Source organism: Paramormyrops kingsleyae, chromosome 6, assembly GCF_048594095.1.
Source record: "Paramormyrops kingsleyae isolate MSU_618 chromosome 6, PKINGS_0.4, whole genome shotgun sequence".
NCBI lineage: Eukaryota > Metazoa > Chordata > Actinopteri > Osteoglossiformes > Mormyridae > Paramormyrops > Paramormyrops kingsleyae.
In genome coordinates, this window is record NC_132802.1 from 2,375,600 (window position 1) to 2,505,000 (window position 129,401).

Below are 129,401 nucleotides of genomic sequence, written 5' to 3' on the forward strand. Positions count from 1 at the left end.
GCCACATGTCTGGTACTGACCTACCTTTGCAGGAGATAAAGTCCAGCATGACACACTTTTTTTCTTATTCCTCATACACCTTCTGTATTTTTTTATGTCTTTACATAAAATACTTTCTCTTGATATTAGGATTGTGTACACTTCACCTACCTTGCTACCATATCGACAAGAATTCCCTCTGGATTAAATGAGGTTCATCTTCTCTTGTATTTGTCTGTTTCAAGGGCAATAAGAACATAGGTCTGGTTTTTAATATAGATTAATCATGCCCACCCTGAATTTAGCTGAAGATTTCACACTGAGATCAATACTGTACCTATAAAACACTCCCAAAAATGAACAATTCATATTTTAGTTGTACTGGCTCTCCTGTGATAAAACAGTACAGTCATTCCTCAGCTCACAAACTTAATTCGTTCGAGGACTCAGTTGGCGACCCGAATCAATTTTTCCCATTTAAAATAATATAAATACAAATAATTTGTTCGAACCTCAGAAACACTGAAATTTTTCAATTTTTTGATGTTTTTCTGTGAACAAGAAAATAGACTTAAATTAATATCACCTCAAATAGCAAAAAAGGGAAAGAGAGAACATACGTTACGGAATGCGGACCAGTACACTACTGAGCATACGCTTGTTGGCGGGCTGGTCACTCGAAAGACGCCAAAACACGGAAAAGAACCACAAAACATCCCTCAAAAAACTAAAGAATTAACATTAAAAGACTGAGTAACAGTCAAAAACAGTAATAAAAAAAAAAAACAGTAATTTTGAAAATGTGATTATACTGTATATTATTTTCATATGCCTAAAGTTATGTACATTTCGTGATGCCACGTATTGTATGGCGATGAACTTCTTTGTTTGTACTGTGAACAAACAATGCACAGTTGCCACTATGTGTGAATGGAGAATATAACAAATAGGAATTAATTTATGTTATTAATGAAGTACTGTAATTTTATGTATAGATATGTGACTGTTAAAAACCATCACAAACATGTTTATCAATCACCGAAAGGTACCGCTATAACAGAACGTTCTCTCTTTTTTCAGATATTCGACCTCTGAAGAGATATAATAAAGACATACATCTACAACAAGTTTTTTTATACATTCCACAGCCGTTCTTGGGCATGATGTACACTTCTTTGTGTTTCAGGTGATTTTTTTGGGGCGCTTTTGGGGGATGCTTGTGTGTTCGCAGCCTGAAACACGGTTTGCGAACCAGTGCAAAAAAATTTCAAACATCTGGTCTTTAACCTGATTTGTTGGTGAACAGGACTGTTCATGGGTCGAAGTACCACTGCAATTTCTCAACACATAAGGGAACATTATCCTGCTCACTGTTTTTATGATTAGATATGTTCAGATATGTTCAACTCCTTTATAAAAAGAAAATCACTGAAATTATTTATTGGTGGGGAATAAAAAATTATCACAGTGTCAAAACTGCTGATACAAAGTTCATGTTGTAAACATGAAATGTACTTTGGAATGTACAAACATAGGGTTAAGGCTTCTACACATACATGGAGTTTTTTTTTTTTTTTTTTAAAAAAAACAATCTTTTGTTAGAATTACGAGACCGATACTCCACAACAATATCAATGTGCCGTAATTCTGGTGAACTTTAGAAGCTTACGGACATATTTACATTACATTGTAATGTGACTGCATGTAAAAATGAGTTACACATTGGTAAAAAGATTTACAGAGGAAACACTGAGAATGTTTAAGTAGGCACCTTTATGTGTTACAGAGCAACAGCACGATATATCTCACGCACTGAATTAGACAGCTCATGCATGTAGAACACACAACGTGAACTTCCCGACGTGATGATCTTAAAATCGCCATCTCGCTTGTGCTGTGCTCTAATCCACTATTATTTTACATAAGTACAGTATTACTTTAATTGCTTTCGGAGGTTTGAAAGTTTACATATTAAGCATCAAACTACCTTCAGGTCACATGACTCTGCAATAAAAAGGTCATTTTATCAATACCACAGTGAAGAAACACTGCAAGGTTCCAAAATGGGAACCTACAGATTATTATAAAAATAGAAACAACTCACGAGGTCATGCAAAAAGGGGACTGCATTTTTCCTTGTTATCTGGCATTTTCCCTATGAGGCTCTCTGTTCTTGCTGGTCATACAATGTGGACTCCACTTTATGAGACAAAAAACAAACACTTCCAAAACAGAAACAATGTGATACGATCCAAAAAAAAAAAAAAAAAAAAAAAAACTTAATGCTGGCTTGTTGCCATAGTGACCCCAAGAAACACCACCAAACTGTCCAGGGAGAGAGTGTCAGTGTGGCATAGATGCAATCAATGGCAGATACTAGCTATTTATTTAAGAAAAGACGTAATTTAATCTGATCGAGAGAACAGACTGAAAAAGATAAATATCCCAAGTTCAGCACTGCTGCTCGTTAAGCAGAAATATCACCGGTGGTGTGAGTTTCAGGTCTGATGGATCTGCAGGCTCAGAAATCGAAGGGAAACCCTTTCAGACCTGGAAAAAGTGTCTGCAGTCCTTGGGCCTTCTACTTTAAAAGTCTTCCATCAATTCTCACGCAAAGAAAAACAAACAAAAAAAAATCTGTAGAAACCCGAGTCGTCCATTCTGCAGCTTTCTTGCTAATGGGTGGTTCATTCCTGTTTAATAATCTGCTGAAAGACACCCTGGCATGCAGGTACCCACCCTGTGTACCCCCCCCATACATCAGAAAGTGCTTTCTTCCTCCTCTACCTCCGCTTGTTTTAAAAAATGTATAGTCAGTAATTAATATGGTCATTTTTAGCATTGACATGAAAGAATGTCCAAATTATTTTGCTCTCTTGTAAGATCAGGATATCGGTTTAAACTTCATCCTGAAACAGAAACAGAAAACAGGAACAGAAAATCTAAACTGGGTGCCATCCGCACATCTTCATTGTGTGAAACCACAGGAATTCCACCGTATTCACGGGACTGACCAAACACTCCAGGGTCCCTTCGCATGGCAGGATGAAGCTAAGAGAATCCAAATCCAGATCATAGCCCCCCTCCCCGGCAGTCCCCCAGTCCCCCGAGGTCTGTCCCCTCGGCACTACGGGGACGCCTTGATTTCGCTCTCCTGGAGCAGGGGTGTGTGGTTGGCCTCCGCAGCCTGGGCGCTGACCTGGGCCAGCAGCGCTTTCCTCTGGACCTGCTTGGCCTTGTTGTACAGCATGACGCCGATGATGACCAGCACGGTGCCGGCCGCCGACAGCAGGGTCACCTGGTTGCTGAACACAATGATGCTCAGCCAGATGGACAGGGCGTGCTTGACGGTGCTCGCCACGCTGAGGGACGAGAGGGGGGGTCACTCAGATTAGCCTTAACAGCACATTAGCCAAAGTACCACCTCCTGCCCAAGTCTGTTCATACAATTCCGTCAGGCGTAACACTGCTGCATTCGATATAACCAGCACAGCATTTTTCTGACATAATGCTACAACTGCTTGCACAGCTAAATATCCTCCTCCTGGTCAAATCAGCCAGCCTCCGAAACGACGACGGCCGCGTGGATTCACGGCTCGACCCCGGGGCTGACCTGAAGGTGACGGGCGAGATCCGCCCCATCAGGGCATAAGCGGTGACGCTCTGCAGGTGGAAGAGGACCCCGTCGAAGAGCAGCAGCAGAACGATGTCCTGGCTGAAGCGGAAGCTTTGGCCATCCTTCCCGATCACAGGGATGTCCTGCATCCACAGAAGCAAGTCGTCGGAATGTGCGGGAAAAGCCACAGTCCTCCGAAAGCCATCCACACCCTTTGGATAAATACTAGCTCATTCACACCCAGGCATTGCAGGTCCTATAATGCCTAATCAAACAACAAGCAAACCTCCAGTCTGCGTTTTGATATGTATAATCACTCTTTGTTTGGCGACAATCAAATTCGAGAAGCCGGACAGCACACACCGGAGTGAGAGTGATCTGAGAAGTGTAATGTACGGGCATTAGCCACTGCATGGAGTGTGCAAAATGTCTGACTTCATCCAATCCTGGGCAGCCGGGTGTCAAGAACGTACTTCATTAAGACGACACTGCTGTCGCAACAGTGACAGATAACAGGTTAGCATTCTGATCCCCTCTTGATTCTTTAATAGCTAATATTTATTTTAATACTGTAATCTGCTTCTAGCCCTCACTGCAGTGTAAACCCAACCGCAGAACGGTCCCATAAGAGTAGCGATGTTCTGAGCTTTCAGGATCTGCTGCCGGTTCCTCAAACACAAAGTGCCACATGTACGCGGGGGGACTGGCCGCCATTAACCTGCTGCTAGGGAGCCGCCGTCACATACCAGCAGGAAAATCCAGGCTGGGATGAGCATCAGGACCGCAGCAGCACTGGTGTAGAACTGCAGCTCTGGAGGACTGGGCAGAAAAATCCGACCATGACTGCAATGTCCACAATGCTGTGAAATGTGCTCTCTCCCGAAATGCTAACCAGCTCGTCTTACACACACACACACACACACACACACACACACACACACACACACAGGACAATTCATTTTGTAATCATATTTAATATTCAAATATTTAATTTGTTTGAATATGAAGACCCAAATTAACTGAGCAGTGAGAACTGTGACAGTCAATTATTTGCGGAGAACCAGAGCATAAGATGGAGACTGAAGACAGTAACCCACTACCCCCCAATCCTCTGCCAGACAGAGAGCTCTGTCCCTTGGAAATGTCATATTCTGCTCCAGCGGACCCCCGCGTCAGAGCTCATCTGACAGCCAGCATGCATTTCTGCAGACAGATTCTATTTCCATCCACATATTAATAACTATCAGCCACTTCCTTAGTCGACGCTTCCCGTCACAAATTCTGCAATCTGCAGTATTTTATGCCGTTTTCCACTAAAGACAATTTGCATGTGGCAACAGCCTGTTAACATTCTTTGAGAATTTCAGCTTTCTATAATGCGCCATTTAAACCATAACTGCTGAAACCCATTTAACTGACGTGTGGGGAACCGACAACGAACTAACCTGAATTTGTACTTATCGCCACTTAGAAGCTTCTTGGAAAAGACATTCTGTAGGCTGTACGGGGAAAAGAGGAAGTTGAGATAGGAAGGTTAGCTCTGTAGGGCATGCAGGGCCACAGTCTGCTCCCAGCCACAGTCTGCTCCCAGCCACAGTCTGCTCCCAGCCACAGTCTGCTCCCAGCCACAGTCTGCTCCCAGCCACAGTCTGCTCCCAGCCACAGTCTGCTCCCAGCCACAGTCTGCTCCCAGCCACAGTCTGCTCCCAGCCACACTGGCCGCCGCCTTACCAGTCCATGATGTTGGTTGAGAGTGCAGCGGAGAAACCCAACAAGTTGAAACTGATCTCAGTGGCGGTGCAGAGCGCCAAGCCCGCCATCACCGGGAAGAGGGACAGGTTCACCCACATCCCTGTAAATGCAGTGTGAAAGTCAGCCCTGGTTAGCGGCGCGGCTACGCGGCTCAATACACACGCCAGTGATGCATGCCGACTTCAGCAGCACCAAGATGCATTTAATGATACTGAGCCATTGTATACAGAGTGGCTACATAAACATGCCCCAACCCAATACAGCAAATGCTAATTATTACTATTTAGCTTTTATCAGAGGTGGGAACAAGTCATTGACTTTCAAGTAACAAGTACGTCAAGTGTTACCACTCAAGTTCCAAGTCAGAGTAAGAACAGGCAAGTCAAGTCAACAGTCTAACACCAAGTGAAGTCCAAAGTCAGCAAACCAAAGTCTCAAGTTCCATGCTACAAGTCTGAGTATAGTTTTTTTCCCCCCCCCAATTTAAACTTTTTTCCAAAGTTATACAGTACAAACTATCTTGACTTGAGAATTGACTCAAAACATGCTTGTTTTCACATGGGACTTGAGTGACTTACTTGATACTGTGGTATCTAAGGTCTTTGCTCCTAATGACCATCAAAAAGTACAATAAGTACCCCTCCCGACCCCTTCTCAGTCGCCAGCCGTCTAGAACAGTATTGTATTTACATGACTGCAAACATTATTTTGCACATTGTAATCTAGTATTTTGTGTCTTTTGTACAGTATTGTGTCCTGTGTCTTTTGTATATGTACAGTGATTGTCACTTTTTGTCTATGCTGCTGCAACTTTTGGAATTTCCATCGGGATCAATGAAGTACTAATACTACTACTAAAGTCAAAGACGCTGGGTTTAGCGTTACCTGTATACTCTCCTAATATGAGCCTGGACATGATGACTGTGAAGATGGGAGCAGAGCTCTTCACAGTCTCAGCAAAGGAGACGGCCACATTCTTTAGACTGACCAGGCCCAGCACCACGGTGGTGAACCTGTAAAGCACATGACATCCAGCCTCAAGCCGTGTTCAGGACCTCCATGCAGACCAGAGCAGATCCCGCTCTTGCGCCTTTCCAAAGGGATAACACCTCAGGAGATTCTATGAAGATGCATAGAGATACGGCACATATACCTTCCCCCGAAAAGGAACTCTCTGTTTCTTTCTCTTGGCTCATTCAAACATTTTCAACTGACTTGCAAACATCTCACACTGCAGTCAAGCACTGGTGACACATCAGAAGATTCTGCAAACAAGACTTTGACGGCATTGCCTGGGAGCAACGAGGACCCCGCAGATCACAGTTCCAGCTGGCAGGAAATGACGGCAGCGCAGGGAAAGGCAGCTGAGAAGAGGTGAGCAGGCGGGGATAGAATAGAATAGAATAGAATAGGAATAGAAGACTGTCACTATACACATGTACAATGAGATGAAAAGCAGCTCCTCCAGTGCAAACATGTATGTAGAACAACAACAAACAAAGCAAAAAGTTCTGCAGTGATATATACATATGGAAGAATAACTAACTAAATAGGGTTTTTTTAAATATATAAATATACAGTGTGATATGCAGTGTGGATCCGGGCCGGACTGAGGGATCCTCCCCACAAACCTTCTCTCCCAAGCATTTTCAGCCCTGGCATCCACACGCCGTCTAACAAAGCGGCCGACATCCTGCTCAGGGGTCCTTACTGGAACGGCGGTCATGGTTTTTACAGAATCCTGGCTACGCTCCATGATGCCGGACACAGCTGGCATCTCACTCTGTCCACCAGCGGTAGGCACTGTTCCTCGGATCAGGAATGCCTAATAAGAAGGAAGCCCGCTTGCTCGCCATGCCGGTTCACCGGCATTATTACAGCCACGTGCATAACAGCACATGCTAACGCTAAAGCAGCACTTGGCGATCCGCTAGCAGCTATTAGCAAATAGCAAAGCACGTACCCTGAAGGGGCCTTTATCACAGCTGCAGAGTTTAGTCAGGCTAGAATATAACTGACATGTAAAATGTCCAACAAAAGGCACAGACACACAATCATGTTTACAGAAAGATGAACACAAAGCCTCAGACACTCCCACTGGGGTCAGAATGCTCACATCTCTCTGTTCTTAACCATGGCCTAGAAACCACCAAAAATCACGGCAAAACCATTCATCCGTACAGTAAAGACAGCTTAAGGACTGCTCTGAATGCACACACTGGGACTTATTTGCACAACACAACACAGACGAGGGGAACACGGACATCGCGGATTACATATCCAAAGTACCGGGTCCTCCATAAAAACCACTGCCAACAATGTCACTGTTGAAAAATGCGTTTGGGTGTTTCCTAACGAGAAACCCAGGATGACTAATGAGGTTCAGAATCTGGTGAGAGCTCACAATGCAGCAGGAAACCAACAGCGCCGGCAGGTCCAACCTGAAGAGAGACATCAACGGTGCCAAGGCTCCCTGCAGAAAACCCCTCCAAGGAGAAACATTTCAAAAATAACAACCCCCAACAGCTACAGCAAGGTACCCGAACCATGAGTGATTTCAAAGTCAGGACCGCCACCCCCCACCCCCACAAGCAACAGCATCTTGTGAACAGAGATGCTAAACTGCATCTTTACATGCTTTGACAAAGGAAATAGCGGCAATGTAATGAGAGGCTTGCCAAAGAGAAACAATCAAGCATTCATATCATACACACATTACTCAAGATACACACTCCACAGTGCGGAAGCCCAGAACACACCGACAGGTTCATAGGTACAGCACTCAGCCATCCATCTCTGTCCCAGGACAATGTCCCAGTGTGCCTCAAGTCAGCAAACATCGTACCTGTGCCAAAACTCACAGTCCTCAGTAACTGTCATCAGGAGAGATGGGGGCGGCTTTGCGGGTCACAATGATCAGAAGGTTGTTGGTTTAAACCCTTTGGTTAGGAGAGTAATTATAACACCTTGAGCGTCTGCTCCAGGTGTGGCGGATAAACGGCAGACTGTGCTCTCAGCTGTGTACAACTGTGTCTCATCGCTGTGCTGGATGGGTCCTATAAGGACTGAAATCACAGCACCTGTTTTGCTCTGTACAATAACAGCAAAGGCCTTCTGTTCTGTTCTCTCTATCCTGCTAATGCACATCACATTCTTTGGCTTTCAACACCATCATCTCCCCCCCCACCAGCCCCTCTGCAGCCGAGCTTCTCAGCCTCCGGAGCAGCTGCCCACAGCCAGGCCAGACAACCCACCATGATGCGTATCGGTGGGCGGGGCTGTGGCAGAACCCTCTGCTTTATGCCAGGGGCACCACTATTGAAAAGAAAGCAGCACTTTAGAAGTCACCAGCACAGGGACCCAGCCAGTCACCAGCACAGGGACCCAGCCAGTCACCAGCACAGGGACCCAGCCAGTCACCAGCACAGGGACCCAGCCAGTCACCAGCACAGGGACCCAGCCAGTCACCAGCACAGGGACCCAGCCACCTACCCTGGAAGAGAAGCACAGGGCTCAGAGTTTTGGGATGCGCACGCACACACACACACACACACACACACACACACACACACACACACACCTCTGCTTTGGCTCCATTTCTGTAGTAGCAGTTATGCACATTTCATTTATAATAAAGCTTTCAGATTAAAAAAAAAAACCTTTATATAGCTTTCAAAAATGACGTGCAATGAAAAGCAAATTTACTTAACAAGGCAGGATTAAATACACTTATTTTACTATTTTGCAAAGTTCCTGAAGCTCAGAATAAGCAAACAAAAGCCTTGGAGGTGCGACATCAGTATACATTCATTTTCAAGAAGCTGCCACACTCTAGATGTGCAGGGCAAAGCCGCCCCCCCTGGACGTGCAGGGCAAAGCCGCGCCCCAATGGATGTGCAGGGCAAAGCCGCGCCCCAATGGACGTGCAGGGCAAAGCCACGCCCCCTGGATGTGCAGGGCAAAGATGCACCCTCTAGTTGGGATACCAGACTGTTACATGGTGCACAGACTCGCACAGAGCAGCAGTCACTGAGTAATCTGATCATGTGCGTCTTGGGGTCATGTGGAGGACATTCTCACACTGGCTGGGGAGTGCGGACACTTTCACAACAACATGCGACGTGGAAAGGAAAGCCGAGTCACCTCATCAGTCCCACGAAGAGCATGATCATGAGGAAGTTGGGTGGGTACTCCACCCTGGATTTGTGCTGGTACAGACAGCAGGGGACGTACATCTTCATGCAGCCAATGACCGTGGTGGAGAGCATCTGAACCGCACCTGAGGGACCAGATTCAGCATGACGAGCGGCCGCCAAACCCGCCGGAATGCAGACTTCAATCCCTTCGTAGCCTAATCTTACAGATGCTACAGGGCTCTAAAATACACTTTGCTGTTTAAAAAAAAAAACAGGTGCTGGGTAGCATCAGTAAACTCTGGGGCTACATTTCTAAATGCCCTTTAATACAAAGGAAATGCAAATTAAAATGAGTATTTTGCAGAAGACGTCTACTCTTGAACTGAAAACCACAGCCTTGAAAAGCCACGCACCGCAGTGTCACTTTCAAACGGAAAATATTGTTTTATTCCTGCTCAAGCCGATATTCTTTGCTACATTACTGCACTGCACTGCAGTAGCTTCCATAATCTGAACACATTGCTTCCATTTTTCAGCCTTTAGAAAAACAAAATCAAGCCAGCAGACGAAAAAGCTGCCAGTAGTAACGGGCTTTACGGCGGTTTTCCGCTTCGCCGCTGCTACATCACGACCCGACAGACATCCCGAGACCCCGAATAAACAAAGGTCACCAACGCCATGGTGTTATCTGGCTGCAAAACGCCCAAGCACCCCCCAGGGCGAAACGTAATTCAGGGATGCTAAGCTTACCCAGCATGCCAGGCTCCCCCTCCAGCAGAGACAGGATGTACTTGTTGAGGAAGAGCGTGCAGAAGCTGAAGAAGTACCAAATGGTGAGGTAGGTCAGCGATTTGGGGTTCCACACCCCCGAGTCCGCCTCTATCACGGTGGTCTCCGTGATGGTTATCTTGAGCACCTGCTCCCCCGGCGAGCTCTCGCTGCGGGCCAGCACCACCTCCTGCCGGCCCCTGAAGGAGGAGAAGAGGCCTCCCCCCGTCGCCATGGAGGTGCCGCCTCGCCCACACGCGGCTAACAGAGGTGCGGCGGAGCCATCAGTCCGTCATTCAGATGGTGGCGGCCGACCTCACAAATTCCAGACGTGCTTATGGTGCAGAGCCTGACTGCATTACTCAAGGTCCGTAAGCAGGTGCCTGGAACAGAAGAGCAAGTGCAGCATTTTATTAACCAGGCAACCAAGCCATTCCTTAAATGGTTAATTACTGGAAAAATGATGGCAACTTAGCACTCAACTGGAGGACAAACACCTCACCATAGCAGGTCCCCTACTCTTCTTTGCTAGTTTTTGGAGAAAATATCCCAATATTTACTAAGTGACATGTACCAATGTCTGACACAGTTATTCATACATTCCTACTTTGTCCTAATACTTTTAAATGCTTAAGAGACCAGCTCACCCAGAAGGTGTTTCTGCTAAGGCACAGTCTGACAGCAGTGTCACACTGGCTTTCACATCACTCAGGCAGCAACTGTAATGTGTGCAATATCTTGGATTTGTCCACATCAAATAAAACTGTTGTGGAAAAAATGTAGACAGAGCTTATACACACACACACACACACACACACACACACACACACGTCTTACCACAGCAGAGAACACTGGTTTATTAGTTAGTAAAACCCAATTCCAAATTACAATATTCTTAAACTCCAGAGCAAATTACTAACCTTGAATTTCTGCAGTCTTAATAAATACAGATTTAAAGGAAACATCAATGTTACAGAATTTTAGGACAAGACGTGGAATCCTCCAACACGAAGGTTTCGCTGTCTGCAGGTTCTGCAGATCTTTTTCTGTTAACTGCTTATTCACATTCAGAGCTCCAGACCTTCAGAGCGTCACTCAAGCTGTCAGGGGACGGAGGCGGTGCCCAGAGCGGCGCACCCCAAAACCGCCGATCCCACAGACATCCCAGGGAGTTTCCAGAGCGTATCTAAACGCATGACTTCAGTTTATGCAGTGTTGTTACCTGGACTACAGATGTTTACGCAACACTGGTATCTCCCCATCAATGAGTATTTCACTTGTCTCCACCATAAACAACTGATGCCAGTTACAGTACAGGGCCCTCCATAATGTTTGGGACAAAGACACATTTTTCCTCGATTTACCCCTCTGTTCCACAGTTTAAAATTTCAAGTCAAACAATTTAGACGTGATAAAAATGCAGATTCCAGGTGTTCAAGCTACTTGCATACATTTCAGGTTCACCATGTAGAACACAACACTTTTCCATACATATTCCCTCCATTCAGGGCCACATAATGTTCGGGACATTTGGTTTCACAGATGCTTTCACAGGGCTGGCTTCTACCATTCGGAGTCTGTAGTTGCCATTCTAATACAAGATGAGAAAAGCTGTGCCAATGAAAGTCAGAGAAGCTATTATGAGGCTGAAAAACAAAAATAAAACCATTATAGACATCAGTCACACCTTAGGATTATAAAATCAACTGTCTGGAATATCATTATGAAGGAAGAAAGCACTGGTGAGCTCAGTGATCACAAAGGGACCAGTAGGCCGAGGTAAAGAAAAATCCCAGATGCCCGTCCAGCAGATCAGAAACGATCTTCAGGAGGCAGCCGTGTCTCTGTCAGAGACGACTATCCGGAGAAGACTCCATGAACAGAAATGCAGAGGCTACACTGCAAGATGCAAACTACTAGTTAGCCACAAAAACAGGATGACCAGATTACAGTTTGGGAAAAAGTACTTAAAAGAGCCTGCAAAATTCTTGAAAAAGGTCTTATGGACAAAGGAAACCAGAGGAGACCTGAGTGATGGCAAATGGAAAGTGTGGAGATGAAAAGCAACTGCCCAACATCCAAAGCAAACCAGCTCGTTTGGTGGTGGGGGGGTTATTGCTTGGGCATGTTTGGCTGCCCAGGTAGAGGCGCATTTATCTTCACTGACGATGTGAATGCTGACGGCTGTCACACAAAGAATTGTCAGGTGTGTAAAAATATCTTATCTGCTCAAGTTCCAATGCCTCTAAACTCATTGGACGGCAATTCATCCTGCGACAAGATAATGATCTCAAACACACTGTTAAGACAATACCGAAGACTTTCAGAGCTAAAAATGGAAAATTCTGAATCTGAAGTATGTCCTGTATGTCCGCCCTCGAATCCGTCTAGATCGACTAAATTAGCTATGAACAGACAAGGAGTTTAAACTGCCAACAACCATGTTATTGACACAGTTACATTTGTTTAAACAGCCCGATCCACGCGGGATTCTGCATGCATGACACGGAAAAGCACGACACATGAGACGCATGGCCCCCTCCATCGGCCGAAAACTGCAGGAATTGCAAGCCATCAAACAGGAGCCACGGAGAGGGGGGCTTTCGTGTGTGATCCAAGCCATCGGCGGGACACCGACCACCCGAGAGGCCGGCATGAGACGTGGCAGAACACTGCTCCCCAAAACACAATCAGATCTTCGACTATATATTGATCTGCCTTCAGCGAAAGAAAAAAAATCTTTGAGGCTCCGTGAAATTTAGAAAAGTCAATAACAGGCGCAAGTAAAAAATACTTCGTAGAAGATTTCAAAGGTGCGTCACAGCGGTGAGCAATAAACAGCGATTTTAAAAGACGGCCATTGAAATCGAGGCCAGATGTTGCCCCTGAGAATTGACAAATATCTGCTACATGCTGAATGATCCTGTGCATCAGCATCTATAGGATCCTGCTGGACTATACCGCACATTTCACAAGCACCTCATTTCACTTTTCATTGCTTGCGTTAATATTCGTTTGTTGAGCATCATCCTGACAATCCTACAAAAACTGGTAACGATATGAAGCAAAACAAAAATTATGCTAGCTAGTTATGAGAACCTGTCGGCTAACGCCGGTCTGTTGCCTCGTACGCTTATGCTCAGTACAATATATACACAATGCTACATAGTACACAATGGCTAAGAAAAGCACAGATCAAAATATCGAACTAAATAGATCCAGCTGAGCTGTTAATTTTCGTTAAATAAAACTAAAAAGAATGCATCAGAGTTACAATCACAATGCAATTCCTCACCAGCCACTAAAGCGCCCCGCTCCCATCGAACCAATCTCAAACGCCATTGTGAGCAGAGAAAAGGAAGAAAAAACTCACAGGAAGCTGGATGTTCAGTTTCCTTCACGGAGTTGAAAACAGTAAGTTGGCGTGACTTTGCTGATCTGAGCTGATTAGAAACTCACGCAATTCCACTATTAATCGGAGACCTTAAAATAGCAGCGCGATCGTTGAGGGCCGCAGTTATACCGATTAATCAAGTGCAAAGCTCTATATCTGCGTGCCGTTTCCACACGAGTTAATGCATCGACTTTTATCAGAAACGCTGCATGACGCACGTTGGTGCGAGTGACAGCACTGCACCTGTATTGGCATTCAGATTTTAAACGCCGAGTAAACCGAAATACATCCCTTTTGCACCGCATTCAGATTACATGGGAACACAGATGGCCACATCTATCTTAGAATGGCCTCATTTTAACCTTTCATGCTTGGGATGTCACCCGTCCCTTATAATACGGGACGCAGCAGTTTTCCAATGCGGGACGATCCCGTATTATGAGGAACGGGTGGATACCTATTTCATGCGACCTGCATGAAAAAAATAAACAATAAAAATTATATCTGAATTTCTAAGCGATTTTATGTGAAACATACATCAATTATAAACATCTTTCATTGCAATTTAAAAAGTAAGGGAAATGATATTTTTCCACTTGGAATGCACCACAGTGCTGAAGGAATTCATTGATCAAAAAATTAAGGGAACACTTAATCGTCACAGTATAACACCAAGTCAGTTAAACTTCTGGGATACCAATATGTCCACGAAGGAAATATAAACAACTTCAATTTCAGTTGCTTTGGTGCATATGGAAGCAACAACAGGTGGACAAGAGGGGTAACAGCAATAATAATAATACTTGATACTTTTATTGATCCCTGTGGGGAAATTGTCTTTATGCCTCCCTCAACTTTCTCTATTTTGTAGAGTGAGCTGTCTGTGAAGGGCAGCCACCTGTTGAGGTGCCCAGGGAGCTGGGGGTTAAGGGCCTTGCTCAAGGATCTGTAGATGTGCTGAGGCTGGGTTTGAACCAGCCACCTTCTAATTACAGTAAGTACAACATGTAATGAAATGTATCATAAGAACATAAGAAATTTACAGATGAGAGGAGGCCATTCGGCCCAACAAGCTCATTTGGGGAGAACTCAAGTAATAGCTCAGAGCTATTAAAATCTTATCTAGCTACGATTTAATGGAACCCAGGGTTTTAGTTTGGGCTAAATCCTGAACAACCCTTAGACTGTGCAAATCAAAAATAGAATTAATAATCAAATCATAATTTGTTCTAATATAGAAAATATTCTTAAGGTTTAAACTGTACATGTGCATATGATAGAACTATGTATTTAAGATGCAGTGTGACTTGTTGCAGGTGACATAAGTATAAATATATGCAAAGATGGATGGATATGTCATTTACAGATTGTTAAAATAGCAGGTTGGTGACAGGTAGCACTTGTTTACATGGGTTGTGTATGTTAAGGATGTAGTGGTGTCATGTCCTGATTAAGAAGTCTTATGGCGTGAGGATAGAAGCTTCCCATGAGTCTCTCTGTTTTTGCCGTAATACTCCTAAAGCGCCTGCCTGATTTCAGCAGCTCAAACAGACAGTTACTCAGATGAGACGAGTCTCTGATGATCCTGATTGCTCTGCTCTGGCATCTCCTGGTATAAATGTCCTCCATAGATGGTAGAGAAGATCTGGTGCAGCGCTCTGCTGCCCGAATCACTCTCTGTAGTCCCTTAATGTCCTGTATACAACTGTTTCTGTACCAGGATGTGATGTTCTGGGTCAGGACATTTTCCACAGCACCGGAGAAAGAAGTCCCGAGAATCCCTGGAGACACCCGAAATTTCCTGAGCTGTTTCAGGGGGGAAAGACGCTGCCTGGCCTCCAGGATGCCAGCTCATGCTGGGTGGCACATCCATAGGTGTCTGCCTCTTTGTGTGAGGAGAAACAGGAGGAGCACTGACTGAGACCACCTCCAACTCATCCCGAGTGGCACATCCATAGGTGTCATTGAAAAAAGGTTTGCTGGGTCTCCCAGCACAGTCTCAAGAGTGTGGAGGAGATACCAGGAGACAGACCTTTACGTGAGGAGAGCTGGACAGGGCCGCAGAAGGGCAACCACCCAGCACCAAGACCGATGTCTGCCTCTTTGTGTGAGGAGAAACAGGAGGAGCACTGACTGAGACCACCTCCAGCTCATTTGCATATTTCTGACCGAAGTGCTGGAAATATATTCTATTAGGGTGGCAGGAGGAACCAATGGCCACTAGTGGGACCTGCGCTCACAGCCCTGCACCATGCAGCTTGATTGGAATTCGCCAGAGACCACCTGAACTGGCAAGTTCACCATTGGCTTGTTTGGTGGGTAATGGTGATGGTCTTGGGAGGCATATTTTTGGAGGGCAGCACTAACCTCCACGGGCTGTTAGATACTGGGATGAAATCCTTAGACCCACTGCCAGACCATACGCTGGTGCCATGGGCCCCGGCTTCCTCTTGGTGCAGCACAATGCCCAGCCTCATGTGATGAGAGTGTGTAGGCACACAAACGCCACTCTCATATTTCTCCACAATTTCCTTCTTCGTTTCGTTAGTGATTGCTTTCTTTACCTTCTCTTCCTTCCTTAGCTTCTTTGGTGCCATTTTGATAGCAATTAGCGAAATTATTTATATAAAGCACTGCACTGACCGAAATGACGCCCACAAACAGGTGTATCTGGGCTCAGATTGATGCTTTCGGGCGCCTCTCGGCTCTTTGTTCACAACCGCACAAGCGGATACACGTTTTGGCCTCGACTGGCATTCGGGTCGTAACTCAAGACTTTGGTCAAAACTAAAATTTTGGTCATAACCCAAGTTGTTCGTATGTCAGGCCAGTTATAACTCAAGGGTCCACTGTACAAACTTTGGCGGAAAAGTAATTCAGTGGCATAACAGTAAAGTTTTAATTGAAATCACAACTGAATTCATATTCCCTGCTCTAACAGCATTTACAAAATGCACATGTAATATTCTACGACACTTTCATATCACATAAAGTCTTGGCACAAATTAAAGAATTGCTTTTGTAAATATGTGTGCTGTAAACACTGTCCTGCAGATCAGAATCAGAATAACTTTATTGTCATTGTAACAAGTACAACGAAATTAGGTGCAATCCCCATGTCGGACATAAAGAATTTATATAAATAACAACATAACAACATACTTGTGAGAAGACTGTTTAATTTCAAGCAAGCAGTTTTATTGTTTTCCCCAAGCTACGAAGAGTTAAATAGAATGTTTTACATGTGTAATAAAATGGAGTAGTTATTGTCGCATTCACTGTATTAATTTTTTAAGAACTTTATGTAATTGTGTCTATTCCAAAACCTGCCTGTTCACCTGTTTCGTCGAAACATGGGCGCCCCGCAGTGGCACGCAACTGTATTGCAGGCAGTCGATGATACGGTTAATCTGCCATCATTGGGATTCAAATCCACGGTCTTTTGGACACAAATCCGTAACCTACTACTCACTAATTCACCACCAAACACATCGAGACCAACTGAATGGTGACATTTGGAGAAAATTACTGTTGTAATTACTGGTGAAGTATAAGCATAAAGTATAACTCGGATTAAGGTCAGGATAGGGACAATTACAACCTTATTAATTCATATTTGTTATCCTTAAAAATACTGTTGCTGTTTTGCTGTAGGACGGCTCAGTTACTTTACACCTCCCTGGTTTTGGAGTTAAAATCCCATCTCCGCTCTGGGAGCGTGGAGTTTAAATATCCCTCTGGGCACTCAAGTTTACTCTTGCAGTCCAGAGATAAGCAGTTCGGCTAACCAGCATCTCTAGCAGATTCTCTATATTGCTGTAGTCAATGGTTTCGTGTATTAATTTTGTGCCTGTGATGGACTGGGATCCTGGTGTGTTTGGTGCACCTCAGCCTTCAGCCTGTGCTGCCTAAGATAAGCACTAACTCCTACCCTCCACCCTGCAACCCTGACCAGGATTCTAATTAACGTACATGTATTACCAAAGCTGCCAAAAAACGGGCAAAATAATAATGAGTGGGAGGCAGTGGAAGCGGACATAGTAGAAACGCTAAGGGTGTTGTTACAACTGCATTTGTAAGCTGTTGTTTTTATGAAGATGTTTTATCAGGGTATTGCTAAACCATTCTGCCAGTGACAACCAGACCATGAAATAGGTCCTTTTTTACGCCCCTGAGAGAAAAAAAAATCTGATTACACGCCTTCTACGCAACTTTAAGCTTCGGAAAACCATGCCGTACGCACATTGCGCAATATTCACATCCGAAATTATGGAGGTCTTGCGCAGTCTACGCAGCTTTACTCTACAGAAACACAACAACGCTCTACGTAGGCTACGTAACTTTACGTTTCGTAGACTTAAGATGAATTTCTGATGCTCGCTGCGTTGGTATTTATGGAATGGACTCATTTAAATAAGAAAGCAGTGGAGTAATACTTGTTTGATTGTAGTTTTACATTTCCCCCAGTCTCCCTCATGTAATAAGTTCTGTACAGTCTGTCGACATCATACGATATGTACGGAAGTATCCAGTGAATTTTCTTAGAAAATGGACGACAACGGGTGAGTATGCTTAACTAGCTAGATAACTGAATAGCTAAGCGATGTAACTAATTCGATCATGCACGGAGAAACAGTTTTGTATCTGCATAAAAAGAGACTAAAGACATGACTCAAAACGCACATATAAAAGGCATTTCACTTGACATAACCTGAAAAGTCGACCTATTTGGCAACTTAATAAGCGACACTAGTGCTTAGTTTTCACAAGTGCATATAAATCCTGGACGGATTACAGCCACAAAGCGCGTTAAGGAGCCCGAAAGGGGATGCGGTCCGGTAGCCTTTACCGAGGAAGTGTAACCGGCACTCCGACGTATTTCATTATTCTTCACAGTAATGGCTCGGGGTGGGGGGGGCTCTGTTAGGATGTGTATGTTAACTAGTCAGCTGGTTAGTCTACACGAAGGCTTACTGCTGCTTTTCCACCATAAAATATGTGAGTATATACGCGTTTTACCGGGTTCATTTGGTTATTGAACCACGCAGCTACTGATGACAAAGCCGATTCCCGTAACTGGGTGCAGTGGTAATTGTCTTAATCTGCGTAATTGGTTTGATTGTGGTGTGAAAGGTGTGGCGCAATAAAACGTGTCTTTCGGGAAAAACTTACCCGAATCCGGTATAACACCGATCGACTGGGTCAGCCTTAGTAGTTCCTATAGCAGTGACAGATATAGCTGGTGTGACTGGTAAACCCCATCCGAGCCTCGCATGTTTCGGAAGGCGATCCCCATACAGATGAATTCGGCCTCTTTCATCCGTTCATTAAAGCATTGTTATTGGTTCTCCAGTCATGTTTGTGATGGTAAGCATAATTAATGTCTAATCCAAGGTTCCAGGAATGAGATGGAAATCTAGTCTGCATAATTCTGAAGAGGACATTTATTCACATTCGTGGACGCTGAGAAACTACGTTACTGGAAATAAGCAATTGCACAGACAAAGCTTTTGTTTTAAGCCGGTAAAATATCCACCCTGTCCCGTAATACAGTCCGCTGCTGCCGGACCGGAACCAAGCGGGGGCCGATTTGCTGTCTCCAAACTTACGGCCGAGACACCAGGAGCTCATCCCCACACCCTGCGGCCCGGTGCGTATGACCCACTGCACTCCAGTCCCCTACAAATACATACAGATATATATTTACAGATTCCAATGGCGAACCTGATTTGACCCTGTTCAAATCAATAAAGTATCAGTAGGAGTGCGGGTTAAATCAGTTATTTCGCAGTTTTTGTACTTTCATTGTCAGCTTAAAGCCCATCCAATTGCGCCGTGCTTGGCTGTGAACCCCGCTTTGCCCTGCGATCCCGGCTTTATTTAATCTAAAGCAATGTTTGTTTGCTTTATATTGTAGTGTCTTGGGTTAAATTCAGTGTTATGAAAACTAGGCCTATTACTTCCTTGGTTTTCAGTTAATTTTATGAGATCATGATTTATCTGCTGTTCCAGAAACAGGAGCATTTAAAATTGATCTGAAATTCTTTCTGTTCTTCCTTCAGATAAAATCCTGGTCTGAACTTTCCTGCCTGGTTAAACTCTATTACTGTTTCACTATTGTGTCTCTGCTGGCGATTTTTGGTCTCACTGTGTATAACATCTATAATGAAAGCCGAGAGACATACAGCCACGAGGAGGATTTCACAGTTTCTCTCATACAGCTTGTGGGAATTAGTAAGTGGAACATGTTTGTACTTGTATTGATCCATCAGTGATCCTTGATAGTTCCCTATTGGGTTAAAAAAAAAAAAACAAAGATCTGGAAGCTTTTCAATTTAGACTGAAATTGTACAGATTTTAATGCGCAATTTCATGAAATGGGTCAGATTTGCTGGTAAGTCGTCAGATTGTTAAATGATTCATGTTTCCAAAGTTGTGTAATAATTCGAGGTTTGCTGTAACACGCCTTTTGAGAAGGATCTTGCATGGAGCAAACTTGCTAGCACATTTAAGCAACTTTCCGGAAGATGGCAGTTGTTGGGTCTTTGCCGTTTTGTTGCGTTTGGCCTCTCGCCCTAACCCCCACTGCCTGCTTCCTTTGCCCTGCAGCTTTCTGTGTGTATTACATCACACGGGGGGTCCTTCAGGAGAACCGGCAGGAACTCATCGTGTTCGTGTTCTGCGTGCTGCTGCTGATGATCCGCTCAGTGGTCAACTTCATCGTTCTCACCAGTGAGGAGAGGGTCACCATTCTGGTGCGTCGCGTGTTTACTGGGAGCCCTGGATGCCCCCATGGGCTTTGCTCTTCCATGATACTGGTTATTTCATTTGGTGGCAAAGTGGGTAGTGTATGTTTATCAAAGGAGCAGCGGCATTTCACCTTGCTGAGGTTTTGAACCAATAACCACATGGTTCCATATCTGAGCTGTGCCTTTGGTGTGGTTCAGCAGTTTAGGGAAACAGGCTTGTAATCAGGATGTTGTGTGTTTGACTCCCGGTCAGTGCATTACCATGACCCCCTAAATCAGGTACCCAGCCTGACATTCCGTCCTTGTGATAACGTTACTCATTAATACAATTTAAGTTCTTTAAACAGTTTCTTATTTTTCTAACTGTTAGTTTTCAACTAGCCATTTTTGCCCTTGCATGTGGATTTTCCTCATTGGTTATTGAATCTGTTTAAATGAATGTTATTGATTCTTTGGCAGATATTATTCTGGTGTCTGCAGAATGTTGAAGCATATGTTTTTTCTGTAGTCGTCTGATGCATTTTTGCTTGTGCATTGCATTTAAGCCTTTAGATACTAGAGGAAGTTTTTGTACTGTATCAGAATAACCTTTTTACCATGAGAAGCTGTGAGTCATCTTGAGTTGTGAGCTGAAGTAAACAGATGTAATAACAAAAAATGCAGTCAAGGAATGTGTGGGTCTTGCAGGCCCGGTTTGTGTGCATCCTGTCCCTGGGGTTGGTGCACCTCATCTGCGGCTCGCTCCTCATCCAGATGCCCAACATGATGGCTTTCCGTGTGGGTGGTGCTCTGGAGAGCTTGCAAGAGCAGTACTTCCTTCTCAACCTCTGCTTCTCCATGGTGACCTTCGACCTCCAAGCCCAAGTATGCCCCCAGTCTCCTCTGCTGCCACTGTGTAGTTATCCATTGACCTATTTGCCTAGCAGGTGGACACATAGGTTAGGATGTGCTGCTGTACTTTATCAGTTTCTTTGAAATGAGGAACTTGCCAAGAAAAACAAGGAATTAACATCAGAATAAATAAAGTTGATTACTTTGAATCTGATTTTTATTTAAGCTGATCTGTGTTCTAAGCTGATCTGTGTTCTAAGCTTTGCTACTTTCACTAATGTCAGTTCTCCTTTGAAACATGCTAGATTGATAAAAGGACATTAATTTGATGCAAATCCAGCTGTGTTGTGCTTGGGGTGTAAAGGCCCTGTCTTTCCCCTCAGCTGTGCCTCTGCATCCTGATCATGACGGCGGGCATCAGCGTGTCCTATTCCCACAGCATCATCCTGGGATTTGGAATCTTCTGGGCCTTCCTGACCGCGGTGGTTGGGGCCATAGCGGTGCGTGATTCTGTGCTACTGTGTGCATTTGGTGTGAGTCTAATTAAAAGAAGCCTCTTTCACCTATCCAGGGAGATGTAGTGGCAGCTTATTTGAGCTTGTGAGACCTTCAGGACGGTAAAGGAAAACTTGCTGTGGAAAGAGATCTTGGTTGGCCAGCAGGGGGCAGCCTTTCCTCTCGATAAAAAACAAATGGCAGCGTTCCAGTGCAGTGAAGGTGGTGACCGCATGCTAAAATGAAATTCTGGGTTCATTACAGACTGCATAGCAGTGCTTGTATAATGGTGCTTTGGTTCTTGGTATACAATTTTGGTTTGTAGTGCAGTATTGGAGAGGATGCCAGGGCAGTTCAGAGATGCCAATTTCAAGTCAAAAATGTATGTCTATTTCATTTTTTAGGTATTAAAAGAAAAGAAGCCCCTGGTGTGGATTTTCGTCCTGCAGAACCTGCCGGAACTTGCTTATTTCATTTACCTTCTGTACACGGTGAGGTGATACCCCATTGTCACTGGCTGTTTTTATACAGTGATTTTCAGCTCTGATATTTACCATATATATTCCCCGTATATACATTGACACTTTTTGGCAGTAATACCGTATAAATTGAAAGTGCAGCAGTAATAAATGCCTTGAGTGGATGCCCACAGAAACTGTTGTGGGGGGCTTGTCCTCCCCAGTATTTAATTTGCTTTCATTCTTAAGTTGTGTCCCTTCCCGCCCATATTAAGCTCTCTCCTAGGCTGTTGCATACTCGTACACAGCGCTCACAGAAAGTCTTGGGACTCTTGCTTAATTCCGTAATAATGTTGCAAATTTATTGGTTTCATAACAAAAGCCCTTTGGCAAGCGATGCTGAATCCATCTGCATTTATCTACACAGACATTTTTTTTTATTAAGTGTCAGTTTTTTTTTACCGACTCCTTCAGTTCTGTTCTTGCCAATTTGCTGTTAATTGCGATTGTAGTCACTGGCTCCCAAAGGGATATTAAACACAAATGTTTGGTGTTTTACGCTAAATGTGCGCAAGTGTTCTAAGACTCATCACTGTACGTATTATTAGTTTCCATGTAGAGTGTGCAGCTTTACATTAATACACGTAAAATGAATGTGCTGTACTCAGGGTGTTGGTTTGCTTCACCGTTGCTCACGTGTGTCTGACTGCCATGACCTGTGCTAATCTGTACACAGATCATCGTGGGCTGGGGAAATGAGAAATCATATGCCCTGGAGGCCGCCGCCATCACTTGCTCCCTGATATCAGTTCTGATCAAAGTTGTTCTGTTTGGGTCGCTGTTCCGCCTCTACCGCAGCTTCGGTCAGGGCCTGAGGGAGCGGAGTAAGTGTCGCCTGCAGTGAGTCCTTCATGAACCATCTGCTGTATTTTTTGACCCCACTAGATGGTGCTTTTGGTTTGCTTTGGAGCATGCTTTGAGCCCTTTACAGCACCATCTAGTGGGGACAAAAAAATACAGCAAATGGTTCATGAAGCATCATTTCGTCCATCACTAGTTTCCCGTGTCTCAGATTATTCTTTGAGATGGGGTGCAGTTGTGGCCCATAATGCCTCGCAGTATATTGATAAGTTCATTGCAAAATGATCCCTTTAACCAGTTGAAATTGTATGGGGGTTTTATTACACTTTTAAGGGTACCTAAGCTCTGCCCAATAGCCAACGAGAATATAATAGTATTTGTTTTTACGTTTCAGTGTTTGCATCACCGCAGGAGTAAACATCTGACTGGACTGTGAAAATGACCAGGGCAAAGTTTGGGATGGATTAGTAAAAGCTGTCATGTCCGGATTTGTACTACAATTACTACTGTTGATTGGGTATTTTGATACTATTTGTATTTTTAAATGATTTTTTTTATTGCACATTTTTATGTCTCTGGTGTTGGTAACGGTATTCTATATGCTACTAAAATGGGAAGAGTGGTTATGATGATTAAAAAAAAAAAAATTACATTAATATGCACACTGCACTTACAAGGGAGCAAATACCATTAATCTGAATGTTGGGCCATTTTCAGTAGTGTTGCATGTAGAATGCCGTTATGAGGTATCCGTTTTATAAGCTTGAGTCATTAATCAGCTCACATGCATATCTTAATATCTTAAATGCCAAGACAGTAATCTCTCCCTGGCTCTTAGATGATTTTTTACAAGACTATTTTTCTTTTGAAGTGTCTGTTTTATGTGCCTTTTTAATAGCGTTAATATGGTGGGTCCCTGTCATTTCATTTGCCGAGAATATTTTTAAGCATTCTCTTATTCAGAGAACCAATGCACTGGTTACACAGAATGCCAAGTATGTTTTTTTTTTTCCCAGCTAGCTGATGACACTATGGAAGTGACTTGGGGAGGGACACCAAAGATATGAAATCATTTGGTATTTTCTGTCCAATGAACTGGAATGGGTGTCCATTTCGAACAGAGTTCCTACTACAAACTAAAACAGAGCTTAATTTTATATTGCTTAACATTACTAGTATATTTTTATATTTACACGTAACCTTTCTATATTAACGTAATTTAAAAAGTACCGTCGGAGCTGGTCCTTGCACTGTCACTCCATGTGTTTTTCATGCAAAGTGTGTATTTAATCTGACAGATTAAAGGCCTTTGGCTATTTTTTCATTGTTTCCTTGTTTTCTAACACTTGATAAATTTAAAATGAATGTGAAGCGATTGCCATATGTAATAAAAGTAAAATAAATGTCACTTGTGTGAGCCTCTTTAAAAGTAACTAAAAGAAACAGTTTTTAAAGGATTGCTGTGCACCTTTTAGGTTCTTATTGCTGGATTGTCCACTTACATAATAAAATGTGGGCAGATCAAACACAGCTGTGAAGTTTCTTGCATTACCCTGTAGTGGAGCTCTGCAACAACATCTGTGGCTCACCAAGTTTTTCCAGAACATAAGTCAAGTTTAACTTCCTCATCCTTATGTCCCGATTGGTCCTTTTTCAAAACCAGTCAGAGGAACTGTGACAGAAGGCTGTGGAAGCCGGAGTTCAGGTGACGGTCAAGCTGGACTCCAAGACTAAAATGTTCTTTGAAACCCATAAAGGGTCATTTCAACCCAAAACTGAAAAAGGTGCGTTTTAGTCTGGGGTGTTAGTGCTATCTATCCGTCTAAGTTGTTCTGTGGGGAGTTGCCTAGTTTTTGAGGTGTCGGCTGTAGAATTGTTGAGCTTCTTTCGAAAATAATGGAGGTGAATGACATTATTTCTGTGGTGGTTAAAGCACCAGAAAAATATATCAAGAATCCAACAGCTATGTCTCTTACCAGAGATTATGAGCCGGTTACTGAAGATAATCCACTGATCGTGTAGTGAGCAGTTTAATGCAGGAAGAACTGTCTTCTACCAAACTCCACAGCAGCCACACCACCGTGCAGATGATCTCGCCAAGGTGCTCAAGCTCCAATCTTCTGTGCAGCACTAAAGCTCCTCTAAAACAAATCTTTTTCAGTTTTGGGGTGAACTGCCCCTTAAATAGCAGCTGACCGACAGCTTAATGAGCAGGTGAGGCGACTTACTTCCAATAAAGCAATTAGTCGAGCAAAAAAAGCAGCAAGTCATGTAGCCACGGATAGCCAGGTGCACTGGATGAGAATGAGAACCCTACTGACAGGGCTCTGGTTCAAGGGCCAGGAGGGGTCTGTTCTTCAGTAGAACCGTCCTTCTTAGGACTGCTTGTTCAATACAGGATCTAAGCAAAGTAACCGTGAAAAAGTAGGAAGGATTGTTAAATTGTAAGCTCCCTCCCTGCAGGTCACCTTGGAGACCTGGCATCCACTGGCTAATAAAGCAAGTCTTAGGTCTGCTTAGCACATGAACTGGTGTTTGTTACGGCCCAGTACTTCAATGATGATTTCACATCTTCCTAAGCAAAGGTGGGCACCAGTTTCCCTCTTGGGATTCAAATATAAGATATGCGCCAGCTCACTGGTATCATGACTGTACGGAGCTTCTATAATTAACACTATTACACACGAGTATGGCATGCAGTCTGCATGTGTTCCCATAATGCAATAAACCTCCCGCAGGCCAAAGGAATGGTTTACGGCTAAATAATGTTATTTGTGCACCCTGTGAGAGATCGGCATCCGACTGTGTGCCATGCTTCATGAAACGGATGCCAGAAGGTTGTGTTATGCTGTGACAATATGCAGCATAAGCCTTAGAGTCCACAGTGGCCACAGCCCAGGCAGTGTTCTGCTCATACTAGCGAACGAATATGCTGTCAAAAATTAGCTTTTCTTGAGTTGTAAGAAACAGTAAACTGGAACTCAGCAAGCTGCAGTTTTACCAAGTCAAAAACCGCAATATTTCAAATAATCTTGACCAATCAAACTCTAAAATAAAAATCAGGTTTAATACAGTTTTATTAAAATGCCTTTAAAAACAGCACTGTATTTTCAGTACGAATGTAACAATTAGAAAATTCTAGCAAGGGGCACAAAATAAAAAAAGACCATAAAGACCAAAAAATTAAATAAGTTCACCAAGATTTTTTAAATATATGCCGTACTATTTTATATAAAACATACACAGCCATCTCACAATGGAGAAAAAATTCAATCTTGTTATCCAGAATGTTTGCACCTCAGTAGGAATGGGCAGATCTCAATCAAGGAATGATCATTTAAATCTTTTGTACAAAATGTGTAAACCCAAAAAGTTAAATCAGCAAACATTTTCTAGAAGACAATTATTTTACAAGCCTTATCCACTGATTAAAGACTACAGATAAAGACGACTGGTCAAACAAAGCCGGGGGGGGAGGGGGGGCGGTATACACATTCGAGTATCTACCTTTCAGACAAGGAGTCCTACACAGGAACACGTCCAGCTATGTACAGCTACAATGCTGTACACTGGGACTAAAATGCCAGTCAACTGTAAACAAAGGCAGCTATCAATAAAAGTTTATAATTTTAGGAAAAATGTTACTCCAAAGAACTTCATGACTAGCAGTGGAAATAAAAATCACGTTCAGACAAAATCACACACACATATGAATGCCAGAAACAGTGCTCAGCCCCTCATGTGTGCATGTGTGCGTGCGTGTGTGTGTGTGTGCGGCACACGCTGGGTGAGGACATTGTGTTTAACCTGGGTGGCTGGTAGGTTGGTAAACTGGCGTAGAGAGGAAGCTGGCATGTCATATTCACTGTTGATCTATATGCAACATACTGACAAACACCCCACATTTAAAATACACCAGAAACGTCATGGAGGTTGGCATCAATTAGGAAACACTCTGACTGCGATATCAGTTTAGTAATGCGTAAGTAGTATGTCAAGACTGGATTCCTAAGACTTTGCACACCTCTCCCGTCTGAGCTTGCCTCCCCAGCATCAGCTGACCCTGACAGATGCTCTCAGTAGTGCTAGAGGAGGAGAATCGGCGGAAGTACTCGAGGAGGAATACCAAGAGAATACTGCCACTTAGCCATCATAAAGCGTGACAGATGCTCTCGGGAGTACTCGAGGAGGAATACCAAGAGAATACTACCACTTAGCCATCATAAAGCGTGACAGATGCTCTCGGGAGTACTCGAGGAGGAATACCAAGAGAATACTACCACTTAGTCATCATAACGCATGACAGATGCTCTCGGGAGTACTCGAGGAGGAATGCAGAGACAAAACTGCCCCATAGCCATCATAAAGCGTGACAGATGCTCTCGGGAGTACTCGAGGAGGAATACCAAGAGAATACTGCCACTTAGCCATCATAAAGCATGACAGATGCTCTCGGGAGTACTCGAGGAGGAATACCAAGAGAATACTACCACTTAGCCATCATAAAGCGTGACAGATGCTCTCGGGAGTACTTGAGGAGGAACACCAAGAGAATACTACCACTTAGCCATCATAAAGCATGACAGATGCTCTTGGGAGTACTGAAGGAGGTGTACTGAGAGAATGCTGCCACGTGGCCATCAAAGGAAGAACACCTTGAAAAACACTACTCAGAGCATCGGTCCCCAGTTCAGCGTGGATGTGTGATTCATCTCTATCTGGCCAATACACAGATTGGTGAGCCCCTACAAACAGCCACAGAACTTAAACTTACAAAGGAAAAAGCTTTCCAATGTAAAAAAAGAATACTGCACAAAAATATCTGTGAAACCCAACATCAATTTGAAAAAAATAATAATAATAATAGTAATAATAAACACAGTGATGGTCACACAAGCTGGAGCAGACCTGGCAAACATTTCACTGGTGGGTGACCTGTAACGAACATGCCTTCATTTACTGCAAGCTCTGAAGAGGCCAAAAACACACTTACATACACTTGATGGATGTCATTTGCCATTAATGAAGAACACCTGACAAAAAGCATGGATTTAAAAAAAAAAAAAAACTACAGAACTGTCATCAAGTTTTGCAGAATGACCGTTTCTATAAACTGCTCTCTTATTCCGATGTCAGGCTGATATGTCTCATTACATCGTATTCTCTGTTAATTACAATGTTACTAACAGTCCATTTACACTTGTTTTAATATTCGTACATCATAAGGCACCTATTTTTTTATTGCCAAAGAGGGATGCTAATTTCAGCTGCTCCCCAACACTTGTTTTTGCCTCTTTGAAGAAGGGTACAAGTTAAAGTGTGTTGCCTAGCAATACCTCCAGAAAGTTCTTTGATGTGATTCTGTAGCTACAGCTTCACCAGGATCGTTAAAACCCCGAAGAGCTTGTAGAATCCACACAGAGCTTTACAAAGTGCCAAGAGGAATCCCGATCACACCCCACAAAATCCCCCGGGAGCCAAGAATTTTCACAAAGTGCTCACAACCCCCCCCCCCCCCATTCTTAACACTCCTCTTCCTCCTCTTCAGAACTTAAGTTATTCTGCCTCTTCCTCACGTTCCAGTGCAGACACTGAGCCAGGCTTTCAAACCAGTCGTTGACGGGGTCCCGAAAGCAGATGGAGGGGACTGGGAAGCAGGAGGTGGTGATGGTGATGCTGGGATTTGGAGACAAGACATGGCAGTCAGTCAGTCCAGAAGACAGACGTATAGAGAAATATAAAATCACAAGCAGCCATTCCAGCCTCTTAGTCAGGTTTCCTTTCTGCAAATGGGTTAGCAGTAAACTACATTCTATACTTTACAGCTGCATTATAAAGAACTCAATCCTCTTCCTGTAAGGCAGTGTTTCCCAGCCAGGTCCTCAGGACCCCCAGACAGTGCACATTTTTGCTCCCTCCCAGCTCCCAGCCAGACAGTCCACATTTTTGCTCCCTCCCAGCTCCCAGCCAGACAGTCCACATTTTTGCTCCCTCCCAGCTCCCAGCCAGACAGTCCACATTTTTGTTCCCTCCCAGCTCCCTGCCAGAAAGTCCACATTTTTGCTCCCTCCCAGCTGTCTGGGGCGCACCACAGGGCTTCCACACGCCGTAAAGTTTGCAAAAACTCCTGCTTGCGAGTGCCTGGCCTGTCCTGCAGTAAGTTGAGTGACCTACCTATCACCGTGACTGATTTCCTGCCTCTTCCGCCCATCCAGCGAGACCCATGCTGTGTTTCGGGCATCAGGGGAGAGCATGATCTGAGGAGTCAAGGGCAGTTAACTGGAAGTTAGCTGGCTACGTGCTGGATTTCTTACTTAGCTGGATAACTTGTCAGACTTATCAGACAGTAGCCCAGACTACTTGTCAGACAGTAGCCCAGTTCAAATGGGCGTTGTCTTCATTCACAAAAACCCAGGCTACCTCCAAGTTATCTAGCTAACCAATAAATCGGTTCATGAAACAGGCGCCTGGAGTGAAATCATCACAACACATCCTATACTACTGACACCCAGAAAGCAAAAACAATGCATGTGGCTAAAAAAAATAAATAAAAGTACTGCTCATGAAACACTGTCTATCAGTGCTAGTTGCTAAACAATTTAGCGTTTTTAGAGAGCCGCCTCTGTACTGTCAGAAGTTTATTCCGTTATTGAGGATAACAAAGCAGATGTTGGAGAGACACCCCCCTCGTACCAAGGCCTACCTTAAGCTCCACCCCTGCAGGCACTACGATTGGACGGAATGAAAGGGAGTGGGGACAGATGGGCGTGATCATGATAGCTGGGACGTTAGGGTGGATCATGGAGGCACCTGCAGCCACTGCATAGGCTGTGCTTCCTGTGGGCGTGGAAACAATCACACCTGCAAGGAGGGACAGAGAGAGAGTCATGTGACTAAGCCTCCTCAAATAACAGCCATAGCCATTACAACAGCAGCACTTGCAGCTGAGAGCACTGTTTGTTAATCAAATTAAGCCACACATGCAATATCTACTTTTAATGCTAATTTACCAGACAAAGCAGAGTGAAAGCAAGAGGCAGAATGTAGTCAAGGCCTACAGACAATCTGAAAATTTTTTGATTCTGTGATAAGAGGTGCCCATTTACAAGATTACTTTCGTGATGACTTACGGGGGGGGGGTTCAGCTCATCACAAAAAAAAGCATCAAGATGAGTCTCTCACAGTTAATTCAAGGTCAAAAATCAATTTTTAGTCAGCAGGTCAAAATCAGAAACAGATAAATGCTGCATGAGTTTTGAACCCCGGTGCTCTGGAAGCCCCAGATGAAAGAGGAAAAAGACACAGATGGAAAATGTTTCCTGATGAAGGACACAGTTACCTTACAGTTGGCCTCCACCTGAGATAACCTGTGATAAACCCCCCCCCCCCCTCCCACAATTATGGTGCGCGTTCGTTTTTCTCTCGGAACTCGGAAATTCCGAGTTGAGTGACATCACGTCCGACAAACTCCCGTTCGAGCTACCCACATCTCGGAACAAACATGGCTGCCTCCATGAACACGTTGCTGTGTGTTGTTGCTTTATATTTTAGCAGATTTGGAGTTCTCCAAATGGAGAAAATGGAGATTTTTCCGAGAGACAAACAAGAAACACGAACTAGTCAAACCACATTAAAAGCTTTATAAAATATTTTAGTACATTCATAGCGATATTCATTTTTCGATCGGTAAACAAACTACAAACAAACCAAGTCGCCATGTTGAAATTACGTCACAGGGGCAACTCGTACAACAAAATCTTATCCGACTTCAACGTCATAAAAGGGGCGTGTTTCCGACGGGAAGTGACGTTTTTCGTGACGTTTTCATCCGAGTTCCGACTTGGAGAGAAATAATCGAACGCACCAACACCACTGGCAAGACTGTCAGCATGCAGCTGTATATATCGGTAAAATGAAGGCTAAAGAGCAGTGTAAGGGAGTTAGAGATGAAGCAACTGAATGTCAAATTCAGAATAGGGTACAAAAAAATATGGGAAAAGGTTGGACATGCCATGCTAAAGGTGTACTTTTCAGGGCAGGGCATCTTGTCAAAACTGAAGGGACAATGAATGGAGTAAAATGCAGGGAGGCATTACAAGAAAACCTGCATCAATCTGCAAAAAAACCAAAAACCAAACTTGAGCTTGAGAAAAAGTTTACCTTTCAGCAGGTTAATGATCCTAAGCATGAGACCAAAGTAATACAGGCATGATAGTGATTGAACACCAAAAAGGTGAATGTTTTACAGCAGCCAAGTCAAAGTCCAGGTCTAAGTCCTATAGAGAACTTTCTTTGACTTTCTTTGAATATTGCAGTCAACTAGCGACGTTGACCTGGAGAATGTCTACCATGAAAAATGGGCAAAAATCAATCCTGAACAGTGCAAAAAGCTGGTAGCTATTTACCCCAAAAAACTGTTATTGCAGCAAAAGGTGACTACAAAACACTCACGGGGCAGGGTTAAATACTTATGCAAGTAGCATTTTACAGAATTTCTAATTTCTGTAAAAGATTTGCTGACAAATAATTGATTTTGGCTTTTGAAATTTACTGAGAAGCTGTAAGTTTGCAAGAAAAATACCAACAGCAAGAATGTGAGTATGTACAATTTGTAATTCAGGCAAACATGACCATTTGTAGGGGCACTTGATACTTTTGCAGGGCACCGTAGGTCGCAGTAGAGAATTTCCCGGTGACTGACAAAGCCCACATCCGGAGACGAGCGCTTACCATCTCCCTGTACGGTGGTGATCTGGTGACCATCAAGGAAGAGGTCCACATTGGAGAGGTAGGAGGAGGGGCCTCTGTCCACGACCACCTCATTCAGCACCTACGATACAGAGCATTTGTTTCTCAGGGAGTTGGAAGGGAGCAAAAATGTGGACCGTCTGACGGTCCCTGTGGACAAGGTGGGGAAACACTGATGTAGAAGAATTAGAAGGTCACATGACCTGGGCCCTCAGCCATGTCCTGTCTCACGTCTTTTCCTGAACCTCAATAACGCACATGCACATGCACATGCACATGCACACGCACATGCACACGCACACACCACTAAGGCAAGATAATACCAAATAAAGCATCAGAACACAAGCACACATGCTCTGGTATTTCCACTAGTGGAAGTTTTCAATTTGTGACAATAAGCATTTAGATTTTTTATGATCCCTGATATTTCTCAATTCTGAAACAAAAATCCTTATATTTAGGAAAAATAAAAATATCGACGTCAATAAGCAGGTGGCATTTTCACACGTGTCATTCCATCATATCTGGGTCGAGCGACCACCAAAACACATAAAGGGACCAAACAGCCCATGACTCACTGCAAAAAGCCTAATTCACCAGTTAGCGAATCCACAAAGAGGGAAAACAGATCTCAGCAGAGCCACAACCATCATCCTCAGTTAGGTCTACCCCCACCCATACAGAAACAACAAATAGGGAAACACTGTATTCTCAACTCAGCAGTTTCTGTTTAAGAACACAGCACTGTAAAGCATGCGAGGATTCAGCAGAGAAATGGCTGTGTTATGACAGTCACCTCTGCAGCCTGAATGATCGACTTTCACACAGAGCAATCCTGCCGTAAACGGGCCAATGGTGCAGATCCCGCTGTTGACATCATTGGCCAGCTTGAAGCAGCAGGTTGGCACTGTGTTCAGATGCTCACCTGACTGAGTGAGCTAGCAGTACTCCGTTACTTGACTGTGCTTTCAGGAGCCGGCACACAAACAGATCTACAGGTTACTGCTCGGAAAGTGGCCCTCGGCAGCAGACAGTCCTGCTTACCTGGTACTGCATGGTCTTGCGAGCCACCTCAGTGTCACCGTTGGTGACAATCAAGCCCATTTCGTCCATGGCGTCCTGAGCGAAGGCCTTCTCACTGCACCCCCGCACCACCTTCACCCTCAGCCGGCTCCGCAGGACGATGGCTGAATTCCCTGTGCAAGGAAGTGACCCGTGAAGCCAGGGTTGGCTCTGTGGCCAGCAAGAAGAGCACCGCTGCACGCCGTGGCTATTTCCTGCTGAAACTGGCTGAGAAGTGGGGGGGGGGTGGGTAACTTCTAGGTGGAGAAACCACTGTGCCACATCTACTGACCACAGGCTCTGGCTCTGAAAAAGGTCCTCAGAGCCTGAACAGACTGGATTCCTCACTTGTTTAACTGTACAGTATCTAATCTGGGGAACATATGTACAGACAGCCATCACACTGACTGACGCAAGCGGCAGCGGGACTGGACTTGCGGAATCAAAACCCCGGCAGCGGAACGCGTATGCTGAGCAAACACCCCCGAAAGAGGGAACTTGACCTCTGCCCCCCCCCTTAAGTGGGAGACTAGCTCAGGCTCACCTTCAATGACCTGCGTGACCTGTGACTGGTATGTGTCGAAGTTGAAAGGGGTCAGGAAGCCCAGGGAGCCCAGGTTGAAGGCCATCACAGGGGGGACGCTCTCCTAGGGAAGGCAGATTGGGGGGGGGGGGGCACACAGTTAGAAGAGAGAAAGTGGAACTGGGTGCTTGTGCTCTGACCTGCCCTGTCAATCCTGACTAATGGCGCTTTTCCACTGCCACCAGGCACCGAGCTGAACCACGAACTGCTGCTTCTCCCTTGTAAATGACGTGAGCAGAAACGGTGCCGACATGAACCTGCTAACTAGCACTAGCACGTCCAAAAGCGTGACCAAACCAAGCTGGTTGCATCACCACCATCACTGGCAGAAATGCACGGACATACTGGTGTTCGGTTCATGGATTATCTGAAGGAAAAAGCAAATACAGTATTCTATATATAATGTATTATTAGCAGTATTACATATCAGGACGTACTGATGCCTTCTCAGTAATTCGGTACCTCGGGGACAAATAAAGTTTTTTGATTGATTGAAAAATGTACATAGAACAGCTGAACAGAATGATTCATAATACAAATTTATGCAAGAAAACGTTAATTCTACTAGCATTTTATGCTAACATTAAAATTAGGACACAGTAAATCAAGATGATGCTGTTCACCAGGCGAACAGTAAATAAACATCTCTTTCGTTTTACGTCACTGTCGCTCTCCAAACCCGGCCTTTAACAAGCCGACCCTTCTGCAGTGGAAAACCGAAGCGAGCTGGAACTGCACTGTAACTAGTCTCTCTTTGAGGTATAGTGTGAGTACGGCTTGGTTTCTGTATGCCAGTGGAAAAGTGCCACAAAATGTCCCCCTGCTTCTGGTAAACAGCATGTAACAAATGAAACATTCATATTTATTATTTTTCCCCTTGCTATTTTTTAAGGTAGTGGTCGTCTGCAAGGTTTAAAAAGTTACTTTTGGCTTTTGATTCTTCAGTGGAGGATACGTAAAAATGAGCACTAGTCGACGCATTAAGGATTTACGTGACGACCACGGTGACTTGCCTGAAAGAGCGAGGAGGCATAGAGTAAGGTTCCATCTCCCCCGAGACAGATGATGAAATCCACGCGGTCGGAAATGTCATCAAGGTCTGGAAGCAGACGCAAAGCTTTGTTAGGGATCACAGACAAATGTGACATGAGCAGCAGGGCTGGAAATGCGGGTGGCTGCGGGTGACAGGGTGTGGGCGGGGCCAAGGCAGAGGGTGCAGGCAGACGCCAAACATACCTTCTTGGAACGTGCAAAACTTCTTTTTGACAGCCACTAAACTCTCGTCGCTGGCAATCGCCGGGTCCTCCAGTACTTTCTTCTCCACATAGACGATCAAGTTTTTCACCTAATGGGACAAAGATGTGTTCACACACTCTGCCTGAAAGGCAGGGATCACCATGGAGACAAAGATAGGGGAATGTGGGGTGTGAAATATTCACTTTGAGTAACGAAGGTAAGAGAAAGAGGAACGGACAAAGAAAGAAGGAACAAGTGGTAATCCTGGACATTTCTGTGTAAATAATGTTATTTTGTAAATGCTGAATGCACAAATTGCATTTACACCGATTGGAGTCTGAGCTTAGAGACTTCTCAAACACCCCCCTTTCTGTTCAGTTTCTGGTCGTTTGTGTTCTTCGAGAATCACCATCCAGCTCCGTGACTTTACACGCCCCAGGGATTTGTGAAGCGTGTTCGCGGCAAGTATGGTGGCCTCACCTCAGTCAGGAATATGCAGAGCTCCTTAAACGGCCGCCGCAAACTGGCGTCTCTGATCTTTTTGATGACAAGGACACTTTTTGGGGGATTGTTCCATGTTAATCTCTGACTGGCAGGGTCCTGGATGTGCCTGAGAAAGAGAGAGAGAGAAATGTAAAGTTTCACACTGCGACACAATAAAAAGAAGAAACTTTTGCTCTCATGTGTCCTTCAAAGCAAAGCAGCCTTCATAAAGCTTGAACGGTATGAAAATTTCACCCGCTGCATGTAGAGAAGTATTAAATCTTCCTTTTTTCTTTCCTTTTTGTGAGGCAAAGCTTCCAGAAAGATCACTTCAGGCCAGTATTTCAAAACTGACTGTGTGGAAACCTTGGTTGCTGGTAGGGGTTGCCCACTGGGCGGTAAGAACCAGACAGATGCACACGTGTTAGCATTGCTGCGCGTACTCGCATGTGGCACAGTGCACACACTCCCAGCTACCCCTGAGCAGGGCAGGACACTGACCCAGCCAGCCCAGCACATTCACTGCCTCTTGCTCTCTCCAAAGGCCCCCATTGTCCAGGCTATCAGGGCTGCCTTCACGAGCAAAGACGCCTGGCAGAAACTGAAAGTCGCCAGTGATGCGTTTCCGTCGGCGACGGGAGGACCCTCACTACATGCAGAGATGTTCTCTCCATCTCTCTATAAATACACTGCGTCCTCCTCTTCTCAGCTGGCTCGCGACTGCTCATACTTATATATGAACACATATGCATTTTGTATATTGTAGATTTAAAGGGCTAGGAGTGCCGTAGGATTTTTTAAAAAGCATGGATCAAACAAATGTGTCATGAAAAAATAAATGCCATATAAAAATACCTGTCTGGGCATACACTTACAGCAGTATACAGCGTTTAAAATATTCCCCAAAACATTTTTAAATCAGCTGTACTTCAAATGCTGAAGTTCTCCTTTGAACTTCCATTCTGCCGTGTCAAACTTCCATGTGAAGTTTTTGCACTGTACGTCAAGTTTTGCAAACCCCAAAAATTGGTGGTCGACCTAGACCTCTCACCATGTCCAGAACCGGTCGTTGTCACCGTCTCCCAGAGCCTGCTGCTGTACATGATGGTTAAACTTCATGGCTTCCTGCATGTGATACTTCTCCAGCTGGGAGTGTAAGGTATTGATCATGCCGCTATCCTAACATCCGCTGTGTCGCTTCTAAATGCACGGATTCACGTTAATCATGCTCATAAGGCTCCAAGAAGCAGAACGCTCAAGTACATCAGTCTGGCTTCAGTGCCTTTGACAAGACAACCATCAGCTTTCAGCCAAGACGACTCGTTTCAGCGTCGATCCGTGAATAATTGTCATTCTTCCAAGACTGCAGTAGAATAAGTAACTACCTAAAAACGTGCTATTTAAAGCTACTGCCTGAATTCTCTGTCACCCTGTCTGCTCTGGGACGGCCTCAACTCACTCTGCCAGTCAGTGAGCTCCAGTGTGCAACTTAAGATCAGCCTTGCCAGATGACATCACACTAATCCTGCCCCCTCAGAACAAAACCACACCCCCCTGGAATCAGCACTCCCAATGTGAGGATTCCAGAGAACAAGGAACTAGACGGACAACTATGGGATTTCCCAGCATGGAAGAGAAAGGTACACTATACTGGTCTTTATACTATAAAAATCAAACAGAAGGAGGAGGATTAAAATGACTAAGGATGCATTAAAGGTCAGTGTTAAATTACTTTTCACCCAAGTTTTGGGGGGGCAGTTGGGGTGCGGTCCAGTGAGTTTCTGGTATGGGTGTGGACGTTCTAAGCCTTCATTTGCGCATGACAAATACTTCACTGTAATACTACAGCCCCCCGACCCACCCCCGCCCCCTGCATCCACTAATCTGTAAACGACCGGTAGTGAGAGCCACAGACAGAATACCTGTTCTTCCAGATCAAACATGCAAAGGGGACCTACACAAACGCAGCAGTGCTTTCAACAGCAGACATAAAAAGAAAAACAATCACCGAAAAAAACACTCCAGCGGAAGGGCAAAACTCATGAATTTGTACGCTCTTGTGTACAAACAACAGTTTAAATTATAAATAAATAAATACATAAACAAACAAACATCCCAAGAGTCACTGGGAATAACGAAATCTGCTCAGTAAATTAGATGTTTGCAGGAAACATCCATTCTCTTATGTCCGGGCCGCAGAATCGGCACTAGCCATCATCACAGTGCGGTACAAGGGACCCACATTCCAGAGGACAGGCAGAAGCGGGACATCCCCCGTGTCATTTATCATAAAGGAAAATATATTGTATATTAGTGAATGAGAGGCCTTAAAAGCTGCACGTCATCAGGGCTTCAGGTAGCGACTCCTCTTTTGCACTTGGGAAGCTAATACATTTGGCTCAGTGCTTTATCAGGCAGTATTACCCTCCTGACACGACATCACTGCGCCATAAAAACAACCAAAAAAAAACATGGCAACAGGAAGGATGTGTTGGGTTGGGTCAGTTGAGATTACATTCAGTTTTTCTTTACTGGAAAGAGATTTAGGTCAGAGTTACCAGGGTGGAGGGTGTGGAGGCTAGTTAGCAGGATTTCAGCCTTCACTCTGGGACGGGCCGGGGAGGAGCTTAATGGCTCTTGAATATGAACAGCACTTCTCAGAAAAACATATTCGCCTAACATGAGCAAGAGAGTGAGTTATCCACTACTGTTTCTGGGTTCAGTATAATGAATATGTGCAACATCTGAAAAAGTGTGTTAATGAATGTACATAGAAATATATAGACAAGAAAATGTATATTATTCTCAATGTGCATCTGGGAAATGCAATTATTCAACAGATTTTCAGAAATATGTGAGCTCAATGGTCTTTGACTGCAAATATCAAGCAAACATACGCTGTCCTTAGGAAACAAAGTACTGAAGACACATTATTAGGCCACACCCACCCACCAGTCTGTGTACTCACATCACAGCTTTGGGATTCTGCAGCATGCATGCTTTGGGTCCAAATGTGGTCACGGGGCTCGGTCCATGCAGGGACTGCGTCCTCCTGCAAAACAAAGCAACGAAGGAGTGAGCAAGTGAAAGCACATCACAGTACTTGCACCACATCAAGGCAAACTGTAGGGGATTCCCCTGGGGGGGGGGCGGACTGCAAAGGGCGATGCCGTCACATCCCAAGGCGTTGATAAAATGTGCTATCGATTTTGGCAGAAAGGCCAACCTGTCATTCAGAAATACAAAGCCTAGTACTGCAGCACGCACCTCACAGATTTAGGTTATTTTATAACATAAATGAACTGGGAATAATTACTACTTTTTACAATAAAAAGAAAATGCCAATTTTAAACACCTACAATACAACACATCTCGCAAAGCACAATGGAAACACAGAAGACTTTATTCCATGCCAGCCTCATGATCATTGGGGTGACTGGCTTTTTGTCTTAAACTGCTCAAATGCTGTTAAAATGACATCTACACATGTGCCTTTTTGAGGACTGTTATCTATCCATCCATCCATTTTCTGTACCCACTTGTCTCACACAGGGCTGCAGGGGTCCGGAGCCCGGAAGCTACCGGTGCAAGATGGGCAATTATATATAAGCAAATATTTACAGAAAAGGTTCATCACACGGTCAGCCAAACCATGGACCACAGTCACCAAAAGGAGTTCGATATTAATCAGCAATATAAACAGCAAGGGGTTGATCGTCAAAACAAAAACTGTATTTCATCTAGTGCAGAAAATACCAGCAAAAACAGGATCAACTCACAACACAATTCAATTGGAGAACAGCACTTACTGACCCCAAGTGAAACTTGAAAAAATTATCAGGACCAAGCTGGTTAACATGATTCTCATGTTCTTGTCCTTAATTGTAGTTTCACAAATTGTAATTTGGTTATTTTATTTACATTTACAGCATTTGGCAGACGCCCTTAGCCAGAGCGACTTACATAAGTGCTTTAAGACTCTACAATGAATTTTTCCCGATACTAGCTCAATAAAACCAAGGCTATGAATACCATCGATCTAATACTTTGTTGGGAAAGTGCGTTTTTTTTTTTTTTTTAATAAAAAGGAAAAAACTGAGTATAATGCCAGAAGTGCTAATTCAGGTATTTCTGGAAAAGGTGTGTTTTAAGTCGTCTTTTGAAGACATTCAGTGACTCAGCTGTTCGGACATCTAGGGGGAGTTCATTCCACCAACTTGGTGCCAGAACAGAGAAGAGCCGAGAGGTGTGTCTTCCTTGTGCCTTGAGGGGTGGTGGGACCAGTCGAGCAGTGCTGGAGGATCGGGGAGATCGTGGTGCAGTGCGGGGTGTGATGAGGTCTTTTAGGTAGGATGGAGCCAGATCATTTTTGGCTTTGTATGCGAGCATCAGTGTTTTGAATCTGATGCGGGCAGCCACAGGAAGCCAGTGTAGGGAGCGCAGCAAAGGAGTGGTGTGGGGAGAACTTGGGAAGGTTGAAAACAAGTCGAGCAGCTGCATTCTGAATCAGTTGGAGGGGACGAATGACGCTCAGTGGTAAACCCGCAAGAAGCGAGTTGCAGTAGTCAAGGCGGGAGATGACGAGGGACTGAATGAGTATCTGGGTAGAAAGAATTGGATGTATCCTTCTGATATTAAACAGGAGAAACCGACAAGAGCGGGAAACGTTGGCGATATGTGAGGAAAAGGACAGACGATTGTCCATGGTAACCCCAAGGTTGCGAGCAGTAACGGATCAGGGAGTTGTCGAGGAAGATCGCAAGGTCCAGGAGGGGGGATGAGTCAGCGGGGATGTACAGCAGTTCCGTTTTACTAGGGTTGAGTTTCAGTTGGTGAGTGGTCATCCAAGATGAGATATCTGCTAGACATGCAGATATCTTAGTGGAGACATGAGTGTCTGAAGGAGGGAAGGAGAGGATGAGTTGAGTGTCATCTGCATAGCAGTGGAAAGAGAAGCCATGAGAGGATATGACCTCACCAAGAGATTTGGTATAGAGGGAGAACAGGAGTGGGCCAAGAACTGAGCCCTGAGGGACACCGGTGAAGAGACTACGTGGGTTAGATGTGGGTCCTTTCCATGTCACTCGGTATGATCGGCCTTCAAGGTAGGATGCAAGCCATTGCCAAGCCAAACCACCAATGCCAAGACTCCTAAGGATGGACAGGAGAGTCTTGTGGTTAACCGTGTCAAATGCTGCTGATAGGTCAAGAAGGATGAGGACAGATGACAGTTTGGCTGACCTAGCAACATGCAGCTTCTCAGTGACTGCTAAGAGGGCAGTCTCGGTGGAGTGAGCTGCTTTGAAGCCAGACTGATTAGGATCCTGGAGGTTGTTCTGAGAGAGGTAAAGAGAGAGCTGGTTGTAGACTGTGCGTTCGAGGATTTTTGAAAGGAAGGAAAGAAGCGATACTGGTCGGTAGTTGCAAGTGTCCGAGGGATTTAGAGTGGGTTTTTTCAAGATAGGAATGACCCTGGCTATTTTGAATGTTGTTGGTACATGACCGGAAGTTATGGAGCCATTAATGATAGTGGTGATGAAGGGGAGAAGGTCCAGAGAGATTGTCTGGAGCAATGTGGAAGGGATTGGATCCAGTGGGCAGGTGGTAGGGTTGGAAGATGAGATGACTTTCATGATCTCATCAGCCGCAAGACTGGAAAACTGGGCCAGTGAGGGGGAAGGGAAATCCTGAGTGTGTAGTGTAGTGGATGGAGAGGGAGAGAATGTCTGGCAGATTTCGCCAATCCTTTCGTTTTTATAAATCATATAATTAATTTCTTTCAAAATCCCATATATCCCATTCCATATACCATTAGAATGTTTTATGATGACACCAAATAAAAACACAATAAAAAAAAAATAATTGGACTCATCCCCTTTAACAGTTTCTGAGGTCCAGCTAGTGAGATACCTGCCAAACTGATCCACAGAGGGTTTCCAGCACTGATTATAGAATTTTGCTACAAATGTCTTGGAAAAACTTTGATTGCCAAGCTTTATTTTGGTACCCAGTAGTTTTGAAGACTTCTATCAGAAAATTGAGGGTAAAATTGATTGAAATTGTGACTTCGATTTTTTCCTTTACATTTTTATATCCATGGGAGGCTGACAGAGGTTGCCAAAAAGAGTAAGATATATTCTTTATTTTCACGAACAATTATTTAAATGTGATGTTTCTGGACAGAGAAATGATGAGTTGAATCTGCAGTGGTTTGGAGAGACTTCTCATCTTTCTCCAGTTAGGTACCTTCCAGTACCTAATGAAATATTTATGTATGGATGCACAGACACGAAGTACAAAACTGAATAAAATGTTCTTGGAATATATAAAGAGAGTAAAGCAAAAAGAGTTAGACCAGCACTCATAGGGCACAAAAAAAATCCTGCCCCATCACAGTCTCCATGGGGTGCACCAGGTCACATGACCTCCGTGCACAAATTGTATTAGTGGCCTGGGTCTAATGGCTGCCCATCTGCTACAGGCCTGTTTTCTGATGAACAGTTCTCCCTGAGTGCTAATACAACAGAGCGGAAAACAGAAAGCAAACAAGGTCAGTAGGAAATGACTTCAGGAGATACATTTTGTTAACTGGTCAGCTGAAAATCCAGAGCTTCAGATAACACTTGTGAATGCATAGCATATTTGTAATAATACAGTATAGTGTTTATTTTCGTGACGGGAAAAAAAAAATCCCTTGAACAGACCTTTCTTAATAAGCTGTGACCGAGTCATACAGATGTTAAGAAACACAACAGAAACATTAGTTCTTTATATACAAACACTTCTGTACCATTTAACGGTTTTTACACAAGTAATTGTGATAGTGTCCTAAAGCACACAGCAGCAAGTCACCCCTTGGGAGCATATGACTCATAAGTGAGGAGTGGCTCTGTGGGCCAAGGCTCTGTGCCCGTGATCAGAAGATCGCAGGTTCAAACCCCGGCCTTGGCAGAACACTCACAGATCCTCCGAGGCGGCTGCACATTGGCTGACCCTGGGCTGTGACCCACCAAGCTAAGGAGAGCATGGAGGGGCAGACAAAGGAAATAGTACCGATGTACTCATACTTGTGCAAATGGAAAAATAAAGGATTTATCTATTTAAGCGTGTGTATACATAAAACTGCACCTGATGCTGACAGTATTTTGGTCAAACTATAAGATCATATGTTTTCATAAATTAGGCAACACTATCATTTTTTAAAATTGTTTGATTTAAAGGTAATATTTTTAGATAAACCTTAGAAAGAAGACCAGTTTTTTGTTGTTAATAGTTAACTAGACTAGATAAGATGTATAAATTATTAGCTTCCCTTTACATAACCATCCTACCAAAGGATGAAATTTACCCAACAGATGATAGATAAGGTATCATGATACCAAACAAAAACCAAAAACATTTTTATATTCTATTGTTGAGCAGAGAGATATCATTATTTCCAAACAAAGCAAAAGGCCGCTTTATTTGGGACGACAGGTAGACGTCATTCTGGGCTGTCGTTTTGAAACCATGGGCAACCCTGAAAACGTACAAGTTTGCAATCAGCAAAGGAGGGAAGAGGCCGTCCATAGAGGTTACGCAGCTGAGAAATCCTCCCTGAATTAAGCCACCAGCTGCAAAGCCTCGACACTTATACTTCCTTGATCGGCTGCCACTTTGCATGTGCCATCGTGTGCGTGACTCTTACTCTGCCTAGCCAACACGACACCTGTTAAATATTCACCTTTGGAAGAAGATAGTGACTATCGCTGAGTGCCGTCAACATTAAGGATGGAACCTTGCAATGCACCGGTCAATTATAGTCGCAAGCCACAAAGCTACATTCCATCAGTGTCTCCGCATAAAGAAACAAAGGAATGAGGGACACAAAAGGAACCAGAAAAACCAGAAAAAAAATCAGAGGAAGGAGGAGAAAGTTCTAGGTCGAACAGGTCCAAAGCCACTTATCGCTCATACAAAGCTATAGGATATATTGCCAAATCAAATATTCTAATACGATGGCTCTCAATCGTTCTTGTGTCTCTCTCACCTCTGATGCACACGATTCAGCAAATGAATCATCAAGGCTTTTATTGGCTAAACCAAGCATGACAGTTGTTGCGTACAGTAAGAGGTCTGGAGGTCAACCAGGAGAGGAACCACTCCTCTAGCCTAAAATGCCCCATGTAGACTAGTTAGCATTTCAGGGACAAAGAAGGGGAAGTAAAAACTCAGGTCAAGTGGAGATGGGCTCCCCTACCTGAAGCTGGCAGAGCCGATCAGGGCGTGAGAGGTTGACAGGCTGCGGCCCTTGAATCGGCTATGGGCTGGGTGTGCTCGACCCGGCGGCTCCCCACCATCGTGGCCTGGCAGGTAGTACGGCAAAGAGCCCGTGTCGGACTCAGAGGCTCGCCAGGACAAGGCTGCTTCTCTGCGTTCATCCATTGACTGCTCTGGAGGTGGAAGGTTGGATAAACATCAGCCTTCCCATTGTACCTGGACAGCAGCAATCTCTACTTTAATTCACTGGAGCAACAGAAAGACTATTTCATTTAAAAGCAATATTTAAAAACCTTCGTTTCTAGCAATCATTCAAACCACAGGGAAGTCAACCAGTGTTATTTTACACAATTAATCTGAGAATTTCTTCACACAAGCATCAGTGAAGCATTTTCGTCCCTACAACACTATGGCTTGAACTTCCTTATTAGCCCTCTGTGGGGAACTCCATTTGAATGGGGTGGTGTTCTTCTCCAAAAGCACATAAAACCCATATAAAAACAAGGAAATCTTCAGGTGAGCTTTTTAAATGACCCTTTCTAACTGTGTAGACCTATATTTTGCGTCAAATCTTTACTTTTAAATCTGATTCTACAGCCTTCCCTCGATCAGCATTAATAGAAATGATACATTTCCTGTCCAATTAAAAAAAAAACAAATACCATCCTAATCGAAACACCTTATATTAGCAATAAAAATTCGAAATAAACAAGAGCTAAAAAGCACAACGAAACATGAGGAGATAATGCGTGTGCGGAACCAAGACTTGGTGTTTGTGCAGTAAACGTCGTGTTTATCCGCCACGCCCCACAGGTGCATCCGGTCGGCACGCTGCGTGCGTTTCACCTTTACTCCATGATCAGGATACGCGGCTGAAAGGTGTGTACTTGGGTGAATGTTATTTTGCTGGTGCCTATGTTGAAGAAATCGGTGCTGATTTCATTAACCCATAACTAAAACATCTGGCTGAAAATGTCAAAAAGAAATAAATATATTTTCTTATATACACATCTCTATCTCTGTAGAATGTTTTTAGAATATTCTTTAGCGGAAAACAATTACTTCGAAATTCCGTAAACAGACATTTCGGTATCAAAGAAAGCCCGTTAAGTCGTAAATGACCGTAAATCGAGGGATTACATTATGTAGGAACACACCTGATGTTTATTGCTAACTGTGCTTGTTATTACTGTTAATTTTAACTTGTAAAGCCGTTTACTCACCGTTTTTCCTACAGTCTGTGTTTAACCTCAAATATTATGATAGGAAACACATTAACACCAAATGATTCATTTGCGTACTCCCTCCCTCCCCATTAAAATCTTTAATTTCAAAGTGCAGCATATGATTCAACAGGCCTAAACACGTTTTTGAAGATTAGACATAACATCTACAACGATGCAAGGCCATCAGGTTGACAACGTATACTTTTTTTTTTTGCAGTTTCATATTCATGCTTAACATACAATATGTACCTACTATTCTGCTTCGCCCAAAACAGCGCGACTGTAAGGGAAACAAACTATTCGTACATTACCGCACTCTTAAAAGTAAATAAGTAACACTTGTCAGATGCAACAAAGACAGCAGCCATCTCAATGACGTTAGATAGAGGAGACAAACAGATCTCTCTTGTGATCAGATGGCCCTATTAGAACCATATTCTTGTATTACATGTAGCATCAACCATGAACAGACTTTACCCGGGTTCAGTTTTGCGGCTGCAAACAGTGATGTGAAAAGGAAGTGATAATCTGTTCATCACTAGATTTCTAATCTTCAGTTTCCCATTAATCTTTGCTGCCACGTAAAACGCACGCAGAGCAGGCGAAAAAAATCACGGGGAGCCTTATCATCGCCAACAACAAATAGTACTACAACTACTACTACTGCTACCACCGTGACATTCTCAGTAAAATGAAGCATAAATTGGGGCGTTTAAAAATTATTTACAGAACACCTTTTGGCTAAAAGCAATCAAGTCGGTCCACTTCGCCCAAAACAGCGCGGCTGTAACTGAAACAAACTATTCATACAGAGCAGCGGTGAATGGCGCCAAGGACGGCAATTTCGGCTGGGAAAGCCAGGGAGGTGAATATTCATAACCACACCCCCAATTAAGGACAGGCATAATAATTATTATTTTAATTATTATTATTATTATTATTATTAATGCAATAGCGTCTTACAATCAACCAGCTTTACCATCTTTAGAAAGCCTGAGAACATTTTGTACTCACTGTTGACATTCACCATATAACTCTGTAACTTTAATGAATGAAATCGCGGAGGTATAGTAAAACTGGCTAGTTTGAAAGTGCAGAAATCCACTTAGCAATTGTATCTGAGGATTTAGTATTATTTCGGACGGAGACTATTATATTTTACATCTGACCAAAGCAGTGAGACAAGTTTTATCCATTTAATATTAGTTTGCTAGCCACACTGAGTGGGAAGTGCACAACTGATGTATTCCATTATAATTCAATTACCAATTAAGACTACTGAAACGTGACACTGAGTTTAGCTAAAGACCACTCCTTAGGTTGCACTGTTCTCCGTACATTGCTCAACTGGCCAGAAGACTGAATAAATTTTTTTTTCCTCTGTGCTATAATGTCATCTGCTGGTGACACGTAACGCACAAATGTCAGTGTCAGTGATCCGTTTGCCTTATGAAAGCTTATTAAATGAAGGCAAAACTTCCGAATTTAAAAACTCTACACTCGCTCAAACACCATCGCGTAAAGGAACAATATCCTTTGCTATTAAATATATCATAACAGACTTACAATGGCACACTAATGTCATTAAACAGCTTGGCCAGGTGAATACGTGCCGGAGATACATTTTTGATACTTATCCGAAAAGCAAGAGGAATCGTCCTACAGTAACATGATCCAGTCAGTTATCCACCTCGTTTCGTGTTTCAAATACATCACTAGAAACATTAAGCGACACTCGCACAAACTTTTGCGTTTTATTGTGTTAGCAAGCCGCATCGTTTCGAGTACGTCAGGAGAGGACATTGGCGAAAAACCGACTATATCAACACATTAAATAACACAAGACTGACACTGCCACATTTAGCTAGGCAGCTAATTTACCTCAAACTGTGCGTGTAGTTGTGCTGCACAAAAACACTTCACAGCAGTTCTCCCACACTGGTCTCTACCTCGATGAACAAAAAATCCTTATCTTAAGCGAAACCCATCGCTCCGTTCTTTTTATCCAGCTTACTCCTACGTAACCAATTAGCCACGACACTCGCGCGTTCCCCCCTTTCCTTACTGCCGCGGACTGAGAAGCGCACGCGCCGGTTCCGCGTGGGCGTCACCTTTCCCGGAGCGTCACCGATCTGCTCGCGAGGGTCCGCGAGCGCCACCGCGTGTGCGTGTCACTGACTCACTGCTATCAAAACCCATGCCGTCATATCTATGCGACGGATGAACAGAAAAGCCTTTTATGTGTGATTTATAAATCTACGTCGTACAAGTTGCGCATGGGCAGCGAATTTAACATTTTATTAGCGATAACACCCTAATTAAACATTTCTTTAAGTATCTTTTTAAAATAATTGCTAGCAGGTCTGGCGCCTGGGGCATAATTGAACCCACCGAGCCAAGAAAAATAATTAATATTTGAAACAAGAACCAGCATGCCAAAAACTTACAAAAGCCCTGTAGTTGTCCTATGGCAGGGGGTTATTGTTGTCAATGAAAACAGTATGCAGGGCAAAGCCAGGGCTGCGAACAACAAGGCTGCGATAGTCAGGTTCATCTGCAGGGGTCAGACTACACAACCAGGAAAGCAGCTGTGTGGTAGTAGCAGGACTCCTGAGAAAACATTTTGGGCCAGACTGAGAAACACAGAACCATGATCTGTTATAATATGTAGTTGTATGTTGTTAATTACCTTGATCAGTAATCTGAAGGTTCAAGTCTTTGCAGGACCCCTGATGTTCCCTTGATGTAACAATTTTTGACATAAATGTACTTTTCTTGGAAAAAATATTCAGCTTGTACACTTGGTAGATGTGTACATTCTCAGATCAGGATCGACTGACCATACTTTCTCAATTATGTCTCTGGGAAAAAAGTGTCTGTTAAATAAGCAGGTACTGTAATTGCACTGTAATCTGCAAAGCTAGTGATTTGAAGGATTCAAATCTGAGGGATTCATTGTCATTCATTTATAGTCAGTCATTATTGTCAGCTGTTTAACAATGCCTATGTCTGTGGTTAGCTGTTAATTCAGCCTGATCATCAGCTTGGCCAGGGGTAGGCAGTCCTGTTCCTGGAGTGCCAGTACCCAGCAGGTTTTTCATCCTACCTGATGAGTTACTATCTGCCGGAGACCAGATGAGGGTCATCAGAGACCCGGTAGGACAGAAAACCTGCTGGATCCCAGCACTCCAGGATCAGGGCTGCCAACCCATCCTGAGATTGGCGACTGACCACATTTTTATCACACTGCATTTTGGTGCAATGCAGGACCAGTCAATAATATAGGCGGCTGCCTAGGGGGCACTGATTGGCACTGAAATGCCAATTGTCCGGCAAACTGGGCTTATACAGAAATGAGAAGAAGTGATTAAGAAACTGTGATACATTAATCTTTCATGAGGTGTTTGAGGGCAATCCCCACAGACAGAAATTCAGAACTATGCTTGAATCCACTAAATATCAGCTGCAGCTATTTTATACACATTTAGCAAGTAACCCCATCATGTTTCATATTAAAGTTGTATTTAATAAGCCAATATAACAGAAGGGTGTTTCAAACAAATGACCTGCTACAACGTCAGATGTCCAAATGAGAAATTTACTGATTGCGTAGAATGTTTTGAAAAAGTACCAGTTAAAATTCAAGCCAAGGACCTTCCTCTAGCAGCTTTAATGAATTTCAAAATGCCACCTTTTAAAAAAGCAGCTATAAAATAATCAACAGAAGCATGTTCTGCTGCTATTAACTCGTGGAGTGTTGAACCTGAACGTACTAATCATCATTCAACCTTAAACTCTATTGATTCACATCAGGAGAGTACAAAGCCTTATTTTAACCACAACCCCAGTCCCTGTACAAGTCTCCTTCCCCTCTCTCTGACAGACTATGCACTGGTTCCTGTGGTGCAGCACACATCTTATTTGGGCTGTTGCTTACCATGTTACAGACCAGGTTTTCGAGATAAGTATATTCCAGAATCTTTGTTATCCCAAACTCTCACTACTTTTTCTGCTGCTTTAGCGGCAAACTTGTTCGCGCTACATGTGAAAGAAAATACAGGGGCTGTCGTAGAGAACGCAACACTTGATTGATTTCAAAAATAAAAAGCAATCAAGCAGACACGGTCATCTCAAACTGCTTTTTATTACATCTTAAATAACAGTACATTTTAATATAGTTTCTATCTTGCATCCAGCTTTCTGTAGTACACTGACTTGAAAATTAAATACAAAAGATGAAAAAGGACAAGAGTGGAGCAGATTTCTACAGTTATTTCATGGATAGAGAAAACGAAAAAAGGGAACTTAATTTTTATTATTTTATTTATTGTTTGCCACCTCCAGGCCTAACGCACGATTACAGCACATCTTTTTTGTACAGAATGTCGCAGAGGAAAAAAAAAAAACAAAGATGCCACTACTGCTAAAAGAGCTTCTGTTTTTACAGTGATTAGGGAAACTACAGAAAGAAAGTTTGCCATTCAGAGGTTCCAAGTATTTTTTATTATAATTTTTTTTTTATTTTTCCCCCATTTATTTGTATTAAAGAAAGCCAGAAAAAAACCTGTTACAAAACAATTCTAGTAAATTTCGTCTTGTTTCTGGAAAAAGGCTGCTACAGAATGAATCGATGTTTTTGTTCTCGTGTCTTGTGTCTGTGCGAGTGCGTATGCCCGCGTGTTACGTCTGGGCACGCGAATGTTCCAAAGTGGTCTGTGTAGAATCGGGACAGACGCCTTATTTTCATTCCTTTCTTCAAGCATCAATCCAGACATTAGAGATTCTAAGTGGGAATGTTTTTTTTTTTTTTAACCATGAACTTGTGGTTAATGCATTTACGTCTCCCTGGCACAGAGGAGCCAAAACAAAGAGGAAAACAATATAAATACAGCGGTAATGACAGTTTTAACAGGTTATTTTTTCAAAGAAAAACATCAAAGGACTTAATTCCATATGCACTTTTTAAGCAATTCTACAGCATGCGATTCTAAGGGTTAACCCACCCATGGCAGACAAAAAGAAATTTTTTAAAATTTTAACTTAGAAAGTTTCAGTATCATTATTTTCAAACATTGATTTATACAACATTTCATTCACAGAGTAGGAACTGCGTTTTCAAGCACGGAATGGCCGCCTCTGAACAGGAAACTCTGGAATGTAACCCGGGATATAAAAGAAAAACTATGACTCCACCCCACCCCACCCCACCACCACTACCCACCCCACCCATGAGCCCCACCCAAGTCCACCTTTGAGAACCAAAACAAAAAAAACAAAACAAAAGAAATAATAATGAAAAACAGGGGTTAATCTTCATGTAATTACTCCACGATACCCAACAGGAGGCGGTGAGAAAATGGTTAGAACTGTTTTGTCTGTTTTAAAAACAAGCATTCATCCTCATTACAGCGTGTGCTTGGTTAGTTAACATTTTCATCATTATCCTACAGACGATGAGTTTCGTTTTTGTGCAAACAAAGATTGGTGACAAGACAGAAAGAGAGAAAGTGGGAAAAATAATCCAAGACTAAATATACAGAACTGAACTCCCCCCCCCCCCCCCCCCCCTCAAAAAAACGAGTCGGTCACTGATCCCCGGTGAAGTTTATCATATTTTTGCTATTTTTCTTCTCGGTTTGGATGGTCATATTTCTCACGTGAATAAAGCTGGATTAAAAACGGCAAGTGATACCTTTTATTTTCAATCTACAATCTCAGTTCTAAAATCTCCACAGACTAGGACATAAAAGAAAAGCCTTTAATCCTCGTTTAAAGAAGCCATCAGTTCAATCTAAATTCTTTGAACAAAAAAAAAACCCAAACAAAAAAGACTAAAAAACTATCAAGTTAGATTTTTCCATAATTACTTTCACTCAAACATTTGAACTGAAGATACATGATACATTTGCACGGGGGGTATAGTGTTTGTGTTTCTGATTTCAAGACGCTATCATAGAATGGTCCCTGGAGGAAGTGCACAACTTCATTTCATTCTATACCACAATTCTTCGGTTAATTTTCTCTTATAGCCAACTGATAAATAATTGTGCTCTTTTTGTTTGTAAATGAGAAAGGTGTCATTTTGCCCTTTTTTGTGGTTTTGGGGATGTTTGAGTCAGTTTCATTGTGGTGTTTGAGATATGCAATGAAATTTAAACATTTTGATGTTGGAATGGAGTTCCAGTCAACTTTGGAGTCCGGATGCTGTCTGTGTGGAAACAGAAAGGGAGAGACAATGTACTTAAAGATGATTCAGTGCCTCGAAACTTCCCTGCACCCCCCCCCCCCGAGAATGACAAAATCAAATCAAATGCTCGTCATTCTGGTCACAGACAGCAGATGGCGACAGAGACACGGCCTGACTCTGCTGTATGCAGCTCTGGCAAACTTTGGAAATGCAGCCTTTTTTTAAACAAGCTGTCTGCTGCTTAACATCTGCTGACGTCTGTATGCACATAAAATTCTGTCATTAACATTCAGTTCGGCCTGTGTGTCTGACAGCTGAATCAGCCTTAATACCAAGTTGTGATCCAGCGGCAATTACAGGTCCAGAGCTGCACATCCACATTGATTTACTCAATCTTTATAACAGATGAGTATGACTAAACTTGCTAAGTTGTAAAAATGTAAAAACAATGTAAAAATAATAAACAATACAAAATTAATCAAATCAGCTTTCTATTTTGCCTATTTATATGCAAGGCTTCTTGTTTTCTTGGGTGCTGGTATACATCCCACAGGCAATAATTATTAATTAATGGCAGCCAATTGAAAGGTAAATCTGCCTCATGCTGCATGGAAGGTTACACTCGTTTCATGTCTGGTGTGTAGTTAATGTTGAAGCATCACATCGAGAGCCTGGAAATTCAGCAGACAGAGAAAGACTTCATGCGGGATGCCGAGGGTGAAACACACCTGCAAGCTTTAGTTCCAGATCTTGAGGAAGCTGTCCCAGGACCCGGTGGCCACTGCCATGCCATCGTCGGTGACGCCCAAGCAGCTGACGCGGTTGTCATGGCCAGCCAGGACACCTAAGAACACGGCACCAGTCAGACCAAGAGCGGGATACAGCCTCTACCATCATTTAGGCCAGTGATTCCCAATCCGGTCCTCGGGGGCCTCCAGACAATCCACATTTTTGCTCCTACCGGGAGCTGAGAGGGAGCAAAAACGTGGGCAGTCTGTGGATCCCCAAAGACTGGGTTGGGAAACACTGATTTAGGCTAAAATCCAGGTAGTTAATGGCACCATCTCCCTGGTCTGCTGGTGCAACATAGCCTGATTGGCATCTCTTAAACAAGGTTACTATTAGTCAGAAACGCTGAGGCACGAATGAGGGACACCGTTGTCCCTGTGAATTGGTAGGAAAATCCAGGTGTGTCGACAGGCATCATGAAAAGGGCCATTTCACTTTATGCAGGACATGGAGAACATCAGAGAACGTTAATGACGATGGTGCTTCGAGGAGGTTACACGTCACAATAACAACCAGAGTGTGCACAGCAGGTTGTGTCAGGTCATCCTAAATCATTGTCGTATTTCTGAAGGCTGGAGGAGCAGTGCCAAAAAAAGAGTTCGTTGCTCACTGTACCAAACCCGAACATCATCCGCACACCTTGGGAATCTTTAGTTCCAAGAGGCTGGTAGCCAGCGTACCTGATGCCTCTCGGCAAGGAGGAGAGGACTCACCTGCACGGTCAGCCTTCAGGCTGTCCCACACGTTGCAGTTGAAGTCGTCGTATCCGGCCAGCAGCAGCCGGCCGCTCTTGGAGAACGCCACAGAGGTGATGCCACAGATGATGTTGTCGTGCGAGTACACCATCAGCTCCTGGTCGGCGCGGAGATCGAAGAGCCTGCAGGTGGCGTCGTCTGAACCCGTGGCGAAGGCGTTGCCGTTGGGGAAGAACTGCAGTGGTAGTGCAGGTGGGATTAGCTCAAGGCTTCTAGGTGGTTAAGGCTCCCGTTACCTCTCCTGTCCCCTGGACACGCCCACTGGACACGCCCACACTACTGTGCCAGTGGCTGAACGTTAAAACATGCAGAGCCGGGCTGCCTGGAGCCACGCCCCAATGCTCTAAATCACACGATCAGCACCGCTGAATTACTGCTAATTAACAGCACACACACAGAGTGAGGCCATTCATCATGGTATATCGTATATAATACTGAGGTGATACATCAGGTAAGGCAGCGGGTTGATATATTGAATATACAACTGCCATCACGTAAAATTACCCCAACATCAATCAAGTACTACGAATTTTCAGTCGCCTTCCATACGTTATATATCTGACAAATTCACAGGCTGATCTGCAGTACCTGTACAGGACATTTCCAGTACCAAGAGTTAGATACCTGTATACCTTATACTGCTGTACTGCCGTAAATGTCAAGACAAACAAGCCAGAAAATGCCGGATCTCAGGAATCCCAACACGCCACGTCTGTCTCTGCACACGGCAGGGAACCAACGGGAATGGAGGGCAGAAGAGGACAAGGAGAGACGTACGCAGATGGCGTTGATGTCGGACTCGTGGCCGGTGAAGGTCTGCCGGCACATGCCTTCCCGCACGTCCCACAGCTTGGCGGAGGCGTCGCAGGCGCCGGACACGAATAGCCGGGAGTCGGGCGCCAGAGAGAGGCTCATGACGTCACCGGTGTGGCCAGCGAAGGTGGTCGTTTGTTGCCCAGTCTCGATGTCCCACAGGGCGCTGCGGACAGAGGCGTGAGGCGTCAGTGCGGGGGGGGGGGGGGGGGGGGGCAAGAACCGAACATGCTTATGTTAGCCATTTAGCAGATGCCTTTATCTAAAGCGGCGTATAATTCGGAAAGCGGGACAGTCCCTGGTGCTACTCGGGTTACACGCCACGCGCACGGGCCCAACGGTGAGATCACTCTGCTGGCCGCGGGATGTGAATCAGCGACATTCCGGTCTCTGGTACAGCAATCCGTGCTGCTGAGCCACATACTGCCCCCGTCCCACTCCGAAAGGGCCGCACCTGCCCCTAAGATCCCCTTTTTGTAAAACGAATGCTGCATGATACGAATGACGTTACACCTGTACAGTGTAGGACAAGTGGGTTAAGTGAGCCATGAGAAATGTCAGCTACAGGAAACACCTAGTCGGGGTGGAATCAGGGTAGGTAGGGTTAGGGGTAGGGGTGGGATGAGTGTGCGGGCCTGTCCCAGTGTGTATGTACAAGGGTTAGGGTTAGGGGTAGGATGAGTGTGCGGGCCTGTCCCAGTGTGTATGTACAAGGGTTAGGGTTAGGGGTGGGATGAATGTGCGGGCCTGTCCCAGTGTGTATGTACAAGGGTTAGGGTTAGGGGTGGGATGAATGTGCGGGCCTGTCCCAGTGTGTATGTACAAGGGTTAGGGTTAGGGGTAGGATGAGTGTGTGGGCCTGTCCCAGTGTGTATGTACAAGGGTTAGGGTTAGGGGTGGGATGAATGTGCGGGCCTGTCCCAGTGTGTATGTACAAGGGTTAGGGTTAGGGTTAGGGGTAGGATGAGTGTGTGGGCCTGTCCCAGTGTGTATGTACAAGGGTTAGGGTTAGGGTTAGGGGTGGGATGAGTGTGCGGGCCTGTCCCAGTGTGTATGTACAAGGGTTAGGGGTAGGGGTAGGATGAGTGTGTGGGCCTGTCCCAGTGTGTATGTACAAGGGTTAGGGTTAAGGGTAGGGTTAGGGGTAGGATGAGTGTGTGGGCCTGTCCCAGTGTGTATGTACAAGGGTTAGGGGTAGGATGAGTGTGTGGGCCTGTCCCAGTGTGTATGTACAAGGGTTAGGGTTAGGGTTAGGGGTAGGATGAGTGTGTGGGCCTGTCCCAGTGTGTATGTACAAGGGTTAGGGTTAGGGGTGGGATGAATGTGCGGGCCTGTCCCAGTGTGTATGTACAAGGGTTAGGGTTAGGGGTGGGATGAGTGTGTGGGCCTGTCCCAGTGTGTATGTACAAGGGTTAGGGGTGGGATGAGTATGCGGGCCTGTCCCAGTGTGTATGTACAAGGGGTAGGGGTAGGATGAGTGTGCGGGCCTGTCCCAGTGTGTATGTACAAGGGTTAGGGTTAGGGGTAGGGTTAGGGGTGGGATGAGTGTGCGGGCCTGTCCCAGTGTGTATGTACAAGGGTTAGGGTTAGGGGTAGGGTTAGGGGTGGGATGAATGTGCGAGCCTGTCCCAGTGTGTATGTACAAGGGTTAGGGGTAGGGTTAGGGGTGGGATGAGTGTGCGGGCCTGTCCCAGTGTGTATGTACAAGGGTTAGGGGTAGGGGTAGGATGAGTGTGTGGGCCTGTCCCAGTGTGTATGTACAAGGGTTAGGGGTAGGATGAGTGTGTGGGCCTGTCCCAGTGTGTATGTACAAGGGTTAGGGGTAGGATGAGTGTGCGGGCCTGTCCCAGTGTGTATGTACAAGGGTTAGGGGTAGGATGAGTGTGTGGGCCTGTCCCAGTGTGTATGTACAAGGGTTAGGGTTAGGATGAGTGTGTCGGTCTGTCCCAGTGTGTATGTACAAGGGTTAGGGGTAGGATGAGTGTGTGGGCCTGTCCCAGTGTGTATGTACAAGGGTTAGGGTTAGGGGTAGGATGAGTGTGTGGGCCTGTCCCAGTGTGTATGTACAAGGGTTAGGGGTAGGATGAGTGTGCGGGCCTGTCCCAGTGTGTATGTACAAGGGTTAGGGGTAGGATGAGTGTGCGGGCCTGTCCCAGTGTGTATGTACAAGGGTTAGGGGTAGGATGAGTGTGCGGGCCTGTCCCAGTGTGTATGTACAAGGGTTAGGGTTAGGATGAGTGTGTCGGTCTGTCCCAGTGTGTATGTACAAGGGTTAGGGGTAGGATGAGTGTGTGGGCCTGTCCCAGTGTGTATGTACAAGGGTTAGGGTTAGGGGTAGGATGAGTGTGCGGGCCTGTCCCAGTGTGTATGTACAAGGCGACACTCGAGAAGCACTGCTGGCTGACATGAAGTTCAGGCCTGGAATGGCACATGTGCTCATGCCTGCAAGATCAGTAGTAAAGTTCCCTCACTCACCAGGTGGTGTCGCCAGAGCTGGTGACAATCTGGCTGTCATCCAGGAAACGACAGCAGGACAGGTAACCTGTGGGGAAAGGAGCAAAGGTCAAGGTTGTGAAAATGTCCCCAAAATCACATGCTGGTAGCTCTGCAATACAGGGACATTGAAATAAGCAAGTAAGAGTCTTCAAAAATGTTAAATGAAGCTAAAAGCTTTTATTTAGGGACTTTTATTTATCCTTTTATACAACTATTTATTTTTCAAAGTCAAATGCTACTCAAAGCGTCACAGAAAAACCAAGGTTTGAGGAGACCCTGCCAGGGAAGGGGTCTCCAGTGAAACACACAGGAGTGGAAGCACTCTGTCATTTTCTGCAATTAAACATCTGGCCGCAGAAACAGTGATCCTGAATAAGCGCCCCGACCGAATAAAGTCAGGAGGCCGTACAGGAAACCCGAAGGGCCCGACCACCTGGCAGGGATTGAGGAAACAAACAGAACTCAAAAGGTTTACTGGTTTAAGTCCTGGAACTGGTCCCACTGCTGTAGCCCTGTGCAGCTGATATGGCCTCACCCAGATGTTCAGTGCTAATATTAGCATAAGGCAGTGGTCACTAACTGGCGGACTGTGGTTCGCACCTGTATCCCCAGCTGGCAAAATTTATTGTCCCCTGATCAACAAATTTGATCTTTTTTTTTAAAAAAAACTTTTTGGATGCAGCAGACCTTGGCTTCGTGTTGCTGATGGAATTCGGCCCTCGGGGGAAAAAAAAAATATCGCTGGGCTGCCGTGGCATAAAGGCCAGTAAGAGCAGCCGACAGCTTCACCGCGAGACCCCTGGCGCCCCCTTGCAGTACAGCACGGGCTAAGCGGCTAAATGCAAATTACACGAAATTTACAGAGACGTTAAGACCCTCTGAATAGCAGCATCTGCTCGGCTGTGTATTATATCAGCCTTATTATCCAGTCGGCAGCGAGGCCAAATCTCCAAAACAAGTACCAAATTACGCAAGGCTGCCTAAAATAATAAAGTTAGTTTAAAAAAGGAGCACCAGCCACCTCATATGACACCCAAGGAAGCCTTGGTGCTGGGCCCGACTGCAGAGGCTCGCGGCAGAGGCGGCCGGCAGGCCCCCACGGGAACAAGGCCGCGATTCAGGGCGCGGCGTGACGGTGGCCGTGCCGGGGGCCCCGCGGTGTCCCTCAGCGGCTACGAGACGAGCGCAGTAGCAGTGCCACAGCACAGAACTGCACTGCTCTGGGGAGAGGGCTGATTTCATAACTGACAGTCAACAGGACATCTAGAATATACCCCAAACATTGAACAGCAAGTATTCTGTGGCAATGGAATGCTGCAACGGGCCGAGTGTGAGCAGGTCATGCTGACGTGATGCTGATGTGCTTATTAACACAGCATCCCCCACAGAACACGGTCACGCTCGCTTGGGACGCGCTCCCAGGGTTCAGCTGGGGTTCTCCCACTCATCAGGGGGAGATCAGCTGTCCAGCACGGTCACGGCTGTCCTGACTGACACCCAACCTGGAGGAGACGCTGAGAAAGGTGCCCCCTTTGGGGTGAGGGCTGGCGGACCCGCCCGCAAGACGCAAACTCCCCACGCTTTCTGACAGTTTCGCTTGCTGCTTTTTCAGTAAGCTGACCCGACTTAAAATCTCTTTGCTTGATCTGACTAGGAGCAGCCAGACCACAAACTCAGCCCAAGAGGCCCATTAAAGCTCCTTAAAATCGAAACGCGGTCACTTCTGACACGGGGGAAACTCAAGAGGGAGGCTCCTGGCTTCAGAGCGGCTGCTGGTCTCTCCAAGCCTCCACACGACTCACTCCTCAAAGGTAGAGCAGTGCTTCAATAGCCAAGGCAGCTAGAGGCACAAGGAATAAGACCAGCTTTTATAACCAAGAGACAGGGTTGTGCACTGGTATCACCAGTTCCAAGAAACACTCAGTAAACTTGCTAAAATGCTGTGAAAATGACTTTGAACAAGATGCTGTAAAGCAAGTCCAGTAAAACTGACGTGTGGAGGAGGGGGGGAGCAGGGCAACCCCTACCTGTGTGTCCGGCCAGTTCGCGGCTCACGCGGACATTGCCCTCGCGAGTCTTCAGGTTGTAGATGGAGCAGATGTTGTCCAGACCACCACATGCCACGTAGTTCCCGGAGGGGGCGTACGCGCAGGTCATGACCCAGGAGGAACGCAGTGGGATGGCGTGCACCTGGGGAGACACTCTGCCGGTAAACCACGGCTGCACCACTGTGTACACTTCAATGGTGATGGACCTGGGTTTGAGCCTCTTGCTAATATGTGGAGCCCTTTGCGGAGGGGGCTAGCTGCTACAGACACAGTGAAGGTGGGGCTTACTTGTGGCCACACCCCCCAAGCTAGACAGGGCATTGAGGGGGAGGGGCCCCAGATGGAATTTATTAGCCAATAAGACAGTGAGAAAGCCAGTCTGCTGGACGTGTGAGCAAACGCAGAGTGAGGACTGAAGAAGGCAAGAGCTGGTGCAGCGAGCGGACAGTCTTACCTTGTTTGTAGTGTAGCTGTCCCAGATGATCAGTTTACCATCCTGGGAAGCACTGACTAGGAGTCTGGGGGGAGAGGGACAGCAGTGTGAGAAACCCACGCATCCTTCTGGAGGCAGCTGGACTGCACAGCCCCCACCAGCAGAGGGCATGATGGCTAGAAATCACTCCCCATAGAATGAATCCCAGTGGTCGACGCACGCAGGACAGGCATGGCCCGCTTACGAATTCCTCTTAGGAATTAGGTGTTAGGCACAGGTGCCCCACGCCAGCTTACACGCCCAGAATGCACCAGGGCAGCATTAGCATGCTGGCTCTGCCCAGACATCCTGGCCAAGCACACATGAGATTAACAGACCGGGGGTCTTACACAGCTGCCTTCGAGCCGCCTGAAGGGGGCGCTGTTCCGGAGAACTCCGCGACTGACGACTTTCAAGAACAGTTCAGCGTTGTTCACGTTTTATTTTCATTTCTTTTAAATCCCCCCCATGACAAAAAATCTACTTATATTTTAAATTTAGACTCAATAACAAGGAAAGCCTCCAAAAACTGTACAGACACTTACATGGCATAAACCGGGCATAAAGGGGGCCCGCTGTCCATCGCCAGGCCTCCCTAACCGGGCATAAAGGGGGCCCGCTGTCCATCGCCAGGCCTCCCTAACCGGGCATAAAGGGGGCCCGCTGTCCATCGCCAGGCCTCCCTAACCGGGCATAAAGGGGGCCCGCTGTCCATCGCCAGGCCTCCCTAACCGGGCATAAAGGGGGCCCGCTGCCCATCACCAGGCCTCCCTAACCGGGCATAAAGGGGGCCCGCTGTCCTTAGGGAGGCCTCCCTAACCGGGCATAAAGGGGGCCCGCTGTCCTTAGGGAGGCCTCCCTAACCGGGCATAAACGGGGCCCGCTGTCCATCGGCAGGCCTCCCTAACCGGGCATATAGGGGGGCCCGCTGTCCATCGGCAGGCCTCCCTAACCGGGCATATAGGGGGCCCGCTGTCCATCGGCAGGCCTCCCTAACCGGGCATAAAGGGGGCCCGCTGTCCATCGCCAGGCCTCCCTAACCGGGCATAAAGGGGGCCCGCTGTCCATCGCCAGGCCTCCCTAACCGGGCATAAAGGGGGCCCGCTGTCCATCGCCAGGCCTCCCTAACCGGGCATAAAGGGGGCCCGCTGTCCATCGCCAGGCCTCCCTAACCGGGCATAAAGGGGGCCCGCTGTCCATCGGCAGGCCTCCCTAACCGGGCATAAAGGGGGTCCGCTGCCCATCACCAGGCCTCCCTAACCGGGCATAAAGGGGGTCCGCTGCCCATCGCCAGGCCTCCCTAACCGGGCATAAAGTGGCCCTGCTGCCTATCGCCAGGCCTCCCTAAGGACAGCAGGCCCCCTTTATGCCTGTTTAGGGAGGCCTGGCGATGGGCAGCAGGCCCCCTTTATGCCTAAAAAACGGGCATGTGGGAGGACCACTGGGACGAGGGGGCATGGGGATCCTCATCCTTTTAAGCCCACCTGCAGCGGGAGATGTAGAGGCAGCATTACAGGGAGGACTCGGCGAGGGGCCCCCCCCGGTGGCCGCATCAGCGATCGGACACTAAAAATAGCCGGCCGGGCAGGCTGTGCCCGCAAATAGGAAGCTTATGTTTTATCGTTTTTTTTTATTATCCGTTCTGGAAATAGCCAGTGTAGTACGCTGGCAGCCGGCGGAGGGACAGGCGATCGGCTCCTGGGACAGAACCCTGTGGGAGTGTGTCCCTGAGCGATTTGGGGCGGGGGCTGTTATTTGTCATTGAACTGCAAACGTGATGCGGCAGTTGGCCTCCCCCAGAAGGATCGATGAAGTACTGCACTTGGATAATTAATGAGCAGAAGTGCAGGTGATGGGATTTGGGGGGGGGTCTGGGGGTAAGATCCCTGTGGGGGCTTCAAGGGCCTTGCCAGGCCACACCTGGGCAAAAGAACATGCAGGACGACCACAGGAGCATCAACAATGCTCAGCCGGTATTATTACGTTCCACAGCTGCCTGATTAAACAGCAGACATTATAGATGAATTTTGTATGACAATCTCCCACGACAGAGTACCATATGGAAGAGACACTTCCGTATTATTAACCACTATGCCATTGTCGCCCCCATCTTGGACATTTCACCCATAATTCATTAACAGTCATTTATTGGTTTTACCTCTAACTTATCACTACTATCATAACTGCTACTGTTAACAACTCACGCTCAAAGGTAGGAGGTGTTTGCAGCCATGGATCTGATCACCGCTAAACCCCGCTGCCCCCGTGTACGGACGCCCGTACTGATGCAGTGACACGAATGGCGGCGCACCAATGCAGCAGTACCTAGAATCAGTGCCCCAGTGCATGGCGTAGATTTTGGCCAGATGTCCCCTCAGCGTTCGTCTGGTGCGCATCTGGATCCGCCCGACGGGGTCGATGTTTGCCGTGATCTGAGGGAAGACCAGCAGGTGATGTTCGGTCAGAGCGGCTAGTCGTCATGGGCTGGAGTAGCCAGGGTAACTGGAACGTTCGCGGTGGCGCTCGCATCAAAGGCACAGGTTGGGCATGTGCCGGGAACCCAAACTCACTCCCAGACAGAAGCATCCACAAGGCTGGTGATACAAGCCTTGGGCTGAACTGTCATCACCCGGTGGAAAAAACACCACTTCCTTTATGGCAGTGGGCAGACCTTAAGCCAACAGTCAGCAAAAAAAAACATAACAGGTTTTTACCTGAGACAAGGTAGCATCTGCACAAGCTTTCCTGGCATCCTGCAAGAAGAGAAAAGAAAAAAGGTGAAAGCTCGGCCCCTCCCAGGCAAGTGTGCAGCGATACAAACTCCGGCGGCTTCTCCGGCAAAGCCCAATGCGCCATTCCTGGCCTGCCGCACATAGGAGACACATCCACCTCTGCAGTGGCGAACCACCCCGGAACTGGCGGCCGGGGTCACGCCCCTCATAAATCAGCAAGGCTTTGGAATAGTAACTGGAGAGAGAACCCCCACCCCCATACTAGGAGAAATTGGCTGCAAAACACAGTGTTTGAAAAGGGATCACTTTTTAAGCATCACTCCTTCATATCATGGGTGAGAAGCTGCATCTCTTCCTGCAGTCCCTGCTTCTCGTTCCGCTGCTTCCTGCCTGCACTGTGGGTAGGGCAGTGCCGTCCGCTCTGCTGACGGCCCCATGCTCTCGCCGTTGCTGAGCTCTCTCTGGGTCCTCCGCTATGATCCAAAAATGCGCCATTCATGCAGCTGGGCGTAGCAGTGGATCCAAACCACTCTGACCACAAGCTGTTCCCAATCCTGGATCCTGGTAGGAGGCTTTGCAGCTACAGAACGCTGACTACCAGATCCAAGAAGTGTCCTCCACAAAGTGTGTCTGCTAGCTAAAAGCAGACTGCAGCAACATAACTCGCAGATCCACTGCACATGCAGTGTTACACTGCACTATTGCACCACTGCTGTTTGTTTATTGCTAGTTTTCCTTTGTACTGGGTGTGGCTTAAACAAGCATTCCGATGAAGTCACTGCACGTGACCAATGAACACGTGGCACAGAACCCCCTTCGGCATGCACCCTAAGCGGTTCTGGGAAAGGGACCGTCGGCTGGATTGGCGCTGGACCGACGGAGCTCATTAGCCCCATCGGGGTCGTTTTTCCAGCCTGAAGGCAGAGGCCAGTGTCCTCAGCTCCAGGTACTTTTGGTTTTCTTTCACAATGTCTGTCTACCCATAAGATCCCAGAGCAGAAGGCCTCAAAGGACACATTGGGTGTTTCTCAGTATGCATACTTGACCATACATGGTTGCATTATCGCCAAACGATACCCATCCCATGATTCACTGCGCCTCAAGTTTGTTCTTAGCAGGCAAAATAACAAGACCGCTCTTGTCAAGACCACAAGTACGATCTTTGCATTCTTGGTATTGAGAAATACCCATTATCAGGACTATTAACATGGACATAAAATTCCCAGACCCACATGGGCACACTAACGGCCCAGAAATGGTCATGTGATTTACAGCCATCTGCATACATTCAAAATTAAAGATATTCTCCCAAACGCACATGCAGAGTTGGAATTACTAACTGGGGAAGCTGTGTAGTGTTTAGCTAATCAGGGAGAGCAGGAGGAGTTTTGATGACCATATGGGGGACTGCAAGAATGTGTGGAAGACAGAACCGGGGCCATTTCGGGTCAACTGGTGACATCAAGGCAGGAGAAGAGCCACAGAGTGGCTGTGCAGAGACAGGGTCGTGGCATGAGGGAGATGGGGGCGTGGCATGAGGGAGATGGGGGAGTAAGGGGCAAGCTGGCATGGCACAGACACGGGCGTGCCCCCCCCCACTCACTCGGATCTGGTTCTTGAGCTGCTCAGCCTCCTGGCGTAGCTGGTCCAGTTCACTCATTTTCCTCTTCTAGACGGTGTGCTTCGCTCCGGCTGCCGGGACGCTTGCTGATCTGGGGGAGGAGGGAGGAGATGGTCAGCAAGCGCGGTCGTCTTACAGTCATCTGGCACGACACGGACAGGCGATGCTCTGATAACCAGCCCTGCACTGTTACAGCAGGGCCATGGACACAGGGGCCACCGTGACGGCTCTGCAGGGACACCTACATGCAAGACGGCATGCAAGCGGGCGTGGGAACATGGCTGCATCCTGAGCGCCAGCCCGGAATCTCTGCAGGCTTACCAGCGGCCCAGTCGCTCCAGGAGCCCAAGTAACGTCTTTTCCAGTCAGAAGCGGTTGCCTAGCAACAGGATTCTGCTTCTAGCCTTGTGCTTAAGACTACTTGTATCAGAGCCCCCCAACCAGAATGTCAGCTCTTTTTCCAAGGGATGCGACACCAAGAATCTTCAACACTGCACAGTGCCGAAAGCCAACTGGTGAATTAGGGTGTGTTATCGTAGGCTAGGCTGAGGGGTTTGGCCCGAGGGGAGGGGGGCGGGTAGGGGGGTTGGTTAGCCCTAGTGTGAATCTTGCCAATGTCACCCTGCATAATCCCAGGACACAGTTGATTCAGCTTCTCCGGCCAAATCCGGTTAAGACAAAACCTGCTGATGATCCTACAAGCAGTGGCTATCCTGCTGACCCCAATCCACCAGGGAAAACCCACGCCACCCCCCAAACTTTCACTCAGGGGACAGGGATGGAGAAAAGAAAAACACCCCTCCGATTATCAATAAGGCTTAACCAGGGTCTCCGTTTTTAGCCAAGAATTCACCATTAACTACAGAAACGTTACCCTGATCATCTCTTTCTCCACACAAAGCCAGGTGAAGGTGTTTCCTAGTCTTTAAAACTGTCGTTTGTTTTTAAAGCTCCTCTGTTCAGTAATACTTCCTGCCTGTGGCACTGGAGACCCCCAGAGTGCTGATCGCACTATCCACACAGATTCCTCAAGAGCGCACTAACAGTGGGAAGAGGCATGGGGACTGAGTGGAACAGCCTGGGACGCAGGGACACTGGCCTCCACGACTGGAAGCACAGTGACGAAAGCAAGGCATGTGACTAAGAACCATAAACGACTGCTCCATCATCTTGGGTAGATAATGCTCAAAGAAAGGAGTGATGTGTCTTCTAGGAGGAATGCTCTGGCCATTCACAAGCCGCACGTGAAACGGACCTTGGTGAGATGTGTCACTTGTCCGTAAGGCTGGAATCTCATGATATGCACCCCCCCCCCCCAAACATCGCCATTAAATCTAGTTTTCTGAAGGTTCCTGAAGAAACATCTGTTACTCACTTCGTCCTCAGCCCTGTCCAAATACCAAAACTCATGACATGCTGATTATACAAGATGAATCAATTTGGATCTGAGAGAACACGTCCTCGGTGAAGCCTACTGACAGCTTACCTTACTTTTCTGTCCCTCTCTTAACCGTTCTTGTGTCTTCGTTGGCTTGGGACCTTTTGAACAAACACCTCACCCAGTGGAGTACCTAATGAGCGCTTTATGGCTGGCTCTCTGTGATTGGCTGGGTAGGGCACACTGCGTTGGTATTTAACCAATGGGACCAAAGCCCACCCCTTAATCTTTTCATAGTAATGTAGTTAAATCTCCTCCACCTCCTCCAGCAATCCACATTGAGAAGAGTCTGGGTGTCAAAACTAGTTAGCAGTCTCCTAGTAACATACATGACCTAGATATGGCTATAATCACCTGGCTAAATTCTGCAGTACTTGGGTGAACCAATCAGATAGATCGGCCTCCCTGGTATATGCAATGCTGTTCAGTTACTGCATCTGCAGAGAAGCAAGCTGGCAGATGTATGAATAATCCATTTAATCAGGCAAACGTGCATTCCTCGGAGGGGTGGGGGCATCTGACGAAGGGAAGACGTCTAGAGTTTGGTAAGGGGGATTTGTATCGAGAAATTTTCAATCATAGATACCCGAGAGAGAGAGAAAGAGAGAGAGAGAGAGAGAGAGGGAGGTGTTCATACACCAGGCAGCACAGTGATACAAAGTGCTCATGTGCAGTCTACTTTATATGTGGACTATTTTTAGTGCAGGGGACGGCTTACAAGGCGTGGGGGGGGGGGGGGGGGGGGAGCGTTTGACGGCATGCCCTATCAGCTGTTATCTGAAGCACCAGCCAATGAGACGTGCAAAAACAAGTGAAATGAAGCTTTATTCAAACACACACGTCAATATCAATGAAAGCTTTTCGTTCTTGGTTCCAATCACACACACATCCCTCATACAGAACGCAACAAACATCACCTTTAATAGCAAAAGCAGCTAATTTCTGACGATCCTCCAGCTCCCAGATCAGCCCCATCCTATGGAAGCTGCCTCCAATTCTCAGCAACTTTACCAGAATGTTCCAGATAGTCAAGCTAATTTGAGGGAGGAGGGAATCATTACTACATACACCGTTCAATCTAGCAGATCATCTGAAAGGCCATCACTTTAAGTAACACCTAAGATTCAGGGACCAAAATCAGAGGGTGCTGGAGCCTTATTCTTGTCTAAAGGTGCCGGCGATTCACCTGTAGTTCTGAGCGAGAAAGCATCCCTCGTGGTTCGAGACGCATTCAGAAAGAGCACAAAAGGGCACCGTCTAGCGAACGTGTCACAGGATGCCACTCTGATGGTGTAACCAGCCCCCGCTGTCACAGCTGAAGTAGGGCTAAACTGTCGTCAAAACGGGGGGGGGGGGACCACGCTGCCTGAATGGGAAAGACAGCCCAGCAACACCGTAGCCTAATAAGGCTAATTGTTCTAGAACTATCTACAGAGGATGAAGAATGGTAGCAATAATTAGAGGTCAGAGGCACTGCAGTGGAAGAGGCCTCACCTGGTCGATAACACTTTAAAGCAGAAGTATCGTGCATCGGAAACATTTCACAGCAGATGGAATGTGTACCATGCATTCGCAAAAATTAAATCGGGGAAGAATTGGATGCATTAATAGCGTACGGTTTTACATCTGTTCCTTCACAACACGAGAAGGGCAAATTAATGCTAATTTAGACTGGACCACAAGGAGACAAAGCAATTATCAGAAGATAAGATTTTATTTTAAGCTCAACATTTCAAAACGTCATACGAACTTGGCGAATACACGCTCGGGGGTTTCCTGAAAACCACTTATGCATGGTGGGAGAAGAGCTTGTGAAAAGATAAACACTAAAATAACAGCCACTGAGCACATCAGCAGCTATTTAACGCAGCGAATTTAGCGCCTTGTCAACCAAAACCCTGGCCTTGTGATGACAACCATAAAGTCTGGTAGATCACCACGCCTACAAAAGGCTGGAAGACACAGGTGCTCAAGCGGGGAATGACGCTGAGGACAGCGATCCGTTTTTTGGAGTGAGGGACGGAAGTATCTAAGGTAAGGAAGGGGCATGTTTAAGCGTCACCAAGGAAGATGGCTGGAGCTAATTGTCTCAAGACAGCGGCAGATTACCCTAATGAGAGGGAACAAGCAGAGGACTAATTACTCGACAGGCGAGCAAAGACTGCAGGCCACCACACCCTTCAGGGCGGGGCTACGATGCAGACTCCACAAAAGCACGGTGACACTGCCGGATAACCAGGCATCCGAAGGGGTACCTCCCACGGCCAGTCCACTCCACAGACACCAGCTGGCCACACAAAACGTTACACAAGGTGAGACTGGTATTTTTAGCTAGTGTGAGGGCAAAAATAAGAGTCTGTGTCTAACTCAAGAAATGGGAAACAAAGAACCCTGAATCAACTCCACTCCCTCTGCTGGTGAGTGTAAAAATTAGATGAATAGTGTTAATATGTAATTTAACAGAACATTTAGGAATTAAAATAAGGGCAAAATTGATACAAAAATTATGGCATTGCATTTACAATGTGTTTCATCTATAACTCATTTTGAATTAAATAATGTAACAATTCAATTGAAAACTACACTAATGAAAAATAATGACCACTGTAGTTTAATCTAGGGTTAATCAGAGCTGGTTAATGATGGTCACTGGCTTATCTGCCAGTAGCAACCAACCAGAATTAAACAGTGATGTCCTCATAATATCCTCAGTGGCCAATCGGATTTGAGTTACATTTCCAAGGCCTTCTGATGAAGTTCAATAATGCAATATGGGAGTGAAAGCAGATTGAGAAATACAATCTATCTACAACTGAAGCACCTTTTCCACTGATGGGCAGAAAGAGGCCCCCACCCAGAGTCACAGGGCAGCCGGGTGGGAGCCTGAATGTCGCACACCGTGTCATAGATAAAACATGATGTCCTGGTTTTGATGGAAGCTTAATTATTAATTTGTGCCCCCTCTCAGCTCCCCTAACTCCCAAAGGCACAAATTAAGTAAGGAGATCAGATCTTCCCCTGAAGAGACCGGGTCTCAATCTCACCACCACCCCCATCACTGCAGGGATGTAGGGACCTTCACCCAGGGCAGCCCCACCCTGCCCCGCCCCACCCTGGGCAGCCCCACCCTGGGCAGCCCCACCCTGCCCCGCCCCACGCAGCAGGAGGATAAACGCGATGCCACTGCCCCCTGAAAGCCTGTTTCACGCCCTTCTACCATCAATTCTCCCCAGTAACCGTCCTTCATGCGTTTACATGGGGGGGGGGGGCATGAGGCTGAATGTGGAGCTGAGTGCTCGTAAATAATACATAGATCATGTCTGCTCGCCCCCCCCCGCTGCTGCCTCCATCACCAGTAACCCACCACACATTACTCTCCACTTACCAACCTCAAGTCGTCTTTGAGGTAATGCTCTTAAATCTCACCACCTTGGTTGTGCCGGAGCGGATGGTCAGCTTCTGGTCGTGGTCTACAAGACATGCTGCATTCTACTAGATATCTATACAAAATGTCAGCTGAGTTACGTAGTGCAGCACATGACAGTCAGGTTACGCACCCAGGCTCTCTACAAAGGTAAACCTGTTCAGTGATTTCGGGAATCTGACCAACCACCAAAAAAACAAAAACCTACCCTCCTACTAAACTATGACGTTCCTCACAAGAAAGAAGACCCAAGCTCATCTGCAACGATGACATCATGGGTGCCACTGATGCTAGTGTCCTGCTCCTCCTAATGGGATTACAGGGAGGGCGGAATTAGGATCAATTACCAAAACCAATACCGCACACCCTGATGGATGCGCACATCAACACCATAACTGCAATCAAAAGGCCACACGTGTGCATTTCAACTCCATTTCCCACAGTTCCATGGGTGACTATGCGGTGCCAGTAATCCCAATCAAAACCTTTGGACAGTTCCATCATCAAGAGACAATATTCAGCAAATGATACCACAAAGCAGCATTTTACTGTGTGATCACTATATTTTATATTAAACATCGGGGCCATTACCCAAATTTACACCAGTTATAATTGAAGAGATGCAGAGTGATAGGTCACATTCATCTGACATGCCAGTTTACGAAACAGTATCTGCTAATCGATCAGTAAAAGACAGAGCTCTATGCACAGAGGTCACCTGTATAGTAAAGAGGGACACAATCACTAGGTTCCGCAGACCAGCAGAATGGTACGTGACAGTGGTACTGTAGTAGTGTGACCGTGTACAAGCCTCTAATGCCAAGTTTACACTACACAATTTAAAAAAGTTCTACCCTGATTTTCTGCTCACTGACATCTTTGAAGATTGCAAACAAAACCCCCAAGTCAGAGGCAAATCAGTGTCTGATCGGTGCTGGCAAATTGGCTCCTGATCACTTTGTGTGAACTGTTTAAAGACGCGACACCTGTCAAATATCTAGCAGGCGATATGTTGGTGACTCCAAATCCTGTAGAAAAGTGTTGCGACTGGCAACGAGCGCAAGGAAAAGCTACAGCCAATGAGGGCGTCTGGCAACGAGTGCAGGGACGAGCTACAGCCAATGAGGGCGTCTGGCAACGAGCGCAGGGAAGAGCTACAGCCAATGAGGGCGTCTGGCAACGAGCGCAGGGATGAGCTACAGCCAATGAGGGCGTCTGGCAACGAGCGCAAGGAAAAGCTACAGCCAATGAGGGCGTCTGGCAACGAGCGCAGGGACGAGCTACAGCCAATGAGGGCGTCTGGCAACGAGCGCAAGGAAAAGCTACAGCCAATGAGGGCGTCTGGCAACGAGCGCAGGGAAGAGCTACAGCCAATGAGGGCGTCTGGCAACGAGCGCAGGGAAGAGCTACAGCCAATGAGGGCGTCTGGCAACGAGCGCAGGGAAGAGCTACAGCCAATGAGGGCGTCTGGCAACGAGCGCAGGGAAGAGCTACAGCCAATGAGGGCGTCTGGCAACGAGCGCAGGGAAGAGCTACAGCCAATGAGGGCGTCTGGCAACGAGCGCAGGGAAGAGCTACAGCCAATGAGGGCGTCTGGCAACGAGCGCAGGGAAGAGCTACAGCCAATGAGGGCGTCTGGCAACGAGTGCGGGGACGAGATACAGCCAATGAGGGCGTCTGGCAACGAGTGCAGGGACGAGCTACAGCCAATGAGGACGTCTGGTAACGAGTGCCGGGACGAGCTACAGCCAATGAGGGCGTCTGGTAACGAGTGCGGGGACGAGCTACAGCCAATGAGGGCGTCTGGCAACGAGTGCAGGGACGAGCTACAGCCAATGAGGGCGTCTGGCAACGAATGCAGGGACGAGCTACAGCCAATGAGGGCGTCTGGCAACGAGTGCGGGGACGAGCTACAGCCAATGAGGGCGTCTGGCAACGAGTGCGGGGACGAGATACAGCCAATGAGGGTGTCTGGCAACGAGTGCAGGGACGAGCTACAGCCAATGAGGACGTCTGGTAACGAGTGCAGGGACGAGCTACAGCCAATGAGGACGTCTGGTAACGAGTGCAGGGACGAGCTACAGCCAATGAGGGCGTCTGGCAACGAGTGCGGGGACGAGCTACAGCCAATGAGGACGTCTGGTAACGAGTGCAGGGACGAGCTACAGCCAATGAGGGCGTCTGGCAACGAGTGCAGGGACGAGCTACAACCAATGAGGGCGTCTTGAAACGAGTGCAGGGACGGGCTACAGCCAATGAGGGCGTCTTGAAACGAGTGCAGGGACGAGCTACAGTCAATGAGAGCACAACAGACAGGGTGAGATGAAACCTGAGGGAGGAATCTGAAAAGGTGCTCAGGAAGACATATTATATATACATAATTATATTTTTAAATATATATATATATATACATACATACACACACACACACACACATCTTTTGATTGTTAAAACACTAATCGGAGAATTGTTATTTCTCATGTCACTCCTTGTATGTGATCTTGTGACAAAATGAAGTTTGGAGACCAGACGGACTCATCAGGCATTTCTCCTGTTGGAATCTTGTAGTGAGACACACCCCCGCCCCTTTTCACTGATCAGTGCATAAACCACAATGACTTCAAGACTTCCGATTACAACCCAAAAAGTCATTTAGTGTGAACAGAACAGTGATCTGACAACTTAAAAAGTCATGAAGTGTGAAGCCTAAGAAAACTGATCCGAAGTTTAATTACAATCCTGTTTTAGCTGTTACTCACGGAACCAGAAACAAGCCAGAGAAGAGACGGGACCGGGCTCATCAGAAACATCAGCCACCCACTACACATTCGGGGCACCGCCTATATGAGCAATGATTTAGAGCCTAAGATTCCGTTGGAATGTGGCCACTCCCACAGAGAGCTCACGCGCGCCCGGTCCCCAGCCATGACAGCACAGGAAAAGCCACACTCTCAAGTGCCGAAGTGAGGAAGAGCAGAGACCTGGATTCGTTCGTGATTTTTGCGAACAGGACGTGGGCTTTCCGAAGATGCCACTTATTCCGTGCATTGTCAGCAAGCAGATCGCGATGTTTTGGGACACCCCGCCATGTATGGTACTCAGAAACGCATGACAAATGACGGCACACTCGCTCTACTAACCAGGCCAGGGATAAAAGCTTTGGGGTCTCAGCAAATTTCGGAGCAAATCTTTAAAGTCAATATTTACAATGAGACACCCTGCGAAGCTTCAGCAACCCGCCTCCTGCCAAACAGGGCTTCCTCCTTACAGAGGAGGAGTGTCATGCTGCATCGCATTACACACGTCACTTTCTGCCAGTCTGCCCTGGTTAATCAGGCAGTCCAGGATATACACGCTGCTGAAGGGTATGGCTGAAGCACTCTGCTGTGACCAGACTAAAAAACGAGGAAAGACAAACAGGACAGCTGGTACGAGCAGGACAGGCCGCACGCAATCCTGTGAGCTGAAAACTGCAGCAGTTTCACATTTTACTATATTTTGGAGTTATATTTAGGGCCGAGAAGCCATCAGAAGACAAGCCTCATAAACAGCTGATTGTTTCAGAGAGACAACGGTTGCCTCAAGGCAGAGGCCTCCCAACTCCTCCCCCAGATTACCCACAATGCCCTGAGAGGGACAGACCCACCCCATGTCAGAGACTCTTATGGAGAAATGATCAAAACGACGTGGGGGGGGGGGGGCGCAGCACTGCAGTCCACTTTAATCACATACATGCCAGGCCACAGCACAACATCTGGCATAACCGAATTATGTATGAACCGCCCTGCGGTCCGGTCCGAGCCCCTAAGACGAAGTGGAATCCTGACCGGGGGCCCAGGTAGTCATGCGCATCCCCCCAAGACCACTGTTCAAAGGCTCTGGAAAGGGACACCTTACTATTAAAGGATACCATCCTGCCCTTAGGGGGATTTAAGGGTTGTAATACAGACCAGGCTGTCAAACGGGGGGGGGAGGGGGGGGGGGTGGAAATAAAGAATAAAAATACATTCAATCCATTCACAACCAGGGCTCATGCTGCATACTGGTTTAACTGCATTTTGAAAGACATTGATTTTTTTTGTCATGATAGTCTCATTAACAATATAATGCCAGAAACAACCAAAGTTTCCCTCATCCAGATACTGGTTCTGCCAATCAAGGAGGTCCTGCCTTAGTGGAGTTTGCAGGAGTTTTCACTTCTCCCCCCTCGTTCTGCTAGAACTAAATACAGAAACGGCGGATGTGTCAGCAATTACAGCGGACAGAGCAGCAGTGAGTTTACCCACCGTCAGGACCTTCCACACCGCGGGCTCCTCTGGCCTCCACAATAATTACGTGTCACGCCATGTCATACACAAACTCCTTTACAGTTACAACAGAACAGCAGGGCCAACAGCTCGTTAATCACAAAGAAAGCACTCAAATCTGTCCCGGTGCCACACACTGACTGAAGACCGATGGTAAGGATTGCCCTTAAACTGATAGAAATAAGCATGTAATCACACTTTTGCAGTATGTAGCTACAACGAAAAGAAACTTTCTAAATTTAACCTTCCCAAATACCTGGACCGAGTAAATCGGCAAACTAGTCTCAGACTGTCTAATATTTTAATATTTGCGTGCCATTAACTGAAGTGGCATTTCTACAAAGGATAATGGGTTTTGTGGAGCGAAGATATTCAATATCCCCAAAAACATGAAACAACACGACTTTCGCCAGCTTGTTTGACTGAGGCCGATGTGGTGCAACTGGTAATTCCGGCTAACGTTTACTGAACACCACATGACTTTCCGATCGCAAACCTAATTCGACAGACATTAACACCCTGCAATATGTCCTTTCTATACTTTTCATGACAATAGTACATCTTTATAGTACACTAGCATACATGGGAATTTGACCCCATTCAACATGTTCTATTAGGCTAACTGCACAGGGGTCTTTTGGGGTCATCCATGCCAGTTCATAGCCTGAGACTTGATTTCAGAATGACAAGTTTTTCAAATACAGGACGACTTCATAAGCTTGGTACTGCGACTGATTCTTTAAAGGTCATCACGCCATGCTAATTTGGAATTTAACAAAGAAATTAGGCCTGTTCTCTGTACACATTTTCATTACCCATAAAACTAGCTTTGAACTCCTTCATAAAAAGAAAATAAAAACACGGAAGATTTTAAATGTCCCATTAAAAGAACCAATACTATAACTTTCCATATACTTTTCATTTTGCATTAGTAAACTCCCCCCCCCCAAAAAAAAACCATAAGGACACAAACAAGGATAAACAGCCACACCACGGTGCCATAAACACCGGCATTAATCCTGATAACACCCCCCTGCCCTGTTTAATAGGTCCACATCCAAGCAGAGGAAAACGCCCTCCGCACACCCCCTCAAACTGCCTCTCGAAAAGTACAGTGGAAGTTGGACCAAAAAAAGGCGGATGTCATGACCTTGAGCAGATGACCCGACTTGCACTGCATGGGGAAAAGGCCCATCTCAGCCATGAGAGAAAATAAACCGTGACCTGCTTTGCATAAAAGGGCGGAAACGGAACGCAGGCAAGAAGAGAGGCTGTGCATGCGGCTCCCACATCCCGAGCCGTGCCGGGAAAAGCGGATCTTCCCACATCACCCATCGTACTTACAAGACCCTCCCCCCTTTGCTGGAACAACGGCCCAGGTGCATGCTGGGTGATCTATCTCCGGGCTCAGAGAGGCTGCTGGGAAGACTCTCTCCGAGCTCGGCTTGGGTCCGGGGGACCTAAGTGCTCTAAATGCAGCAAGGCCTCAGGGGGGTCATTTCCCAGGTCGTACCGGTTGGGGGGGGGGGGGACAGCAAGGCAAGGAAGAGAGATGTGGAGCAGCACTCCCAGACATTTCTTTAAAAGGCTTCTTGCTGGAAATGGCCTCTTGCAGCACTGCGCCACACTCCCAGCCTCCCACACTCCCCAGGTACAGCAGAGCACACAAATTCAATCAAGAAGTGACACACTTCCTCTGCTGCTGACGTGGGCCCTTCTTCTCTCACGTCTATTCATAGAGTCACCCCCAAATCAGAGGACACAGGGAGGCCACAACCCCAGCATGAGGCTGACCACGCCCTCCGGAGGCGGAGCTTAGAAACAAACCATAGCAGTATTTCCAAACCCTCTTCCTGCCTCCTAGTAAATACGAATCCGTTGTCTTTACATTCTTAGCTGGAACAGAGTGTAAACGATAAAAATAATTATCGAACAGATGTAGACTAGGTCATCGTGGTGCCGAACGGGTATCGGTTTGCTTCAGTTATGAAAAGCCTCCTCAGCGACTGCGATGTCTAAGCGGCCAGCCTTCTTCAGCGTGGACCAGCACTGGACAGCTTCCTGTCCAAAGCCCAGCGCGGAACATCCACCCATTTCAGCGCCGAGAAAAGCTTCCAGGTAGAGCTTTTTAGTTTGTGCATTGGCTGAATGAGGGATACCAGTTGCAGACTCGCAATTTCCGACCTGTTTTACGGCATTCCGTGGCTTCCTGCAGCTCCGCGGTAACCCATCTGAATGTCACGACTCCAGTTATTTACAACATGACACCTGACAGCATCCGATACCAGAAGACACAGCAGCCGACGAAGGCCAATGTTCACCAAACAGATTCTTGAAAGCTACTCACGGCAGTTAAGAGTACAGCAACTTCTCAATGAACCTCAAATTCACAAGCAACTTCCTCTAGAAGTTTCTGTATGCATAGTAAACAACAAATATGCAAGGCCCTTCTTCACTGGGTAATATGGTAGTAAAAGGTTAAGGTTTTTCAGTCCACTCTACAGGTGGCTGCATAAGAACAGAACCGCCCTATTAAGAAACACAGCATGGGGCTACAAACACTTTCAGTTTCCTCTAGAGGAAGACGCATGCTCGCTTCCCAAAAAGGGCCCCGTGAGCACAGAATCTGCCACCCGACATGACAGGGCAAGACGAGCCTTGCCACCGGCTCAGGGAGTCTTGCATTTGCAACTGACACAGAGGTCCGTTTACCCCACGGGCCTCGCGATGCCTCTCTCCGAGCGCCGCGGCCCAACAGCCAATCCATGCTCTCAGCTGTCGGCTCTCGCCATCGGAATGGACGCGGTCCTCGTCACTGGTCCCCGTCACTGGTCCCCGAGAAAGCCCCCCCCCAGGTGTGCCCTTCCCGCCGGCAGGCATCTCGGCGCTCAACATGCCCTCTCACCCCCCCATGGTGCCTGGCTGGACGAAACAGGTTCTGCAAGAAAACTGTCACAGCCTGTTCCTTCCGACCACAGCGCTGACAACAACAAGCAGGGGAGGCTAAAGCAGAGGGGAAGGCAGGTCTCACGGAACAGGGTCACCCCACATGCCAAGAAGTACAGCAGCTAAACCCTGCCCCACACGTGGTACAGAGCCACCTCCCAAAGACAGACGCACTCCTCTGACTGCGAGAGTACATTTACATCACGTTCCCCCCAGTCCCAAAGAATAAATAAAGCGGAGCTCAGGCATGGGAGGACTCACATGACAGACAGCCAAGCGATTAGAGGAGGAAAGAGGCCGGTCTTACAGTCATCAGCATCCCAAAGAATTTGCTTTCAGGTTTGACCGCATTTTTTCCCTCCAACCACCCCCCATGCCAGTCAAATCTCAGTCAAAACTCTGAATGTAAACAGAAAGCTTGAGGTTTAACATGCAAAGTGCTTCTTTGGGTTAACGAACCTCACCAGTAGAGTTACAGGGTCAGGCGGCTGGGAAGCTGGAGTTAGCCTCTGCATGTGTGCTTCGCATATGCAAAGCGTTGCATCTCTTGCATTCCGTTAGGCGCATTCGGCTGCGCGAGCAACACACTTTCATTCAAACTAGCTGGGTAGGTACTCGCCTGTAACCAAAGCCGAAATTCCTAAGCTGTACGGTTTTTTACAGAAATTTCTTAAAGACCAAATTTAAACAGAATCTCGGTTGCTAAGCAATGGCCTCTCTCCCAAGAGACACACACAGCTCATGTTTTTGCAGGTTCACAAATTATCAAACGTATTTATGGCTGGAGAAACCCAGGCTGGCACCTTGCTGGACGGAAGGCAGCGCAGTGGCAGTGACCGTTCCAGTGCGTCTTCATACTGCTGCGCTACCTGCATTCCAGTTATTAACACAGAGGATTTTCACTGCCTGCTGCCTTTCCGGAACACGCGGTTCTCTTTCGAGGGCCACGGATTTGGTATCCCTACACGCAGTGCAGCATGAAAGCCAGACATGCTGCTAGGGACAGACCACCCTGGCACTGGAAGTGAATCCCAGAGATTCCAAATCACAGCCAAATGGAATAACCATTAATTTTATGCTGTTTAACAAATACACAGCACACTAAAGACAAAACTGTTCAAAACCTGGTTAACAGATGCAATTAAAACCAATATGGAAAGTTCACAGAAGTAATAAATTTTGCAAATAACTAACCATCCATCCATCTTCTGTACCCACTTGTCCTATTCAGGGTTACGGAGGTTCGGAGCCTATCCCAGAAGCTATGGGCGCAAGGCAGGAAACAACCCAGGATGGGGTGCCAACCCACAGCAGGGCACACTCACACAAAGATCACTCACACGTGCACAGCTACAGGCAATTTGGTAACTCCAATTTAGCAATTATGCTAAAACAATCATACAGCTGATTTTAATAAAGAATTTCATGATGCACATGTCGATACTATAGGGTTTGGACAAGCTATATGTAATTCGATACATTTAAATTATGAATTAAGTATCACGCAAGCAAATTTTCCGTCAACTTTTTGGTTGTGATCCCATTTCATCTACATGAATTCAACTTAAAACATAATCCCACTGTCTACAACGGTCTTCACACCTTCCTCCATGTCTAAATACATCTGAATCTCTCCTGCTCAAACAGCACCTTGCTGGACCTCTCAATGGACATCCCTCACACTACAAAGCCCACCTGATTCCTGATACATTAGATTTGTCGTAATACCCCCCTGCAGTGAGCCTGGCGTGAAAAAGCAAGCTACACATGGGCTCTGCACTGTGCAGTAACTTAACTTCTGCGTCTTTAGCAGGTACAAGCATGACTAAATCCACTGAAAACATGTGACACCCCTTAACTGTGTACACACCCAGCACAGCCATTTATAACATAAAAACCAAGCTCAGGAGCACACCAAAAGCTTTACTCAATTTGATATAAAAACGTATGAAGACGATCATGAAACCAGGGCAAGTCAGGGAAAAACCATGTTCGTAGCTTGACACCAGCCTCAATTCTTCTTTTGGCAGGTTAATCAAATATTCCACATGGCCCGAAAAAAAATAAATAAATGAAACTTTTAAGTCCTAGTGTTGAGCTCCGTGTTAAATGAGTCGTGTAAGTGTTATTGCTCCACTAGCCTGCTTCTCCATCTTGGCAACTGAACTCGCCCCATTTTCTCGTTACCCCCGCCTGACCTCGCATGTCACTCAGTTAGTGTGGGGCGGAGCTTTTAATATCAGAACCTGTTGGCACAAAAGCTGAATTAGCAGAGTATTGCCACCACCAATATGGCCACAGTTTGGTAAAGCATCAATGCCCCCCCCCACTGTGTTCCTGTAGGTGACGTGCAAAATTCCACACTTAGCCGACCTCCGGAGAGGCAGCAGTCACTGCATTAGTGAATTGTGACAAGGCGCACCCAAAGAGACAGAAATAACCAGGGTGTCCCTGCTCTTCAGTATTGTTTTGCACCTGATGAATGGCTTTAAAGGGGAAGGGGGGGGGGGGGGGGTGTTGGGGGGGGGGGGGGGGACAGGTTAAGGGGCAGCAGAGTGGAAAGTCACATGCAGCCAAACACTAAAAATAAATTGCCGTGGAGAAGAGGAGCTTGTTTGTGTTCAAATATACCCCAATCTACAGGTCAGGTTTGGGCTCCTCAAACCTTCCAGAAAGACTTAGGGAGCCATTCTGCTGAGCCGGACCAGCAGACAGTCACTCGACAGCCTGCCGTTTTTGATCACATTTCTTAGTGCATTGATTAGCAGGAACTGTACTACTGCGCTAATGGTGCTTCATGAAGCAGAACAGAAATATAAACATTAAATAGACTATACATTTGATTATGGTTGTGTTTTTGCACCATTACTGAACTTTATTAGTGTGATTAGCCCATTGCTTGACTAAGATCCCACCAAACTCCAGACTGGCTAACTTTTTCAGGACTACATGCACAGAGATTCCTAATCCTCCAGGCGCTGGCAGCTCCAATGTCCAGCTCCATTTCCATCGACAATGAACCATCTATAGACCACCATCCTTAGTGAGTAAGCAGGTAGCCATGTTGTGCTATTATTGCACCACAGATCAAGCAAGATCACAAATGAACCCCTAGCTCTGGGGATACACCGCTGTTACGTCTACCTTGCTACTGCTCTACTCGGCACCATCTCCACTGAAGCCCAACAGCTTCCTGCTTCTTCTCTCCAGCTTTCATTCTCCTCCTATATTTGCCATCAAGACAGTGGGCTGAAGAGGTTAAGCCATAAATGGAGCAACAACTGTCAGCTGCATCCATATTCAAGTATCACTCTCCTCGGGGCCACCATCTGACCCACCACGAGTGATGTCATTCCACGTCAAGTTCTGCACCTTCATCATGATTAATTTTGCAGACACGTTCCAGCATCTTCTTAGGACTCCACTGCATTTTCATACCGCAGTTGGGATGTGGACTGTTCACATACAGCACTTCTAAGTATGACATTCTAAACGAAAGGTGTGCACAACTGACTTTGTATTGTGCTCACATTTATCTGTAAGAGCCTGGCGCAAACATTGTCACCAGGGAAATTCTACACTGTTTCTTGCCTCATAAAAGGAGTGAGAGAAACGGTTGTGCTTGTTCACCTGGGAGTGATGAGAGAAATCCTATGTGGCTAAAACTGGATCATATAAAACAAGTGGTAAAAATCAGCACTATCGCTGACCTCACTAGTAATCCTAAAAGCGCAGATCCATGAACGGTAAGAGTTTAATCCTATTGGTTCCCACTCACATAACAGAATATGCAAGGGTGGAAAATCTGCTAGAAACAAATAGCATTCTCTTTAGTCCACAGAAGCCAGATAATTGTTCATTGCTATTTGTGCAAATACTCGCCGCAGCTCCATTTTAATCAGCTCACAGAAACTTTAAACCTTGCAAAGCTTTTATGATGCTGTCCTTCCATATTTTTGTCTTAAGACATGCTGTAAAAACATGAAGTGTACAATTAAATGTCAGAAAGTTCAGTTCAGAGAGTTGAGCTGCCCTGTGCAAAACCATCCCAATTACAGAAAAAAAACTCCACAAAACTTATTTGTCTCCGTCTATAAATGTTTATATGGAATGCTTTCTTACACAGGCCACCTCCATCTATTTAGAGCTGCCTGATGCCCTAAGTGCCTTAGCAGAAGTTTTTTGAACGGGACAAAGCAGGAGACAGCAGTCGCTGGAAACCGGAGGCAGATTTCTGTGGCTGCAAACCATTAATTCTGCACGTTGACAAACAGCAGCGAAGCGGAGGAGGGATCACTTACATGCACATTAACTCAACGGGCACAAAAATGTTCTAGGAAAAGATAGTGTCTGATAGCTACAAGTAAATTAGCTGAATTATGATTTACACCAAAGCTTTCGGTAAGAAATTTCAGAACCCAAAACAGCTTTGCCAAACCAATTTACTGCATTGGTTTGGTGTTATGAGTCATCTGAATGGTAAACTTTCTAGCTATAGATTACCACTTTTCTGAGCAATATGAACATAATCACTGAGGGCACGATGCCCAAAAAATTTGAAAAAATATATACTTATAGCTACTTTTGGTGAAAAAACATGCCTAGAGTTTCACGCTAATGAGCGGAATACCGTGAGGATGTCCAAAGGAGCCATAAAGACGAGAGCGGCTGCACAACACAAACGATGCACCCTCGTTATCATAACGATTCATTCTAATTGTTTGAAATACTATGGTTAACTGGCCATTTGCCCAAGATTTTCGCAGAAGCAGCTTTTCACCATCTTACACTATTAGCACAGTGTGACTGGGGGGCACCATGCCCTATGATGGCCTTAGCTAAAGTGAGTCGGAGTCTTTAGTAACCTTACTGTCAAATATGGCTGAACCACACTTGTTTATAGCTTTTCATTAAAAAGCTGACATGAGTATTAAAAACATATGATTTTTGATGACATTAGCACAATAGCTAGGTCACAACTACATTTAACAGCTAGCTTCCCATTTTTTATGTACAATAAGTACATTTTTGATAGGCATTAAGACTATAAACCGCAAATATAAAAAAAAAAAAAGTCAAATAAAATATGGCATACAGATGTCAAAATAAAACTATTATAATTATTCGAGCAGAGGGTCAACCCACTGTGGTTAAAAGCATGAAGATGTAAAAGCACAGAATAGATACACATGGATGTGTCCTAATGATTAATCTATCATCTCCTACCACATATATAGCACACCTAAGACACACAGGGATTTCACCCTCGATCCAGGTGCAGTTACAACCCTCCTTAAGGAGACAAGGTTCCAAACAGCTACAGCAGTGGGTGCCTCTAATGAATGGAAGACAACCCCCTGTTAGATATGCAAAGAAAAATATACTTGAAAACACCTGACAGACTGCCTGCTTCTTTAGCACCAGACCAGCTGGGAGCCAACCAGCCTCATATCCAAATTAGGCCACAGCTCACTGTTAACTGTTTTGTGTACCAGGATAATTATAAACTTGAATGCTCCCTATCCACTCTAACCTCCTTTTGATTTCATTATAAATTGAAAAAGAATAAAAACTGTAAAGACCAGAAATAATTTTTTAAAAAATACAATAAACCCAATTTAGACATGCATCTCTTCACTGAAAACCATGTGTTACCTATGTTCCATAAGTATTATACAATTCATGAATCGACACATAAATGAACAGCAGATACTACAAAGAGGAACAAGCAAAAGATCCTAAATTTCTATCGCCGAGATTAACGTTTAGAAACTGAGACGAGGCTTCTTTGGCCCTCGCGAAGTTCTCCTGCCTAACGTGAAGAACGTCTAGCGGCGGAGTCAGATGAGTACACGAAGGCGATGACAGACATTAATAATCAAAACGTTACGTCGATGTGAAGCTCTCCAGGTCGCTAGATCACAAAACTGACCGGAGTCGAACAGAAAGAGTAAGGCATGGTGAGAAACGCCAGGGGATGTTCTGGCTTTCAACAAAAGAAATGTGACAGGAAATGTAAAGCATTGCTTATGATTTATCGCACCTAATTCTGACAGTGTCTAACCAGTGTTCAAATAAAACTCATACTTGATGCATTACCCAAAATGCTATATGCCGATTAATATAGCGCACCGTTTATTAAAAATTGCAAATAATATTTCAGATATATTAAAGGAAATGTAACGCGTTTCAAATTAAACGATGCAAATGTCCCACCAGATTTATAATTTAACATTTTAGACATCAAACACTGTTGTTTTAAAAGTGCAATATAAACTGCGTTAAAGGATCCGTCAAGCAGCTTAACATTTGAAACATTTTATTTCGCAATCACTAGAGTTCAGGATGAAATATGCAAACATCCTCTTTGGTGTTGCCCCAAATATCCCCGGTTTAAAAAGACTGACTGGCTTCTTTATTTCATCACCGATATTAAACTGATTAACATAACATAATGGCCCACTGCCGTGAAACTTCTAGGCAAAACTTAACTGGCCAGTACCGAGTGTCTGCCCGAATTGTGCCGATGCTTGGGTTACTGTCTTTCACAGACACAGAGAAGGCGCTACGGAGGGGAGAAAAAAATCAGCAAACGCCATCTTGTTCGTTCGCAGCTGCTCCGGCCAAGAATAGAGGAACCCATTCATTCTACGAGGTTTTGAAAACTAAACAGAATGAATCCATCTTTGTTAACTAAGAAAAATACGAAATAGCGTTTAGTTTAAAAATAAAGAATAAAAGCGTAAACAAGAGACTCGCCAAAATACCGCAAAACAGTCAACGAATGGCCAGAAGGAGGAAAAAAAAAAAACACACACACACATTAGCCTTGGCCATTTTCCTTCTACCCTTCGAGTAGATGTATCGAATCAGTGAACCTGCTTTTATTTTATTTTTTATAACGTGACCACGACTGGTAATTTGTAAGGCAAAACGTTACATTGTTACAACTCATGAGGTCAAAGTAGTTTGCAATGCCTGATTCCGTATGTACATTTTTTTTTCTGTGCCGAGAATTCCCCCTACTTGACCGTGTTGTGTTATCTTTTTCAGATATTGCATCTGGGAGGAATGGTGGCTTCCTCGTTTTTAATGCATGTAACCCATTTCCTCCCTCTTAGCTGTAGCGGTAAAGAGATCCGCCGGTGTCACGGCCAAAAATGTTGAGAAAAAAATCCAGAGTGAATTGCTATCACGTTTAAATACGATTGTCGAAATCCAATTACCTTGTTGCTGGATCATTTAAAAAGGCGGCTGGCGTGTTAACACACATCAAACACACCCGGACGGTGCGTTAAGGTCGTCAACGAGCGCACTGCTGGACATCTTAACAGCGGCGGCGCCAGCTGCCCAAAGGGGATCCGCATGTAAAACGGCGTCGATTCGTTTCGAAGAACATTCGAATTGTTCGCTACTTAAATTCCCTCCCGAGCCTCTTATTATGTCCGGGGGGGGACAATCTCGTATGCACAGCAGCCCAGAAATAAGACCTGCTGGGTGAAGCTAACTAGCTATCTTACCTTTGATCTCGGACGGGGCTGAAAACGCCAGCCACCACCGACGATGGGGGAAAATATATTCCGATCACCACTGAATGGGATCGCGGCCACGAAACAAGTCTCTCTCGAAAAAATGTAATAGCCAACAGCCACTGCTCTTGTCATCAGGAAGACTCCGATGCATTTCTTTTTTACTGTTTAAAGCATTAAATTCTCGAAAGAAAATTGTATGTTTTTCAATCATGCAACTAAGTCTTTGCATGGCCGCATCGGGCGCACACACCCTATCAGCCACCGACGTTAAAGGATAAGGGGGCGACGGGGACGCTAGCCGGCCCGCCGTGCACGGCAGCCAAATCCCCCCCTTTAGCCGACAACCAAAGGGTTCCACAAAACGGATCCTGTGGGTGACCGCAGCATCGTCCCCGAAATGGACCCACGGAAGCTGGAAAGCCAGCTAGACACCCAGCAGCGTAACGACTACACTGGCTCACTATTGAATATTTCTACGCTTAGTTCAACTAGTTATACGAGATGTTTTATTTTTTTCTCAAATCGCGTGGTTAGTGCCAGGTAACAGGGCTTAAGGCTGCCCAGCTAATATAGCGGGGGATATATGCAAATAAGGCAGAGCTAGCTGCAAATTCATTTCCAATGTAGAGCCATGAACAATACTGCAGAACATCCCCCATGAAACCGGGTGGGCTCGCCAGCAAGCTAAGGGGGAAGCGCCGGGCAAAGAAACAAAAAATGCGCAATTATATCCACCATTTTAATACTATTTTTGAAATATTGTATCAATGTCACCCGACTACCCATCTGGATGTCCAGCTGCCCCCACACCCCGTCGCAGCACAGCCCCAGTCAGGCAGCCCAGTTTAACCCCTTTCGACCGCGGCTGACACCCTCCTAGCAATCTGTCGCCCCCGTTTCGCACGAACCCCTCGCCCTACCTCCCCCACAGCCCACATTTTCTTGTCCCCTTACCCGTTTTTCAGTCGGGGATGTCCGTCGTTCGGCTATATGGCATTGACCGGAAACAGCGAAGATGGGATCCTCTCCGCGCCCACCCAGCTCAGATTTAGCTCGCTAGCTGCCGAGGAGCGCCACTCCCCGAACCCAGCTTTCAATACGCCGAGGGAGACACACCGGCACACTGGCGCAAAGAGCAGCTAGGCGCCGAACAAGAGTGTCATCTAACGCCGGCTTGACTCACTACAGTCCCTTTCCGTCCCTCGGTATTTTTTTTTTAAATTCTGCAGCCTTTCTTGTCTTCCTTATTCGGTGTAGCACTGTAGTCACTCCTTGACGGTTTCTTTCAGGCACCTCAGTCGCTTCCTCCGGCCATCAACCAGCAGAGATGGGCGCGGTAACCCTGCACTCAGCTCCGGGAAACCCCACGCCGCTGTAGCGTCATTACGCACGGGTGGGAGAGACGGCGCCGACCGCAATCCAGTCATGCGCGGTAGCGCAGAAGATGCGAGGCGAACCGAATCAATTAGACAGCATAACCTTTCACATTTGAGTTAGGGCTGACGCATTTGGTCTCACACTGATGTGTTGGATAGTATTGGATAATGATAAAGCCTGAAAACCAAAATATTTATTTTAGGTAGTTTGTTAGAGCAAATAAATGTATTGTGTTTTTTATGGGGTTGGATACTGCAGTAAAGAAAAGAAAAGAACTTCTAAATTGTTAATTGACCAGACTAACCAATGGACAATATGTGACTATGTGACTTAACAGTAGTATGTAGTACAGTCATTTTTAGCAGAGCCACAGAAAAGACAGATTAATGCTAATTGTCACATTAAAACTACAGCCAGCTTCCACACTGCAGCCTCATCGTTTTACTTTAGAGATCTTCATGGCAATTTTTCTTGGATGCAGTCCGATTATTTCTCCTGTGATCTTCCTTGTTTGACAAATTCAGCATCTCAATGTTACTACTATGACTTCCTTCTATAATTTAGAAGAATAGATAATGTGCATTTTCTTTATTGTTTGCATATAGATTCAGTTCTTTATGCCAGTATGTCACATAGACTTACAATGACCCCAAGCACTTTTGGGGAAGAATACATGTGATGCAAAAATATGATTTTATATATAATGTAATAAGCAATTCTGAGGAAAAGTTTGTGAGACTCTTGGAGTTGTATTGATTTCTCCAGATTTGCAATCATTTTCCATAACCACTTGTCCTATACAGGGTTGCTGGGCACAATGCAGAGATCAACCCGGATTGGGGTGACAACCCATAACAGGGCCCATACACATTCAAATCTATGGATAATTTACCAACCCCAATTCACTTCAGCATATATCTGGACTTTGGGGGGTGGGGTTCATATAATGTTTTAATAATAAATAAAAAGCAAACTTTGACAAACATCACATTTTACATTTGAATCATCTGTAGATGAACATGCCCATTTCACAAAAATAATATATACGCAGAAATATACGCATTCTTTGTGGGAAAGTTTCTCTGCATATTATTGAATGAGCCAGATTCATTTCCATGTAGCATAAATATTGTTTGTCACAGCAGTGCCCCAGCTGACTTTTAGGATTTGCCGTCGGGCACATGTCGGGCACACGTTCCATGCTTTTATTTTATTTTTTTTAATAGGCCTCATTAAACCTCATTCCCCGATGTACAGAGCATTGCCCCTCTGGGCACAAGCTAGCAGCAGGTCCTGTTTCTCAGGTGATTTTAAAAGTAAACATGTTGTACTAGAGCTCAGAGAAAAATAAGACACAAGGTCGACTTCCTTATTCACAACTTTGTATAGCTTAAATAACTAGTTTTTTTTTCTGTGTCATGTTGATATAAAAAACAAGCACGAGGCAGGAGACACGCTTGTGCACTATGGGCCATTCAGACACACCAGTTCTCTTAAATGTCTGTTTTTGGACTGCAAAGAGAAACCAAAATATCTGGAGGAAACCAGAGTGGACACAACATGCAAACTGCACACAAAGAGCTGAGGCTGGGAATCAAACCCTCAGCCCTGGACATATGAGATTGCAATTCAATGAAAGTCAATTGAAAATCTGACTACTTGGATTAAAAGGCAAATTCATCCATTTTGACGAAGCACCTTAAAGTCTGGGTTTCTCCTCACTCTGCCAGGTTGGTCTGGCCTGAAAGGCTGGTGAAACATTTTTGTGAAGCGAAAGGGCAGTCGGGCAGGTCCATGTGCGTGTTTGTGGGAATTCCACTGGGTCCTCACTGTAGGAAAATATCAGTCTTCACAGTGCTGCTCATTATCGGCAGTATCCAGCACAGGATTTTCCTCTGAGGGCTAGAGGCAGCTCTGTTACTTAGAGACCCTGAAGACAACAAGGCCTGATCCATCGCCCAGAGGACCAGAGAATCCCTCGCTGTGCCCCAGTTCATGCAGCTCCCTTCTCGGCTTCAGATCGACCAGTGTCATGCTGGACAGGAGATCTGCCCCGGATATGCCACAAAAAAGCTGTAGGGGCAGAGGGCAAAAGTAGCTTTGGAAGAACAAAATCTCACACATGTAGGGATTCCGGTGCATGTCACACTCCATAGTCCAATGCCAGTACCAAACAACAGGCTGGGAATTTAAAATGCATTGATGATGTAAAGATGTGCATCACCCTATCACACGATTGACTCACATCACAGGAGATGCCTTTGAGTGGATATTCATGCAAACAAAAAGTTAAATGGCTTTCAACGACTGCATCTCTCCTGGAACTGTCTCTGCTGAAACAGTAACGGTTAGATGCACCTGGTGACTCTCTTGTACCAACTTATGCTTTGTAACACCAAGGAAAGCAGTTGTTACTTTCAAGGATGCTGTTGGGTAAGTGCAACTGCTGGCTTTCTACATATCCACCATGAAAGCATGGGCCTCTCTCTCATCGACCAATGGCGTAACTCACCACTCAGAGCTCCCATGTTGCGCAGTGGATGCCACAGACTGACGAAATGAACGTAAGACTCAGCGACTTGTTTTTCAACATTCTACAGAAATGTTGCTCACACTCTGTATATGAAATGGCATGCAAACAACATGTATACAGTCACTGTGACAGCTGAAAGGTTTTTTTAAGCCTTGCTGACCCCATGAAATTGCTATGTACTAGACAGACTACAAGCACAGGTAAACTTGTCTTGAAATGTTTGCAGAGACAACAATGGTCTCAGGTTCTCCCAGAAGGCCTGCCTAGGGTCCTGCTAATTAGGCGGCCTGCTGAGGCAGTTTTGCTAGGTATTCCAGCGTTTGTTTTCTGCACCATATTTTAGTAATTTATTTATTTAGCAACTTTCAAGCACATTCATAAAACTGCAATCATAAAATCTTCCTATTTACTTTTATAGCTGCCCCCGGAGTTAATTCTAGAGTACAACAGCAGGGGCCTATCAGGAGACTTGGACTCACAAACTCTCGGTCACATGTCCACTTCCGTACTCCTTTCCAGAAGTCTGCCAAATGTGGTTTTGCAACGTGTAGGCCTAGTGTTTTACATACTGCAAAATCAGATTTCTACAAATAATATGACTCCCTCAAAATAAATAGATAGATAGATAGATAGATAGATAGATAAAAGAATAAAAAAATGATCTTTTACAAGTTTAGGCAGATAATTTCATAGGATTTTGCAAAGTATTGTTGCAGCTGATTATGGACTAAAGACCATAACCCAAAAGTACATTCAAATTTAAAGGAGAAAATGTATTATTGTTCACAAGTAATCCATAATGATTGACAAATATTTGCATGTTTGATGTCATAACGTATCACATTTACTCCATCACTTAGAAGCAACGCCTATGTGAAATATGAGTGCATTCTGAAAAGCAAAAGCATGCAGTGCTACAAATGGAGCTGATGCAGACTGAGCGACGGGTCCCCTTGTCTTTGGCAAGCAGGCGTCTCTTTAACACAGCTGGCCCGCTGCTGATTGGGCAGCGCTCCGGAGATTTGGTTACCTTGGATACCCTCTGCTCTTATGCATCTGTCGCGAAGCCCCATAACAGGTACGCGGGGGAGCCATTAGCGAGGCGGCGGACGGGCCGGGCGGGAGTCAAACGAAAAACTCAAAGACGTCGGTGCCAAACATACAGTAACACACCTTTATACCTGATATCCAGACCATCTTTCTATCGAGAACATCTGACATTGCTCTGCTCTCCTATACGATTAGACTGACTTGGCAGACGTTTCTACTCAGTACAGCTTCAGGCCAAAAGTGTATTAGGAAACATCAATGGTGATGACAATGTTGTGTAGTAAGTGCAAGTCTGCTGACAATATGAGATACAAACTCATCAACTCCATAATGCAGATGTACAGCAACAGAGCGTAAATATTTTGACATATTTATGACTTACAGGTCTACAACATTCAACACCACATACAATATAAACAAGGGGCACACACATCGATAACGGCTAAAACGCTTCTTGGGCGCAATCAGAGTTCTTTTTTACCTGAAATACAATGTGAACCACTTCTGTGTTTGTGGAGTTTGCATGTCGTTCCCACTGTAGTGCTGCTACTCTCATCTCGCAGTCCAGTGACATGCGGATAGGCTGACTGCTGTGTCCTGTGATGGACTGTCAAAGGTATGAGCTAATTTCGTGCCTGTGCTGCCGGTGATGGGCTCCAGGTCGCCATACAACCCTAACTAGGACAGGGACGTCAACTTTGGTCAGCTGGATGGATTGAGTCTGCATACACATGCATTTATATGCAAGTAACAGTATTATTACCTTGTAAATAGACTGTAGGGTTTGCAAACTACCCCAACGCTTTTGATGTAGCTAAATTATTTAGTTTATAATGGAATAATATAGATTTGCCGTGAGATTTCTTGGGTGAGCCTGAGACTCAGAAATGTGAGCGTCACGCCAGATGCGTGAGAGTTGGCAGCCATGACTAGGATAAGCGGCCGCAAGATGGAAAGATAGACACCGGATTTAATAAATTAACTGCACACCACTTCAGGGCATCTAAAAACATTAAAATCACTAAGACGTTTAATTATGTAATCGGAGACCATTTGTTTGAATGTTATAGCAGTAGGCCTGTACATGTTTTAAATAATGTATATGCTAGAATAAATGATCAGAAAGCTTAAGTAAATAGCAGTATCATGACATTAATACCCATGTCGGATGCTTAGATAGTCAGATTAGAAAACGACAATACGAACGTCGAGTAATACGATTTCATACATTTTACGAAAAGACTGACGTTACGTTACGCCAAAGCTCATAATGACCTTGCCTTTTTATAACCGAGGTTGGATATAATAATCAGATTTGCTGTAATCTGTTTCGATCTCCAGCAAATGCTGGCAGCATGTTTGTGGAAGAGCAGAGCGGACAGGGCATGGCGCCTCGTCACTGACACCTGCTGTCGGCCGGCGGCTCCTCTCTCAGGCTCCGCTTCAGACACTCTTCCTTTCGGACGCCGAATACTTTTAGGAGCGAGTCCTTTTGGCAGAGCGGAGGCGAGTATATTGCGGGAAACGGACATGCTTATATGTTTATGCATGTTAAAGTGCAGAGGGAGAGAGTCATATGGGGGCATTCTTTAATTTAAATGCAATGGTCTAATAATTTAAATGCAATTAAATATTGTGGAGGGGGTTGCTTCAGGTATGCACACAGCACCGATACCAAGAGCAAATGTAAATACAAATTTAAGTGTATTGTTCGGTTTACAAAGAAAGAGGTATAAATTCTAGAGTATGATTCAGCATCCATTCATCTTACAACCACGTGTCTAGTACGGGGTCACATGAACCCACCCCAGGCAGCATAAAATACCACGGAGGGAATGCAGGTGTTCTGACGAGTTGAGTTACCTATCGAGACGTGCTATCGGGCCTTTGTGCGCATGTGCAGTACCGCCGTTTTGGAATTAGGGTTAGGTTCTAGGGGTTAGGGTTCTAAGGGTTTTTTTTGGGGGGGGGGTTAGGGTAAGAGTTAGAGTTAGGGCTATCGATTAGCACTACGGTAGCCTAACTTGACAAAGTAGCTGAACTCGACAGAACACCGGCGCCTCGCAGGTCACTCGTGCAAACTATGAGCAATTCTGAGACAAATTCTTCCCCTAACGGAATGTGTTTGCACTGCAAGAGGAAATGCAGTTAACTTGCAGACTCTACACACATAGCCTAGGTTGGATTCAAAGCAAAAGCACATTCCGCCATAAATTACGCCCATGAGTAACAGTACACACACTGAACCAACAAAATACTATAGGCCTATATTAACCATATTACTGCGCCAACAAATAAATAAAACAACTAAATACAAAATTCAGGATGAACATTTCACTTCATCGTTTTAAGCATAGCATACTGTCAGCATTATGGAAATCACCGCGGCGTTTCGTCATACTGTCCGCCAGTTACAGTCCATATCGTCATTGACCTTATAACTCCGCATGACTGATCGGCAGATAGATCATAGCGGTACCCTGGCATAGAGCTGCATACTTCCTTAAGTGGATTTTTGGCAGTTGAACCAACAGCCCAATCACTACATTTTCTGTTTTGGCTTCACTATTTCCTTGTTTGTTTTAAGTCGCTTCCTGGATGTTCGGCTCCAAAATGCTAAAGTCCGCCAGTAGGGGACGCACTATGCAATCGGCATCAGTAAAGAGCAGCATTAGTAACTCAACGCAAATGGCTCCTGTCAGTATCGACGCTCTCAGATTTAAAAACCACCGCTAGTGGTATTGAACCTGTGCATGAAATGCTGAATACCGTGAAAGCCTCTATCGCAGAGGTAGGCAATCTTATCCAGAAGGGGGCGCTATGTGTCCGGGTAATTAATTAGCTAGAGTCCTCACACTAGCTGACCTAAAGGTTATCCCAAAAGCCTGCATACACACCGGCCCTTTGCGGATGAGACTGCCCGCCCCTGCTCATTGTTCACTGCTAGATCATAGTGGGGCTGGAACTTCTCGCAGGAAACACAAGGCAGCCGGTAGGGGGCGCCCTAAACAGGACTCCAGGGAATAGACCAACACAAAATCACACACTATGGGCAATTTAGAGAAACCAAATATTGTAACCAAACATTTATATTAAACATTGTACATTTATATTAAAGTGATATAATGATGTCCTAAATTGCCACAGGAGTTTTCCATCCTCCATGAATTAGAATTTAGTGATTAATTGTCATTGTTGACACACCACAACACAATGTGTCATCCACATTTAATTTATATGTGACATAGCAGGGGGCAGCTAATTCAGTATCCAGGGAGCAGTGCTTGGGTACAGTACCTTGCTGGTCAGGGATTCAAACCAGCCACCTTTCATTTACAAGTGCATTTCCATAACCGTTATGCCACCACATAACACCCCAGGAAGGGGTGCCAACCTGACACAGGGACCCAGCACTCTTCACATACATGTTCACACCACCGCCACATAACATGTATATTTTTTCTAATATACAACATCCTTTTCTGAAAAAAGTTATGGCAAATCATTTTGTGTTACAATTTCTATAAATATAAATGTATTAACTGTATACCCTCCAGCATCTCTAACTTTTTAACATAGAAAACATGTTTTCAGGGTGTACTGACCAGCTGTAACTAGCTGTGACCCCACCCACACACACGCACACACACACTTATGCATCTTTACTCTTTGCCCAAGTTATGCCTAAAATAGACACCGTACATTATGGGAAGTTGAATCCTGTGATGATGAGCTCTGTTGTGAGATAAATGACCTCTCACGCTGGCCACGTTCTCACTGCAATGATATGTGAAATGATTTAAACTGATGCCTGTAATCAAGCACATCGGTCTATTTTTATTATTTTTTTTTTAACCTTAAAAAGATTTTAAAATTTAAAATATGCAGTGTGTTCCTTTGACGCATAGAGCACATAAGACGACAATCGCTACTGTGTAAGATTTGGTCTTCCGGGTTTACAAAACCAAAACGAAATGTACAATGGTTCGCCCGTCATATTATTTGAAAGGAAATGCTACCACCTTGTGGGGGGTTGTATGTATTGCAGCAACTGCTGTTTGTTTTTACTATGGGAAACAAAATTAGACAAAATGGCAAAACAGTGAGTATATAACCAGAAGATGCACAAATTAACCTGTGTTTAGTAAGAATCAAGAGACGCCCGGAACGCCAGCTCCATTGTAGTACTGACCTATGCCAAGGCAGCTGGAGAGTGCCAAGCAATTCTGCCCATGCCCTCTGTGGGGCGCTCTTCTGGAGCACCTTTAGCCGTCGGCTAATTTCACCACAGAGTGCCTGCGCTACAATACGGTCTCCCTATATGTACGGCAGCACAGCTTTAAGAAGCACGTAACGTGTCTGTACAGCTATGATCCACACACAAACACCTCCTGGCTGGGACGTCACTGCACTGAAAGGCTGGCATGAGGAATAGTTAGCAAACAACTTGTGTGGCATCATATACTTTCCAATTGTCATTTGATTGCCAGTCATTAAAATGTAAGCCTTCAGAGAGCAACAGAAGACTGACATGCCATAGGTTCCGATGGAGACATTTTAATCAGTCATTAACATATTTATCAGGACAACTGTGTTTACAAATTAACACTGCCGGTGGAAGGGTTAAAACCAGATCTGAGAGGTGTGACACTGGAACATAAAATTACTAACAAAACCAGTTAAATACTAATCACCTCAAGATCAGACAACCAGTTACTGGACCAGAGTTTGATTTACGACACAAGACTAAGTGTGCACATGCCCAGTGACGGACTGGCTTCCTGTTCAGGGAATACGCCTGCTTGTGTCCTGTGCCACAGACGCGGAGACCCTGTCAGGACGGGCGTCTAGAAGACAGACGGAAGGATACAAGTAATATTACAACACCTTTCACTGGGAGTACCGTTTTATCTCTGTTAGCCCGAGTCTGAGTTAAACTGCTCTCTCTTCCATACTTACCCAAGGTTTTACACTAAAATACGCACGTCGTAATACTGTGTATTACAGGAGTATACATAAAATTGAAGCCACAGGGCGTTTTTGGTAACACAACTTCCAGTTCCACCAGTTCACAACTTCCAGTTCCACCAGTTAGGAAGCGAAAGGATCAGAGAATCACGAGGTGGCCGGTGCCGTCCCACTGTGTGCCGGAGGAGCCCATCTGCCTTTGGCCGTTTGATTATTAATCCGCCACGGCGCTGACTTCTGACTAAAGCCAGTTTTTTCTTCTCAAAGCCATTTTTCCTGAATGCATAAACATCCTTTCTGTTTCACATAATGTCACTACATTGCTGTCCACAACATATGCTCTTTAAACACTGGGCATGGTTTACGGCGCTTTCTCTTGCGACAAGAATCACCCGACCCACTGGCCACTTGCAGCCTAACCCTACAGGTAGGACGCAGGATTATAGGACGATTACCTTGGCAACCTAACAATTATTCTCACCCCAGACTTTTTCCTGATGTGCTCAAGTCGCATTGAGATGTTGCCCCTTGTTTCATAGCCCATCATGAAAGTGGTGTATCTACGGCCATTCTGCCCACTTCTGCCCTATGAAGGGTCACTATGACGCCAGTAAGTGGTATCTGTTAGTAATTAGGGGCAAATCAATATCTTAAATCCCCATCTTTGCATACTTATGACCTTTCCACTGGGCAGAGAGCTGTCCTGCACAGCCACATGAAATGAAGCTGGTATATTCTCCTACACTTCCCCATAGTAAACGAAATGTCTACCTGTCATTTTCAAAGACCGACCGTTTAAAACAAACGTTTCATTTAAATGTTTCCCCGTAGTCTAGTTCTCCCCCAGAATGAATGTGCTACTGTAGCACTGGAAAAAGGCATTTAAAAATGTACAAAATGTACATCACATATGTCAATAAATAAAAGTATCCATCATACAAGTGTAAATTACAATTTAAAACTGCTAATCAACATAAATTAACTCCTGGCTACACTGTTTCAGTAAATAATGCTTTAATGATATGTGCAGCAAGTTTTAAATAAGAAACAAGTTTGTATTTCCAAGATTTAAAAGTTAACAGCCAGCAGTCCTTTGTCACATTAGCTTAATCCCTGAAAATGTCAGCACTCAGAGAACGGAGTCCTTAAATAATGTCCCGTTGCTTTGTCCAACTTGCAATTACAGCAGATTTGCAAGAGAAGAAAGCAGTAAATGTTAAAGTGCTTATTTCTCATTGCTTCTTACAATCAGACGAGGAAGTTACAGACCCAGGACAATGAGGCCAGTCCTCTGCTTTCACCCTTTATCCAAGCAACAACTCCGGTCATGTGAACTCCAGGCAACCATAACTGTAAACGACGGCAAACACGGCTGCAGCTGAGCAAGAACAACCAGTTGCTGGCAAAACACTTCAAGGTTAATGAGGGGCAGTGTGGCCGTTCACAATATGCAGCCACTGGCTGGTGTCTGAACTTCTCTTCAAATCATGGAGTAAAAAGTTTGTTCCCACTGAATTTCAGAATCTTCATACCCTTCCAGATAGTGCCAGACTTCAGGGGTAACTGACCCATCCTGCACCACAGGCAGAAAGCAGTGAATGTGGTGAAGGGACTGAACCGACCGAAAGGTCACTGGGTTAAACCCCAGAAAAGGATCCCATCTTTCGTACCCTGATTTGTCTGCTACTTTCTTCTGAATTTCTTCACTTAAGATATCCAGCGGTATGGAAGGATTAAAAACCAGTCTGCTGAGCCACTGGAAGGGCAGATAGGAGCACTGCAGCAAATGGCCCTGGCTGAAAGCATTTTCTGGGCGTGGGCATCAGGGCTCTGTCAAGCTTATTTCAGTGAAGTTCTCCTCTGCCATGGGGTCATGCAGGTGATATTCCGGGGGTTCCTCCTCTTCATACGACGTAGCATTCTGAGATTCCGATTCCGGGGGGTCGTCCCGAGCGGGCTGCTGTCTGTCGACTGTGTCCACTGACTCCTGCACCCCAGAGACCTCTGGGGCCACGTGCGGGTCCTCCAGGGCCCTGGGCACAACGACAGTCTTGTCAGCGGGCATTTTCAGCGCTTCGTCGTATTGCGGAGGGCTCTCCATGGCATAGAGACTGTACGGCGGAGGTGAAAGGGGGCTTCTCAGCCCTGCAGTGAAGATTCGGGGTGAAGGTTCACCAGGAAGACGGTGGGAGAAAGCTGGGGGTGGGGGTGGAGATTGGTTTCGTTAAAAGTCAGTCGCAAAGAAGGCATTAATCTATATTACTTAAAATCAAAAATCAAAGTATTTCGTTACAATATATTTACACGTTAATCTATAGTTTTGCAAGAGGATTTTCCGTATAGCTCGATGAAAGCACTCGGATGAAGAACACCAATGTACGGTGCCCTTTACAATCTGTAGCCAAAAGAAGCAGCGAAGCTTACAGGACATGGTGCTTATGCTGCTCAAGGCGCTTCGGTTTTCCACATCGATGACCGCCACCTCGAAACGCTGCCCGGGGCATGTGGGCACCGGCGGCTTGCTGGACCTGCAGCACATCTTCACACAGCCGGCGATGATTCCGCACATGAGCAGGGTGCCCATTATTATTAAAATAAACCTAAAGAAAAAAAAAATTAACTTCGAAATAAATCTACGACAGATGCGCAAATACACGTGTCCGATTGCTGGACATTAAGTTATAACGCAACGGTCAGTTTGTTAATTTTTAATAAAAAAGGTGCCATTAATCTGGAGGGTTGATTACAAAATTAAAGCCGTAAGTGACTGCAAGAATCTTTAAAGAAACTTACCAAATATACCACAACTTCGTTAGATCGTCGCTGTCCATTCTACATCTGCAAAAACGCCAGAAAAGACCCATTCAGTTTCTTGTTAAGAAAAACAATCGATGCCAGTGAATGGTAGCCACATGTGATCTACTCACTCGTCAATGCAGCGTTCACACGCCTTAGCAATGGATTCCTTCTCAGGATAACAGATCCCACAAACAGTAACGCCGACAGCAGGAACCAGGCTGCAGATCTCAGTGGCACTTAGCAGTAACAAACCAAAAGAAAACTCCGAAGCACTTTATAACAGTAAATTAGCGGTAACCCACGTCGTTTCATCACAAATAGAAGCTAATGCCAAATGGATGAGACCTTAAGAACAGGTTCACCGACGCGTTTCAAACTTAAATACGTTTGATGAAAGCGCCGTCCCACTCCAGACAGCTTGGCATTTGATAGGCTCGTTCCCCACCACGCTGGACACGCCCACTGCCAGCCACAGAAACGGGGATACCTGGTGACGCAGAAGATCTGAGGTCACCCCGCTCGGCATGACTGTGACGTTACATCCCAGGCGCCAGATTTGTTACAATGTCACGTTTATTTACGTTTTAATTTATTCAGCAGAAGAGTCGAATTTAAAGCACAGTTGAGACACAACTTCATAATTTCTTTAACATTATTTTAAGATAGAAGAAAAGAGTAACTGTCAATTCCATTATACTGCTTATCAATACATTCATCTTGTAATATCACATTTACTTTATTACAATAAGAGATTGAACGCGCTATACTTGAAATAACCAGTACTAATAATATAACATTAATTTTTCCCCACAAATGAGAGTGCTCATAGATGTTGGCTTTAGTCTTGTCTGGTTCGTACCTATTTCCGCTGCAGGTCCTAAGCTGGCCCAGGGTCTGGGTGACCTGAGAATGTGAGCCCGGGGCACAGGGCAGGGTGTATCCCAGACGGCAGCCCCCACACTCGCCGCTATGGGGAAATCGGTGTGAAGCAACATTGTGAAGCAATGTGAAGCAACATTTTCCTGTCTTGTACCTTAATGGGGCTCCCAGCTCACCAGGAACCTGGACTTGCAGTTACGGAAGACGGATGAGGCTGGTTGTTCGTGTCATGAATGCTGCCTCCCCCCCACACAGCTCTCCACGTTTCGGATAAGCGTCGGTTGTGTTTCACACCGGAGGGTGTTGATGTGTCGCCTGTGAATGATATTGTAGTTAATTTGTCACTTGATTAGCAAATCTGTGTTTGTAGTGATGCTTTTGTAGTAAAACCACAGGAAACTGACATGCTACTGCAATGGGTAACTTAATGAAAGGACAAAGGGGGAGTGGCATGTTGGTGAAGTGGCCAGCACTGTCGCCTTACACCTCTGGGATGAGGGTTCGAGTGAGTGGAGTGTGTCCTGCGATAGGATGGTGCCCCTGTCTAAGCTGTTCCCTGCCCTGCCCTGCTCCAGACCCCCTGCGACCCTGAATAGGAGGACTACAGAAGATGGATGGATGGATAAATGAACAAGAGCCACAATGCATATGTCATCTTTTAACCAACTATGTTTTGAGTAGCATATTGATAAAGCTGGACATTTACTAAAGGTGTGGCTTATTGGGTAGTACTATTGCCTCACACTTCAAAGTTTTGGGTTTGAATCCCACTTCCCAATTGCGTGTGGGGAGTTCTGACTATCTTGCATGGGTTTCCTTCAGTAACACCAGCTCCCTCCCTCAGTACAAGGACATGCATTCAGACTAACTGATGTCTCTGAGTTGCCTGTAGCGCATGGCTGCATGTGTGCCCTGTGATGGACTGGCATCCCATCCAGGGTGTACCCCAGCCCCATGCCCTGTGATGGCCTGGCATCCCATCCAGGATGTACCTCAGCCCCGTGCCCTGTGATGGCCTGGCATCCCATCCAGGATGTACCTCAGCCCCGTGTCCTGTGATGGCCTGGCATCCCATCCTGGGTGTCCCCAGCCCCATGTCCTGTGATGGCCTGGCATCCCATCCAGGGTGTACCCCAGCCCTGTGCCCTGTGATGGCCTGACATCCCATCCAGGGTGTACCCCAGCCCTGTGCCCTGTGATGGACTGGCATCCCATCCAGGATGTACCCCAGCCCCGTGCCCTGTGATGGACTGGCATCCCATCCAGGATGTACCCCAGCCCCGTGCCCTGTGATGGACTGGCATCCCGCCCAGGATGTACCCCAGCCCTGTGCCCTGTGATGGACTGGCATCCCATCCTGGGTGTCCCCAGCCCCGTGCCCTGTGATGGCCTGGCATCCTAACCAGGATGTACCCCAGCCCCGTGCCCTGTGATGGACTGGCATCCCATCCTGGGTGTCCCCAGCCCCGTGCCCTGTGATGGCCTGGCATCCCATCCTGGGTGTCCCCAGCCCTGTGCCCTGTGATGGGCTGGCATCCCATCCAGGATGTACCCCAGCCTTTTGTTTTATCCACACTGCAGCATATGGGACCAGGTTAAGTGGTTGGATGATAGATGGTTGGACATTTACTGAAGAATTTCCGGTTAATTCTTGAGGGTCCAACTGCATAATACCAACTTGGACTGGATCCAGGGAAACTTCCAGAACCATCACGACACATACTTCTGGTTTAATAAGCTTTCTCGCATACTTTGAGGTTTGCTTATTAGTATAGAAGAGTTTATAGTATGACTTTCTGCTATGGGTTTTCTTAATCTACTTTTTATAAAGAATGAACATGGGTCTCAGTACTGTTGGAGTATCTTCATGTTGCCTGGGTTTCGTTGAATGACGTCTTGAAAATCAGGAGGTAATGTTTATCCAGATGACTAACCACCATGGCTTCTGTTTATCCCTGGAAATGCCTTTCTCCTCCTGAGGTTCTCCTGCACGTCCTGGCAATCTTGGTCTAACAGGTTCTCAGGCTTTTTGAGGTTTTTCTTAGGTATTATATTTGGTACAAGAATCAAGAGAGATGTTCCATGGTTAATTTGAGAACATTGAAACCTCTGTTCAGGTTCATGTGCTGACTGTAGGGCAGAATGGGCCTCGTCAAACATTAACTGCAATAGATTGTGTTGGTAGAAGCCCCCACCACACTTGGGATAATGATTCAGCCGATTAAATAAATATTAATTTTGCTTTGCAGTTCTATGTAGTACTGGAAAGGAACATGAGCTAGTTTGGAGGGGAGGAATTTGATACGTCTCATAAGCCGTTTCTACATGGTACATTTGCAAAACTAACTGAATCACTCAGAAGTGACATACAATGTGTTAGTCTGGGCCGGACAAAAGTGGATTTCTGGGTTCCGTCTGCAACGGACAGTGGACAGCAATGCTGTAACAATGGCTGCTCATCAACTCTTCCAGCTGTCGCGATTCACCACTTGTTCACTCTCTCCTCCGTCAGCAAGACAATAACTAATATCAACAACCAAACACATCTAAGTCTGTAGCCACTGTGTTCCATATTTTGGTGACTAATTACTGACATAAACTGATTCATGCACCCAGGAGAGGCGGCGGCACGGCGGTTTATGAGCTGATCTCCTGACCTGATGGCACATTCCCTCAGGATTATTATGCTGTTGCATGATAAAGTTTTATTTGAGTCCTTTGATGCCAGCGTAATGCTCCATAAACCACAATATTATATGAAACTCTTGGGAAGCAACGCCCCTTATTTTCTCCTGAGCTCTCCAGACTCCCTTGTTTTTAAACTTTCCTGATTCTTGGACCTGATTGTAGTCAAAAACGATTCCTATAAACATGGCTGTCCCTGTGCACTCTATGCTCCCTGTGCACTGTCAGCTGTTGGTAAGTCACTGCACTCCCTCCTGGTCTCCTTGATAACATCACTACTGCCTTGTTTGTTTCTGTGCGCTATACGTGGCCTCCGGCCGGCTTGAGCCTCACCCGAAAGCCTCAGGTTAAACTTTCCGCTGTCACGTGTGGAATGATCCCATAGCATTGCTGAGGATTTTATTATAATTTTCCAAAGAACGCACTTCATTGTACACAAGAAAACTTTTTTTCGTTATTGCTTGTATTTTTTGGTAAGGGAAAGACTCTCCAGTTTGATTTTCACTGATTTCATATTTTCACAAATCGAAGAATATAATTTCTCTGCGTCATTGTTACAACTCAAAAAACTTGACCAATACGATTCATTACAAATGTTTTTTGTGATCCTCAGACACTATATTTTCAGTTTTTTTTATGTTTAATGGGAAGTTAAACACTTGTTGAGACGTCAGAAAGATAGAGGGTCGCACCTATTTCGGTGTTGACAAAACACGATGAGAGCTGCTCCGGCACGCTGAGAGCTTTAAAAGGAAGGTTTTTAAAACTGTCAGTAGATTGGGCTGCCCTCAGTGTCAGGAAGGGCAGTGCACAGGCGAGACGCAGCAGCACAGAGGCCCGATCGCCCATCATGCCGAGCTTCGGTCTAGTGGGCTGGAGGTGATTTAGTTGTGAAGAGCGGAGGGGTCGTGTTGTGGTCTGAGTTGTTACCAGTTCTTTTAAGTAAAGAGGAGCATTTCCATAAATGCACTGGTGGGTGAGGAAAGAGATCTTGTACTGAATCCTAGCAGGAACGGGAAGCCAGTGAAGTGACTGATAGACAGGTATCATGTGTACCTTCGTCATGCCCCCCTCTGCGTGCCCTCGTGGTGGCCCCCTCTGAGAGCCCTCGTGGTGGCCCCCTCTGCGTGCCCTTGTCGTGCCCCCCTCTGCGTGCCCTCGCCATGCCCCCCTCTGAGTGCCCTCGTGGTGCCCCCCTCTGAGTGCCCTCGTCATGCCCCCCTCTGAGTGCCCTTGTCATGCCCCCCTCTGAGTGCCCTCGTGGTGCCCCCCTCTGAGTGCCCTCGTGGTGCCCCCCTCTGCGTGCCCTCGTCGTGCCCCCCTCTGAGTGCCCTCGTGGTGCCCCCCTCTGAGTGCCCTCGTCATGCCCCCCTCTGAGTGCCCTCGTCTTGCCTCCCTCTGAGTGCCCTCGTGGTGGCCCCCTCTGAGTGCCCTCGTCATGCCCCCCTCTAAGTGCCCTCGTCGTGCCCCCCTCTGCGTATCCTCGTCGTGGTCCCCTCTGAGTGCCCTCGTCGTGCCCCCCTCTGAGTGCCCTTGTCGTGCCCCCCTCTGAGTGCCCTCGTGGTGGCCCCCTCTGAGTGCCCTCGTCGTGCCCCCCTCTGCGTGCCCTCGTCGTGCCCCCCTCTGCGTATCCTCGTCGTGCCCCCCTCTGAGTGCCCTCGTCGTGCCCCCCTCTGAGTGCCCTCGTCGTGCCCCCCTCTGCGTGCCCTCGTCGTGCCCCCCTCTGAGTGCCCTCGTCGTGCCCCCCTCTGCGTACCCTCGTCGTGCCCCCCTCTGAGTGCCCTCGTGGTGGCCCCCTCTGAGTGCCCTCGTCGTGCCCCCCTCTGAGTGCCCTCGTCGTGCCCCCCTCTGAGTGCCCTCGTCTTGCCCCCCTCTGAGTGCCCTCGTCATGTCCCCCTCTGAGTGCCCTCGTCGTGGCCCCCTATTCTCCTATTTTTCTCATTCTATAAGGGTTGTCAACAGCAGCTAAATACAACTTTAAACAACCATTAACTTCAGATTTTTCCACCAGTACAGTGGCCTTCCCATTGTAAACAGAGCTGTTTATCGGTTGTCTTCCCTACTGTGCGGAATGGCTTTTCATCTGGCCCCTTTAAATATTAGCAGCCCGAGTTTTGGTTTGAATCAATATATTTAATATCAGCCACAAGTCACCCCAGCAGTCATTAGTTGTCTACTAACAATTCATCCTTGGCCACTTTAACCGATGTTAATTCAAAGTGTAGCCCCTCAGATCTCTTTATTTTCACTCATAACCGCACACTTATCTCTCACTTGTTTAAGACAAAATCTTTGTCTCAACCCGCCCTTGGAGGTCAATGGAGCTCCTCTTATGTAAGTTTATTTTTTTAAATATGCTGTGAAGTCTAGTAAGTATAAGTCATTGCCATTGGTTAAATTGTGTGCCTGTCATTGGATTTGTGTTGGGATGAATATCATTTTCTTTTTATATATGCCAAAGCTTCGGAAGGGCATACAAAAGCATAAATATTCAGGTAAAGACTGAAATCACACAAATTCATTACAACTTTAACAAATATCACAAATATCCTTTTCATCCAGTGGTCGTTTGTCTGTAGTCTTCGTGACAAACTGTTTTAGCTACAATTCATACATAACTGAAATGAATACGTGCTTACGATAAAGTACTATTTTAAGTTCTAAACTCAAATAAGAGTACATTGCCTGTTAACAAATTTTCGCTCTAGGAACGTTTACCGAACGTTACGATTAAGGTATGGAAACATTCAAATTTCCAGTCTTTCTGATACTCCCAGAATGTTTTCCCAGTTCTACAACTGCTACTGAACGGAATAATAGTATAAAAACAAATGAAGGCCATGGATGACCAGTGGTTAAGATCTTGTATGTAAGGCTAGATGGTGCGTTCGCAGTATACACACATATAGCACTTTTATAAAATAATATTTTATTATAAAACAATATTTTTCAACATTAATAACGTTAAAAGGAGGTTCAGGTAATAATGTTATCATGCTGATAGGCATGTTAAATTAGGCCTGCCCCTAAGCTGTACTGGGTGGTAGGTCTCCAGGAGCAGCTCCTCTCCTGCAGGATCAAGGACAGATACGTTTTTTTATCAAGCCTGTCAAATGAAATTCATAAGCGATCAAACTTGGTCATATAATTCAAGTAATTTTGAACCGTACACTAGAAAGCTTTAAAAGGATTTTTTTAAAAAAGGCTAAAGTCTGATGCCCTTAACTAAAAACAATGTGTCATTAGTCACAGTTATTTTGTCACACACTATGATTTTGCAAAGATGTGGGATCTTGCAGGGTCATTATTTGCAAGACTGCAAACTAGATTCCTTTTGAGATTATTTCCCATCGTGCTCCTGGTGGAAATTTACAGGAAGAGGAAACACTGTTGCACAATGGAGCAGAAACAGAAGCAGCTTTTGGCCACAGCTGCTCTTGTGCGTGCAAATGCTTTGCTGTGACAAAACAGCAGAACGGACCCTGCAGAATGTGGATATGACCCTGGCTGCATGATCGGGGGCAGCAAGGTCTGTCTGTCCTCCATGTCTGTCTACCTTACCTGAGATCCTGTACCTGTTTTGCTGCTTCCTGAACAGATCTCACCTGATGTTTGTTGACAATGTCTACGTCACTGTGTGCATGAGCCAAGACAAAAGACCTATGATAATATTAAACACGGCTGATTTTACTGGAAAGTGAAGGTGAGAAAAAGACTGATTTAAGGCAGCTATCCGACACCAAATGATCGAGATGACAGGAGCATTCCACAACTGTAGCAAAACTCATGGTTTTATTCTGATAAATTGGAAACTTGTCTGTGACAGTCAAATAACTGTAAAAGTCATTTGGTGTAAGGCCAGCAAATTTGTGTGGGTGTATCTGATCCGAATATTATATCACTGAGAAGTAAACTTTGATTTAGTGTTTGCTTCTATCCTTAAAACGTCAATAAAGGCTGGAACTTGTCCCAGATGGCAAAGGGCACAAGACTGAGACTCTGTCTAGGGAAAGTGGTTTGAAGAGAGATGAATGAATAATTATTCAGCTCAGTGTGCTGCATGCTGGGTTAGATCCCGGCTGTTCATGCCGGGTTAGATCCCGGCTGTTCATGCCGGGTTAGATCCAGGCTGTTCCAACATTTAATCATTATAACAAGCTGACTTGTAAAGAATATCTCTAATTTAGTTCTTGCTATTGTAGTATATTAGCTGTACCTCCTGCTTTAGAAAACGCTCTAGTAACCATACACTGAAATAAGGAATAACCAGGAAATAAGGAGTACTGTGTGGCTCAGGACTTACTTCTAGTAAGCAGACTGTTGTTGGTTTGAATGCCAGGGTTGGCAGACTGATCCCACTAAGAAAAACCCACAAGTTCTCCAGTACTGTCCACTGACTGACCCTGTGTTTCGCTGACATCCTTGCTCTCACCTCTATATCATGGAGATCAGGATGACACAGATTCCACATATTGTCTCATGACTACTGTAAACACATTTGTCAGATATGGGTATTTATGAAACGAAGAAAGTTGAATTTCATCATATCCGCGGGAAACATTTTAACACATTTTAACGTATGGTTACATTGTGACGTCATCAAACGGCATAATGCTTTGTAACATGACTATGCTTCTCCTACTCCTACTTCACTTTTGACATTGTGTTGCGACACACAAACCCACACATATTTCAATTGTACCTATTTCCCATTGACTCCCATTTTAATGTAATCAATGATCCTTCACTCCATTCTCTTAAAAGCTGCTTGTGTTTTTTCCCGCAAAAGGCAGCTAGACATATAGACTCACAAATGCACAAATCATAGGTAATAATGTTCGGTGTCTGGAAGGATTTGTTTCACAAACACACTTCCTCCACACAGTGACTCAGAAGAGAGCAAATGTTGCGGGTGGAGAGCCGTCCACAAACTTTGATAAATGATACAGAAGGAATTTACTGTAGCCAGTAATCTGCTTTTATTGTATTTTGATGATCAGCTCAGAGAAGTAACAGCGGCCAAACACCTTCTTGCAGACGCAATCGTCCTTGCTGGTCTCGCCAGCATCCGTCCCCTCCTGGTCACCGCTGCTCTTTTCTGTCTTGTCGTGTTGGTTGTCTTGTCTTGGTTAATGATCACTGCTGCAAAACAGCAAATCCTGCATCTGAGAGAGTATCCTGACATAAGGTAGCAATCACACCCACTTCTCAGTTCAATTCAATTCGGTGCATTTTTATATAGCGCCTTTCACAACAGTCGCCCCAAGGCGCTTTACATAAGTGTCCTGTGATACATTACAGCATCATTAAGACAGAATAACACCGAAACAGGGGAAAGGAAGACAAAGAAAGGAAAGAGAGCCAGATGATAACACTGTCACAAGCATAATGACTTTGTCACATTTTTTGATACTGTATTGAGCTGTGAATATTGCCCCAGAGAAATGCTCAGTATTGGCATATTTAAATACTGCCTTTGGTTCCCAACAACAAAGCAAAGACATTCATACGTTGTTTGACGGATATTTTCCTGTTCTCCTGTATCTAAAGGCAACGGAAGAAACATTGTCAGCAGCTGAAAGGGCCCGGCCACTACTGTGTGTCAGTCGGTCCGTATCTGTCCCAAAACAGAGCTGACTGCGAGCCGCTCGGGCATGACCTTCCGAAGACTTTTGTTGTCTATAGTGCCTTGGGGAAAAACACTAGAACATAGAGGGACGCAACACAAAACAGGAACAGAACAAAAACCTCTTAATGCACAGAGGAAACACACAGGCTAGTTCCGTCTAAGAGACCTCTGTACCACTCTGTCTCTTAGAACCTGGCCAAATGTGAATCACCCATATTATAGTACAGTCATCTTACTAACATGAGACTGGACTTGCTATATTTATAAATCTTACATGTCTACACATGTAACGCTTTCATTTCCATGAACGGCATTCCCAGCAATAAAATGTGGACCATTATGTTTTCACATGCTATTTTGTCAGCAAAGGACATAGAGATATGGGCTTTGAGTGAGTTGAATTCTGGGTAAAGCCGGCCAGTATAACAGGGTTCTAGTAAAATCGGGTTGGGAACTAACTGGAGTTCAGAAAGCTGCAGCTGGAACGAGCCACACAAGGGGAACTAGCTAGGCGAGAGGACGGCTCAACTGACCTGAACACTCAATCCGCAGCTCAGGAAAGGAATCAGTTCTTACCACAGGTTCAGAAAGTAACGTGGCATAAATGGTTGGAGTGAACTCTAATACGCCACAATTTCTTTCGCGGGAGGGGTGGCTCTGAGGCTAGGGGTCTGTGCTGCCAACTGGAAGGTTGCTAGTTCAAATCCTGCAGACGCCAGGAGTGGTTCTAGTCTGTCGGCCCTTGAGTGAGACCCTTACCCAGCTATTGCTCTCTCCTGGGTATGACATTAACCTACATTGAGCCCCATAAACAGATCCTCCAACTTACAGGTAAAAGTTTTGGGTCGGTGGCAGGATTGGAACTCCAGCCACCGGAAAAAAAACCTCACACAGTTCCATTCTATTGAAACTAGTGTGGCGCTGAGGTACCACCTGCCACACAGCTGCACTCGGGTTCTCAGCCTTGAGGAGCTTCATTGTGTGGTGGCTGCAGCAACACACTGCATCAGCATGAGCTCCTAACCTCCACCTAGATTTCTACTTTGATAGTTGTTAAGTTGGCAGTTGTATTAATGTTAACAATACATGCTTGGATTACATTACCTATGCTATGCTTAAGGACCTAAACTCCAAGTGGTTTTAGGTTTGAATCATTAACCCTGTTGTCACACCTAAACTACTTACAGTAAGTTGTTCAGCATAAGATAAACTGACAAAGCTGAATATTATTTCTTTTTGATTAGTGAGTAACTGCTAAACAGATTAAGCATGGATCCAGAACTTCCCACAAAACAAAGCAGAAACTAATGTGCACTGTCGTCTCTCAAAGAGCCATGCCCTATCAATCACACTGTACAAATTTACACATGTGCAGCTTATGGTTTTCTGTAGCAGTTCAGATTAGCTCCACCTGTAGCTCAATCTGTTTCCCTTTGATAATTCTCCTGTACCCACTCCCTGAAATTTCCTGGAAACCACTTGAAGGACATTAAAGTATATTTGAGAGGTGAAAGGTAGTTCTTTGTTTTAAAAACGCACTGCAGTGTAACATCTTTAATCTATATGGACGCACAAGCAGCCCTAAGGTGTGCATTTACTGCCACCTGGGCGTGTCAGGATGGTTCAGAAGGCGGCCTACCTGTGTCCTCTGTCACTAGGCTGCTCTGTCATCCAGTGAGTATGGAAACAGGAGGAGATGCTTTAAGTGCAGCAGGAAACACTGGGAAGTAAATTTTGCACTAAAGCACACTTGTTTTTTATATTTGAACCTTTTTGCATGGATATAAATGAAAGCAATGAATGGCCTCTTACTATGAGAGCATATTTATGAGTTATTCTGATTGTAATTATGATTATAGTAATACTGATTTTCAAGTGATGCATTAAAAACACAAAAAGAGCCAAAAGGTAGCAGCATATTAATCATTGTGTTTGTATTCTACAATAATCTAATGACAATGAGCAGAAATGTCAGGTCAGCGTTCACTACAGGTCTTTGAACATGATGGTGTGCTCTGACGGGGAAGCTTTAGTCTGTGTGTGTGTGTGTGTTTCTGTGTATATGTGTGCGTGTGTTGGATGTATTAGATGCTAAATTCTGCTAAATCAGAACTGTGAATACTAGTGATGTCGGTGTGCTACTGACACAAACCCAAGACAGAAATGGAGATTACGGGAGCTGTGTACCGACACTGTGTATCACACATGTTACCGAGGGACACAGGTGAGTGACCAGCTTTTGCCAGCACACAATAAGGGAAGGACTCTGGAAAATGGTCAGTCAAGCCGTCACTCCCTGTGTGGACTGATTTTCCATGACATATGTTCTATAATCCAACAATGCTGAGTCACAGCAACCCATATAGGCTATTTATGGAAGTCTCTCCGACCTGAGGGAGGCCTGCACTTTTTTCCGTTTCCACCCCTCATAGAGGTTTTTATCGTGCCGATAAAACAAAACCAGGGACATTCCTTTGTGTAATTTTTCTTACTGGTCAGTTTGCTGCTTTTCATTTGCTTTGTATGATAACAGTAAGAACCCAGCAAATGACTAATGGAATAGTTCATCTGTAGAGAATCGGGCCTCTCGCCAGAGCTGCAGAAATGTTTTTGGATGACCATGATTTTGCCCTGAGTTGAACACTGGCAGATGGCTTGAATGTGCTTTTTTCCAGTGATGGACATGTCACTATGTTTTCACAGCGCATGTTTTTGCTTGAAGGTTACCTCGCATTGCCAGAGTACAAGCAAATATGGGTGATAGAGAGAAACAACCAAAACCATTAAAAACATGTTTTGCATATTATATGGTAAGCTGTAACTGTATTCATTTTAATCCATCCATCTTACTAGATATCCTTTAGTATTCTGTACTTTAAATTTATCCACCAGCCAATTATATACTCTTTACCAAAAGTCATTCAATTAGAAGAAAAAAATCGGTAACACTTTCTATGAAGCCCATGCGTATAAGTATCTATGCTCATATTCATAACACATTATAATGCATTCATAAAGTGTTATAAACATGGCAATACATATTTATAAAAAAGACATAACACATTATGGCCATGTTTATTATGCCTTATGAATGCTCACACCTATAATGCACTATACAGTCCATGATGAATTATAATGGCCAGCATAATGCATTATGAAGGTGTTCATTGTGTATTATAGATGAGAGCTTTCATGATGCACAATAAGCATGGCTATAATGTCTTATGCCTTTTAAAATAAATGTTCAATAATATTTATATATAATTTATATATGATTTTATATATAATATTTTATAGCCATGGTTATAATACCTAATGAATGCATCATAATGCATTATGAGGGTATGCATCACGCATTTCTATGACTGCTTCAAGTCAAGTGTTACCAAAAAATCTACCCAAATTATTTAAGTTTACATCATAAGCGAGTAAAAAGTCAGTTAGCAAAAGATCACTGAGAAAGTGAAACGTCTGAAGCCGGGTCACAGACTCCGGTTGGCAGAACAGTGAACCTCTCAAAGCATCATTTCTGTCAAAGTTTGACTGGGGACTGATGGCAGGTAACAGCGAGGTTTATGAACCGGTGGTATAATTTAAAGTCCTTACAGGGTCACCCTGTTGTACCCTAGAGCTAGGATCTAAACCAGAATCAGTAAATTTCCAGTTGCATACACAGGTGATAGTGTAGATAGGCTGCTTTTGATTAAAGGTAGGCAGCAAATAATTAATACAGGTTGTTCTGGCTAACAGGGTCAGTGCAGTAAGTAAATGTCCTGAATCCCAAAGCAGGTGCTGTGTCACTGCATGGCCCATGTTCTGGGTACATGCAGTCTGGGTGGTGATTTGATACTGGGAAGGTAAGAGGCCGCCTGTAGCGGCGCATCTCTGCCTAATCCAGATGCCCTCTTTGCTATCTGGTTATCCTTCCTGCTTGGCTTCTGTTCCACTCCTGTATTCCCTTCCAATAACTGCTTACATTGGAGAGTAAAGCGGGACTCTGGTCCACAGCGAGGTCCTGACATACATGTGACAGCCACTTAGGGCAAGTTAGCGCCACCTGCGAAGCGTGTCCTCGGATTGTGAGAAGAAGCAGGAGACGATGAGAAGACGGGGGAAGCTTACAGAGCACAGGGGGCACGTTCAGACGTGACACTTCAGAAGAACTAAAGAGCTGGAGGTGACATGGGGTACAGCCTTCTGCTGTGGTGGCCTTTTTACTGTGGCAGGACGTACAAACGCAGAGTGACATCCTCCAGCTCCTCGGTGTTTAGATCTTCCCTTCCATGGCGTTTCCACTTTCATAGGATCCCATTTATTCCGAACTGTAGTAACAACAGCGGCCTGGTGACTGTGCAAGTGAATCAGGACACATACAAATTTCCCATATTTATTCTGTTATTTATTAACAAATATCATTAAGCCTTAGCTGTGGGGGAACCTGGTCCTTTGGAGGCTTCAGGATGAGAGCAGGAGCTCCAGGTGTGAATAAGCAGCTAACAGAATTAAAGGTAAACCCCAAACAACCTGCACACCCCATTCGACATTCAAAAAACACTTCAATTTTCATGTAACATTTCTACATTTATTTCTATCAGACAAAGGACACCATCCCATTTCTATCCCGCATCTTGTCTCCTATGTCGTCCTGTAGGGGGCGCTGCTCTCTGTGGTCTTCAGCACGCTCACATGACGGTCGCCAGCAGATTCACGCTGTACACCTCGGTCTGTTCCCCTCTCAGGGACAGCTGTGCCTTGGCATGCGTCACTCTGTTAAACTTCAGCACAACAGGACAGAAGCCGGCCGAGGGTAAGGATGATAAAACAGCCCAGCGGGGATGTGTTGGCTCTCGGTTTGAAGGTACCCAGGCTGTGTCTCAGCCAAGAGACATGAGGCATACAGTACCAGTAAACAGGAGTAGGGGCAGATTAGCGGGAAAGGCCCAGAGACATTTTTTAAGATACAGAGTGAAATATGGCTAAATAATGTACCGTGTTTTTTCACCCGCTGGCAGCCAAACACCACCTACCCTTTCAGAATGAGCCGGAAGCCTCTCCCCAAACCGTACCCATTCCCGTAGGTAGACGCCCTGCCCCCATATCACTGCACCTGGCTGCCCACATACATAACCAAAGGTCTGTCTACTCTAGACGAAGAGGCCGGTAACCGAGACTGATATATATTTGAATGATCGATTAACTTTTCAAAACACGCAAACAAGTTTGCTGTCACGCCCTCAAGTAACGGCAGAAGCGGAAATTTCAGGTCCAGAAATTAAAAATCCAGACCAAGATTTTGTTTCAACCAACCAGTTGAGTACTCTGTGACTGTGGCTATTTATACTCAACAGGGTGGTTGAAACAAAATCTTGGTCTGGATTTTTGCTTTCTGGACCTGAAATGTCCACCTCTGAGCAATGACTTGCCTAGGGCCCCTGGCTCTGCTGCAAATACAAAAGTAAACCCTGCTGATCTGAGCATAATTTGTATTATAATCAAGGAGTCAGTCTTGGTTCTCTCTCCTCAGGTTTTCGCTGTATCTTTTCCCCAATCAGAGCAATACTCTCCATATAGCATTAACTGTTATACTCATGTTGTGAAGTTCCCGCCAAGCCCTTTTGGGAAACAAAATAAATGGACATTTTCCTGTTTCTGGTTGGCTAATTTTGGTCTGGACTGGCTGGGAAGAAGCGGGAATGGAGAGCACTGACACATAAGGGACCTCAGGCCATAGGTGTGACCACTCGGCGTACACTGACCTCCAGACCATTAGGAGGTGCCCACGTCACGGTGAGAGTCTTGAGGGTGCCAGGCGCCACCAGGCCGGACGGGGGCTCCACGGTGAAGCCGCTCTGCTGTAACTCTGCCAGGCTGTCCCACCTGAACTCCACGCTCTGCCAGGGTTAAGGGCCAAACGGCGGGAGCTCGTCAGTGGGGGGGGGGGGGCAGCACGGCCGCTACGGCTATGCTCACCAAAACGCAGGTGACACCACGGTCTCCTCCCCCCCTAAAACACCCCATTTACTATTTCCCAGTCGGGGCTGATATCATGTTTTTGTTTACCAGCCGCATTTGGACATGCTTACTGTTTTTTTGTGTTTAATCTCCCCATTTTCACACAATCTGGAATCACCAATTCCCCTTGGAAGCAGGACGCCGATTCTGGAGGTGTGACGACTATGAGACACTCTGAGGCTCGCGGATCCTGGCAGGTGCTGTAATGCGCTCGAGGGATCCAGCCGGCAGTAACATCACCGCGGAGCATCTGGCTGACCCAGCCCCCAGAACCCAAACCGGTCTTTGACGTCTGGGGCCCCCCACTGTACAGATGGCCAATGTGGCACGGCGTGGATCGAACCCGGGTCTCCGCCAGACACCCATTATGGTGACTGGCACACCACTAAGGAGACCTCATGCCTAGCTTTACATTGTATTTGATAATATGTGTAAATAACAGATGTTGCTTGACATTTAATATTTATATGATATATTGTCGCGTAAGAGAAACACAGTAATGGTCTGACTGTGGCAGTTCTCTGCAGTGGTGCGTATGCGAGGCATACCTTCTGAGCAGAGTGCACACATCCCACCTCCAGTTGACGGACCATGGGGACATCCCCCTCCCTGCCTGGGGCCGCCTCGAAAGTCAGCAGGACAGGCTGGGGACTTTGGTCAGAGTCTGCTGTGGACGGCACAGAAGATCTACAGCACTGTGCTACGGCTTCGTGAGCCTTTAATCCTCAACTCATTTGAATAACACTATCCACTGAACAACAATATTAATAAATAATAATAATAATCATAAGAAACACAGCAGCCTGCATTCCTGGCACAGGACTAAGCTCAGGCCAGCTCCCTCTGAGCAAAGGCAGTCGGCGATAAGCAGAGGTACCTGCAGCGCTCGTGTGGCGAGGGGGGGGCAGGCCCTCCAGCGACTCTTTGGCCACCGTGAGCGGCTCCCCCCCACGCAGGAAAGTGGCGCTCCTGCAGCACGCCCCCTGCAGCCTCAGAGAGCACACTGCTTGCTGCGTGCAGAGACACACACACGACAACGTGGAGTTAGAAACGCAGGGGGCTTGTGACTGAAAGGGCCGATTCGTCATCAGTGGCACTTCAGCTCACAGTAAAACCTTAATTATTCATAGTTCCACTATAAAGTTTACAGTTCGACCATGAACATTTCATAGTAGAACTCTTGTTTTGTCTTGAGGGTCATGGTCACCTCTTCTGGTGTTTAATAATTCTGACACTGAAGCTTACAGTTTGACTGTATAGATTTCACAGTACAGCTATGAAAAGTGTGCAAATTCATTGTAAAAATTCATGGTTGAACTGTGAAAGTACAAAAGGCACATTCACACTGCTGGAATTTTTTCCTGAAACCAGAACCTTTTTCGTCGTGTTCACACCGCAGGAACTACGATTGTCGCTCCTCGGAGGCAGCTCCAGAACCCATTTGTACCACCTGCTCCAGACTCGGTACACGAACATGAACTACTGGGGAGGCGCTGGCAGCATCTTAATCAGCTAATCATCATTTCCAGGTTTAGATGGTCTGCTTCAGCAGGGAACTCTGTAATCTGTGTTGGACTCTGGCCCTGCAGGACTGGAACTGGGGGACCCTGGTTTAGGTGCTGTTGGCATTTAATAAGGATGCCCAGGAGACCTGTTCCCTTGGGAAGACTGGGCATGCTGACTTGGGAATGACTGAGGATCCCACAGAATGATCTAGAACCTGTGGCCTTGAAAGAGAGGACTGGTCTGGCCTGTCATCACCACGGTAATGACCATCTTTCTATAGGTTAAAGTGGAAATCTTAAAAAAAAAATGATGTGACTAAATAATGTGGTTTTATTACAACTGACATTCCTTCCATACAGTCATATATTCTACAGTCATTGACAAAAGTCTTGTCACATAAGGACATAGTAACTTAAAAAGGCACATAACTTTATTTCTAATCAATCAATTGTTACAATGAATGGATCAATTTAATGCCAAGGGCTTTCATATTAATAACTGGGTGCAAAATGAAACAGTCAAAAAGTGTCCTGATGTTCACAGCTTGTTAAAGTCCAAAACACCTGTTTTTGCAAGGACAAAAGTCTTGTCATGTCTTTTAATTATTCAACCAATCACAAATTAGAGGTTCACCTGTGACAAATATTGTAATTAACATAATCCCAGGTGTGTATAAAAAGAACCCCAGCACACCAGACCTTCACTTGAAGTGCAGCCTGGCTTCTGAAAACATGCCAAAGATTCAACCACAGACCAAGTCTGCTGCTGAGGTGGCAGACATCGTTAATGTATCCAAACATCAAGTGGAGAGGATTAAAAAAAGATATAAAGAAACTGGTGATGTTCATGACAAGCCCAGGTCAGGCAGACCCCGTAAGACAACTCTTCGAGAGGACCGTTTGTTGCTTCGAAAGTCCAGGGCCAACCCTTTTTCAACTGCAGCAGAGCTACATCAGAACTGGTCACCAGAAACCGCTGTGTCTACAAGAACAGATTCTCGAATTCTCGCACGCAGTGGTCTCCATGGCCAAATTAGTGCTCAGAAACCAGCATTAACAAGAACACAACAAAAAAAGCATGTTGAATTTGCCAAGGCCCACAGCTTGCAGCAAGGATGGACAGAGGCAAAGTGGCAGAAGGTTGATTTTTCTGACGAATCATCCATTGAACTACATACCAAATGCCGCAAACACTGCAGGAGACCTGTTGGAACCCGCATGAACTCAAAATTCACCCAGAAAACAGTCAAGTTTGGTGGAGGAAAAATCATGGTTTGGGGTTACATCCATGGGGGTGTTCGAGAGATCTGCAGAGTGGATGGCAACATCAACAGCCTGAAGTATCAAGATATTCTTGCTGCCCATTACATTCCAAACCATAAGAGGGGGCAAATTCTGCAGAAGGATGGCGCTCCTTCTCATACTTCAGCCTCCACATTGAAGTTCCTGAAACTGAAGAGGATCAAGGTGCTCCAGGATTGGCCTACCCAGTCACCAGACATGAACATTATTGAGCATGTCTGGGGTAAGATGGAGGAGGAGGCTTGGAAGACGAAACCAAAGAATCTAGACGAACCCTGGGAGTCCTGCAAAATTGCTTTCTTTGCCATTCCAGGTGACTTCATCAACAAGTTATTTCAGTCATTGCCAAGACGTATGGATGTGGTCCTCCAAGCTCATGGGAGTCATACACATTATTAATTTTTTTTTTCCAAGGCACCATGACTTTATGTTCTGATGTTATTGTAGCATGTTTGTGTATTCTAAATGAAGTATATGTATAATTTCTACATTATTTTTGCATATGACAAGACTTTTGTCCAGGCAAAAGTTGACCTTTCTGTCCTAATTACATGACAAGACTCAATGAATGATGCAAAACTTTATTTTGGTATAATAAGCATAATCTAGAGGGCTTTGCCTTTTCTCATAAGCCGTTTCTGATTCCAACTGATTAACTACAGGTCAAGTTATTATTTGTTGTTCCTACAACTTGGTTAAGCGACAAGACTTTTGTCAGGCACTGTACATCTGTCTGAGTAAATTACTTCTGTTTTTTTATTCTGGTAAGGATTAATTACGATAATTTCTTTCTGCTGGTGCATCTTAGGAAGATTGTGCATAATTAAAATAAAATAGCGCACTGTGATAAAGCGGGTTCCTTATATCAGGATAGATCACCCACAAAGACAGGCTCACAGAGCACAGCAATTTCCCCCTGATGATACCATCCCATGACCTCTTGCGATGGTCAGATGTGCTGACCGTGTTGTAAGGAGACTGTTTGCTCAGCATGTGTACACAAGTCACTCTCTGCTGCCACAGCAAGCTGTGTAATTAGCTATACCAGTGTTCCCCAACCCCACCTTCAGGGACCCCCAGACAGTGCCCATTTTTGCTCCCTCCCAGCTCCTTGCCAGACATTTTTGCTCCCTACCGGGACAAACGTGGACTGTGGGCAGGTCCCCGAGGACTGGATTGGGAAACACTGAGCTGCACTATTACATAATGCATTAAGCCTGATTTATCATGTGATACACGTGAATGTAACTTAGCATGATCGCAATATAATAATAGCCACAGATCAGTCAGCCATGACTGTGTTGAGGGCTCGGCCCACTGAAACGTGAGTAATCACCAGCGGACTGGGGCTCCTTCAGGATCATATACACCTTGCGCTCTTCTGCCCCCCTTTGCTCTCACACAGGGAGAGGGGGAGAAGGCTGGCTGGGAGCCTGTTTTGACACCAGGGGCCAGGTGACCTCAGTGCCCCACAGCAACAGTGCGAGGATCAACAACGGTCTTATCTTAAGGCGGGAGCTGACAAAGGACTGCTCATGAGTGCAACAATAAGGGGGCAGTAGGGAGATTTTTGTTCCTAGGTACAAAAAAATAAAGTCACTTCCTTCAAGCTAGTCATGACTAAGGAGAAAAATCTTATGATTAAATCAATGACGCGTCTCATCGTATTGCGAGTGCATGGCTGAGTCTCAGCTAGCCTGAACTATGACAATAGCCACAGGATGCAAAGTGAGATAGGCTACAGAACAGGTCACCTACGCATCAGCCCACGTGACGGTTTACCGTCATGCCTGCCCGGCAATGTTTCAGCCAGCCTCGTTTTCCCATCCTCATAAGAACATAAGAAATTCACAAATGAGAGGAGGCCATTCGGCCCATCAAGCTCGTTTGGGGAGAACTTAACTAATAGCTCAGAGTTGTTAAAATCTTATCTAGCTCTGATTTAAAGGAACCCAGGGTTTTAGCTTGCACTACATTATCAGGAAGACTATTCCATACTCTAACTACACGCTATGTAAAGAAGTGCTTTCTCAAATCCAGTTTAAAATGTTCTCCCGCTAATTTCCACCTATGGCCACGAGTTCTAGTATTTAAACTAAGGTCCTAAGGTTTATGAAATAGTCGCCCTGTTTGGTAAGAAATTAATCTATTTGAATGATGCAAAATTTTACATTTTAACTGCTGATAAAAACCAGAGTAGCGTTTTCTCACAAACTCAGATTTTTGTTGCGAAGTACGTCTAGATCCAGCTCTGCCTGTGCGGAATTAACCAGGGCATCCCAGGCTGCGAGTATCCGGCCTTATGAAATTTCTGGAGGTAATGAAAATGAAGGGAGAGGGGACTAGTGCTGTGTCATTCACTAAAAATCAGATGTGCAAAAGTTACCTTTGTTATAAGTTCCACGCTCAGCCTGTCAGAGTAGAAAGGGCTCTCGTGATCAGGCTGAAATTTGACAGTGATGTCCTGTGTTTTCCCGGGAAGTATAGAGCCCTCTACTGGTGAGACACTGAACACACAGAGGCCGCTGTAATTCTGGGTACCTGCGCAGAAGAAAACTTACATCAGACAGAAAAAACCTCTTGATACTAAATAACGCTGATTTATTAATAATCATCGGTTTATTACTAAGTGATTAATAATTCTGGTTCTCTTCTTGAAGATGGACTACAGATATCTTCATAATGCATTATTATGTCGGTATAAGAATTAATAAAGCATTACAGCATCTTCTATTGAGAGTCATAAGGCATTACAGTGTTGATTATAATACTTCATGAGCTCCAATGAAGCTTACATCTATAGTTTACATTTAAGTATCTACACTATAGATACTTTCATAATGCATTATAATGGTCAGTACAGACCGATCTCAAGTTACGAATGAGATCTGTTCCCAAAGTCTGTCTTTAAGTCAAATTTGTAGGTAGGTAAAAAAAATAAGTGCAGGACAATAATAATAATAATAATAATAATAATAATAATAATAATAATAATAATATTGTGTTCAGCACATCACTGCTGTACTGGGCTGTTATTTTTGCATTTCCATGAACGGCACCAACAATCGCACTGCGTTCAGAGCTGCTCGCATCGCACATCTCAGCCGTTCTAATGCTTAGCCAAACAGTATCTGGAGCCCTAGAATCAGTCTGCATGCTGCATATATTGAGGTGCAGCCACATGATTTGCTGTTTGAAAGAGCAGGATGTTTGTGTTACTGAGCAGGTATGCCTAATCAATTGGTAACTGACTGCGTACTTAATTCAAACGATAAAAATTAGGCCAAAAGAACAAGTAACGACAAATAAATATGTGATATTTAGAAAGTGCAACAAACCTAAATCTGTTAACAAATAGCTCACCCTTCACTTATTGATAGTAAGAAAAACAGAAGAAAAATCTGTCAAATAGTAAAAACAGCATTTTGCCATGAGCCAGGATTAGCTGAGAGCCTTACCCACAACGGGGAGGCTGCCCAGAGTGAGGAATTCTGGGAGCCCCTGGTGCTTCGTAGGAGAGAGGCTGTGCAAGTGGACATGGACTCTCGCCTGAAATGAGGATGTGTTCTGAAGCTGGCCGTAGAGAGGGACAGAGAACGGGGCTGAAGCACTGTTGCTGGTGGTGACAAGCTTGGGAGAAACTCCGAGGTGGCCTCCATACCGTAAACACTTGTGAGGCGCTCTCTCCCGGTAACACACATCCGAAGTTCAGGATCTTTCCCTCATGCAAGCAGGTCACTTTGGACTCTACTCCAACTCCACACAGTGAGAGCTGCAGACTCATCCTGCTGCACCTGATTTCCACAGTCTCAAAGTACTGTCACAGGGAGCAACACGTCTCATTCTCTGAAGGAACACTGTACTAATAATCATCAATGTCACATTCTCTCTCTATGTTACCCAGAATGCACCTGTTCCCACTCTGCAAAGCATCACTTTCATCCCCCTCAGGCTCTAAACAGCTGCTCCAACTGAGATGTTTAATTCATTTCCCTTTTCCTTCCCTTCCCTTTCTTTCATTTTCCTTCCCTTCCCTTCATTTTCCTTCCCTTCCCCTCCCTTTATTTTCCTTCCCTTCCCTTCATTTTCCATCCCTTCCCTTCATTTTCCTTCCCTTCCCCTCCTTTCATTTTCCTTCCATTCCCTTCATTTTCCTTCCCTTCCTACCCCTCGTTCCTTTCCTTCTTCCCTTCCCTTCATTTTCCTTCTCTTCCTTTAATTTTCCTTCCCTTCCCTTCATTTTCCTTCCCATCCCCTCCCTTCCCTTCTGTGTTACCAGTTACTTACCTTACATTTAACCTGCTATAAACCAGAAAGCCTGTGCCACGTGCTCATGCCGTCCGCTGTGATGCTGCTCTTACCTTCCTAGCTTGAGTGGGAGTGAAACTCAGAAGGATGGTATGTGACATTCCGGGTTCAAGGGGCCTGAGGGCATTTAGGATGACAAACGGGCCGTAGATGTCAAGAAGGGAAGAGCTCAGCTGCGAGAGGTCCTGTTAAGGGTGCTGTAAGCACTCTTCCTTGGCATCACAGCATTGCAGAGGAATGCATGACTTCATGATGTACGTAACTGGGTTCCTTAGGAGATGCTTAGCCCTTCAGTGGTAGAGCAGTGTGGCAGGCAGCCACAAGGCAGGAGAAATAACTGAAATCAAAACTGCTATACATATAGAAGAGCCACCTCCATGCTTTCTCCACATCTCCTCAATCTCTTTCCCTGCCCAGCCAGCTGACTCTAAGGTCTAAGGCAGCTGGTCAGAATGGGCCAGCATAAGTTTCATCATCTTTATCACCTGCCGGCACACAGCACATGGTAACACAATGATCACTGAAACCCCGCCGCGTGACATTACTCTGCCCCCTGCTGGCCTGTAATAGTACAGAGTCTCGGATACTTCCCGAGCCGCTACACCACCTGCTTCACCCAGCATGAGCTGGCTTTCATCTTTAAAAGGATACCTCCAGAGTCTCCTGAGAGATATTCTGCACTGTGACCTGCTGCACAACCTTCTGCCCTGAGGAAGAAACAGAAACAGACTACGGAAGCACAGACAATTCAATTAACATATTAAATACCTGAACACTTATAACAGTGGACAGAGTCCCAGTAAATACACGTGGACTTCTGTAAATGTATCTGTGAAAGACCTAGTGTTTCAGTATTTACCTTGGACTGAACCTTCCTATCTATTTTGGCTCTTGATAGACTGATCACAGGTCTATGGCCACTGTTATGCACTTTGAATGATGCGAGAGCGTAGACTTGGGCTGACCTGTTTCCACCCGATGGAAATTGAGCGTTGTCTGGCCGTTGTTGGAGATGACCACCAAGCAGGGGCGTACAGCGGGGCAGTGCAGCTCCAGGTGCAGGGGGTTATGGGGACTGACAGACAACGGGAAGTGCAGGAGACACCCGACAGTAGATATTCAGGGACTTTAGACCTTTGGTATGAATTATACAGTACCAGTCAAAAGTCTGAAAACATCTGCTTTTAATGCATTTGTCTGTATTTTAGCTGTGTAATTCACCTTATAGTAAAACACCTCGAGGTAATGAAGTAATGCATATCAAATGTTGCCAAGAGACCAAGGGTCAACATTTCAAAACTTTCTCAAATTTTTGACTCTTCAAAATTTTGGCTTCACTGACAGAATTGCAGACTCCTGACATTCTTCCAGCCAGCTTCCAGATGTAGCCGCCTGGAATGCTTCTCCAACAGTCCTGAAGAAGTTTCCACAAGTTCTGGGCACAAGTTGGCTTCCTTGCTCTTAACCTTTGACTCATCCCAAACCATCTGTGTGTGGTTTAGGTCGGGGGAGGGATTGTGGGGGCCAGGTCATCTGTCACAGAACTCCACATCTTTTCTTCTTCACAAGATATTACTCACTTCATAACTGCAAGGTGTGCTTATTATTGTGTTGAAAAACAAAATGCTTTTCAGTAGGTGTGTCCAGACTTTTGACTGGTACTGTTTATAGATGCATTTTAATGCACTTCTGGGCAGAATTTCCTATTAGACAGCAATGTGTAGTAACAGACATATCTCTGCTCCCACCCAGGACATTCCCCAGGTTGTCCAGCTTCCCTGGGACTCTGTACTGAATAACCCATTAGAGATAGTGCTGATGGGCCCAGATCTTCAGGGTTTAAAGGTACCTGTGTGGGAGCCCTCCGTCCTGAGCGAGGCCCATGTGCTTGTCGCCGGTGACAAAGCAGGGGACAACATAGCGACTGAAGTGTCTCGGGCAGGAGCGGAGCAGGGAGGCCTTGCCTATGTTGTACTCCTCCGAGCTGGAAAAAGCAGAGAATCCCACCGCTAATGGCCTGACGGGTCTTATGTAACCGGCGGTTACATAAACCGGCAAGAAACCGTAGCATTTTATACTGGGTTCTGAAAGGGTGAACAGCGCAGTCCGGATACGCCGTACACATAATCAGTATACTTTAAGAGGGCCGCCGGCATTCCATCATGGCAGTAGCCCATGCCCTGTGCTGGCCGGCAGTATCTCCAGCCCCCACGATCCTGATCAGGAAAAGTGTTTAGAAGATGAATAGAGAGATGGCAACCAGGCCATGAATTCCTGGAATATGTGTGGCGCGTACTCCCTTAATTAATATTTAATCAGGCTGATTCTGTCTGCCTGCTTCTCGTCATTTTTTAATCACTGAGACACAATGACATAAAGTCTTAGAGCTTTCAAGAAGAACTATGTGTTTTAGTATTGAAGTTGATGCATCACACAGAATCGGATTGAATTTCTTTTACTTTGTAGGTGATCTGTTACTCTTTCCTTCACAATCCCTCTGTCCTACATATGTATAGACACTTAGGGGTTAAGCATGTCCTGGTGCTGTTAACCTTTTTTCTGTGTAAAATCTTTGCTTGAAACCTGTCAACGAAACGACCTTCGCTGATGTTCCTGCGCAGCCTTACCCTTCCTGGATGTCCTCTGCTTTGGGTGGCTGGAACGGGCTCTGAGTCTTAGGGAGTGTCAGACACACCCCGCTGCTCTTGTCCTTTGTCACACCCTTGCCTGTGGTGCCCCTAGCTGGTGACCCGCTGGTTCTATTTGGGCCAACTGGTGGGTCCTTCTTGTCCTGCAAAGGCACGGGTCTCTGGGGTAGCCCGTCACAAACCTTGGAGTCAACTGAAATCCCCTTAGTCTGATAAACATCAAAATGCTTTGTGATGCTAATTCAAAGAAGGAAAATAGCAAAATTAGATTTTTACTTAATTGCATACAGCTGATCAAAATACCAATCACCTGGATCGGTATAGATAGCTAATCACTTTACTCAAGGTTATAACTCCTCCTCCTAGAATCCGTACATATAACTTAAAAATAAATAAAAAACTAAATCCTTTCTTAGCAATTTGCACAAGTATAAATACAGGAACAGTACAGTATGAATGCAGGTACAGTACAGTATGAATGCAGGTACAGTATGAATACAGGTACAGTACAATGGAATTCCTCTCTACACCTACCTAATCTTGCTCTCTATAGCTTTTGGGGTGGGGGCTCCACAGTACAGGGTCAGATAATATGTAGCACTCCCAGAACTGGGGGGTTAAGGGCCATTTTCAAGGCTCTATGGATATATGACTGTTCTGCCAAGGCTGGGGTTCAAACCTGAGATCTTCCGACTCCAGGCCCTGAGCCTTAGCCGCTGTGCCACCACCCATATTCTACACCCAGACTCTGTTCCCTGTAATAACTTTGAGCAGCTCGGAATGACGGACATCCCTTCAGCTTTCTTTGATCTGAGGCAGGCAGTGATGTATGCGAATGAGCAGCCGGGTGCCTCACCGACACGTCCTCCTCGGAGTCTGGGTTGGTCCCGGCTCCCAGGCCGAGTGGCCCCCCCTCCTGCCGCCGGTGCTCCCCACGGCACAGCAGCCGGACCGCCTCCTCCCTCACCTGCTCCTCGGACAGCCTGGGCCGGAACGACACCTGGACAAGGCACCTCTGAGAACACAAGGCAGGTGGGCTCTTCATGAGGCTGGGAGGTGTGTTTTAGGGGGTGGGGGGTATTTTGGAATTGCTTATAACTACATTGCAATATACATTATAAATACATTGCAAAATGGGTAACAAAGAAATTTGCATCCTAAAGCCAGTAAACAGGTGGGAAAATAATCGGCTTGGACTTAATACTTGGGGATCCCATTAGCTGAGAATCCAATAAACATCTGTATGCAGTTCATCACAGTGCCCCCTCTATGCATGCATGATAAAGCGTAAACAAACCCGGGCGGAATGCCTCCTGGTGAGGTATTTATTACCTGTCCAGGCAGGACCTGCCCTCCAGTGGGGGTGATGCTGATCTCGGAATCATCCGGCGGGACAAACTGAAACAGCTGTGGCGTCCCCTGGGGCTCGGCCTGAGGGCTGATCACGTACAGCAGGGCCGTACTGTGATCCCCTACTGCGGTGGCGGCAAACTTCAGCAGGGAGTGGGACAGCTGCAGCTGGGGGTGTGCGGCCGCGGCCCGGCAGGAGAGCCTGAAGTCCCTGCACCGGCACAGGGGCTGGAGTGGCCAAGCTGCACTCTAACACACTAATGTTCGGGCGGCATGGTGGCTTAGGGCTACGGGTTCGAACCCAGCTGCTCTGCGGGAGAGGGGGCTCCTTCCTCAGTCTAAAGACAAGCAGTTTGCCTACTTGACTTCTCTAAATTTCCTCTAGTGCGGGGCTATTCAAATCAAGGTCCCAGCCCTGCTTATTTCCCAGCCTTCCTTTATCTGTGAGCCAGGTGTGAAACCTCTGGCCAATCAGAATCAATAGTTATTAAACTATCTGGGAGAACTGAAAACAAGGCCTGGATTTGGAATCGAGGTGCAGATTTCAAGTATGTCAATGTGTGCCCTGCATGGACTAATACACCTATAAGAGTTATTATTTACCCCTGTGTTGCCTGAGATAGGCTCCAAGGCCACACATGAGCCTGAACGCATGGATCTTTTTGCTGTAGAATACATACATAAGGAAGCCAGATCTCGTCCTGTGAGTCATACTGATCTGCACCTTCTCCTGCACACTGCAGACTCACTGCATCTGCACTGACTTGTCATCTATCGCAGGCTGTCGTTAAGCACATGTTCGCATGAGCCTCGGCTCTCATGCTGCATCCCGCTTACCGGTTAATTCCTGATTTGCAGGTGAGCGGGAAGCTGTATTCCCCTGCCTTCTCCGGGCTAAAAATGATGTCAATTTCCAGAGTTTCCAGGGGAAGTAATGTGCCAAAGCCGTCATTGGGCTGAATGTCTATGAACTAGATGAGGAAAAAAAACAAGCCCTTTCATTTGTGTTTAGGCCCGGTGAAACGAAAAGCTGTAGATGCAAAGTACATCCAACAGATGGCGATCTTATTCTAGTCTTTTCCTGCTCAACCCACACTTCATCTTCAAGTACAAAAAGTACCCTTGATAACGATACAGTCAATTATAAATAGAAGCGGCTTCTAAGATGACAGGGCTGGGAAATGGAACTCTGTATGCCTGGGATGTAAATTAAACAACATGGCATACTAGCAGTCAGTGCTGGGGGGCGCTACATGACCCGGAGTGTGAGTCGTACCTTAGGGATCGCCAAAAACCCGAAGTCCTGTGGCAGAAGGGAGAGGTTCGTTAAGCGGACGCTGCTTTTCACAGAGTCGAAAATGGTGCAGTGCCCAAAGTCCACGTCCGTCCTGTCAAACTCCAGATCTGAGGTCGTAACGATGGCGTGGACAGTGAACAGGACGGGGCGGGCCTGGAAGACAAGTGAAGCGGGGCGCGTCTAATTCACCACATACTGGGGGGGGGGGGGGGATTAAGAGAGGAAAATGCCCTTATCCACTGTGCTAAATAAAAAGACGGAAATTTCAGCAAACGATCAAAGTAACTGTGGAAACCATTAGGTGCGCTAATTCCGTGACAGAGGTAAAGAATGGGCGTACAGATCACGAGGCAGGAGAGGCAGCTGGGTATGATGCAGCGAGAGAGCAGCCCTTGGAAACCCAGAGCCTGGGCAGCTGGTTGTGAGCGGTGCAGCCATCCTACAGGGCGGCGCCAACAGAGCCTGTGCGACCCATTGCTGCAATGCTGAGTGTAATTATAAAACCTCCCTACAGCCGGAACACTACAGACGTGGCTCCTCGGGGGGCCCAGGCTGGCCCGCCACACGCACATGTGCACAGGCGTGCAGAAAGGCATCCACATAACACTGTGTAGAGGAGCGCAGCCCTTTCATTCCTGGACGCCAGGCGGACGCCTTTTGCGAGTCTGCTGCTGATCTTGTTTACACGGCCCTGGTGCCCAGCTCCATGCCACACCGCCTCCCGGTTGGCCCTTGAGCCAGGCTGCCGTGGGCAGGGGAGGGGTGCTTCCGTCAGCCCCCCCGCACGGGGGACAGGTTTTCTCTCCGCGTGCGTCAGTGAGACCTGCAAGCCGGCCGGGAGCTGCGAGATAGCGAAGCACGCCATGTCCCCAAACCTCCCCTTTCAGGGGCAATGAGTAGCACGCGGTGGCATTTTTGGCCAAGAGCAGATGAGCCCCATCCAGAGAGAGGAATTAGATGAATCATTTCCATAGCAGTAAGAGGCACAAACTCGACTTGCTCCCAATGCCTTACATGACTTTTCAGTCAAAGATGGTGCATATGGGAATCTCTGCTAGCAGCTCACAGCAGCACAAACCCACGTTTGCAATAAAACGCAGCACATAAAACAAAACTGTGAATGGATAATGCTGTTCTCAACAAAGTCAGTATTCCTAATAATGGAACTGCACTTAAATTTCAAAAACACGACAGAAGATTTAATTTGCAATTTACCACAAGTACAGGCATCCAGGAAATATTTCATTCTCATGTCTCTCTTATGCAGCTGACAGTGAATCTTGGGGGTCCACAATTTATCTGGCACTTCTAGAGGAGTTTTTGGGATTAAGAGCACCCCCATCCACACTGGTCACTTTAACTTATTAATTTATTCAGTTCCATGATATTCATTCCAGACTTTTATGCTGCTGTATTGGTTTACATAAACACTGCAATATGTGTATTATCCCTTGTGCCTATCACTGCGGTTTCGGGTTGTCCCGTGTCTTGCACTTTAAGCATTGTGCAAACTCTACCCTTGTCAGTGCCCTTTGTATGTTGTGCCGTGCACCTGGGAGAACATTATTTCTAGGGCTGCATGACATCACATCACGATATAATTGCGATTATTCGGCGCATGCTTTTCAGTACGATACGGACGTCTGCTTATGCCCACAATTTGGCAAGTAGATTAGTGGTACGCCTAAAATATTTATGAGATTTGTATTGTGACGTCCAAAAGTTGGAGATCTGTACAAATTCAGTGTATTCTTATGGTTATTAAACTTGGATAGCAGAATATGTCACATGTTACTCTTTTGGTATATCGTAGAAGTGATAAGCACTGAAGTGGCGACAAAGCAAGGGACAGCTCAGAGACCACAGCACCTTTAGAAAGAGGAGACCTTGTGGATAATCTACGTAAAAAGACGTCAGTGGTGTTGTGGTACTTCTTGCCGTTCAAAGTCCAACGCATCTATTAAACATAAGAATATGCCAAATATATACTAATTACTAACTTCTGGGTGTCACAATACACCTCTTGTTAATATTTTAGGTACGCTGCTAATCTGCTTACTGAATTGTGCTTCTGCGTAGTACAGAAAAGCTGGCGTCCGGACAAATGTTCACACTCGTTCTCCAAAGCCCTGTTGATTAGTGCACATATTAGCCCTTATTATTTGGTGATACTGCATATCTGTATATGGATGGTGTGACAGCAAAGCACAATTGGCTTGACGTGACATGCGTGCACAAGTCCATTGCGTACAGAGTCATATATCACCCCTAATTATCACACCATAACAGCTTAAGCTCTGGTTTAAAAATAAGACAGAATGGACCGCATAATGTAACAGCAAAAATCTAAAAAAACACAGCAAAACTGGTCCCAGGTCAGTTTGTTTAATTTTTATACTGGCCTCCTGATCATAGTTGCCCGGAAGCGGTCATACGATTTAATAAAATAGTTGCAAAATTAGTAAAATTAATGAACTAATTTAAAAATACAAGAAAAACACAAAAATAAATAGATAAACAAAAAAACAAACCAACAAATATATTAATGGGTTCATCGTGTGCAATTAGTGAAGAGACAAAGATCAATGTGTCGAATTAACAAAAAACTAAAACAAGGGTAGAAAAATCCCCATCAATTTAACATTTATTTAAAAAAATAAATTGTATAAAATTTGTATAAAAAGTTGAAGGAATGTGCAATGACATACAGTGTCTGACAGCCCAAGCACACACACAGGTACGGACAGCAGGGAGCGCATTAGTCTTTAGCTACAAAGCTTAAATGCATGTGACAGGAACCAGGAGAGTGAAAAGCAGTCAGTGCTTTGACCAGGGATGGATTTGTTCTCACGCTCTGTGTATCACATTATCAATTAGAAAGTGACACTGTGACACTGACCTGGCCAGCTACTTGTATTACCACCGGGGCAACCAAGACTCCCGTTTCACAGTCGAAGAATTTTGATGCATCCTTGGTCAAAGAAGATCTGAGGAAAACAGAAAGAGCCAATACTGAAAAAAACGATCACTTTATTTATGACATACACTAGGTGGCATGTACCAGGGTTAAGGATGTGGATTTTAACCTGAATGCTGCTTGTACAACACTGGTCCTAGCTCTATAAGTGGGTGAAATAATATGCAATTTGAACACATGAGTCAGCAAAACAATGAAATGTAACTAATTAAAAGTAAATAAACTTGGTTCTTGATGGACACCATCAAACAGCCAGCCTTCCTTTGAATACAGTCTCTCCACGGGGACTTGGAGCAGCTGCTGGTATGTTTAAACATCTCAAGGGACCACAGAGACTACAGTTAAAATACGGGTATGGTTCTAATGTGTGGGGTATTTGGGGGGGGGGGGGGGGGTGAGTGGAATGCCGCAGATAGAGGGCTGACAGACATATTCGCCTTGAGGAGGGTTTAATTTAAACCGGATGTGCAAATGTGCAACTGCACACACAAGAAGCCAGGAATACTTCATATACCCTGGACAAGACTGTAGTCCATTCCAGGGCACGCATACACACACCAGCACAAGCACACAAACACACACACACACACACACACATTCACTCACAAAATCGCAATAGCGGCACTTTGGAATCAGCTATTCGCCTCAACAGCATGTCATGTGGGAGGAGGCCCACACAGGCTCTGGGAACATGCAAACTCTGCAGAAAAAGGGCTGCGGCCGTATACAAATCTGCAACTTTAGTGCAACCTTTAGTGGAGCCTATCTAGGACCTGAACGATGGACTGTGGACACCAGCCAGGGAGCTTAACCACTGAGGCTCTGCACAGCTGATGGCCTTAATCCTCACATGAATCCTGCCTGCCGGTGTTTTTCATTTTATAACAACATTAAGGTATTCAAAATAGTCCCAAAATAAAGAAAACAGGAACACAAATAAAACCAGTAAATGCTGAATGTGTGAAGTCCAACCTGTGGAAAAAAAAAGCATTTACAAAATGTAAATATTAAATTTGGAGTGGTACATGGTCATACATTTAACTACATTAACTGTGCAGCATTCCTGAGGTTGTCCATCAAGTCTATGGTCTCAGTATCATGGTTACATTTTGACTGGATCCTGGAAAGATGCCTGGTCATCTCATTAAAGCACCAGTTGTTCTTGGAGGAAAAAAATCAGGGAGCAGTCGAGGACTCACTGTCCGGCACTGGGTCACCTCTCATTATGAACTGGTTCATTAGTGCACAGAAACCAGCACTAACTGGATCAGAACAATAATCTGTAAAATTACTGAAATGCTGGTAAGATATGTTTGATGATAAATACAGATAAATGGGAATCACCAAAGAGACACGAGTCATTAAAACACCACCCATCCTGCATTTCTTCTTTGCACAGCTGATGTGGTGTCTAACAGCATGAAGGCGATGAATGTCATTGTCTCTACATGATTTTAATTTTCTGAATAGCAGTGATGTGCTATAATGAGTTACGGTTTTAATGAGCTTGGCTGTAATGTCTTACACATGCTTGCTTTTTATATTTCCATGTTTGTCCCATTAAAATGGTTGGGAATCATGGGGGGATTTCAAAAGATGACACATTACAACAACTCTGCTGGGAACAATCAGGGCTGAGACCAGAACTGCTGCTTTACCTCCTGTGGCAAAAATCCCAAAGACCGTTACACTGGTCTATGCTGGAGCTTACAGCATATATACAGTATATACAGCAAAACACTGCACTGGATGACCGAAATGATCCGAAATGCTGGTCTCCCATGCTGAAGGGAGAGACCTCAAGCAGACCACCAACAGGCCAAGAGCGATCGCTACAATATTATCAAATGTAAAATTGACACAGTTGAAGTTATAATTTGCTTATTTTGTTGACGCAGACACATCAAAGGAAGAATCAATGCATGAAATATATACAACAGTCCTACCATGCATATTCTGTACTAAAAAGTGAAAAATTCAAGCAGATTTTTCTTAGTTTGATGGGTTAGTGATATAAGTGTCAGCAATGCTCCAAGCGGCCAAAAACGTCCACTTTCGAGCCGATGGTTTGTTTGCAGTGCTGTTTGTTCCCTGCTAATAGTGGCCCTGTTGGAGCCAGGCTTCTGAATTAGCTTGGCAGAGGGTATTGGAAAGATCCGGCTGGGTGTCACTGTGGTCCATCTGTCCCTTGGGCACTTCACACTGCCCGCACTGGGCTCCCTCCTCTCTCCCGCCCACTGCCCGCACTGGGCTCCCTCCTCTCTCCCGCCTCTCCCACTGCCTGCACCTTCCCCGCACCTTTCAGGGACCTGGGTGAGCTGGCTGACCACAGCTCGCTTTTTCGTCTTAATGGGGCCAATGAAAAGCCATGGATGAGGTAAAGACGAGCACAGAGTCACCTGCAGTTGAAAATACTCATGTTGTTAAATATACACTAACTCTCCATCGCATACACAAAAATCAATCCATCCATCCATCTATCCATCTGCTTACCCTGGTCAGGGTCTTGGGGATACACAGAAATAACATAGCTAAATACATTTCACTGTTATTGTAGAAACTGAATAAAATACCAAATTCACACTATATGAATCAGAAGGGACTTTGAGGACCTGATAGATCTTGTTTTCAATGGTACTAACCTTGCTGGAAGTGTGAAGCCCCTCTAGAAACCCATAATCAGAAGTTTACCATTCTAGAACTATAACGACACAAAAAAGCCACGTTGCCCACGTGAGATTCACACTCAAACTACACGTGTGAAGTCTCACACTTCCACTTGGCTTGCTTGTGCCCATTAAAAGAGTGAATATGAGACTAAAGGCCAAAGGGATTAACTTCTCATCAGGCCTGGATAAAGTCAGAACTGCTGCTGTTAGAATTTAGCAATTTAGTTCATTTTCACCTGTACAATCCGGGTAAATGGCTGCATAACCATGGGTTTGCATCCAGACCGATCTCCCTTTTACGAGGCTTGGTTACCAACATGACCATTAGAAGGACACATCGCCGGCCCCATCACCACATGCAGATCTTTCTGGATAAATTATGCACCGTGCCCTGCCAGGTTCCAGAAAACAACATCCATCCATCCATCCATCCATCTATCCATCCATTTTCTGGAACAACTTTTCCTGTTCAGGGTTGCAGGTACATCATTTTACTTTTAAAAAAAAAACACTCAAATGCTGCTACAAATTGGAAACATACCCTCCTCTAACCTTTTCACTTCCAAAAGATGATGCTTTTATACTTTTTCCAAGTATTTAGAAGCTAAGAAAACCAGAGAAATCAGAGTTGAGGAGGATAAAGGAGTGTGACTGTTCCTGATTGGTACAATCAAACTGATGGTGCTACAGAGCTTTTATAAAAATAAAGGCTGTTTTAAAGGCTGGATTAAACAGTGTCACAATGATGAGCCTGTAAGGGCCCCTTTGCTCCATCCAAAATGCATGAAGCCAGTCTGGTGTAACTAAGACAGATCACTAGTCATAACTGTGGGTTTACACTGGAATGGCTCGGAGTGGCTGCCTTTAGCTTAACTGCAGGCATGCAGATGGATCTGCAGGATTTCAGGCACATTAAATCACACTCACACTGCCAGTCATAGTGACTTACTCTTATACCATTTGCATTATATTCATTTGGAGAACCATTAATATTAATTCAGCTTGACAATAGATTAAAAACTCAAACTACACTGGCCATAACTATTCTCATTTCACATATTTTAATTAACATTTCTTTTTTTTTTTTAATTAATGAATGCTTTTATCCACAGCACAGGTAAGCATATTCAAATACAATGGACTTAATATCATCTTTCATAAAAATCCTTCCTGTGTTTGTCCTGGTAATATGTTCGGAGTTAGCATTAGCGCAAATT

The 129,401-nt window shown here is 45.5% G+C and overlaps 6 protein-coding genes and 2 long non-coding RNA genes across 24 annotated transcripts in view; 3 read left to right on the plus strand and 5 right to left on the minus strand.

The window, feature by feature from the left end:
• Positions 1-1,389: 1,389 nt before the first annotated feature.
• On the minus strand, positions 1,390-18,973 carry LOC111834350 (solute carrier family 35 member E2A). 6 transcript variants are annotated; one of them, XM_023793525.2, is made up of 9 exons: positions 18,818-18,973; positions 10,234-10,634; positions 9,491-9,626; positions 6,233-6,360; positions 5,327-5,447; positions 5,041-5,094; positions 4,342-4,414; positions 3,593-3,738; positions 1,390-3,341 (listed from the first exon to the last, which is right to left on the minus strand). In XM_023793525.2, exons 2-9 carry the CDS (start codon positions 10,484-10,486, stop codon positions 3,107-3,109), a joined length of 1,146 nt encoding a protein of 381 aa, XP_023649293.1. In that variant the 5' UTR covers positions 10,487-10,634; positions 18,818-18,973; the 3' UTR covers positions 1,390-3,106. The 6 variants fall into 6 exon arrangements, with proteins under 6 accessions (XP_023649293.1, XP_023649292.1, XP_023649291.1 ...); XM_023793524.2 differs by lacking the exon at positions 18,818-18,973 and adding an exon at positions 13,625-13,937; XM_023793523.2 differs by lacking the exon at positions 18,818-18,973 and adding an exon at positions 13,547-13,609.
• On the plus strand, positions 12,604-16,919 carry LOC111834353 (uncharacterized). Its single transcript, XR_002835995.2, has 3 exons — positions 12,604-13,665; positions 14,517-14,639; positions 15,366-16,919. It is a non-coding gene; the product is annotated as an uncharacterized lncRNA (long non-coding RNA).
• On the plus strand, positions 17,926-24,447 carry LOC111834352 (uncharacterized). Its single transcript, XM_023793527.2, has 9 exons — positions 17,926-18,207; positions 19,199-19,295; positions 19,708-19,879; positions 20,255-20,400; positions 21,082-21,258; positions 21,609-21,725; positions 22,125-22,211; positions 22,915-23,062; positions 23,434-24,447. The coding sequence occupies exons 1-9, from the start codon at positions 18,194-18,196 to the stop codon at positions 23,454-23,456; spliced, it is 981 nt and encodes a 326-aa protein (XP_023649295.1). The 5' UTR covers positions 17,926-18,193; the 3' UTR covers positions 23,457-24,447.
• A 1,651-nt stretch (positions 24,448-26,098) lies between these two features.
• On the minus strand, positions 26,099-46,723 carry nadka (NAD kinase a). Of its 2 annotated transcripts, XM_023793621.2 has the most exons (12): positions 46,518-46,723; positions 43,391-43,583; positions 38,120-38,203; positions 35,149-35,278; positions 34,669-34,777; positions 34,446-34,531; positions 33,394-33,496; positions 32,832-32,983; positions 31,770-31,869; positions 29,743-29,900; positions 29,214-29,296; positions 26,099-28,715 (listed from the first exon to the last, which is right to left on the minus strand). In XM_023793621.2, the coding sequence occupies exons 2-12, from the start codon at positions 43,573-43,575 to the stop codon at positions 28,562-28,564; spliced, it is 1,344 nt and encodes a 447-aa protein (XP_023649389.1). In that variant the 5' UTR covers positions 43,576-43,583; positions 46,518-46,723; the 3' UTR covers positions 26,099-28,561. The 2 variants fall into 2 exon arrangements, with proteins under 2 accessions (XP_023649389.1, XP_023649390.1); XM_023793622.2 differs by lacking the exons at positions 38,120-38,203; positions 43,391-43,583; positions 46,518-46,723 and adding an exon at positions 36,203-36,613.
• On the plus strand, positions 36,736-39,185 carry LOC140591850 (uncharacterized). The gene is made up of 2 exons (XR_011992140.1): positions 36,736-36,867; positions 38,704-39,185. It is a non-coding gene; the product is annotated as an uncharacterized lncRNA (long non-coding RNA).
• A 2,038-nt stretch (positions 46,724-48,761) lies between the features above and the next one.
• gnb1a (guanine nucleotide binding protein (G protein), beta polypeptide 1a) lies at positions 48,762-83,572 on the minus strand. Of its 3 annotated transcripts, none has more exons than XM_023793518.2 (11): positions 83,151-83,572; positions 62,532-62,640; positions 60,911-60,949; positions 60,522-60,628; positions 58,179-58,242; positions 57,704-57,866; positions 55,656-55,722; positions 53,145-53,346; positions 52,326-52,542; positions 51,552-51,667; positions 48,762-50,844 (listed from the first exon to the last, which is right to left on the minus strand). In XM_023793518.2, exons 2-10 carry the CDS (start codon positions 62,586-62,588, stop codon positions 51,561-51,563), a joined length of 1,023 nt encoding a protein of 340 aa, XP_023649286.1. In that variant the 5' UTR covers positions 62,589-62,640; positions 83,151-83,572; the 3' UTR covers positions 48,762-50,844; positions 51,552-51,560. The 3 variants fall into 3 exon arrangements, with proteins under 3 accessions (XP_023649286.1, XP_023649287.1, XP_023649289.1); XM_023793519.2 differs by lacking the exon at positions 83,151-83,572 and adding an exon at positions 82,185-82,643; XM_023793521.2 differs by lacking the exon at positions 83,151-83,572 and adding an exon at positions 81,891-81,913.
• Positions 83,573-93,121: 9,549 nt separating this feature from the next.
• On the minus strand, positions 93,122-95,329 carry LOC111834324 (transmembrane protein 52). The gene is made up of 4 exons (XM_023793470.2): positions 95,052-95,329; positions 94,918-94,962; positions 94,549-94,724; positions 93,122-94,320 (listed from the first exon to the last, which is right to left on the minus strand). The coding sequence occupies exons 2-4, from the start codon at positions 94,953-94,955 to the stop codon at positions 93,947-93,949; spliced, it is 588 nt and encodes a 195-aa protein (XP_023649238.1). The 5' UTR covers positions 94,956-94,962; positions 95,052-95,329; the 3' UTR covers positions 93,122-93,946.
• Positions 95,330-108,489: 13,160 nt separating this feature from the next.
• Positions 108,490-129,401, minus strand: part of cfap74 (cilia and flagella associated protein 74) — a 57,760-nt gene continuing 36,848 nt past the window's right edge. For 5 of the 9 annotated variants that reach the window (XM_072713378.1, XM_023793699.2, XM_023793698.2 and 2 more), the window contains 17 exons: positions 125,438-125,525; positions 122,518-122,691; positions 122,079-122,212; positions 121,224-121,452; positions 120,748-120,906; positions 119,871-120,052; positions 119,093-119,227; positions 118,209-118,318; positions 117,895-117,950; positions 117,297-117,416; positions 116,597-116,752; positions 116,394-116,508; positions 115,322-115,476; positions 111,006-111,138; positions 110,677-110,795; positions 109,873-110,007; positions 108,490-108,891 (listed from right to left, as the gene is read on the minus strand). In XM_072713378.1, the coding sequence (XP_072569479.1) occupies positions 108,799-108,891; positions 109,873-110,007; positions 110,677-110,795; positions 111,006-111,138; positions 115,322-115,476; positions 116,394-116,508; positions 116,597-116,752; positions 117,297-117,416; positions 117,895-117,950; positions 118,209-118,318; positions 119,093-119,227; positions 119,871-120,052; positions 120,748-120,906; positions 121,224-121,452; positions 122,079-122,212; positions 122,518-122,691; positions 125,438-125,525 (2,293 nt within the window). In that variant the 3' untranslated portion in view covers positions 108,490-108,798. Of the gene's footprint in view, positions 108,892-109,872; positions 110,008-110,676; positions 110,796-111,005; positions 111,139-115,321; positions 115,477-116,393; positions 116,509-116,596; positions 116,753-117,265; positions 117,417-117,894; positions 117,973-118,208; positions 118,319-119,092; positions 119,228-119,870; positions 120,053-120,747; positions 120,907-121,223; positions 121,453-122,078; positions 122,213-122,517; positions 122,692-125,437; positions 125,526-129,401 lie in introns of those variants that run through there. The other 4 variants (XM_072713377.1, XM_072713376.1, XR_011992141.1 and 1 more) reach the window with 4 other exon arrangements.

What these genes read in the sequence shown, in the direction of transcription:
- LOC111834350 (XM_023793522.2), bottom strand. Translation starts at nt 7,124, where the DNA reads ATGCCAGCTGTGTCCGGCATCATGGAGCGTAGCCAGGATTCTGTAAAA. An exon ending in GGGGTCCTCGTTGCTCCCAG is followed by an intron (nt 6,361 to 6,639) that starts GCAATGCCGTCA and finishes TGTGCTTTACAG; the next exon opens with GTTCACCACCGTGGTGCTGG. An exon ending in CAGCCTGGATTTTCCTGCTG is followed by an intron (nt 3,739 to 4,341) that starts GTATGTGACGGC and finishes CTGTGGATGCAG; the next exon opens with GACATCCCTGTGATCGGGAA.
- LOC111834352 (XM_023793527.2), top strand. An exon ending in TCCCCACACCCTGCGGCCCG is followed by an intron (nt 19,296 to 19,707) that starts GTGCGTATGACC and finishes TTCTTCCTTCAG; the next exon opens with ATAAAATCCTGGTCTGAACT. An exon ending in CATACAGCTTGTGGGAATTA is followed by an intron (nt 19,880 to 20,254) that starts GTAAGTGGAACA and finishes TTTGCCCTGCAG; the next exon opens with CTTTCTGTGTGTATTACATC.
- nadka (XM_023793621.2), bottom strand. Translation starts at nt 43,575, where the DNA reads ATGGATGAACGCAGAGAAGCAGCCTTGTCCTGGCGAGCCTCTGAGTCC. An exon ending in TCTGCATATTCCTGACTGAG is followed by an intron (nt 34,778 to 35,148) that starts GTGAGGCCACCA and finishes TTGTCCCATTAG; the next exon opens with GTGAAAAACTTGATCGTCTA. An exon ending in CTGCAGGGGTGGAGCTTAAG is followed by an intron (nt 29,297 to 29,742) that starts GTAGGCCTTGGT and finishes TTGACTCCTCAG; the next exon opens with ATCATGCTCTCCCCTGATGC.
- gnb1a (XM_023793518.2), bottom strand. Translation starts at nt 62,588, where the DNA reads ATGAGTGAACTGGACCAGCTACGCCAGGAGGCTGAGCAGCTCAAGAAC. An exon ending in CAGATGCTACCTTGTCTCAG is followed by an intron (nt 60,629 to 60,910) that starts GTAAAAACCTGT and finishes GTCTTCCCTCAG; the next exon opens with ATCACGGCAAACATCGACCC. An exon ending in CACTGGGGCACTGATTCTAG is followed by an intron (nt 58,243 to 60,521) that starts GTACTGCTGCAT and finishes CTCTCCCCCCAG; the next exon opens with ACTCCTAGTCAGTGCTTCCC.
- LOC111834324 (XM_023793470.2), bottom strand. Translation starts at nt 94,955, where the DNA reads ATGGACAGCGACGATCTAACGAAGTTGTGGTATATTTG. An exon ending in ACGAAGTTGTGGTATATTTG is followed by an intron (nt 94,725 to 94,917) that starts GTAAGTTTCTTT and finishes TTTTTTCTTTAG; the next exon opens with GTTTATTTTAATAATAATGG. An exon ending in CAGCATAAGCACCATGTCCT is followed by an intron (nt 94,321 to 94,548) that starts GTAAGCTTCGCT and finishes CCCCACCCCCAG; the next exon opens with CTTTCTCCCACCGTCTTCCT.